Below are 127,468 nucleotides of genomic sequence, written 5' to 3' on the forward strand. Positions count from 1 at the left end.
CAGTCGCTGTAGTGTCCAACTCTTTGCGACCCCAAGAACCAAAGCATGCCAGGCCTCCCTGCCCATTACCAACTCCTGGAGTTTACCCAACTCATGTCCACTGAGTCAGTGATGCCATCCAACCATCTCATCATCAGGTGGCCAAAGTATTGGCATTTCAGCTTCAACATCAGTCCTTCCAATGAACACCCAGGACTGATCTACTTTAGGATGGACTGGTTGGATATCCTTGCAGTCCAAGGGACTCTCAAGAGTCTTCTCCAACAACACAGTACAAAAGCATCAATACTGTGGTGCTCAGCTTTCTTCGTAGTCCAACTCTCAACATCCATACATGACCACTGGAAAAACCATAGCCTTGACTAGACGGACCTTTGTTGGCAAAGTAATGTCTCTGCTTTTTAATATGCTGTCTAGGTTGGTCATAACTTTTCTTTCAAGGACTAAGCGTCTTTTAATTTCATGGCTGCAGTCACCATCTGCAGTGATTTTGGAGCCCAGAAAAATAAAGTCTGACACTGTTTCCACCGTTTCCCCATCTATTTCCCATGAAGTGATGGGACTGGATGCCATGATCTTCCTTTTCTGAATGTTGAGCTTGAAGCCAACTTTTTCACTCTCCTCTTTCACTTTTATCAAGAAGCTCTTTAGTTTTTCTTCACTTTCTCCCATAAGGGTGGTGTCATCTGCATATCTGAGGTTATTGATATTTCTCCCAGCAATTTTGATTCAAGCTTGTGCTTCATCCAGCCCAGCAATTCTCATGATGTACTCTGCATAGAAGTTAAATAAGCAGGGTGACAATATTCAGCCTTGATGTACTCCTTTTCCTATTTGGAACCAGTCTGTTGTTCCATGTCCAGTTCTAACTGTTGCTTCCTGACCTGCATACAGGTTTCTCAAGAGGCAGGTCAGGTGGTCTGGTATTCCCATCTCTTTCAGAATTTTCCACAGTTGATTGTGATCCACACAGTCAAAGGCTTTGGCATAGTCAATAAAGCAGAAATAGATGTTTTTCTGGAACTCTCTCGCTTTTTCAATGATCCAGCGGATGTTGGCAATTTGATCTCTGGTTCCTCTGCCTTTTCTAAAACGAGCTTGACCATCTGGAAGTTCACAGTTCACGTATTGCTTAAGCCTGACTCGGAGAATTTTGAGCATTCCTTTACTAGCATGTGAGATGAGTGCAATTGAATGGTAGTTTGAGCATTCTTTGGTATTGCCTTTCTTTGGGATTGGAATGAAAACTGACCTTTTCCAGTCCTGTGGGTCCTGCTGAGTTTTCCAAATTTGCTGACATATTGAGTGCAACACTTTCACAGCATCATCTTTTCGGATTTGAAATAGCTCAACTGGAATTCCATCACCTCCAATAGCTTTGTTCGTAGTGATGCTTCCTAAGACCCACTTGACTTCACATTCCAGGATGTCTGGCTCTATCTAGGTGAGTGATCACATCATCATGATTATTCAGGCCATGAAGATCATTTTTATACAGTTCTTCTGTGTATTCTTGCCACCTCTTCTTAATATCTTCTGCTTCTGTTAGGTCCATATCATTTCTGTCCTTTATTGAGCCCATCTTTGCATGAAGTGTTCCCTTGGTATCTCTAATTTTCTTGAAAAGCTCTCTAGTCTTTCCTATTCTGTTGTTTTCCTCTATTTCTTTGCATTGATCGCTGAGGAAGGCTTTCTTATCTCTCCTTGCTATCCTTTGGAACTCTGCATTCAAATGGGTATATCTTTCTTTTTCTCCTTTGCTTTTCATTTCTCTTCTTTTCACAGTTATTTGTAAGGCCTCCTCGGACAATCATTTTGCTTTTTTGCATCTCTTTTTCTTGGGGATGGTCTTGATCCCTGTCTCCTGTACAATGTCACAAACCTCCGTCCATAGTTCATCAGGCACTCAGTCTATCAAATCTAGTCCCTTAAATCTATTTCTCACTTCCACTGTATAGTCATAAGGGATTTGATTTAGGTCATACCTGAATGGTCTAGTGGATTTCCCTACTTTCTTCAATTTAAGTCTGAACTTGGCAATAAGGAGTTCATTTTCTGAGCCACAGTCAGCTCCCAGTCTTGTTTTTGTTGACTGTATACTTCTCCATCTTTGACTGCAAAGAATATAATCAATCTAATTTCAGTGTTGACCATCTGGTGATGTCCATGTGTAGAGTCTTCTCTTGTGTTGTTGGAAGAGTGTGTTTGCTATGACCAGTGCATTCTCTTGGCAAAACTCTATTAGCCTTTGCCCTGCTTCATTCTGTACTCCAAGGCCAAATTTGCCTGTTACTCCACGTATTTCTTGACTTCCTACTTTTGCATTCCAGTCCCCTATAATGAAAAGGACATATTTTGGGGATATTAGTTCTAGAAAGTCTTGTAGGTCTTCATAGAACTGTTCAACTTCAGGTTCTTCAGCATTACTGGTCAGGGATTACCGTGATATTGAATGGTTTGCCTTGGAAATGAACAGAGATCATTCTATTGTTTTGAGATTGCATCCAAGTACTGCATTTTGGACTCTTTTGTTGACCGTGATGATTACTCCATTTCTTCTAAGGGATTCTTGCCCGCAGTAGTAGATATAATGGTCATCTGAGTTAAATTCACCCATTCCATCCATTTTAGTTCACTGATTCCTAAAATGTCAATGTTCACTTTTGCCATCTCCTGTTTGACCACTTCCAATTTGCCTTGATTCATGGACCTGACATTCCAGGTTCCTATGCAATATTGTTCTTTACAGCATCAGACCCTGCTTCTATCACCAGTCACATCCAGAACTGGGTATTGTTTTTTCTTTGGCTCCATCCCTTCATTCTCTCTGGAGTTATTTCTCCACTGATCTCCAGTAGCATATTGGGCACCTACCAACCTGGGGAGTTCATCTTTCAGTGCCCTATCTTTTTGCCTTTTCATACTGTCATGGGGTTCTCAAGGCAAGAATACTGAAGTGGTTTTCCATTCCCTTCTCCAGTGGACCACATTCTGTCAGACCTCTCCACCATGACCCATCCATCTTGGATGGCCCCACATGGCATGGCTTCATTTCATTGAGTTAGACAAGGCTGTGGTCCATGTGATCAGATTGGCTATTTGTCTGTGATTGTTGTTTCAGTCTGTCTGCCCTCTGATGCCCTCTCTCAGCGCCTACCGTCTTACTTGGGTTTCTTTCACCTGGACGTGGGGTATCTCTTAACGGCTGCTCCAGCAAAGCTCAGCCACTGCTCCTTACCTTAGATGTGGGGTAGCTTCTCTTGGCTGTTCCTACAATTGGGGGTTCTGGGACACTTCCCTAAGTATGGGGAGTGAGGTGGGAGGGGGGGTCCAGGATGGGGAACACATGTACACCCGTGGCGGATTCATGTCGATGTATGGCAAAACCAATACAGTATTGTACAGTATTTAGCCTCCAATGAAAATAAATAAATTTATATTAAAAAATAAAAGAGCTTTCAAAAAAAAAAAGAATTAATGGATTCAAGAGTGGGAGGAAGAGTCATAGTTAACTAGATGGCAAAACAGGGGAGGAGCAAAACAGGAGTAAGCAAAAGTAAGCATGTGGGCAAGGTCCTCTGGCAAGCCAGAGCCAGTAAGCAGTCCCTCTTAGCCATTTCCTTGGAGAGCAAACTAACAAACTAATCCTGACTCAATGGTGAATGCTGCTGCTGCTGCTAAGTCACTTCAGTCATGTCCGACTCTGTGCGACCCCATGGACTGGAGCATACCAGGCTCCTCCATCCATGGGATTCTCCAGGCAAGAGTACTGGAGTGGGGTGCCATTGCCTTCTCCAGAGAATAAATGCTATGTATCCAGGATTAGCTGCATATTCATCATTGGAGATGGAAATTCTTGGCTTAAAGGAAAAAAAAATCATTATTTAAATAATGTTAAAGATTCATGTACCAGGACAGACTGATAAGGAAGATATTCTGGGGTAAGCAGGGGTTCCAAGTGTGTCCTAACTCTTGCTGCCTAGAAAAATGACCATCCATGCTTCCACAGGAAAAGGGAAAGTGGAGACAGCAGGAAGAAATAAGAAGGAATCTAAAAATGGACAGAGGGAAAACTACATGAAGAAACAGGGAAAGACAATCATATACATGCCAAGGAGAGAGGCCTGCGAAGGAAACATTTCTGACACCTTGCTTGGACTTCTAGTCTTCAGAACTTTGAGTAAATAGATTTCTATGATTTAAGTTGTCTACTCTGTGGTACTTTATTATGGCAGCCCAAGCAAACTTATATAGAAGTTCATGGCTGCCTTAGAAGGCATTGGTGTTTCATGCAACAAAGCATATTCATATAAAAAAGACATGAAAGAAAAAAAAGAAGGAAGGGATAAAAAAATAATAGAACTAAGTTAATGCATAGTTTAAGGGGGAAAAAAAGGGGGTCAAGTTTGCTATTAATGTTTTGCCATAGCTTGTTTCAGCCGTCCATTGCTGTATAACAACCACCCCAACCAACAATCTGTTATTTCACAGAAATCTGTTTGTTAGGCATGCCTGCAAGGTCCGTCTCTCAAGCTGCCCCTCATGACTCAGCCCAGCTTCTTTTTAACATGGCAACAGGCTCCCAAGTAGGAACTTTCCAAAAGATGAAGCCCTAGTGCACAGGTATTTATCAAGAGTCTGCATGTTACTTGTTAATGCCCACTGCCCAAAGTGGAGTCAAAGAGCCAAAGAAGGATTGATCCCCACATGCAAAAATGAGTGCACTTTGAATTTCTGAAAGTGGAGTCAGTCTTTCTCTGGATATGAGCATATACTATCACCAAAGCATCACTAAAAATACCTTTCTTCAAATGTTCAAACATCATCCCCACACATCTGCACTCTGACACAAAGAAGATAGATGTTACAAGTGTTTTAAATCTCCCTTGGTGGTGTATCATGTCCTCTAGAAAAAGGAATCATTTATTAGAAGAATCATTGAATCTATTGCTCAATCTGTTTGTAAAACGTGGTGAAATGTGTCATCTAATTTTAATGTTAGGAGAAATGGTTGCAGTCATTAAATGAGATGTTTTGATCATCATACCTTCAATGATTTATGTAAAGAACATATTGTGAAAAATCTCAGGAATATTATTTCTATTTTATTTTTGCTTGACAGCAGCATAAGGAAAGGGAGACAAGTCCGTATCAAAATTGACAAATAACTACTGAAAAGGAGTTAAAAAAAAAAATAGTGACTGTTTCAAATCATGACCTGAAGTCTCTTCCTCACAGTAACCTGGAAGATAGCAGTCCTCTAGTACAAGCTTTATATAAAACATTGATAGCTATTAATTAAAAAGCTATATTGTGTTCCACATTTGAAGAGAATTACTTCCTTTGAGTTTTCTTGATCCAGTTAATTTTCATATGCTTTCTCCTCCATTTTAAATACCTGCTTCTTCCTGTGTGCCTGCTACTGCTGCTGCTAAGTCACTTTAGTCGTGTCCAACTCTGTGCAACCCCATAGACGGCAGCCCACCAGGCTCCCCCATCCCTGGGATTCTCCAGGCAAGAACACTGGAGTGGGTTGCCATTTCCTTCTCCAATGCATGAAAGCGAAAAGTGAAAGTGAAGTCGCTCAGTCGTGTCCGACCCTCAGCGATCCTATGGACTGCAGCCTTCTAGGCTCTTCCGTCCATGGGATTTTCCAGGCAAGAGTACTGGAGTGGGGTGTCATTGCCATCTCTCTGTCCTTTGTGCCTAGTCATCTCTGATTTATCTTCCAGAACACTTCTCTGCAAATGTTCCCCAGAATTTCCCACTCTTCCTCATGCAACAATAGTCATTCTCTTCTCTAAGCTCCATCCACGACTTGCAAATCCTTTCAATTTTACATTTACACCAAACTATGCTCCTCTATGGAGAAGGAAATGGCAACCCACTCCAGTGTTCTTGCCTGGAGAATCCCAGGGACGGGGGAGCCTGGTGGGCTGCCGTCTATGGGGTCACACAGAGTCGGACACGACTGAAGTGACTTAGCAGCAGCAGCAGCATGCTCCTCTATGCATCTCATACTTCACTGCAAGGGACCATGTCATGTGTATCTGTTACCTGGCACAGCACAACGTGCACAATAAATAATAAATGGTTAGGCTTTTCACTGCCACATAATTACCTATTTTACAGACAAAAGAGACCAAACTAAGTCAGTGGTAGAGGAAACAGAATTCAGGACATTTCAAATATAAGCAATTTCTCACATCATCTTATAATCTAGAAAATGTCATTACTCCTATCACTAGCCCGTTTTATGATTTCATTTACTTTGAATTGCAACTTCTTACTCCACCATCCCTTCCAAAAACCTCATGCCAGTGAGCTCTCTGATTCTTCTCTCCTTCGACATCCCCTGCCTCCATATTTAGAATCAACAAGAAGCACTGTGAGTTGATTTTCTCTCATCTCATGAGATGCTCCTTGGGTCTCTCTCTTTGCAGGGGGGTTTCCTCCCCCTATGGTGCGAGTGAGTGGTCTTCTATGCTCAGCAGTGGCCACTGCACTCGTCTTAGCCTCTGTTCCACTTTGGCAAGCTCCTCTCATCCCAGGTACTTCAGGAACATCTTTTATGCTAAGCACTTCACTATTGCCCCAGGTTCTATCTTGTAGTCTATTGCAAGTGGTAGCATGAAAATACTAAATCAAGGCAGTTTTAAATAGCCAAGATTTTAATATCTTATGATTTAATGTCTTGTTTTGCTCAATTTCCTACAATTCCATGGGGGGGGTGGGGAATATTATTCCAGACGACCAAAAAGCTTATGCATAAAATAGGAACCATGGAATTTATTCAAACAACCAGGCACTCATGATTTAAGAAAAAACACAGCTAAATGGCAGAAGATAAGGTTCTTGCTGTTCCATCTGCCACAGGGTAATTATGGGAAGATTGTGACGCCCTATTCTCCAATTTCTCCAGCTGAAGATTACAATTAACAACATACACAGAAATTACTATTAAAAAAATATTTCATTGGTACAAAAAACATTAGTTGGGCTAGAAATACTAATTTGTGTCCTTAAAAAAGATAATAATTATCAAAGGAGGTGTGATTTGACCTTGCTTTGTTTCAGAGGTGCTCCAACTATGAATGAATCTATTAAACTTTTGATTATAGATTTAACACCAAAGCACTGTTAATAAACTAACAGAAATTAGAGATAGTCCAATTCAGGTATTCACAGAAGAATTAAATGACTCCTTAAAACTCTTGCTGGAAGCATTTGGATCAATTCCATTTCAAATTATTTAAACAATAGGGCACCTACTACATTCTTTGTAGGAATAACACTAATATTCCATTTTCACACAAAGGCAAAAAAAGTTTATCCCCAAATATAAATTGTATTTTGTTTTCAGAGCCTCACCCCAAATATAAATTGTAGGAATAGGAGAAATTTGCCAAGATATATTGAGATTATCTTATCTTTGACTTGTGCATTTCTTCCTCCCCATTCCATATTGCTTTAAATGATCTTGTGTAACTTCTTTTATTTCATTTAGTAGATGATGTCAATCGGCAAAGATGTTAGAAACCAGGACTAGGTGGAACAATGTGTATTTCAGAGCATTCCAGACTGGACAGATGAAGACCAAGGATCTGACTCATCCCTCTCAAACTCTGAGGTTATGTAATTCACCTTGCCTCCAACCCACCTTGCCTCAGAAGGAAGGAGTGCCCCCAGGGGTAGGAGAGGGAAATGCCCTGAATTAAAGGTTAAGTTTCCAATTCCAGCAAAAATCAGAGGTCTGAGGAATTCAGTTCATTCATGGAAAAAATAGTCATATTTTGGCACATCTCGAGTTTTTGACCTAGGAGACAAAAATTCACAGCAAAAAGCTTTGGCCTGACTGGTTGTCGGGTGGAAAGGTGTCAGAGGCCAAAGCAGGCAAGGACTTTCAGCAGGTGTGATCCTGGAAAGCAAAGCCCAGAAAACTAAAGCACCTGCTCCAAAAGTTCCTTTATCCTGCTCCTGAGTAGGAAGCATCCTCAGGACTTAGGTGCTTGTGTAGAGGCAAAAAGAGAGAATGAGCGGAAGGACAAACCCTGACTGGATAACCAGCAACTTTTGTAATGCCATATAAAGACAGCAGGCAGTTGTTACACATTTCTGCCTGTAAGAAGTTGGCTTCTTCTGGCTGAGATTTGAACTGTATTTTTAATAATTAAATAGTGTATAATATAAACTGCCCTCCTTCTGTCCCGCCCAGTAAAATATTTATATAAATGGCTTTGTGCTTAATTTACTGAAAAGCGATACACTCCAAAAATGAAGCATGACCAAAAGTGATTCATTATGTAGAAAACAGTAACATCTTTTATAGTGACCACTAAAAACTGTTTAACCGGGTTCATCGTTAAAATCCACCTTTGGTGCTACTTACACAAATAGTATTTGGGGTGAGATGCACTCTTTGTGTTTGTGTGCATGAGTGCGTGTGTGCATGTGCTTGGTCGTGCCCACCTCTTTGAGACCCCATGGACTATAGCACTCCAGGTTCCTATGTCAATAGAATTTTCCAGGCGAGAATACTGGAGGGGGTTGCCATTTCCAGCTCCAGGGAATCTTCCCAACCCAGGGATCGAACCCATGTCTTTTGCATCTCCTGCAGTGGCAGGAGGTTTCTTTACCACTAGCACAACCTGGGAAGCCCAAGAGGCACGACAGCAAAGACCAGAGCCAGTATAGGTACTCAAATTCTTATGCATACAGTAAGCTCGTAAGATTTTTTGCTATGGTCTCATTTACAATAATGATTCCAATCTTTATGAGACCATGTCTCCAAGTTACTAGAATTACACCCAACTCTAATGAAGCAGTTACCCCCAGTCAGACACAAGGGTGTGGACCTGAAGTATGCCTAAGTCGTCATGCCCATATATATCCCAGTGGGACAAAACCACACAGCTAACTATAATCTTCAAGAATAAAATTTTCCATGAATCAGTAAAGCCCTGAAAGTTTTAAAAGGCCTTCTAGAAGGCGTGACTTCTGAAGCATAATGTTCCAGTAAACTTGGGAGAGTGGTGACAAAACATTCTAAAGTCATGACACTATCTCATCCCTCTGGGGAAAAAAACCATCTCCCCTGCAGACATAATACAAAGGAGTTATTTATTTAGTCACACTTTCTCGCATTTCTCTGGAGAGATTCAGATGTAATCTTTCAGTTCTAACCGTGTGTGTGTGGCGAGGACTGGAATCGCATGGTCTGAATAGAATTAACCAGCACAAGACCCTGGTTTAGCCACTGTATTGTACTTCTTAGGAAAGTGCACTCCCTAACTCGGGGAAATAAGGAAGAAAAAAACCAAGGCTGACTGATAGCAACCCACGGGCATTTGGAAAATCAGTTCCAGGAAAGGACTGGTTTAAATCAAAATCCACAGGCTAAATCTAGTCCTACACCTTGTTGTGGAAGTTTCCCAGTGCTGCTTTTTCTATTGTAAACCAAAGTAGTAGGGTGGGGAAAATTGGCCTTATTTCAATTCAGAAATGATTCATTCCATGGGTTTTTACTATCCCCTACATCAGATCACATGGCTGCTGTTTTTCATTTTCCCAAATGCCACAGGAAGGAGAATGAGAAAAAGTTATAAGATCCTCCTATTCCATCTTTACAACAGAGGAAATAGGAGCAATCTTGATCCCTTTGTCCACACCAAAATCAGATTGATTATATTCTTTTCAGCTAAAAATGAAGAAGCTCTATACAGTCAGCAAAAACAAGACCAGGAGCTGACTGTGGCTCATCAGATCATGAACTCCTTATTGCCAAGTTCAGACTTAAATTGAGGAAAAGTAGGGAAAACCACTAGACCATTCAGGTATGACCTAAATCAAATTCCTTATGATTATACAGTGGAAGTGAGAAATAGATTTAAGGGACTAGATTTGATAGACAGAGTGCCTGATGAACTATGGACAGAGATTCATGACCTTGTATAGGAGACAGGGATCAAGACCATCCCCAAGAAAAAGAAATGCAAAAAAGCAAAATGGCTGTCTGGGGAGGCCTTACAAATAGCTGTGAAAAGAAGAGAAGCAAAAGGCAAATGAGAAAGGAAAGATAAACCCACTTGAATGCAGAGTTCCAAAGAACAGCAAGGAGAGATAAGAAAGCCTTCCTCAGTGATCACTGCAAAGAAATAAGAGGAAAACAATAAAATGGTAAAGACTAGAGAGCTCTTCAAGAAAATTAGAGATACCAAGGGAACATTTCATGCAAAGATGGGCTCAATAAAGGACAGAAATGGTATGGACCTATCAGAAGCAGAAGACATTAATAAGAGGTGGCAAGAATACACAGAAGAAATGTACAAAAAAGATCTTCATGACCCAGATAATCATGATGGTGTGATCACTCACCTAGAGCCAGACATCCTGGAATGCGAAATCAAGTGGGCCTTAGGAAGCATCACTATAAACGAAGCTATTGGAGGTGATGGAATTCCAGTTGAGCTACTTCAAATCCTAAAAGATGATGCTGTGAAAGTGCTGCACTCAATATGCCAGCAAATTTGGAAAACTCAGCAGTGGCCACAGGACTGGAAAAGGTCAGTTTTCATTCCAATCCCAAAGAAAGGCAATACCAAAGAATGCTCAAACTACCGCACAATTGCACTCATCTCACATGCTAGTAAAGGAATGCTCAAAATTCTCCAAGTCAGGCTTAAGCAATACATGAACCGTGAACTTCCAGATGTTCAAGCTGGTTTTAGAAAAGGCAGAGGAACCAGAGATCAAATTGCCAACATCCTCTGGATCATCAAAAAAGTGAGAGAGTTCCAGAAAAATATCTATTTCTGCTTTATTGACTATGCCAAAGCCTTTGACTGTGTGGATCACAATCAACTGTGGAAAATTCTGAAAGAGATGGGAATACCAGACCACCTGACCTGCCTCTTGAGAAACCTGTATGAAGGTCTAACTGTAAAACAGTTAGAACTGGACATGGAACAACAAACTGGTTCCAAATAGGAAAAGGAGTATGTCATATTGTCACCCTGCTTATTTAACTTCTATGCAGAGTACATCATGAGAATTGCTGGGCTGGATGAAGCACAAGCTTGAATCAAAACTGCCGGGAGAAATATCAATAACCTTAGATATGCAGATGATACCACCCTTATGGCAGAAAGTGAAGAAAAACTAAAGAGCCTCTTGATGAAAGTGAAAGAAGAGAGTGAAAAGTTGGCTTAAAACTCAACATTCAGATGCCATGGATTATGGCATCTGGCCCCATCACTTCATGCAAATAGATGAGGAAACAGTGGAAATAGTGGAGGACTTTATTTCTTGGGGCTCCAAAATCACTGCAGATGGTGACTGCAGCCATGAAATTAAAAGACTCTTACTCCTTGGAAGGAAAGTTATGACAAGCCTAGACAGCATATTAAAAAGCAGAGACATTACTTTGCCAACAAAGGTCCGTCTAGTCAAGGCTACGGTTTTTCAAATGGTCATGTATGCATGTGAGAGTTGGACTATAAAGAAAGCTGAGCACCGAAGAATCGATGCTTTTGAACTGCGGTGTTGGAGAAGATTCTTGAGAGTCCCTTAGACTGCAAGGAGATCAAACCAGTCCATCCTAAAGGAGGTCAGTCCTGAATATTCATTGGAAGGACTGATGTTGAAGCTGAAACTCCAATACTTTGGCCACCTGATGCAAAGAATTGACTCATTTGAGAAGACCCTGGTGCTGGGAAAGATTGAAGGCAGGAGGAGAAGGGGATGACAGAGGATGAGATGGTTGGATGGCATCACCAACTCGATAGATATGAGTTTGAGTAAACTCCAGGAGTTGGTGATGGACAGGGAGGCCTGGCGTGCTGCAGTCCATGGGGTCACAGAGTCAGACTGGCGTGCTGCAGTCTGTGGGGTCGCAAAGAGTCGAACATGACTGAGCAACTGAACTGAACCAAACTTGATCCTTTGGCTGAGTTCTCACTTCCCTTTTCCCTTCTCTCCATTGTGGTGGGAAGGAACTATTCATCATCAGTCCAGGTGTTACCTGCATAGCCCAAATGCACATCCCCTTCTCAATCCTTCTCAAAATCCATGACAACCACTTCTAGTCCCTGCTATTCCCTTGCTGCCACATGGACTCTCCCACACACATCACCCCATCTCACGGGCACCCTCTCCATTACAGCATCTTCATGATTTTGTTACTCACAATAACCCAGACAATGCAGCCCAAGCACCCAGTTCTCAGAAGATCTGGTTTGGTCTTTGAAATTTGAAATATCAAGGGGCAAACTGGACTCCATATCCTTTAAGCAATCTTCCCATTGGTATTAATTTTCACAAATAGGCTTTTGGAAAGAACTGAAAAGCAAAGTTCAAGGTTATAATCTTTGGCAAAAATATGAAGTACAAATAATTCATATTGAATAAGGCAGTCTTATGCTTTGACCATCAACATGACTGAGATGTAATACACCTCACTTTTAAAGTTCTCTGTAAACTGACCTTTCTCTATCTATCCAATATGGTTTTCCACTTTTTCCCCAAATGAATTATCTACTATGATCTAACTGTTTTTTTCTACCACTGTCTTAATCATTATATGTAACAGCTCCAAATATTGGTCATTCTAATTACTGTATCATCTATATCACTATTTTACCAGCATCCAAAAGACTTCCATCCACAATTACAGTATATACCATGTTAAATATCTGTAATTACTTAAGTATTATAGTAAGAAAATAGTTCGTCAGCCCACTACATAAAATGTCTAAGAGATAAGAGTTTAAGAACAGCAATCTTGAGTGTTTTGAAATTCAAATGTTACTATTTCTGCTGCCTTAGTAAATCAACACTTTAAAAGTTTCACTTAGAAAAGTTTTTTTTTTTCTTTTTTTCTGTTAATTAACCTAATTCTTCTTTCCCTTGAGAAGCTAAAGAGCAATCGGGTTATGCAAGTTACTGCCACTGGAGTGAAGTTTGGAGTTTAGGTTCTTTTCTTTTTAACCATTCTGCCCCAGTACTATTTGTTGGCAAAGACTTTCAAAAACTGGCAAGAGCTATAAATTAGCTATCTGAACTATTCTCCCCTATCTACACAAAAGAGCTGTCCAACTTTCCAGTGCTAAAACACTTTAATTCACAAGACTTATGCCTTTGGGGACTAGAAAATTTGCCTCTAAGTCATATAAACATATGGGTTATAAGTTTTTATACAAAGTAAGGCTTTGGGACCAGATAAATTGAACTAAACCCTAAAGCTGACTGATACATAATAACATAATATATCCCATATTTGTGTTGGATAAGAAAAGAGTAAAATCTAAAAATCAGGGTCATGACTTAAATGGACTCCGAAAGACCAAGGCCCACCTTCCAGATCCATTACCAAATACTTAACTGATATCCACTGGCTCAGAAAAACTGAAAGTCTACTGAAGAGATCAGTCCCCTCTCTTAATCTCTCTATTCCAACCATAGAAAGAAGAGTATATAAAATGATAAAAAGACTTATGTACTAGAAAACTGTTCAAAGTTAGATAAATAGATATACAGATAGAATATATAAAAAGGTATACATTTACTTATATAATATGTTTTAGCTAGATTAGTAACTTAAACACAAACTCCCAAATTGAGACAAACGTAAGAAAATTAAAGGATGGTTAATAAGACTAAAAACATAAGTCAACATTACCACTTCACTGCTTCTTTTTTTTTTCGGTAACAGATTGTAGGATATAATGGATTTTTTTTGATTATTTCTAGTTGAATATCAAAAAGACATACTGAACAATAGATCAATACAGAAAGAAATAAGTCATATTTACCAGTTGTATGACTTATCAGAAAGGGAGGAATAGTAAAAGAGGAATGAAAATTATTTTGTTGATCTTAGACCTCACTGTAATAATGATCCAAGATCAATAATCTTTCAGAGTATTACTTTAAGGAATTATATATATATATATATATATATATATGTATATATTCAAAAATCCCTTAAATAAAGTAAAATAAAATCAACCAGAATATGAATTTTCAATTAACACAAGTGAATGATTAGTAAGTATCAAAGAAATGAGATCATCATAAATCTTAACAATATAGAAAAATATTTGCTATAAATGATGGAAATAATAAATCCAAGTATAATTATTTTAGTTTAAACAGAATGAAGGAATTATCTCCCCCCACCAAAAAAACCCAGATATACCTACAACTACTTTGAGAAAAGGAAAGGGAATGAATCAAGATACTGTTTACTTTCTTCAAATAGAACTTTCTTTGTATAAATCACTCATGAAGTTACAAATGATCTGAGATCCATTAACAAATTGCATTTACCACTTAAAAAGGAGTCTTTCCTGATTTAAACACATGCACACACATGCAGATCTTAATCTCAGGCACAGCAAAATAGAAACTGATGATCAAACCAATACTGAGTTATAAATTCAATAAACATGAGCATTATAGTAAAAAAATTTCACACCAGTTATTTCTTTTTATGATTTACAGATAGTGTTTACATGTTAATAACTGTCTCAAGAAACAATGCTCGGACTTCCCTAGTGGCTCAGTGGTAAAAATGCAGAAGACACGAGTTTGACCCCTGGTTCGGGACGATCCCACATGCTGTGGAGTAACTAAGCCCATGTGGTACAACTGTTGAGCCTGGGCTCTAGAGCCCAGGAGCCGCAACTACCGAGCCCACACGACATAGAAGCCTGCTGAAGCCTGGGTGTCCTACAGCCCATGGTCAACGCAGCAAGAGAAGCCACCACAGTGGGAAGGCCGCACACGGCAACTAGAGAGCAGTCACCACCCTCCACAATGAGAGGAAAGCCCATGCAGCAACGAAGACCCAGCACAGCCAAAAAGAAGGGAAAAGAAAGAAACTCAATGCCAAATTAACTATATAGAGAAACAGGCATTCCGAATATTCACCACACATTCAACCTATATAGAACTTTTGGCACACTAGCAAAGACACAAAGAAAATTACACTTTTACTGCAAAAGGACAATCTTTACTGGTGCTAAAAAGGCAGAATCTGTACTGCTGCTTAAACAAAGAGGTAGCTAGAAAAATGCCACCATTTCTCTCAAACGTTATCATTTACATAACACCTTAAAATACACAATGATTTAGGGAAAAAGTCATTCTTCCAAACAGGTAAGACAATTTAATCTCATCTATTTCATGATAGCAATTCCTTCCTCAGCTGTTAACAGGCAGAATTATTTGATTTTAGCCTTTTGTCACCAGAGACAACTGCTACATCATTATGCAAACATGATGAACTCATTTTATTAGGCAAATAGTAGAATTTCATTCAAGTGCACTTAATACAGTACTACACATATAAACTGAAATTAAAAGAGATCTCCAATTGGAAATGGGGTTTAAAAAATACAGCTAATACTGATTTCAAGTTACATGTTTCATTGGTGTTCTAATGAAACATACAAAGCAAATGATTTGCTTCCAGCATCTCTGAAAGATTATCTAGTCCTTTAATGTATTGAAATAGAAGTGAGAAAATATACCCTTGAAATACAGACTTTAAAGTACAGTTTGAAAAACTGAAACCAATTTGATACGCTTATTTCAGATTATGGTTAAATGGTTAAGAAGACAGCTCAAGAGTTGATAAAAGTTTCAAATTAGTCACATTTGGTGAAAAAAACATAAATTCAGGTGGCTGTAATGTTTACACTGTGTCAGATTTTTTCAAATCCATGTATAATGTAAGTCCCCAAAATCATAGACTTAATTTCTTAAAACATTGCTGACTATTGAGGAAAATCCAAATGGAATATACCTAAAATGAGACTGTTTTTTCTCCTTTTGTAAAATACTTTTAGAATTCATAACAAAAAAATATGCACAGAAAGACATTTAGAATTATCAATCCTTTTTTAAAATCGATGGATCGCAGCTCTTGAAAATTTTCCCTTTATTGGCTTTGTTTCTTCAGAGTCTTCCTTTTCTTCCAAGAGTTTTGCTACAGATGTGTATCAGCTGTATACGTTAATAATTTATTTGCCTGTTCCCGCAAGTGAAGAAGTGGTTTGATCTTCATATTTTACTTCTGGTAGGATTCTCTAACTTTCGCCTGCAGAGCATCACACGTCTTCTTGGCATCGCCTAGAAGCATGGCTGTGTTCGGTTTGTAGAAGATTGGATTGTCCACTGCAGCATAGCCAACACCTAGGGACCTCTTCATAACAATGACCTAAGAACCAAAGATTAGGCGAGAGAGTACATTTAACAGACCTGGCCAGGACATGTCAGACACAAACTGTGTCCTGCCCTAACCTTGAACAAAGCATGTACCACTACTGATTCTTTACTACAAAGACTTTTAAAATACACAAGGAGTAGTTTTAAATGCATGTTTACTTTGTATTAACTTGAATTCTTCAAATATGCCCATACCCTTACATCCACTAGAGAAAAGGTCCTGTTAAAAACAGTGTATCTCTTGAGTGATAAGTGATTCCCCCCACCAAGTGTTTTTGTCTATAAAGACAATGTATAACATTTTACAATAAAAATAATAATAATAATAATAACCATCTTTCTCTGGGCTAAAGACAACAAATTTAGTGCATAAATTTCTACTACCAATCCTAAGATAAAAGTAGTTGAGTGGGAAAATGGTATGATTCTTAGCCCACTGATTTAAAGTAAAGAATACTGGACAAGAAAGATGTAAGACAAGAGCCCAAAGAGTAATCCAGTGTGCCCCAGAACAGAGCTAATGACTAATAGAATGCTTCCACAAATAAAAATGAAGAGGTAAGTCTTTCTCTAACACTGATGTGTTCTAGACATTTACAATTACACAGATTGTAGATGTCGCTATCCTGTTGAATATCAAGTTAATTCTTCAAGAAATAAAAAGCCTTTCTACGTTCTTCTAGGACACAGAGTCTATTCAAAAATGGAAGCAGAGCAAATGTATTCATGTCCCCTATACCATTAATACAGTAAGGTACTGTGCAAACTCTCAAATACTGATGATTGATGCAGTAACTGTTTAAATATATATGAACAAGTGCATGTCCCATCTACTCACCCACCACAGACACTATGTTTAAAACTCCACATTTTTACAATAAAGAGAGACAAATTAAAGGGAAATATATATGTTATAATGATTCTTAAAATCCAGATATGAGTTGAGAGTGGTGAAAAGAGTTGCCCACAGTTGGGACAGAGCAAAATCATAAGGGCTAGATCTCCCTACAATCTAGCAGTTAGCCTTTTCAGAAGTAATGTGCTGTGAGCAGGGCTTGCTTCTGTATGCCATGTTACTGTTTGGATTTCTAAATCACCTTTCTTCTGGACACTCCATAACGTACAAGTGAAGTGAAAGTCACTCAGTCGTGTCCGACTCTTTGTAACCCCATGGACTATACAGCCCATGGAATTCTCCAGGCCAGAATTCTGGAGTGGGTAGCCTTTCCCTTCTCCTGGGGATATTTCCAACCCAGGGATCAAACCCAGGTCTCTCACATTACAGGCAGATTCTTTACCAGCTGACTGACAAGGGAAGCCCAACCCTTTCAAAAAAATTAAATGAAAAAATGTGCTCATCTTCATATGTGAAGGTGATGATATTAACTCACTGTCCCAGAGGGAAGCCATCTGCTTCACTGGACTCGGCCTGGAATTCAGCCAGCCTCATCCCCAAAGCTCACAGGTCCTTTTTCAGTTGTGGTTACAGATTGCATTAATCCACCCAGATAATCTCCTCTAGTTCTAATTGCGGAGAAGGCAATGGTACCCCACTCCAGTACTCTTGCCTGGAAAATCCCATGGATGGAGGAGCCTGGTGGGCTGCCGTCTATGGGGTCACACAGAGTCAGACACAGCTGAGTGACTTCACTTTTACTTTTTGCTTTCATGCATTGGAGAAGGCAATGGCAACCCACTTCAGTGGGTTGGGGTCGCACAGAGTCGGACATGACTGAAGCAACTTAGCAGCAGCAGCAGCAGCAGCAGTTCTAAATGAGGATGCCTTAAGGGCATTCACTCCGTTTCTCTGGTGACCACAGAAAAGACAGAAGCTGTATCTAGAGAGCTGGACCCTAAATCTCCTCTTAACTCCTGAGCCTCCTAAAAGGCATCATCATTTCTCATCAAGTGACCAACGAAAAGTTCTGTGTACATATCTTAAGAGACTTTTAATTCTTAGAATGAAATGCAAGTCTGAAACTTTACCTGCTTTGATTTCCAGACTTCAAGGACTGGCATGCCTGCAATGATGGAGTTGGGGTCTTCTTGAGCTGCTGAATTAACAGTGTCATTAGCTCCAATTACAAGGACCAAATCAGTGTCTACAAAAGAAAATAAAAATATCACATTGGTCACTTCAGGCAAATGATGTGATCTTACTTTTTAAAAACAATATAATAGTTGTTATAATAAGCTAATAGTTAGAGGACGAACACTTGTGCCAGGCACTGTACAAAGAGCTTTATCAGAGAGGTTCAGTAACTTAGCCAGCGTCACACAGCTTAAAAGCAATAGGTCCTGAATCTGAACCTGAGCACCCTGACTGCAGCTTGTATTATTATGCTTTCCCTCCCCTCCATGGATCTACCCAATCTGACTTTTGCTGTTGCTTTTGTTCAGTTGCTAAGTTGTGCCTGACTCTGCGACCCCACAGACTGTAGCCCGCCAGACTCCTCTGTCCATGGGTTTTCCAGGCAAGAATACTGGAGCGAGATGCCACTTCCTTCTCCAGGGCATCTTCCTAACACAGGAATCGAACCTGCATCTCCTGCATTGCAGTTGTACTCTTTACCACTGAGCCACCAGGAAAGTCCAATCTGACTTTACAGCTATTATCTCAAAATGATCTTGCCAGTAACATTAAAGATATGCATTCCATTTTCAACTTTCAAAATGACCACTTAATATGCAATCTGACATCTAAAAGAACATGGTCTGAGAGTCTGTACTATATTAAAGCTGTGTCCATAATTCCTGGAACTGCCAAGTTTCACACATAATTTAGCAACAGTGAAATCTAAAACGGGGACATAAAATTAAAATGGCCTAAATTCCCTCTTTAAGGACCGCAATTTAAATTACCTTAGAACTTTGCCAAAAATGCCACGTGAATCTAGACATACACACAATTTCATTATTTTTCTGTAATAAACAGTATTTTTTTAAGTTTACAGTGGATACTTGCCAGAGGGAACTGGTTTAATTTTAACAAACATGATTTGGGGTCAAATGTCATTAGCATTCAACATCTAGCCAGTGAAAGCCACCAAGTCCAGCCCCTTATTTGTGAAGTCCCAGTACTTCAAAGAAAATAGGAAAAGTACTGACTGACCATGAATCGGTGCAACAGAAAACCAGTAAAATCTCAAGACATTGGCAAGAATCAGATACTAAGCCATCAATGGAAATGATTTTATAAATGAGAAGCCTGAAGTTGAGCACCAAGTTCAAGGGCACGAGCAAACCAGAGTCAGGACCTGGATTCCAAAACCAGCTCTGTTCCTAAAGCCTCTGCAAGGCACTCCACTCCACCGCACTGTCCCCCAAGACTTCCACCCTCCTTCAGATCTCCTCGCAACAAAATGACTACTCACGGTGCTCCCAGATCCTGTCTCGCTATTTTTCAGTATCATCTTTCGTTGATTTAATTTCAACTGCTTACTTACTAGGAGCAGGTTACTCTTCCTCTGGGAGCAGGTCTGTAGTAATCCCTCAATTTATGTCCTCAGACTGGCATTGCTCTATTCATATTAAGAACACTTGAATTTCACCAGTACCCCATCACTTACCTGGGAAATCATGATTGATCTCGTCCATTTCCAACACAATATCATATGGCACCCCAGCCTCAGCCAGCAGCACATTAAGCTGACCAGGCATCCGGCCTGCAACTGGGTGAATTCCAAACCTAGACAGGAAACAAATGAACAGCTGGCCTTACTTAATGGGCCAAAGTACAGGGACCCCAGGATCACCTCCAGACCTGCACACTCTGTTCTTGGCACCTCTGCTTCTCCTGGTACTATCTGATCTCTGCAAGAAGGAATAGAATCAGTCCAGATATACCATTAATCTACAAATAATAAGGTTGGAGATTCAAGATCTCAGTATATACAAACTATAACTGCTCTCAAGAAAGTAAGTGTGGCTTTAGAACCTGACTCATCCACATATGTTTTAAGTCCAATGAACTCCCAACAATATTAATAAATAATACCACCTTACATTTAATAAGTATTATGCTCTCTCATGATACTTTCTGATATTTTTTTAATCTTTCTGAAGTCAGCCTGGAATTAAACATTTGCCATGAAAAACACTGTCATGCACGTAAGTTAAAGGCCTACTTTCAAAGAGAAAATTATCCAACTATGTTATCCAAATTTTCTATGAGAATGAACAGCTTTACAGTGGAAAAAAATTAACTTCATTTAAGAGAAATTAACATTCATGTTTTTATATTGTGATACAATTTATAAATTTCTTATATATTATTTCATTCTATCCCTAGATCGTCTTTAATAATCTCCATCAAAAATTAGAATTCAGAGCACCTGATTCAAATTTAGGACTTAGTTAAATAAACTGAGCTATAGAGCTACAACCCTATATCTAAAAAAAGAGCGAAAGAGCAAGAATGTAAATAACAGGGGTTGCTTGCATATATTTTGGCATAACGGCTAATGCCGACTCTTCAAGATGTGCCATGCAACCTGACAACTTTTTTAGTAAACGGGTAACTGGAGATTCAAACTCAGGTCTCCTTCAAAAGTCTGTACTTTTCATTACTATACAACACAGTCAGTATGGTCAGGCAATTTAAGAGTTATTTTTGTTATCAGCTCAAGATAACCAGCTATATGATGTTTAGTAAGTTACTAATCAGCTCTCTCAAATTTCTAACCAGCTGTTATAAGCCCACCTCATGCCTAAGGTTATATAAAACCCTGAAGAATACCTATTTATCTCTGCTTAAATGGGTGAAATAAGGAATTCTAAGAATCCAAATTACAGTAGTATTCTCTGAGAAAAATTGAGAACACAGGAAGTTTCAAATAATAATTTTTTTTTAATTTTTTAAATGTTTGCATGGACACAGGAAGCAAAAAAAATGTTTCTGTACAGAAAGTACCTACAATAGTGCAAAACATTTACCAGCACCTCTACATGCTGGGAAGTAGGTCCTGAAAACCTACTAGGGGTGGGAGGTAGAATGAACTGTATAGAATGGACTATTAATAATCTAAGACTCGAGAAAGAAGGTCAGCAGCCAGTAACTTCAGGAATGACCAAGCTGTGTTGAGGCCGTTTTGGGACTTTGGAACTTTGTATGGTGGCATGCACAACTCTTCAGCTATAATTGTTTTTGTCACAGGAATGAAAAGACTGGAAATTCTCTCCACTCCACTCCGGGCTTACTCCCTTGGGGGAACTGAGCCACTCTGGGTTCCCTGAGTGCCAGCTCTGCATCTGCTCTCAATCTACATGGTAGCCTCTCTCTGGGAGTAGAAGTGGAATCTTCGAGCTATACTTTGACCTTCTGTTTGTGGGACAATGTTTTATTATTTGTATGTATGTGTGATGGTACTTACTTTGACTGGCTGAACTATATTTAATTGACTTAAAGATACGTGCTTATGAATTAAATCTAAATATATAGAAAAAATAATCCAAGACTTGTGTTTTTTTTAATGTTTACTAGAGTATAGTTGATTTACAATCTGTGTTAGCAAAGTGAATCAGTTATACATATATTCATCTTTTTCAGATTCTTTTCCCATATTGACCATCACAGAGTATTCAGTAGAATTCCCTATAGTATAAAGTAAGTCCTTATTAGTTATCTATTTCATATGATAATATTTTATATACAGTAGTGTGCATATAGAAGACTCTGTTAAAAGGCATTTATCGTCTCTTTCCTCAGTGAGTTGTTTACATTTTAGTGAGAATAAAATGAAGGCAGTCAGTTTACTCCAGACTGTGGTCACCCAACCTCACCATCTCATAAAGCTTAAATTCTTTAACCACAAATTCTATCATTTTTGGAAATGTAAATGTTCAATACTTGAGTAAAATTTTTAAATGTTCTCTAAAAACAAGATTGTTAAGACTGTTCTTATTTTATGGCTAGACACTGCTATCCTAGTATCACCGTCTGTTTCAAATGAGAGTTTTTAATCACCCCGAAAACAAAAGAAATGAGGCAAAATACTGACAGTTCATGTTCACATTCTTCATGTAGTAATACAAATTACATTCGGCACTTCCAAAATATCACACAGACTCTGGGATTGAGATGTCTACTCTAAAATTTTAACATTTTCACAATGGCAGTACGACAAGACATTTGAAAAGAATTTCTCCAGGCACCATAGTATATGTTCATTAAATGGGAGTTATATTACAAACCCTCAAATCTGAAGATAAATGTCGCTTTACTCTAACAATAATATTCTAAGCATTAATATAAAAAATGGGAGAAAATGTAGCATATTGAAATAACCAAAATATACTCCTAAGCCTTCTAATTACATGAATGTAGGAAAAGAAAAGACATATGAATGAAGTTTCAGAGGTGACTGATTTTGTAAACAAGCATCACAGTCTTCAATTCAGGACTTCTAAACCTTTCTTCAATGATGGGAAGGGATGCATAATCCCTTAGGTTCACAAGTAATAACAGAAGCAGAAAGAAAAAAAGATAATAACAGACTCAGAAAAGGTAAAGCTCACTTATATGGAATAAAGAATTTAAATTTCATAAAAGAGGAAAGATTCAATTTGTTTAATCCTCACAAAAACTGAGAAAGAAGGCAGAACACAAAGCAAAATAAACACACATACGAGAGGGACACAGATGTGTCACGCATGACATTAAGGTGCATAAAAATAAGAAGTAATTTGAACATCAAAATAAATAAGGTTAGTAATGGACTATAACCCTCTGGGGGAAAAGGCAATTCAGGAGTCAAGACTGATAACAGGGATCTCCCTGGTGGTCCAGTGGTCAAGACTCTGCACTTCCACTGCAGAGGGCACGGGTTCAATCGCTGGTTGGGAACCAAGATCCCACATGCCTCTCGGCATGGCTAAAAATTAATAAAATAAAGCTATTAGAAACTTATTTTTTAAAAAAGACTGATAACAGATTAGGTCAATAATGAAAGAAAGAAATGGAAGGAGGGAATACTCTCCCCTATAATGGCTTAAAGCTCAACATTCAGAAAACTAAGATCATGGCATCTGGTCCCATTACTTCGTGGCAAACAGATGGGGAAACAGTGGCAGACTTTATTTTTGGGGGCTCCAAAATCACTGCAGATGGTGATTGCAGCCATGAAATTAAAAGACGCTTACTCCTTGGAAGGAACGTTATGACCAACCTAGACAGCATATTCAAAAGCAGAGACATTACATTGCCAACAAAGGTCCGTCTAGTCAAGGCTATGGTTTTTCCAGTGGTCATGTATGGATGTGAGAGTTGGACTGTGAAGAAAGCTGAGCGCCGAATAATTGATGCTTTTGAACTGTAGTGGTAGAGAAGACTCTTGAGAGTCCCTTGGACTGCAAGGAGATCCAACCAGTCCATTCTGAAGGAGATCAGTCCTGGGTGTTCATTGGAAGGACTGATGTTGAAGCTGAAACTCCAATACTTTGGCCACCTCCTGCGAAGAGTTGACTCATTGGAAAAGACCCTGATGCTGGGAGGGATTGGGGGCAGGAGGAGAAGGGGACGACAGAGGATGAGATGGCTGGATGGCATCACCGACTCGATGGACATGAGTTTGAGTGAACTCCGGGAGTTGGTGATGGACAGGGAGGCCTGGTGTGCTGTGATTCATGGAGACGCAAAGAGTTGGACATGACTGAGCGACTGAACTGAACTGATAATGGTAGAATACCAACTGATAAATATAGTGGGTTATAAAACCACCATTTTGCATCAAGACTGGTTCAGATAAAAAATCATCAGCACACACTCAATCTAAGGAGTAAAGCTTGAATGAGAAACAGGATTTTGCTAGGTCTTAAAGAGAGCTCAACAGAAAAAAAAAATCAATAAAGACTTTCAGCATGTTCTCTGAGAGCTACTTCATTGAAATTGATCAGTAATAGCTGGTTCTTAGACACAGAACACCTGGATACTCTGCTGAATGGGCATCTGGTTAAGTGTGCACAGTCCATATTTCTTTTTCTCCCCAGCTAACAGTTCCTTATAATAGCTAAAAAATATATATATTACCAAGATTATAAAACCAAATCTCAGCCAAGAAGAACTTAAATTGAAATTATAGCTTATTATGATTTTAATGCAGTTTGATATGCACAGATACTTACAGAATATTGCAACTTGATGTTCTTTTAAATATCATATAAAAGTGAAAGTCGCTCAGTCGTGTCCGACTCTTTATGACCCCACAGACTATATAATCCATGGAATTCTCCAGGCTGGAATACTGGAGTGGGTAGCCATTTCCATCTCCAGGAAATCTTCCCAACCCAGGGATCGAACCCAGGTCTCCTGCATAGCAGATGGATTCTTTACCAACTGAGCCACCAGGGAAGCCCAAGAATACTAGAGTGGGTAGCCTATCCCTTCCCTAGGGGATCTTCCTGACCCAGGAATTGAACAGGGGTCTCCTGCATTGCAGGCGGATTCTTTACCAGCTGAGCTACCAGGGAAGCCCAAACAGCATGTGGAAGAACTAAAAGCACAAAGAATGTGCCCACCAAAGCAGATATTCTGTAATTAAATTTGGGGACCCTAACATGTCATTATTTTTGAATAATGATAGAACAAAATAATTTCCAAAAGAACACATCCTAAACTCAAAAATTTTAGTTTGGAAAGGTCATTTCACTTCATAGAGTTTCTTAGTAATACAGCTGATATATCAAATTATATTGTTAATCAGCTGACTTTTATTCAAAGGCAATGCCAATTTGTATTTCAACTGTGGTGATTTCAAGTCAACATTCAAAATTAATGCAGGATTGTTTTCAAATATCAGTAGAAGGTACTCTATCTTCCACCACTGACTAGATCCCATAATATAACTAAATAACTAGATTTAGTTAGGGAGCTGCAGCTTAAAAGGATCACAGGGCACTTGGATAAGGTTCAAGAGAAACATAAAATACCTAACAACTTAGAAAATAACCCACACTAAGTGAAAAAAAGATCAACTGGCTAGAAAGAAAAGCAAAACTGATTTTCAAACAGACCAAATAAAACAGAAGTTGGCCAAATATTCCCCATTTTCATTTAACAGAAAGAAAGAAAGTGGTCTTCAAATGCAAAAGAAAGAACTGGAATTAAATTTTTAAAAAAATACTTTCTGTCAAAAACTTAGGAAGTGAAAGTCGCTCAGTTGTATCTGACTCTTTGTGACTCCATGGACTGTCCATGGAATTCTCTAGGCCAGAATACTGAAGTGGGTAGCCTTTCCCTTCTCCAAGGGATCTTCCCAACCCAGGGATCAAACCCAGGTCTCCCGCATTGCAGGTGGATTCTTTACCAGCTAAGCCACAAGAGAACAAACTCCCTAGTTAGGAGAAGTTTCAGGCCTCTTTTCTGTGGATCAGAAGAGACAGTTTCATTCATCTGAGCTGATGTTCAAACCACCAATTTAGTACAAAATGGATTCAAAAGGATTTCACAAATAAATGCTAAGGATGGTTGGCCCACAGTGGACACAGTCAAGGCAGTTACGGCAGCTGAGACAGCTCTTTATTTAATGGTGGGGGTTTGGTGGGGGAGCGGGGGGCGGTGTCAAAACCACTAGGAAGAGAGAACAGCAGCTTTGGTAAAACTTAGGATTCCCAGAACAACTGCAAGACACTGCTCTACCTACATCCTATGCCACTGCTAAGTCACTTCAGTCGTGTCCGACTCTGTGCAACCCCATAGACGGCAGCCCACAAGGCTCCCCCGTTCCTGGGATTCTCCAGGCAAGAACACTGGAGTGGGTTGCCATTTCCTTCTCCAATGCATGAAAGTGAAAAGTGAAAGTGAAGTTGCTCAGTCATGTCCTACCCTCAGCAACCCCATGGACTGCAGCCTTCCAGGCTCCTCCATCCATGGGATTTTCTAGGCAAGAGTACTGGAGTGGGGTGCCATTGCCTTCTCCGTCCTATGCCACTAACTGTAATGAATTTGTGCTCTTTTGAGATCCTCATGGCAAATTTTGGACACCAAAAATTTCTCCTAATCTCACAATCCTTCTGAGCATCAACAAGTGCTTCCTGTTGCACCCCAGTCTGTTCCTCTCCCCAAAACCTGATTGGTGAGGCTTGTACTTAGTCATGTCCAACTCTTTGTGACCCCATGGACTGCAGCTCGCCAGGCTCCTCTGTCCATGGAGATTCTCCAGGTAAGAATACTGGAGTGGGTAGCCGTGCCCTCCTCCAGGGAATCTTCCCAACTCAGGTCTCCTGCATTGCAGGTGGATTCTTTACCATCTGAGCCACCAGGGAAGCCCAAGAATACTGGAGTGGGTAGCCTATTCCTTCTCCAGGGGAACTTCCCAACTCAGGAATCAAACTGAGGTCTCCTGCATTGCAGGCAGATTCTTTACCAGCTGAGCTAGCAGGGAAGCCCAGGTGAGGCTCAAGAAAGACTCAGTCACTGTGCTATAGGACATATAAGGTCTGTATTAGTGTCCTATTAGTGATATAACAAATTACCACAAATTTAGTAGCTTAAAACAATATGCATCGATTACAGAGGCCTGACATCCAAAATCAGCACCCATGTGCTAAAACCAAGGTGTCAGCAAGACTGTATTTCTCTTAGAACCTTGAGGAGAAAATCCACCCATCCCTTGCCTTTTTCCCGGCTTCTGGAGGCTGCCCCCTTTCCCTGGCTTGAGGCTGCATCGCTGTCTTCTACTTCCACTGTCACATCCCCTCTTCTGACACTGACCCTCTTCCTCTCTTTCGTAAGGACCCTAGTGATTACATGGACACAAACAAATAATTCAGAATCATCTCTCCATCTCAAAATCATCACTGAATCTACAAAGCTCCTTTTGCCATATAAGGTAATATATTCACAAGTGTGGGGTATTCAGAGGTGGGTTTCTTTGGGGGTCATTAATCAGCTTACCCAAACTCCCTTTCCAGTCCTAAAATTCCATGAACCAGGGATTCCATTCTAGCTGAATAAGTCAGTATACACTTTGTGATTTACTTTTGTATTTTGTGATTTGCTTCTGCATCCCTCCCTGATTCCAGTGATTTTGTAAAATTTTACTGCCTTTGCTTATCTTTAATCCATCTGGCTATCATCTTCATGTTTTAACTGAGGTGTCCTGGACCAAATTAGAAGTTAAAGACCTCCAAATGTATTTGTTATTATTGTAGTATTTGATTATCTGCAGACTGCATAAAGACAACGTTTCTGCTGAGCTAGTTGTGAGGGGTAAATAGCTAACCAGCATGTTATGCTGAATATCCCAAAGGACAGCTCACTTTATATCTGTTTGTATAACAATTTATTATGCTAAATTTTAAGACTCTAAAGTTGGAGAGCAACACCCGAAGGCTATTACCAGAGAATGCCAATGTTTTGAGAGAAATGACAGAACACACTAAATTTGTAGGAATATATATGAGCACGTTGATGAGTCAATGTGAATTTATAATAATTCTGGCCTATGCAACTGGCTAATCTTCAAAGTATGGATTAAAGCTAATTATATCAGACATTGGTTGCCCATGACCAGCAATTTCCAGGAACTGATGGCTAAAGTTCATCAATGTTCCATCATCACATGAAGAATATCCAGAATTCAGAAATGCAAAGCCTACCAGCCTTTTGGTTCTCCCCTTTAAACCGCAAAAATTATCTTGATTGTACACTTACTTATTAACAAAACATGATCAGCTGTCCCTGTCCACAACCTAACTTTACAGAACAGGAATAACTACTAAAATGAGATCACAGGAAAATCGTCCAGGCCCCCAGAACTCACTCTTCACGCTCCTTCTCCTTACAAAGCACTGCATTATAGGAACTGGCTGATGACTGTGCTTTCCAAACCGGCAGCAACTTGAGAACAGGGACTGTGTCCTATTTACCAGTTCCCAAAGTACCTGGCACTCTAGTAGAGCAACTCAAATAAAGAGAGGGAAGTAAGGACAGGAGGGACGTAGGGAGAGGAGGAAAGGGTTTTAAGGAACATAGCGTGCCCAATAAAGTGCACTGATTCAATAAAGTGCAAACTTGTTATATCTCTTTTGAAAAAAAGATTTCAGAGAAGTAGTAAAGAGTAGCAGCTAAAAGCTCTAGGGTGCCACTGCCTGGGTTCAAAACATTCAGACAATTTGCCTCTGTGTGCGTCCCTTTCCTCCTGTGTACTATAGGAGTGATAATAAAGCCTTTTCAGAGGATTACTGTGACATTTAAGGGAGATAATTCATGTAAAGAGCATTTTATACAAAGTACTTTAGACCAATGCCTGGCACACCTAAGTCCTTAATGAATGTAACCTGCAATTATAATACCCCACTGAGACATATTTTTGTGATATAAATGCTCATCTGTATTGTTCAAATAAATGCACATTTTTAATGATCATTTATATAAAAAGAAAGGGATATTTTCACATTAAAACAAATGTTGATTTGTCAGCATCTTCTAAACTGGTTTTCTAATTTTTACCTTGAAATCCCAATAAATATCAATATGGTACAATAAAAGCCAGAAATTCTTTGTACTTGCAATTACATGCAAAAGCTAGAGAAATTATATCATCAATATAGACTGAGGTCAATAATTGTGACCACTGGACTCATTGATCACTTGGTCGTGGCTATTATTCAAATTATTATAATAGTGTCAAATTTCAAAAGGCCACATTTAACTCTTCTATACATACTATTAAGGCAAAAAAGTACTGTTTCCTTAACTGGAAGATACAACAAATGTCACTGACAAGTCAAGGTAATCTTCTCAATTATCTTGAAGATAATTTAAGAAAAAGTTAAACACTTTTTGCTATTTTCCTCTCTCAAGCATAAAAACAATAAAGTCTTTTGTGTAACTTTATATAATAAAAACTAAGGCCTCCATCACTAGTTAAAAACAGACCCAGGCACAGTTCCAAAAAGGTGGAACAATACACTTAAATGAAACAACTGATCTTCAGAGCCTTTTAATCAACCAAGAAAGAATAAAAACAAATAAAAGTGCACATAGAAGCTATTCATAAATTCCATGTAAAATAGTTAAATTTAGTAAAAGAGCAATTTTTAAAAACTATGAATTTTAAGCCTCTTTTACAATTGTTGCTATTGTTCAGTCACCAGGCTTTCCTGTCCTTCACTATTTCCCAGAGTTTGCTCAAATTCTTGTCCATTGAGTCGGTGATGCTATCTAACCACTTCATCCTTTGCAGGCCCCTTCTCCTTTCACCTTCAATCTTTCCCAGCATCAGAGTCTTTTCCAAAGAGTGAGCTCTCTGCATCAGGTGGCCAAAGTAATACACGATGATATAAGTCCCATTCTTAGAGTTTTTCTGCAACTTCAAATTAGATGTCAGACATCACATGTGCTAAAGGGAACAACATGAGTTCCCATGATCAAGGGCCATGGGGACAATAGTCCTGATCACAGAGTATCACAACAGTTATTGACTTTTACAGAGTGTAAACCATTCACTACATGGATCCTACCACAACGTTTAAATAAACTACATTTCCCTGCTTGCATTACGGAAACATCCGGATTTAGTTTAGCAATAAAACATGATGAAGAGCCAAGTATCCCAACTCAGTACCAAGACAAAGAAACTACAGAGACAACTGGGCCCCGTTCTGAAGTATTTAGTGTGTTTTCTCCACTTTGCAGCCTCTTATTGCAAATACTGAAAAGGATCTCCAGATTTTAAAAAATCTTTTTACAACCTTCAACTATTTGGTTATATGTTTTGTGAGACACTATGAAATTAAAAGATGCTTACTCCTTGGAAGGAAAGTTATGACCAACCTAGATAGCATATTGAAAAGCAGAGATATTACATTGCCAACAAAGGTCTGTCTAGTCCAGGCTATGGTTTTTCCAGTGGTCATGTACGGATATTAGAATTGGACTGTGAAGAAAGCTGAGCACCGAAGATTGATGCTTTTGAACTGTGGTGGTGGAGAAGACTCTTGAGAGTCCCTTGGACTGCAAGGAGATCCAACCAGTCCATTCTGAAGGAGATCAGTCCTGGGTGTTCATTGGAAGGACTGATGTTGAAGCTGAAACTCCAATACTTTGGCCACCTCCTGCGAAGAGCTGACTCATTGGAAAAGATCCTGATGCTGGGAGAGATTGGGGGCAGGAAGAGAAGGGGACGACAGAGGATGAGATGGCTGGATGGCATCACCGACTCGATGGACATGAGTTTGCGTAAACTCCCGGAGCTGGTGATGGACAGGGAGGCCTGGCGTGCTGTGAATCACAGGGTCGCAAAGAGTCGGACACGACTAAGCGACTGAACTGAACTGACTGATGCAAAATTTATTCTCATACCCAAGATGTTCAAAGGGTTAATATCCTTTCTTTTACTGTTTCATATTTTAAAATTGAACTTTACACAGAACAATGTATGCTGATAGCATTTTGAAATTCTGCCTTCCCAATAACATCATTGCACAATTTTCCTAAATGTATCATTCTCAGCTCCTAGGTGGCTGACAAATTAACTCAGGAAAAGATATATAACAAAGGGAAAATAAAAAGCCTACTTATTCTTCCTGTTTTTAACCATAAATATCTATAAATCAATAAAAGTTTAAGAGTTAAAATTGACTTTCAAGTCTCTCTAATACAATGCTTCCTAAGGCAGGACGCTTTTAGAGTAACAACAATTACATGTACACTGTGTTCTGTCACAAAACAGACTGGGAATTTCACTACAGATGTAACAGAATCCCTGCTAGGAGGTACGCCCAAAGAACCTTTGTATTTTATGTTTGCATGTAGCAATGCTCCATTCTGAGGAAGGTTCATGGAGGTAATAAAAAGATTTGCTATTATTTTCAATATTTTTAATTAAATGTTTGTTTATTTTATTTAATTAAATATTTTAATTAATTTTAACCTTTGAAAAATATGACAGGATCTGGAAAGACAGGGTTCTTTGGTTTATCACATTCTGACCAGAACTTCTGATTGACAGCTACAGGTCACCTATTAAAAGCACAAGGAAAACTTATTTTTTTAAAAGAAATAATTTTAGTAAATGCATTTTGAAGTAAAATCTTATAAAATACGAAGCAGACTAAATGTCACACACAGTATCCTTCCTGGTGAAAAGGCTGGGACCAGCTGTGCGGGGTTAGTACATCCATCAAAAGAGAAGCATGGAAACAAAGTGGAAAAAAAAATCTGCCCAGCAATGCAGCTGTCATCCACAAAAACTGATTAATGAGAAAGGTTGTGGAGTCGATGTTTAGGCAAGTCTTCTTAGCAAAAGGATAGAAACCCAACTTTTTGAAACTGTGAGTCCTTTTCAGAAGTAATGGTTCAGATAAACCCACTCACAATTCTCAATGAAAAAGAAAATTCTAATTTCCTTGAACTTTCCAACTGCCAGAATTGGAGAACACTAAGTACTTTTCTCTTTTTTTTTTGAATGTGAATAAAGGCTGAACTCTGATCTGAATCTGGTATTCATCCACGGCCTCCCCTTCTTCAGGAAAAAATAATGAATGTTAAAGGGCTTACAAGAGTGTCCCAGGGGCAGTTTTCCTATTACAGAACAACAGAACCTGTTCTACAAGTATGAGTGAAGAAACGTTTGACAGGACGCTATGGCCACACGTACCATGTGTTTAGGTGGCCCGTGACACCAGGGCCATCCCAAAAATAACAAGAAGCCATCTAAACAGGACCAGGTCAGATGACTGGTGTGAATGTCAGTGCAGAAACTGTCCCAACACTTCCTTTTCCACTCCAATGAGATTATTATAAATTGTGCCCAAATCTGCCTTTTCCTTCACTGAACCAAATCCAGTACAGTCAAGAACAGCAGCTGTATGACTACTGACATGGTTTCTATTTCAAAATAACTACTAAGACTATGAAGAATGATATTGGGGGGAAAACTGAAATTCTATTTGTAGATAAAGTTCTAGAATATATATGCTTGCACACTGGAGAGAAATAGTGAAAATTATACATAATTTCTTATTTCTGACTGAATAATTTTAATGATGCTGAGTGACTCTTGAAATGCAATGGCTAGTAAACAGCATGAAATGGAAAATATTAACAAGATACTGAAGAATTTGAACATGAAATGACAAGAGGGTTTCTATTTACTTCTCCTCTGCCATGTTTACATGAACCTCATTGACAAAAATCAGCTCAAATCTCTATAATAATTAATAATAGACCTAGAAGCCAAACATCACTCTGATGGTCAGAGGCACTGGTTTCCATCAATAGCGAGAGTTTCTCCCCTTGACCACTGGAATGCCTGTGATCATCATTTCCAAGGAATGAGTCCTAGAACAGCATGGCTGGCAGGGGCTTTATAAACACCTACATCACAGCCTTTAACAGAGTCTTCTGTTCTTTCCACTATATCAATACGCTGTGGACAGCACGCAGTCAGAGGCAATCTAATCAACAGTCAAGAGTCTGGAAGGATGATGGCCCTTTTCTAGGACACCTTTGATCTGAGAGATTCCTAGAAATTTTATACAACAGGTTGACCAGAGATATAAGAGAATGCACACACACTGGTTTTCCTCTCTTCTACCAAAAGTTTCACTCATTTGACTAATTACACAAATAATTCCCATCACCCATCCTCCTGTCACCATGTTTTATAAGAAGGCAGGCTCAGTGCACAAAAACACAGCATATTCTTTCAGAACACCAGAAGCACTGGCTAATTCATCACCAAAGAGCGCCAGTGGAAACTGTGAAATAATGATCAAGGCTCCTGCTGTTCTTCATCATTTCAACCAGTGGCTGAACTGAAAACATAATACGGTTATAAGTGTCAATTCAGAATATCTCAACACCTTTTAACTAAGTTCTCCTTAAATGTCAGCTCCACATGGGTCAAGAATTTTGATCTTTGTATCCGCTGGTGTATTCTCAGAACCTACAACAGTGCCTGGCACCAAGTACTGTGTAATTATTCACACAGTGAAATGGTCACTGACATGAATAGTCACGGCTAATAAGAAAGTAATGCAAAGCTGGCAAGAAACTCATAAAAAATATCTATTTCCTTCCTCAACTGCTACACTGGATCTTTTTATCTGGCCTAACCTCTGTTCTCTTCAGAAGCACATATCTTTATTACTTAACAAATCTGCATGTCTTAGATTTTCCTGCGCCCCAAAATATAACAAATCCAAGATAGCTGAACTCTGTTTATTTAGACTGCATTTAATCCATGAAAAACGGGAAAATCCAGTTAGATCAACAAAATATTTCATCTTCAAGTATCTTCAGAGAATAGATTTCCTAGCAAAAATAACATACATTTAAACTTACAGTCATGTCACACAAGACTGTAAAACACTATTAAACTGTAAATACCATTGGCAGCTAGATATGTTTAGACAGAAGATGAAAAAAACAATTAAATATTTATTTTTTAAAACCTGCAAAAAAGTTTCATGTTATGAGTAGAACAAAAGGTTTAAAATATTCCCTTGACAGCTATCTGCTCTTGTCCTTTGCCTTCCTGCCCTCCTCCTGCTCCACTCTTCTTAGCATACTGGTACATTAAATGGAATTCATTCACTCGTTCATTTGCTGATCAATTTGTTCTCTATCTATAAACTTTTGAGAGTGGGAAATGAGCTTCTGCATTCTTGTATTCTCAGCACCTAGAAGTAAATTTCTATCAGCAAATTATTTATAGAAAGACAGAGTTGAACATTAATAGGAAAGCCATATATAACATCAGTTAGCCAATCAAAGTTGACAAATTTTAAAGCAATAATGTTTTACACAAAGAAAATCAAGCAGTGATTAATTAATTGCAAAAAGAAAAAAAAATATGTCTTTCTAAGGATTATTTGTTGGAAACACTACCTCAACTTTATAATGAAAAGCTTGTATTGACCCAAAGACTGGAAAACGAAGAGAAAAAAATGTCTGTGCTCTTGTATCATAAGATTTTTATAATAAAATGCTTTCAGAGATCAAGCATAAATTAGGTATCTGGGTGCCCAGGAAGCAACAATATCCTGGCCAGTAAAGATGGCTACGTCAGTGAACTTCCAGGACATTCTGAAACGAGCTCTTTTCATGAAATGTCATGTGCTTCATTATATAACCTCAGGTCTCTGTGAGCATGTTATGACTATGGCCAAAGTAAAGGAAAACAGGAATGTCTCTAAATCAATCATGGGCCATGAAGCCAGACAGACTGTATGACAGATGCAATTTTTCTTGGCACCACTTGGGCATAACTAATTGATGACAATCGTATGTCCACACTGGCACATTTCCATGGGGAATGTGTGAAAATATGTCACCACATCTGGATGTGAGGCATGCCGGGGTCCTGAGGCACAAAGATCTACTAACAGCAGAGGCCCAGCAGCTGTACTCAATGAACACCGTGGGAGCTCCAGAGTGATGAAAGGACCAAATTACCGCCAACTGTAAATACAGATTTATTTCATTAAAATACGAGGTAACCGCTGCAGCCATCTCTTGTTCAAACAGACATGTGCCTCTTAAGAAAAAGCCAACACCTAACTTCGTAAAGAAAATCTGCATTTCTGCTACAGAAAGATGATGATGCACATAAAGCACAATCAACAAAGTTGCTATGATTCCCTTTAAAATTAAAAAAAAATAAAAAAACTCCCGTGGAAGCCATAAAGGAAAAATATGATAATCTACTGTCATGTTAGCAAGAATAGCTCTCTTTCATTTAATACAAATATGAGACTTACATAACTTACTACAAAGCCCATGTTGAAAATTCATTATAGTAAAAAAAAGAAAAAATTTGAACATATTAATATATAATTCCATCTTTAATATGAAACAGAGTAATCAATATAAGTGGCTAACTCTTCCTAACTCACAAGTAGAAATTAGGCTGACAAATAATATCATTCACATACTAAATTATTAGCATTTACTATTAACAAATTATTATAAAAATTGATGATTATACACAACGATTAAAAACGCTCATGAAAAGCCTGATGTCCTGGTCACAAAACTACTTCTTCTTGGGGGGCGCTGTGCCATGGGAGGCTGTGCCATGTGGCTTGCAGGATTAGCTCCCCAACCAAGGATCAAATTCGGGTCCCCTGCAGTAGAAGTATAGATTCCTAACCACTGGACTGCCAGGCAAGTCCCAAAATTATTTCAATTAAAAAAAAAATTATGACTGAGAAACTATTCATACATGTTTAACTAAATACCTGCCAGAAATCTTAAGTCAAATAGTTACTTTTTCAATGCAGTGTGACAGAAATCCTCCTAAAATAGCACTTTATATTATGTCTTCATGGATAAAATTCAAATTTTAAATGAGGTCAGAAGCTAAAATTTCCTTTGTCTTATCCCTTTTCTTTATCCCTGATTTTTTTTCCCATCTCTCTTAATTCCTTCCCTTTCACATCCTGCCTTCTGTCAAGCTTCCCATCCTTGCACCCACAACCTGGGCTGACCAGTGGGTAACAAGAGAGGTTATGTCAAATTAATCATTCCTTTCCCTAAGAATAACTAAGACATTAAAGCCATCTTTCTGTTTTATTATGATTGCCACTCATCTCCTAAACATGTGGTGACAGAAGGCATCGCTAATACATTTTACATTTTTACATGTGGATCAAATAAAGAGAAAAAATTTCTTTTTAGGAAAATCATAAAAGATTCTGTAACACATCCTTTCCACTTGTAGGTCTGCAAATGCTTTAAGTGGCAAAGACTACTAAAAGGGAAGCCCCATTTAATACACTCTATGAAAAGACGAATAAGCTACCAAAATGAGACCTCTCATGTGAAAATTAAAAAACAAAGACGATGCCTTTTCTCATCTTCTATCGATCCATCTTAGACTTTACTAAACATGGAAGCCATCTACATGACAGAAATGCTGGACCTATCGTAAAATAGTATTTTAATTCTGTGTATTCAAAAAGCACAGGCTCACTATAGATCCCAGGAAGGTGGAGAGTGAGAAAAAGATTGAGAGAAGGAAAAAAGGGTGGGAAGAAAGAAAGAAAATGCAGCTGACGTTAAAACTTTTTAGATAACCCTTTGATTTAATCACCTAAGACTGTTCTACTGCTGTTCATAGAGGCAACATTCGAGCTAAAGATTCGGACTCTGCATCGAGTCTGCACAGATAGTCTGATTAATTCTAGGCCCTCTGTTTGGCTCACTTTCTTATCATCTTCCTCCAGGCAAAAGTGTAAGATTGATATCTCAAAGGAATTTTATTAACAGACATAAATAATTTTGTCAATATGCAATGACATCTTGGTAAATGAACCAATCTTATTTAACAATGGAGTTATCCTGTTGCTCTGACTTCCTTGTCAGTGAAACTGCTAGTGAACCAGTCTCCCCACACAACACGCAGCAGCTATGCTCCCAGGGACAACTCCAGCCGGCCCCTTCACTGCCTCCAGACAGCAGAGTTCCAGAAGGCAGACCCAAAGGTACAGAGGACAGACATGAAGCACTGCAAGGGCTCGCCACCCTGACCCCATTTTCACATACCACAAACCCTTTATCCAAGGTCGGGGGAATAATCTAGAAATGCAGAGTCCTTGACTTCACATTCTGCTTAATAACCATCCACCCAAGAGCAGAATCCAGGGCCCAAGTAGCACATAGCAATAACAGGAGCTGTTCTAATTCACAGTCCAAAAAGTGTATGGCTTTATTATCTATCTTATACACAGAAAAAGAAAGTTTTCTGCAGTCTTTTCTAGCCTGAGTGTGAGAGCTAAATCCATCAGCCAGTCACAGGTTCACCATTCGGGCTCACACCCTTCAGAGACCCCCTGTTTGAGATGTTCTCCTTCTGTGTGAACAACAGAAACCCAAAAGACACAGCTTGATGGGACTCAGATGCCTTGATGACCTCCTTCCCCAAGTCAAACCACAGAGAAACCAGGATCCATTTTTCCCTATTGATAAGTATCCTGGAATGCAGTACCATAAGAATTTCTGTTTCTAAAATGAGACTATATTGAAGTTGGATGCTATTAGAGACAGTGAAAACTAGGAAGTAAGACTAAGGCTAGAACAGGGTCTTTCACAACTTCTCTACCTAGTACCACAGGTAAAACCCCACTTGAAGAAACAGGCACCTGAAAGAAGCCATCGCTCTTCCTTTCCTTTCACACATGCACGGCAAGCACTTACCTGACTTTTTTGCCTTGTTCAGAGAGCATCTTCACCAAATCAGCAATGGGGTACTGAGCTTTGGCTGCACAGAGCCCGTAGCCTACAGGAGCATTGAGAATACAGAAGAATGTGGTTTTATTTCAAATTGTATGAACTACAACTTCTCTCTTGATTGAAACATATTTTTATGCCAAAAAGGGCAATCAGGTAACAGGACTAGAAGTGAAAACAAAAAACTGACAAATATGGACTTTAAAAAATACTGGCCTAAATTTCAAATTCAAAATCTCATGGTCCCTCCTCAGTCCCCTACGGTGTCTAACAGTGCTGGGCACTCCCTCCCACATCACACACACATGCACAGTAGATACACTCTCGCCCGCTCTCACGTAAATGTTTTCAAACTGTCACCCTACTGGGCTTTGAGATCACTGCCGTCCCTACTTTCTTCCTCGATTTCCTTGAACAGATCTTTTCCTTCTGTACTCCCGCTCTTAAATCCTGAGTCTCCCCAGGGCTTTAACTTTGCGCCTCACTCTCTCCTTGGAAAACCTCAGCCCATCCCACAGCTTCAATAATCTCCTGAAAGTTACAAAGTAGTCAGTCAGTCACGTCCAACTGTTTGCAACTCCATGGACTGTAGCCCGCCAGGTTCCCCTGACCATGGAATTCTCCAGCCAAGAATACTGGAGCAGGTAGCCATGCCGTTTAGGGGATCTTCTCGACCCAGGGATCGAACCCAGGTCTCCTGCATTGCAGGCAGATTCTTTACTGTCTGAGATACCAGGGAAGCCCGAACAACTGCCTGACAGCTCCCAATCTGCCTCCACGCTCCAGCCAACACTGAGCTCCAGTTCAGCCTGTCTACTGTCCCAGCTACACTGCAAACTTAATGTTTCCAAATAAGAACTTAAGATTTTTCCCCCTCTTCCAAAAAAAAAAAAAGTGCTCCATAGTTCTGATGTTCTTTCAAGTATGACCAAAAACATCAATCATTTCCCTTTTCCTTCAACCCCTGTGTTCTGTCCCTCCACCCTTTCCAGTGAATCTCATTATCTATCCCCACTTTCCTACCCTCATTTTTTCAAAGACCGATCTCTGCTCGAGGTATTCCCCCTACCTCCCCCACCCCAATACCATCCACCCTCTGGAGTCCAACACAAATCCTGACTTCCCAACAATCCTTAGGTTCCCCATGATAGAAACGTGCCTACACTGTCCAGTGCAGCTCTTATCATAACCCATCTTGCATTACTTACTGATCTGACTTCTCCACTAGATGGAAAATGCCTAAAATGAAGAGAGTATGTCCTTTACTCTCCACTTGCACACCCCAGGACAATGCTTCTCAACAGGTAACACCAATGCACTCTGGCTGGGACAACCCATGCTGCAGGAAGGTCCGAGGCTTATAGCATATTTGGTTTACCTGCTCGCACACACGCTAGCTGACAGTAGCAGCTCCATCTTTGAGAAGCCAAATCCCCAAATCCATGTGTTTCAAATACTGAGAGAAAAATAATGCTGCCCCCACTTGAGAAGACTGTCACCTGAAGTTTCAATTCTGCTAATGTTTGTTGTTTACAGCATCTGCCTCCAGTGCCGGAGACCCGGGTTCGATCCCTGGGGTCAGGAAGATATCCTTCCTGGAGAAGGAAATGGTAACCCACTCCAGTATTCTTGCCTGGAGAATCCCACAGATGGAGAAGCCTGGTAGGCTACAGTCCACGGGATCGCAAAGAGTAGGACACGACTGAGCGACTTCACTTTCTTTCACTTTCACATAGTCAACCAAAAAACTACCCACATGACAAAATCAATTGATTTCTTTATAGAAAACTTCTATGATAGCATGATAGAGTTAAAATTCTAATCTGAAATCAATGTATTTATTGCCTGTAATAAATGCAATGGCATTCTTTGATAAGTAAAGAAGTACTGGGCTAAGCCTCAGGAAATTGAAGCTTGGGGAGACGAACTGACTTGGGCCACATGTCAATTATTAGAGGCAAAATGAAAAACAGAAGTAAGGTGTTTTGACTTCTAGACCAAGTCCTTTATACTGGACTTGTTACCTCATCTTGTTGGAAATCACATGATTTTCAATGATTTTTTTAAATATTTACTTTTAGAAAGAAAGATATTAACATTTACCAACCTTTACTGAGTGAGTTGAACACTTTCATATACTATCTAATCCTGACATAGGCCCAAAATTTATCAATGAGAAAAAAAATAACCAAGACTCAACGATGACTTAAACATTTTATACTGAATCACAGAAAAACACAGGTAGAATCTACTACCTCAATTTATAAAATCTCTATATGATTCCCAAACTATTAACCTAAGCCAAGAATTCCAGAACTATTCACTTAGTAATCACAGGGTTGCTTCTAAATTTCCATTATATTTTCAAAAATGAGTAAGTTCCAATTTGATTTTTCCTATTACAAGAAATTACTTTAAGTGATTACAGGTTGTTTGCTTTCAGGTTTTGGTTTTTTACCTGGAGTAATAATAATGCTATTAGCTTCTCGAATCATGTCAATTGCATTGTCAAGGTTGATTTCTGTATGCGTGCCAGAAATTTCCATGGGTTTTCCACCAGCTGTTGAAGTGGTACCATAGCCTCCAAGAATCACATTAGCCAGGGAGCGATTCATTGCCTGGAGAGCAAAATTATCAGCTGTGAAAATTTAATCCACATAAATTTTCTGTGAATACGATAGTCAGAGTCAATTAAAGACGTTTACTTGATCACCTAAAACATTTTAACCAAATAAATTTGATCGAGTGTCTGAAAATTATTTCAAAAACTTAAATGATAAAAAGACATCTGGGAAATCACATCATTGTTTTCTACAAAATCAACTTCACACTGATATATTTTCCACAAAAATAAATTTTAGAAAGGCATTTAATGGAAAATTACCAGTGACTTTAACATATATATTTAAAAAGTGCTAGTTGCTCAGTCATGTCCAACTCTTAGCAACGACATGAACTGTAGCCCATCAGGCTCCAGGCAAGAATACTGGAGTGGGTAGCCATTCCCTTCTCCATGGCATCTTCCTGACCCAGGTATCAAACCTGGGTCTCCGTCATTGTAGGCAGATTCTTTACCATCTGAGCCACCAGAGAAGGCCTAAAAACTCTGATCTAGTCATTCTTATCTGTCTACTGACTAAGCAAGTTCTATCTCCATATTGGCATGTATTTCACCTGAGTAAAAGAGAATGAAGGCTATAGAAATTTTACAAGGTGACTCTACCTACCAATATCTCACGTGAACTCTGCTACAAGTTCAAGCTGTCAAGAGGCAACAGGGAAGAATCAAAGGATAGAGACCCCTATCATTTAGAAGTCTGCTGCCCTCTGCCGTCAAGAAAAAAAGTGAAGGAGTTGACACTTTTCAAAGCACCTACAGCTCCAAGAAGCAAGAACAGAAGTGACTGGATTCATCATTAGCCTTTTTAAACAGTTCACTTCCAAAAGGTAAATGAGTAAGTTTATACCCTGCTTCACTAAAATTTATACCCACCTTTTAACTAGTAAAACCATCTAAGGAAAAAGTAAGCAGGAGGCATTTATTGGATGCTCATTTACAATCATCCAACCTGGAGTGCTGCGGTTCATGGTATTGCAAAGAGTCGGACACAACTGAGCGACTGAACTGAACAACGTACCATACAAACACACCTGGACCATGTGACAATAACGGATTTGAAAACTGTCTGCAGATCTCGAGAGGTGTGGTGGTAAAAAAAATGACAGAAATAAAAGACCAGAAGCTGGATGTTTTTAGTAATCAAAAGCATTTTCAGAACACTATACATGATCAAAGTAGTCATCCTAAATGATCAAAACTGATATCATTTCATAAAAAAATTACAAACAATTAAACCTTATTTTAAGGGTTTGAATAAACATATCATTGATCCATCATTTATACTATTTTAAAGCTATACAAGTGTCAAACTATACTTTTTAAAAAAAGACAATCCTTTATTATTAAAGAGCAAAAAGCACCTGGAGACTTTCAGTGATAAGTAATACGTCAGAGGGGAAAAAAAAAAAAAACTCATCTAAAGATAGGCCAGCCTGCTACCACCTTAGGAGAGAGATTTACATAAACTGCTGAAGTGGGACAGAGTGAAGGCAGGAAAAGAGAAGAGGAGAGGAGAGGCTCACTTATGTTTCAAAGATGTGGATCAAAAAGTCAGAATTTTTAAGTTGTTCCTTTGACCTAACCTCATTTATCAGACATTCACATTTACAGAGCCCAGAGTCTGGTAAATTTGTCTAAGACTATTACATATAAAATAAAGCTTAGAATATGCTTATGCATATTACTAACAGATAAGAGGATCAGAGAAAAATTAAAGTGATGCTTTTAAGTTCTTCATCCTAATCCAACATGAAGTTTCAAATTCTTAACACAACCTCCTCTACTTAAATCCAAGGTTGAATGAAAATCCAAACAGCCATATCTGAAACTTCCCAAACATTCAACATCTGCTGATTCTTACAAATCCTTTCCAGTTTTGAATCACAGGATTTTGAAACTAAATTACTAGAAATGTGTTCTATCAATTTTTGCCCTTAAAAATGGTTTCAAAGAACAATTTCAAACACTAAAATATCTCTGCTATAATTTTCTTTTAGTGAAATGTACAAAAAGGCTCTATCACCTCCATCACATAGCCCTATAAACAGACAGATGACAGAGGAATAGGATGTAGAAGAATATGACCAATTTACTCTCACTTGGCTTAAAAGGAGCCCTTCTTTTCTTCCTATAAAGCTGAATAGAGGAGAAGGAAAGAATTTCTGAGAATATTTAATTAGTGTGTACCCACTTCCGATGGTATCTTACAAGAAAAAATAGGGAACCACACAGTAATTTAACAATCAAAGTCAACTTGTTAAACACATATCCTCAATTATATCACCATTACACTAATTCCACATGGTCTCTTAAAAACTAAATCAAACTTCATCTCTGAATTTACCATTGCAACATCATATTTCCAATAAACGTTTAGGGTTTAGGGCTTTGTTTTGTTTCCTTTTTTAATTTTTTTTTTTTTTTTTTTGCTTGCTTAAGACTGATGAGACTACCCTGTGACCACTGATCCACAGCCTGAAGAGTTCCCAAGTTCCAAGACAAAGCATTTGCAACACTGTCCAGGACTGCCCCTTTTAAGTTATTAAGCCCCGTAATGAACATTGTATGCTACATTAAAGAGATGCTTAATTCACATAATTCTAAGCAAACTAAGAAATAAATATGAAAACAAAGGAAGATCATAAAATAAACAAAACCAAAGCAAAAATAACATGTATACCATTGACTAGCATCCCCTCATTTCAATGCTTTGTAGGTGCTAATTAGTTGATCACAAGGCAAAAAAAAAATTATTTTTGGTTTGGCTTTCATTTACTTCATTCTGCTTTATTTTCATTTGGAAACAAGCAGCAAAGTACACAAACCAGAGAATTTAGTCTGAGAATGCTGTTGCATTTTTGTAAGCCCTCTATATCCCAAACCCTAATTTAGACACTATCTCAAGTAAATGAACTATAAAATCATAAAGAGGTTAATGTCTCTATGACCTTTGGATATAAAGCAAATCATTTATTTGAACTGGCTATTTGGACACTTTTGACATTTTCTAGTTTTTATAATATTGGGTGTCATGTAACCAAGAATTACACTCAGAGGATACCCAAAAAACTTCTTTGTCAGAACAAATATTCAATTTTCAGGATGATGGTTACACTTAGGGTCCATTCCATCCCCTCTCCCATAATAAAACCACTCCACCACTCCACTCTGGTTTGGATTTTTCCTTCAATAAATGATAAAATTATGAAGGTAAACATACTAGTAATATTAACAGATATTGATAAAAGGTAGTATTTCTGCTACCATAACTTCTCGAAGAGGATTTCTAACTGGGAAATAAGCTAATAAAACATTCATTTTAAAACTGCTATATTCACTTGAATGTGCCAGGTGCGAGGGCAGGCTCCACAAACACAAAGGCAAATCATAAACGGTGTCTTAAAATAGCTTCCCTGTAAAATGAGAATATTTCCTACCTCCAGAACTAGTTTGAGAATTAGGAGTCAATATTCGTAAAGCACCCAGCATAGTATACTACATCCAATTACAAGCAGCTATTTCACTTTTATTATTATTATGAACCACTCTAAGCTGCTAAGCACAAGCCATGGAGAAACCATTTCTTATAAAAAACTAATTGCTTATTATAAGAAATAAGCAATTTCTTATAATAAAGCTAAGAATCAATGAAAATTAATACGAAAAGTCAGAGAGTAGGAAAATTGAGAAGGAAAGGAAATTTGTACTTTTGAAATACAAAACGTGGCAGGCGTGTTTTTGTTATCTTGTTTGTTTTGCAAGAAGTCATAGGAATGGACAGTGAGCAGTAAAACAAGCACCCCACACATCACTGGTGGGAGCTTTGACTGGAATGTCCTTTGAAGATCAACTTATCAATATCTACAGCAAACAAAAAAATCTTACTCCCTTTGGTCAAGTAATTGTACTCACAGAAATTTGAGCTAAGAAAATAATCCATGATGCCTAAGGAGGAACACTGCAGCAAAAAAAAAAAAAGTTAAAAACAACTACTCTCACGGACTTGGATAAATAAATTATGATATATCTTTGTGATATAATAATACGTCGACACTAAAATGTATTGGTAAGAAAACTAAATGTTAACATAGAAGGTATTTAAACATGTACATATGAAAAAAGGTAAGAATTAAGACTAATGTTAACAGTTAAGTGGTAATGGGATTGTAGATTATTTTATATATTTATTTATCCTTTTCTATTTTCTTTTTTTTTTAATGAAAGATGTTTCATTAAATATCCTTTATTTTTGTAATCAAATAATATTTTTAAAAAATTAAAGCTTCAACTGTTCTTGATTCCAAATTACTATAATTTGCTATTATAGAGTAGCAATCTAACCCAGTGTGATTTCTACGGTCACAGACAGCTATGAGACCTTGTTAGCCTTATATATAATACAAGTATTAAAAAATATCTGAGGTATGCTGACAGTAAATGCCATGCCTGAGGCAGTGAAAATAGAAAAGAACAGCAGAAACGGGTCAATAAATATGAAAGAACAGATAAAAATTTAGAGAAAGATGACATAATTGCAGAAGTACATTGGAAGGACTGACGCTCAATCTGAAGCTCCAATACTTTGGCCACCTGACGTGACTGAAAAACAACAAAGAGACAGATATAACTGCGGAAACACATGTAGAAAAGAGTACTTTCAACAAGTGCCTTTTGTACCTTATTCTAGTTAAAGCTATAGAAATGCTATTTCAAAAGTTATTATAGTTACTATAACAACAGAAGAAACTAAGTGTACAGGGAAAAAGAGAGGAAATAAAAGACACAGAAATTTGGGGAATACTGCTGATAAATTTAAGAACCCAACTGTGGTGCTGGAGAAGATTCCTGAAAGTCCCTTGGACAGCAAGGAGATTAAACCAGTCAATCTTAAGGGAAATTAACCCTGAATAGTCATTGGAAGGACTGACGCTGAAGCCCCAGTATTCTGGTCATCTGATGCGAACAGCCGACTCATTGGAAAAGTCCCTGATGCTAGGAAAGATTGAGGATATAAGGAGAAAGGGGCGTCAAAGGATGAGATGGCTGGATGGCATCACCAATGCAATGAACATGAACTTGGGCAAACTTCAAGACATGGTGAGGGAAAGAGAGGCCTGGTGTGCTGCTGTCCATGGAGTCACAAAGAGTTGGACACGACTGGGTGAGTGAACAACAAGGAAAACCATTTAAGAGAAAAAGAATAAAGATTAGAAGGTACCCATGCTGACTTTTCAAGAACTATATACAAGTCCCCCTTCCTCTCCCCACTGGCCTTGTAAAAATTCAAATCCTCCCACTTAATTTTAAAATTAGTATTTGACATCAACCATAAGTTTAAGTGGGACTTCCCAGGTGGTGCTAGGGGTAAAGAATCTGCCTGCCAATGCAGGAGACGCAAGAAATGCAGGTTCAATCCCTGAGTCAGGAAGATCCCCTGTAGTAAGAAGTGGCAACCACTTCAGTATTCTTGCCTGGAAAAGTCCATAGACAGAGAAGCCTGGCATGCCAGAGTCTGTGGGGCCGCAAAGAGGACTCAACTGAGCACACACACAGTAAGTTTTAAGTATTAGTGACAATCTGCTGCCCCCTGCTGGTCATTCAGATTTACCAAATGAAGCAAGAAAACTATTTCTAATACAACTGAATAAATTGTGCTGCTTTATAAACATTTGCTTTAAAAGAAATACTCCAAAGCCTGACACTCTTCCAATAAGAAATACCTTTCCAAACTCCTTGAACAACTTGAAGGATTATATTTTGAAACCTCTCAGCTGGTTTTGAACTGAGGCTTTCAAATTTTTGTACTCAAAGTATGTCCAAAGAAACCCAATTTTTTTATTATGAAAAGATAATTTTAGCATTCAATTTTAAATTAAAACATAAGAGAAATTCTGAGTTGTAAAATAAGGGCTTTTAAACTTCTAATAAAAGAATGAAGGTGGAGCCATTTTTCTGCCTGAAGGATCAATCGGTATAAAGGCAATCCTGACTTTACCCAGTTTCATGCTCGTCCTTTCACAGCCATTCAAAACCATTATTTAGAGAATGATAGCTATCATTTGAAAAAGTGCTTTAGTCAAAACTTCATATTTGCAGGTTATCTTCTCGCCATTAAGAAGAGAATTCGAAACAAAAAAGAAGCTAGGAAGTATCTGTCTTATTAATTTTTTTTTTTCAAACCATGCTGACCACAAAACTTCAAGATAAGAGTGTAAATTGCAGTAAGCTTTCTGGAAACCACATGACAAAAAGAAGACAAAGCCCAAAAAATGAGCACACCCTTTCACTTCTAGGAATCATCCTAAGACAAAAATCAGAAATGCCAAAAATGTACTTATGTACAAGAAAGAAATATCAAACAACACTAAAGGTAAAGCATGGGGGGAAAATTAAATCTTGAATATCCATACGATAGATTAGTACGAAACCCTAAAAACAGTATTTAAACAGCATTTTTAATATAAGCAGCAAGACTATCACTTGGAAGATTAAAAAAATTAAATATAAATCCTATGGACAGAGGAGCCTGGGGGGCTACAGCCCACGGGGTCGCAAAGAGTCAGACACAACTGAGCAACTAACACACAATATACAATATGATCAGACAAGTAAATACAGAGATCTGTAATACACAAAGAAAAAATTAAAAAATTAAATCTTAAGTGTTTTAATCACCAGATGAAGTTAGAAGATTTTTGTCTTGATATTTAATTTTATAAATTATCTACACTCAGGTACTTTACAAGCAGTCTGGAAAATTCATTGAAACGAAACCCTCCAATATTTCTGCTAGAGAGAAAAAGAACTGACACGGTCATTTCTACTGCAAATAAAAGAAATAACAGACAGGTCCTGATTTTCAGAACAGTATTTCCTTCTCCTTCACTGGCTGCTTCCTTACCACACACATGATGTAGGACAGGATTGCGCCCGAGGAGCCAATAAGCGCACCCACAATGGTCAGCAGATTGTTGTTGAGCAGGAAACCCTCTGCACACAGGGCCCAGCCTGAGTAGCTGTTCAGCACAGTGATGACCACCGGCATGTCGGCACCCCCAATGGCAGCCGTCAGAGTCACACCCTAGGACAAAAACCAGAGTGGAATTCAAAATTCACGCATTGCAAAGGAACCTCTGACACTGAGCACTGTGGTTCATAATCATTCCAGTTTTCCAATTAATATATTTACATGTAAATTCCATGCCTGGGAATGACCCCTATCAGACCAACTCTCCTACAGATATAAAAGTGAAAACACTGAACCATGTTTTCCACCTGCAAAAAAAGATCCCCAAATCCTAAGAGGCACTAACCATGAGCAGGCAGAAATTGGAGAGGGGTCTACACTTGGAAAAAAGTAATAGCACTGAGTTGATGTTACATTTTTTATGACTTTAGCTGATGAGCAGGGAGGGTCCTATTGGTGCCAAGAGAAGCAGCTAAAACTCAAATACAAGCCCAGTCTTATTTGGTTTGAAAATCTGAGGGTACAGTTTTGGGTGACTAAGCAATTACTCACTCCTGTCCCAACTGTCACGTGACACGTTTATTGCTCTGGGGTCTTCTCACTGGATCAATGTTTCGGTCAATAGGAATTTAAAGAGACAAGGGTTTCAGTTCTGTTCACCGGTGCCTGCTGTGTGACAAGCCCTCTAAAATAAAACAAGTGTCAAAGAGACCTTGCCCATTAGTTGCTCTCACACTTGATGGAAGCTCTGCTATCAAGCTAAACAATCATATAAAATGAAGGGACGACAGAAGATGAGATGGTTGGATGGCATCACCAACTTGATGGACATGAGTTTGAGCAAGCTCTGGGAGTTGGTGATGGACAGGGAAGCCTGGCGTGCTGCAGTCCATGGGGTCGCAAAGAGTCGGACACGACTGAGCGACTGAACTAAACTGAAGCCATTACTATATGTCTAACTTTGGGCTAAGCACCATAGATGACTTTTTAAATTTTTAACATAAACTTCGTCATTGAAGAATACACTAAGAGTATACTAGACAAACATGAAGTAATCCATGAACGACACAGAGCTAATACAGCAGCGCCATACACTGCTATAACAGAATGCTAAATTGTGACATACAGACTCACAGAATACTCTATGTACCCACATACTAAATGCAATAATCAGAGAGGAAGAAGAAGACCAACCTACCCTAGGAGGTTTCTCTGAACTCCCCTACTGAACACACAGGGTTTGATAAATGCATTTCACTTTATATGACTATTTGGCTTAATATCAGAGCTTCCAGCAAATGTGAGAGCAACCAATGGGCAGGGTCTCTCTGACACTTGTTTGAGGGCTTGCCACACAGCAGGCACCTGACGAACAGAACTGAAACCCTTGGCTCTTTAAACTCCTATTGACCAACACACTGATCGAGTAAAAAGACCCCAGAGCGATAAAGGTGTCACATGTGACAGTCTGGACAGGAGTGAATAAGTGAAGAGAAGGGGGATTTTATTCTTACACTTTTCTATATTGTTCAAACTCTACGAAGATGAACACATAACAGCATATTAAAACATTTTTATTCCATCAGGGGTCTTGAAGAGACAGAAATAAGGTTAGACTGTAACCTAATAAAATACTTAGTTCCTCATTAAGAACGTGCTTTCCGTCTCTGACCTCTTACCATGACAGCAGAGAGGGCTGACACAGAGCCCAGACAGGTGATGCCAGTGGTGAAGCTGGGGTCCATCATGAAGGGGATGATCCCACCCACGCTACCAGCCAGCAGGCCTGCATTGAGGAGGTGCCTCCCAGGGAGCAGGAGAGGGGCGGACTTCAGGATTCCTAGGGCAGAAGATGGGGCCATCAGAACCTAAGACGTGTCCCAAGAAATCCCCTCAAACAGTCTTAAGTCGTTTAATCATAAGCTACAAGATGTAATATTAGGATAAAAACATACTACTTAAAACAGCACTTCGTATCACCAGCTACTAAAACATGAAAACATATATTAGAGTTCTTACACATACACATTAATGGAGGTGGGAAAAGTACGGCTCAGCTTAACTCTCCTTTGATCACACAAGTTCATTACTCTTTGTCATGGAATCATGAAAAGTGATTTTTCTTCCCCATATGACCAAGACAGAAGTTAAGTGTGGTCTTATTTATTTGAAACTTCAAAACTGAGTCTTAGACCATTCGTTTTTCTGATTCTATCAACTGAGCCCAAGGGAGAAGGGTCCTTGTTTGCTGCTTTTAAAGACAGAACATATCATAGGCATTAAGCCTGTGATTTTTAAGTTTCACGGTGTTCCCCATTTAATTCTAATGACTTGATTACTGAGAGGCAAGACCAGGTTTTTAAACCACAAACCTGTTTTTCCAGAGACTCGTGTTTTCATGAAAACACTGAAAGCAGCTATCAGAGTTTTGTTTTTTTTTTCCTTCCACTTCTATTTTCATGATTGGCTTTAATGGTTGCCAAAGCTGCCACACTAAACCTCTAAAATGTGTATTTGTTTTCAAAGTAAGTACTGTATACTAATCATACAAATTTATTCAATAAGCCTCTCTCTATTCTGGGAAATCTACAAAGTTCATTTCTGTGAATGCTATACAGGCATGTCTAACCAAAAATTATGAAGATGGCATTCTGTTCATATGTATCATCAAATATCAACTAGTCCCTGTAGGCAAATTTCTGTGCACTAGTTTCCTCCATGAGCTGTCTCCAGAAGCCTTGGCTTCAAAGCTTTGTGAGATCTGTAAAGACCAATAAAGAGAAGCATCTTTCTTGAGAAAAAAACCTTCATAGTGTTTCCCAGAGTCATACAAATACTCTTCGCCTAGTAGGTTCTACTACTAAGCCATTTTCTGAAATTGAAATGGACCCCTGAACACCCTAAACAACAGATATTCACCTCCATGTTACACTCGATCACTTACCCTGCAATTTTCCATAGGCAACCAGAGACCCACTGAAGGTCACCCCACCAATGTAAGTACCGAGGTAGGCCACGATCTTGGTAAGGTTGGCTGCTGCATCCGTAGCGAAATGTGGATATTCTATGATGTACTCAGCTATGCACGTAAGCACAGCTGCCAATCCCACTAAACTGTGGAAAGCAGCAACTAACTGAGGTAAATCCGAAATCTGGATGCGTTTCGCAATTGTCAATCCTGTCAGGAAATAAAAGTCAAAGAAAAATTAAAGCATGACAGACCTTTGAGAAATAATCCAATAAAGCCCACAATTAAATATTACTTGGCTACACGAAAGAAGGAAATCTTGTCACTGGAACAACATGAATGGACCTTTAGGGCATTATGCTAAGTGAAATAAGCCAGACAGAGACAGACAAATACCATATGATCTCACTTATATGTGGAATCTAAACAAACAAAGAAGCTCATAGATACAGAGAACAAATTGGTGACTGCCAGAGGCAGGAGGTAAGGGGTGGGAAGAATGGGTGAATGGCATCAAAAGGTACAAACTTCCCAGTATAAAATGAGTAAGTCCTGGGGATGGAATGCACAGCATGCTGACTACAGTTAATAACAAAGCTATATTGCAGATTTGAAAGGTGCCAAGAGAGTAGATCTTAAAAGTCCTCATAAAAGAAAAACAAAATTTATGTATGGTGACAAATGTTATACAGACTTTTTGCAGCGATCATTTTGCAATATATATATGTATATATCAAATCATTATGTTGTATATCTGAAACTAGTATAATATTATATGTCAATTATTCCTCAATTTAAAAAAAGGCAACACTAAGGTTATCTATCACTTTCATTAATAAGTATCTACTTCCTAGGAAAATACTCTCTTACAGGACTATCCAGGCAAGAACATTGGCTTAAATAGCCTTTCATATAGCCGGTTCTTTCAACCACCTCATCAATGCCAACTCCAAAGAACCCAAACACATAACATCAACTTCTCCTTACAAAGTCTGAACACTCCCCTGGACTAATGCTTCTTCAGATTACTTAAAGTTCCAACTAAACCCCTTAAATTCTCCCCACTGCATGAACAGCCTAGGCTCCCTTCCCTATTAGGCATCACTTGCCCCTTAGCACACAAGAAACCCCTAGAATGCAGGCAGCCTAGGTTTTCAGGTGGGCAGAAGGAAGCCAAGTCCAAAGGTAATGAAATGCAAATATCTGAATAGAAAACAACCAAACCAGGAGACTGAAGGAGTTACCTGGCTACAGGTAGATGATACAGAGGACTTGGGCTCATAATATTTGCAAAGACCACATCTAAAGGTTTTCCTGCCATGAACCTACAGCACAAGCATTTTCCTTCAAGTGCCTTTCCAGGGACTGTAAGAAAGTATGCACCGCTTTCCCAGAGAAATAAAACAGGAGACGTAAAGCTAAAGCTGTGCTGCTAAGTCTTCAACCACCAGCCTCCCAGGATAAAAACAGGTGTGTGTGCCTGGATGGGAGGCGAGTTGGGGGGAAAATGGAAACGTGTATGTATGGCCGAGTCCCTTCACTGTTCACCTAACACTACCACAACATTGTTAATTAACTATACACAATACAAAATAAGTTAAAAAATTAATAGATTAGAGAATGCTCCTTTTTCCTATTCTCAAAAAAGATTCATGTAAAAATGGTGTTTCATTTTTCCCTTAACTATTTAGGAAAATTCACTAGTAAAACTATGAACTTTTCTGAAAGAATGCTTTTTTGTTTCAATTTCAATAGATGTAAATCTTTACTATAAATTTTAAAATCTCAGCCTATATCATTCTTGGGAATATATAGTTATAAAATTATGCATAACACTATTTTATTACCTTTAATATAGTTTATCTTTTTATTACCTTTTTAATAGCTGTAGGTCTAAGTCATTACTTTCTTATCCACTGAAATGATATATACAATTATATATGTATAATTATACATATATTTGTATTACTCTTCCCAATCTTAGAATATTGTCGATTTTATACTTAAATAAACCAACTTTAGGTTTTTTAAAAAAAGTGTGTGTGTGTAAATACAGGAGTTTTTACTTATAAATAGGTACGTGGTACACAAGTTTCAAAAAATAAAAATATATACAATATTCTTTATTGTAAGCTTCATCTAGCCAATTGACTTTCACCAAATGCTTTTGTTGATTTTTGCCAAACTCTGGTACCTGCAGCCAACCTAGTGTTTACAACTGATGAATGAGTATAGTTCCCACATGAATGCTGGTTGAGATTTTTGTTTAACAAATAAAATGACAGTGAAACAACGAGGTGCATATAAGAGCTTCACTCACTGTCAACCATGTGAGTGGGAATTCCGCTGAATCTGAAAATAGTTTCCAAATACTAGAAAAATATTCAATTTTTTTGTGCAATTCACAATATAATGGCTACAGACAAAACACACATTTAAGTTTAAACTGCATTAACATTTTCTCCATCACTTTCTTAGGTCTGGACAATCAACAAAACAGTAAATGAATCCCAGATTTGTAGCATTTGTTGACCTATATGGTGTAAATACAAGTGCCATGGCTGATCTGAAGCTACAATGTGAAGGCATTAAATATGGATTCAGGAAAAGATGCACAGAAGCCCATAATTACATAGTATTTCTACCACACAGACATAAGACACATGGATAATCTCAAAAGTGGAGATAATACTGCTACTGCTGCTAAGTCACTTCAGTCGTGTCCGACTCTGTGCGACCCCAGAGACAGCAGCCCACCAGGCTCCCCCGTCCCTGGGATTCTCCAGGCAAGAACACTGGAGTGGGTTGCCATTTCTTTCTCCAATGCATGAAAGTGAAAAGTGAAAGTGAAGTCGCTCAGTCGTGTCCGCCTCTTTGCAACCCCATGGACTGCAGCCTACCAGGCTCCTCCATCCATGGGATTTTCCAGGCAAAAGTACTGGAGTGGGGTGCCATCGCCTTCTCCGGGAGATAATAAAAGCTAGTTAATTCATTAGAAAGTCATGAGTATTCAGGATTATTACCTTTGTTTCTAATTCATTTAGTTTTAAGTTTATATAATTTAATTTTTTATAATGGCTGTGCTAACAACCAGTTCAAAAGATTCCTGAAAATTTAACAATCAACCACAACACACCACTGAATAAAATTAAAACAGTGGTTTTTCTGCTGGCACATGTTTTCCGTGTTTTTAACACGTCTGAAGGCGGATCGTCTGCTGTTATTTAAACCCAGCAGAATAAAACATGAGCCTACAGACAGTACACACATACAAGTATTCTAATCTCCTGTTGTATTATCAGCTAAAGGAACAGTCAGTAAAGGAAAACAAGAACTGAGTAAAGGCACTTCTTAGCCCACTTTTGTGACACAGTTCATATTACTCGATGTTTTAAAATGTTTATTTCTGAATGACAATTATAATACCAACTGTGATGACTTTTGCCAAAATATTTACTGAAGCAACTTCCATAATAGGCAACTTAATTCCTTTATCAATATAGGCTTCAAACAGATACATATATATTCAGAAACTGAAGTGCAAGTAAAAGTTCTTACTCCTAACAACATATTCCTAAATCTCTGAGCCTAACTGCCTTCAGGTATTCAAAGGGCATGCGTTTATATAAAGGCAGAACCCACAAGTGCTTACCAATGGTACCGCCCAAAGCCATTGCTCCAGACATCTGAGCTAACAATTCTGGACATGGTTTTAGGCCTCCGAGGGTGGCTGCCAAGCCTCCAGCCACCCCAATCATGCCCAGGGCATTGCCAAGACGTGCAGTCCCCTGGGTGGAAAGCCCGGCCAGGGCACCAACACAGCAAAGACCGGAGCCCAGGTACATAATCTTTTCAAAGGAAAAGGAGGAAACAGAGAGAGAAGTTATCAAAAACTTTCAGTCCATCAGCTTAAAAACAACTTCAAGGAAACATGATTCTCTAAAGACATTTCTAAGGACAATTTTAAAGTCAGACAATTTTAAAGTTAAAAGAGCCAATATGATCTATTCTTTTAATATTTCAATATATATTCCTATCCATTGGGGATATTAACATACTAAATACTTTAAATTGTACTTGCAATTAAACCATTTACGTACACTGATTTCTTCTGGACTTGATAGCATACAAATGCATATAAAAGTATGCATTTAAATTTAAATGGAGTTATTATGGGATCTAGACGTGACCCACTGTTATAAGGGAGCCAACCCCGTGAGGCTGTAAGTGCCAGAGACCATGCTATATACGCTGCATAAGTTATAACCCAGTCTCATGAGAGTCACAGGAGGAGAGAATCATCATCCTCATTTTATAAAAGAAAATCAATGCATAAAGAGGCTACATAATTTTTCTAAGGGCAAATGATCATTAAATAGCAAATCTGGGATGCTGACATAAATCTCCCTGACTCACTGCTCTAACTCTTCTCAAAGACTGTGTTCATTCAACAAATACGTGTTACAAACAGCAGAAACTAAGGGAGACATGATTTTTCAGCTGTCAGAGAGGCTGCACTCTAAAATAGTCATTGAAAAGAAAGGTATGACTGAGTTCAGAACAAAGCTGAATCTCTATTATAAATTATATTTAGATACGGAACTTTCCAAAGTTCAACTTGATTATTTCTGTTTTCCTACTCAGCATTCATTTAAAAATTTTCTTTTTTAAATGCGCTGGCATAACATCTGCCAGATCCATAGAGGAAATAAATAAATAGGAAAAGGACTGACAGTATTTTAACAAAAAATTTTCAAGTTCTTAACTGATTATTTCACTGTATCCCCACAACAATCCAGCTAGGTACATAAAAAGGACACTTATAACCTTCTTGACTCTTTTTACATGTGGAAAAATGTAGGGACAAACAGATAAAGCCATATTTGCAGAGTTAGCGGGCAAAACTGCCTCTAGAATCCAGGGTCCTGATTCTTAAGAGGATGAGAATGTTCTATTTGATCAAGATGCTTCAAGAGTTACTGTCGTATTTGATTAGTGGAATTAGAAGTTTGGTAATGGTAATCTCACCAGGACGAAGACATAGTACCAAAAAAAAGCTTTCAAAAGAGATTCTCACCTGTTCAATGTTATAACCACTGTAGAGGGAGGCTAAATATCCCCCAACAAAGGTACCAGCAGGAAGCAGATACAGGTAATTATACTCCGGAGGGTCAGTGGGACGCTTGAACATGTCCAGCATTCTCTGAGTCACCAGAAAGCCACCTTATCAAAGTAAACATAAAACAAAAAGAGGTATCTTAAGCAACATAATTTTTAAAGCGCTACAATTTTTCTATGTTAAGCATACCTTTATCATCTAGGAATAACTACCATTTTAAGTTAATATTTTAAAACCTCAAAATTAGAAGTTATTCTATCATTCCAGCCAGTTACATTGAAGGGGGAACCCTAGAGACATTCAGGAAGAAAATCTGCTATCAGAGCACAGAACCAACTATTTCCACATGACTAGAAATAAACAAGGTATTCAAATAGCTCAGGAAAGTAAAAGATCAAAAGGCCAGTATTTTTTTTCTTATAGGTTATTCTATTTGTTAAACCCTAGAATAAGTGGTTTTAAAAAATACCATGTCAGCAAGTACTAGGTCTGCTGGACACATTAAAGAATTTTTAGCTACAAAACAGCATCAAATGGGTTTCATACACAAGTCATGTGCTAGGCTTTCAGTTTTCAGGAACATGGGACAGGATAAGGCAAAAGGCTAAAGTTTTATCTAAAATTATACTTATTTAAAGATGCTATGGTGATAGATCTGCTGCTGCTACTGCTGCTAAGTCACTTCAGTCATGGCCGACTATGGTGATAGATCTAACTCAGCTTAATTCAAAACTATGCATGCAATAACCTTCCAGTTAACCTGAAGCAAGACATCATTTTATTTGTTTTGGAGCACTCAGGGGTAGGGGTGGCTCTTTTATCAAATAGTTTCTAAAAATTAGCAATGGGCAAAAATAACCAATTCCCCTTCACATAGAGCATTTATAATCTGAGTGAAACATTTTTTAAAAGGCATGATTAAATTCTTAAAATCAGAATGTTTATTTTATATATTTAATATATATATTGTAACAAATATATATCATTTTATATTTGTTTCTCGTATCTCCACCAAAAACAGCACTCTGGGTTCTTTCCCCGTCCTCGTACCTGCAATGTTGACTGAGGATATGAACGTGGCAAGAGCAGCAAGGCCCTGAGAAGTTGTGGAAGGATACAAGTGTCCTCCCATCAGCACCAACCCACCGACTGCAGTCAACCCTGGGAAGAAAGCACGCACGTGGTAAACAGAAACAATCACGCTGCCAAAGCAAATGTCATCGGGGACAAACCTCACAAGCACACGCACCATGAAGGAGAAAGCTCCCACACACATTCTCACTGAAGTACTTTCGTGGGCAAAAAGTTGACACAACATTCTCTCTTTTTGCATAAGAATTTTAACCTTAAACTTTCTAGCTCTGTTCCCCTGATAAAGATATAAAGCAATGATGTTATTAGATGACATTACTTGTGGTGAAAAGGGACCTCTGCTGGATACGAAGCATCCGAACTGGAAAATGCTATACATGAACTAAATATGACGGTGAGAGCCACAGCTTTGGGCTTTCCTGAGTAGAGTACTTCTTGGAATTGGATTTGTTCCCGGTGGAGATTTCCTGGTGGCTCAGACGGTAAAGAATCCGCCTGCAGTGTGGGAGACCTGGGTTCGATTCCTAGGTTGGGAAGATCCCCTGGAGAAGGGAATGACAACCCACTCCAGTATTCTTGCCTGGAGAATTCCATGGACAGAGGATCCTGGCGGGCTACAGTCCATGGGGTTGCAAAGAGTTGGACACGACTGAGTGACTTTCACCTCACTGGTGGAGATCCTGAAAGCTACGTACGCTTGTGGCAAGAGATGCTCACCAGGGCCATGAGGTTTCCTAGCCAGCAGCTCCCATATCTGTCCAATGTGGGTCTCATTCCTCAGATCTGAGCCATCGCTAGGGACCACAGAGAACAGTCTTGGGAAGAGCCGTGTGCACTACTGCATGAACCATCATGCTCCTGTGAAACACTGCTTCTCTTTAAAGGAAATCATAAATGAAAGAAGAAACAGTGGCTCTGCCCTGCTTGAAATGGGGGCAGCCCAAAGGCTTGACACACTTCCCTGGCTTCTTACTTCCAAACCCCACCCCTCCACCTCTGGGAGCCCAAGTCACCACAACCACCACCACGATGCCAAGCCCTACAATTTGGAAACACAGACTTTATCAACCTCATGGAAAGCACTGTGTGAGTTGAACAAGCCCTTGAAAACCTAAGATGAGGGAAAACAAGAGGGGAACAAACCTGAGATTGCATTAGTCACAGACATTAGCGGTGAGTGGAGAGCAGGAGTCACTCCCCAGACAGTATGGTAGCCCACAATGCCAGCCAAGCCGAAGGTGGTCACCATCTGGGAAAAGGCTAAATTGGGAGCCGCGATGCCCAAACCTAGTATCCCAGTGAGACCTGGAGAAACAGAAAAGAGTGTGAGCTCACATCCAGTTCTCTCAGGAGGATTAAAAGCACACGCACACCCACACACAAACATGTGGCATAGTCAAGGCTTTAAAATTCCACACCCTTGCAAATGAGTTTTTTTTTTAAAGACATTTCCTTATTGGGAAGGGAGGTAAAAGTGAGTTAAAGGTATTGTGAGCAAAACTCAACTTCCTGACCACCACCACCATCCCCTAAAATAAATTGTAAACATCTAGTAAAATTTATGAGTCACCTTAATAATAATTTGCACATTTTCCTCTGCATAACTTGTCCTCTTCTCTGCTTTAACTTTCATTGACGATGCCACATGTGTTTATACAAGTGTTTTTATTCCAGAATTATAGGCCTATAAAGGATCTACCAAAGCATTTGCTACTTGGGCAAGACACAACCTTTATAAGACAGACTTTGGGGAGGCCCACTTCATGTCACTCTCAGATTTGGCTGGGAAGAGGGATTTTAAAAGATTAGGAAGGGTTTCATTCACTCCAGCACCTCCCCAAAACATATGGCTTCCACCCACCCGGGACAGAAGTTTTGCAATAGCTCCTGAATCTGGACTGGACTGCTGGCCAGGGCAGTCAGCTCCAGCCTCAATACCAAGTCAGCAAACAGGATTTTACAAAGAAAAAGGGAAAAAAATACAAATTAAATTAAGAATGTGCAGAATACAAACACTCAGCTCTCAACATACATCTTTAATTATCACCTTTCCTAACAGCAAACATGTGGATGGCTGTTCTGCAACAGAAGAAAGGGTTACCTAGCGGTCAGTGAAAACCAAATCATAATGGATGACCAGGATGCTGGAATTTAACTTCCTTGAATAAGGTACGTTTTCCCCTTGATATGGACTATTTCTTTACAAGTGGCAAAGCTGAAACATTAGCAACTGACAAGTTACTTTAAATTATTCAGTAAGACTGTAGTTTTAAATTTTTTTTGTTTATTGGACACCCCACATGACATAGTTCCCCATGATCTTAGCTCCCCAAGCAGGGACTGAACCAGTGTTCCCTTCAGTATAAGTGTGGAGTCTTAACCATTGGACCCCTAGGGAAGTTTATGCAGTTTTATTTCCCTACCCACATATAAGACTTCCAGGGCTCCCATGAATGGCCTGTTAACCATCTGGAGGGAGAGTAAGATAGAATATTGTTTTGAGCTTCAGTTAAACATCAGAGAATCTGTGCAGGGTTATATTTAAGGATATGTTTTCTTAAGCCAGGCTGCCTGGTTCAAATTCTGGCTCTACTGCTTGCTAGCTGTGTGATCTTAGGTAACTTATTTAACCTCTCTGTGCTCCAGTATTCTCTGTAACATTATTAATCCTTTCTGTCTTCATCTAGAAAAAGAAAATAATAATATCCCGAATTCACTGAGTTCTTATAAGGAATAAATGAGCTAAGGCATGTGAAGTGTTTAGCATGATGCCCTAGCACTCACTAAATGCCCACATTAGTTATGAAGCAGTAAGTTCTCATCACCTGCAATCAACTGTGTTGGCCATCTAAGATAGAAACTCCTCAGCTGAAGGTTTCTTATTAACTATTTAATAAACTAAAGTCTTTTCATTTGACATTCATTAATGTCAAATATACTACATTCAGTCTCTATGATAAAGGAAAAAGAAAAACAGAAAAAAAAAAGGAAAAAAAGCAAATCACATTTTTTGAAGAAAGCTAGTAAAATAGATTCTAACATATGGTAGAAGTGTTCAAGAAAAACACTTGGCTTTATTATAAAGGAGGAACTTTTAGGGTACAAAAAAATAAATAGAAGGCCATCCCTTTATTCACTAGGATATGCCACTGTCACATCTATTAAAACGCAATAAACTTTGACTCAATAAACATAAGAGAAACCTAGAAAAATAAATCATTGTTATATCTCACTACATTTCCTTATGAATCCCAAAGAGAAATGGAAATTTACAACCTACTGACCATACTCTCCTTGTACAACACAATTATATGGTTCCTTCTTTTTAATAAGTAAGTGCAAGTAGGGACACTGCTCCATCTATTCATAATATTCACAACTAAAGGCTTTCTCAGTCATTTTGCTGAAACTTGCTCTTTATTCAAGGAAAGTTACATATTTAGCTTAAAACATCTGGCCTCACATGGGAATTTGGAGAATGCTGAGGCTACAAGAATTCTGTGTGCTTGGTACCAGTCTTTAATTCTTTATAGTTTGCTTTTGTTTGTATTTTGGCTCTCACAGATCTAAACATTTTTAACTCATTCTATGAGACAGAAACCAACTTAAAATCAACTTTCCATATTTCAAGTTCTAACAATTCATAGCCAGAATGAATATTTATCACTATTTTATGACAATTCTTTAGTGTCTTCATGAAGATTAACTGGAAAATGAAGAATCTATGTTAAACTATAAAGAAAGAGATAAAAACTGAATTTTTTTTACTAGATGAATAACTTACTGTTTATTCTTAAAAGCAAATATTTGGTCCCCCCATCTTACCCAGAGATGCAGATAATCACAAGTGATGTTTTATAAACCACAAAAAATAAATCAATAACCACATTTAGATGAACTTTATAACAACACAATCTGACATACATCATTACTCTTTATATTTGGTATATATATATAAAAACATTAAAAATTATATTTTAAATGTTTTTTATAAAAGAAAAGTATTAACCACCTATGTATTATTTCTCACTTGTTCATTCCAGCATTTACCCCCGTGCCTGCTCTCTGAGAGTGGACAATGCAGTCTCCAAGTCCACAGAGGTGGGACTGGTGACATGTCACATGTGAAAACTGCTTCTAACAAGGTCAAGTCCTGAGAATCCAATGAATGACAACTGCATTTCATTTACTAACTTTGACAGTGAATACATTACTCACATAATACAGTCATAATTCAAAGAAGTCTAAATCTTCATAAAAGGAACCCTTACCTGCTGTATAGACAGAAGCCGATGTCATCGTCTTCCTGAAGGGCGTGATAGTAGCTGCTTTTTCAGCCTCCAGCTCTGCCACTGTCTTCTGTTTTACTGGGGCACCTTGAGGAATATTTTTCGGTGTGGGAGCAGGGAAAATCACTTGGCCATCCTAACAGAAATTAGAAGAACAGTACTTTTTAAACCATCCAGCATTCAGTCAATTCAGTGTTGCAGAAAAACTCTTTGAAAAACAATTTTAAATAAATATAGAAGTTCATATAATTTATAACATCACTTTATATAAATATATAACATGTGCATGCATGTTAAGTCACTTCCATCAGTCATGTCCGACTCTCTGTGACCCTACGGACTACAGCCCACCAGGCTCCGCTGTCCATGGGATTCTCCAGGCAAAGTGGGTTGCCATGCCCTCCTCCAGAGGATCTTCCTGACCCAGGGATTGAACCCACTTCTCTTATGTCTCCTGTATCGGCAGGTAGGTTCTTTACCATTAGCACTACATACATGTACGTAAATATATAATGGCTGTGTACGAAAACACACATAGATGTACAAGAACATATAAGGAAGAAAACAGAACTTAAAAGAAGATAGGTGGGGGAATGTTTCATTTTTACTTTATTCAGTTTTGGGGGTTTTGTTTGTTTTCTGTTTTTCAAAAGCAATACATATTTTAGGTGCTGCTGCTGCTAAGTCGCTTCAGTCATGTCCGACTCTGTGAGACCCTATAGATGGCAGCCCACCAGGCTCCCCTGTTCCTGGGATTCTCCAGGCAATAACACTGGAGTGGGTTGCCATTTCCTTCTCCAATGCATGAAAGTGAAAAGTGAAAGCAAAGTCGTTCAGTCGTGTCCGACTCTTAGCGACCCCATGGACTGCAGCCCACCAGGCTCCTCCGCCCATGGGATTTTCCAAGCAAGAGTACTGGAGTGGGGTGCCATTGCCTTCTCCTATTTTTTTAGGTGAGTCACATGTATATCTGCAATATTTTTCTTTAAGTTGTTCTGGATTTTTAAATAATTTTTATTGGCATAAACCCAACACATTGCTATAGGATTCTTCCATAAACAAAAATCCTAGAACAAATGCAAAATGAAAACACAGGAAGGAATAGATCTCTTTACTCACCTTCATCACTACGGTTCCTCTAATGACGTGACCCATTGTACCAAAGTCAAAGTCATCTTTCACTTCAAAGTAAAAATTATCTTTGTCTGGGCTGATGGCCTTCAGAAGCTTGGTGATGTTGTTGGAATACAGGGTGCTGGCCTGAGTGGCCATTCGGCTGGGAAGGTCTGTGTAGCCTATGTGAGTAATTCCCTAAATGAATAAAAATACAGTCAGAAAGGTCTATTACTAAACGCTCACATTCTTTCCAGGACAATTCTCAGCCAAGGCTAAGTTTTGAAATTATACATCTTTATATACACATGAACACATATTTCAAAAAGAGCTTTAAATGTGACTACTTTTAATTTTAGAAAATTTCCAGCCTCAGTTTCTCTCAATATTTAAAGCAACAAACACCCTCTCACAAATCACTAAAAGATGAAGGATCAGGATCATAGCAAGAGGAAGCTCTGAGCTATACCTTATGAACATAAAGTTCTCCTGGCTTGGTAGTTTCAAAATTTCCGCCAGCCTCAGCAGCTAAATCCACAACAACTGAACCTTCCTTCATGGACTCAATCATTTCTTTATTAAACAAAATGGGAGCTTTTTTACCTAGTAAAACCAAAGAAAACAGAAAACAGTATAAAGCATATGATGAGTTTTTAAAACTCTATATTCTAATTATTATGGTAGTCTCTGAATACTCACAAATTGAACCCTTTCAAGAAACCCCTTAAAGCTCATAACAAAGGTAAGGCTGGTCACCTAAGGAAGAAATGGGATGAGCATGAGCCGCAAAGCCAGTGGGCAGGAAGGACCCACTGAACTAGCAAACAATACTTGCCATCTGCTAACCACAGAAACCTCAACTAGCACTGCTCTTTCCAGCTGGTTTACACCCAGCTCCACTTGTGAGAAAAAAAAAAATCAACATTTTGCCTATTTTTTGTAAATGCATAATAAACAAGCTAGTAAGGAAACTGTGTGCATGCAAATTGGACAGTTCATAAACATCACAAATGTCAAGGGAATATTCAGTAGTAATCTATGAATTCCAACATAGTATTTCCAGTCATCTGAACCGATGTCACCAGATTTTCCCACATACTATATTGTGCTGTGCGTGCCAAGTCGCCTCAGTCATGTCCAACTCTTTGTGACGCCATGGACTGTAGCCCGCCAGGCTCCTCTGTCCAAGGGGTTTCTCCAGGCAAGTATATTGGAGTGGGTTGCCCTCCTCCAGGTGATCTTCCCAACCCAAGGATCGAACCCCACATCTCTTATGTCTCCTGCGTTGGCAGACAGGTTCTTTACTACTAGCACCACTTGGGAACCTTAATTTAATACAGGATAACTTCGAGAAGAGACAGAGGAGTACCATGATATGGAAATAACAGAATACCAGAACTCCAAAAAATCTTAGAAATCACCCATACATTTTTATTCCCACTCAATGAAAGTATTTATTCTGTACCTCTGTTGAGTCGAGTTCCATGACTGGTGCTGGGAATTTACTGGTAGATAAACAGAAAAGATCCGTGTTCTCACGGAGCATACTCTTCACGAGGTATTTCACACTTTAAATTATATACTAATTCTTACATAGAGGATAAAGCACCGAACACAAGGATTTTTCAAGCTAACATACATCCATCAGTATGTTCAACAGGGGCTCCCATGGTGGGTATAATATCTTGTTCAAGTTTCACAAAACAATGTAAATATCTAAGCCAAAAGAAAAAGGGCATGAACTTGTGAGACTGACTATCGGAAAGCAGAGAGCTAATAGGCTAATTATTTCTTCTTCTGAAAGTTTTCAACTCTGAGTGAATTTTAGTAAAAACACTGTCAATTTTATAAATGGAAATCAACTAAAAGTAAAATTTTCATTATAATAATCTGTTTTTCAGACTATTTGACTGGAATACATGTGATTTGAAAAAGAAAAATAACCTTTCTTTGTAGCACATGTGAAAAAAACAGCTATAAAGATACAAGTGGTTGTACCTCCTTTCTCAATGCAAACTTAACACTTCCAAGATCAAGCCCAACTCCTAAGTCTCCTGTGACTGAAGGCCTTTCTCCCCCAGCTGAAGCACTCTGCCTAGCATTCCTTCTCATTACTGCTCCAGTGGTCTGTCTGCTCCAACCATACTGGTTTGTTAGGGAAGATCTGGGGCTCTCTTCTGAGTCCCCGTGGAAAGGAGCAAGAATGCGGAGGTCTTTGCTTCCCTGATAGCTCAGTTGGTAAAGAATCCGCCTGCAATGCAGGACACCTCCTGTTCGGTTCCTGGGTTGGGATGATCCCCTAGAGAAGGGATAGGCTACCCACTCCAGTATTCTTGGGCTTCCCTGGTGGCTCAGATGGTAAAGAATCTGCCTGCAATGCAGGAGACCTGGGTTCAACCCCTGGGTTGGGAAGATCCCCTGGAGAAGAGAAAGGCTACCCATTCCAGTATTCTGGCCTGGAGAAGTCCATGGGGGTCGCAAAGAGTCAGGCACGACGGAACGAATTTCACTTCACTTTCCCAAAGGCAACTCCCAGAAGTCCTGGTGGCTTCACTACTTCTTAAAATTCTCTGGAATTTTGAATTCCTTTCCTCTAGGCTCCCACGCTACAGTCCAATGGGAATCTGGGGATACAAACCACACACATCTGAGGACTCTCCAAAATAAAGGTCATGCTGCTCAGTTCTGCAGTTATTTAAAGCTATGGGTGACAGAGTTGCTTCCACATAAGGGAGCAGATTTAAAGGGGTAAATTTGACTGTCGTCACTACTCACTTCTAGTGCCTCATCTCTACTAAGCCCCATCTAACAGAGCCTCATCTCTATTAACCAGACTCATGTTTGTCACAGTTTTTCCTCCCACCTGTCTTGTGCCCTCTGGTCTTAGGCTGACATGCCTTAAACTACTCTTTTGGCTATAACCAATTTAGATACAGGTCTACCCCCTTTGACTTCTAACTGCACCGACTTTACAACCATTGACCTCACAAATTTGATTTGGCATCTAACTAACATCTCCTGCCCCCAAAATTCTGAATTCCTTCTTCCTTCTGAGATAACTATAGCTACAGCTCAGACCCTGGATCTGTAATGCTGCCCACTTTATAAGATGTCAAGTGGCCAAAACCATTTAGGCTCCCTAGAAAACATCTAATGTACCACCTATTTCTCTTCTTTGATTTTACTTATTCAACCTACACAAAGCCATTCTACAGTGGCTCACACACACACACATATTTTTGCTGCAACAGAGATAACAGGTGGTCTGACCGTATTATCACTCTGAAATTCAATCTCTTTGAAAGAATAGCATTTTCTTTCACATAAAATATTTTATTTAGTATATAGCCAAATAATGGGAATGTAAGTCAAAAAAATATATTTAAAGTCACAGAGGAATGTTTAAAAAAAACATGGAATTATTACAAGTAAAAAGTACACAACAAAACAGTATGTATAGGATGCTCCCATTTAGTAAAAAATAGAATTATACACATATATATGAATGTTTCAAGCATACACACACACACACACACACACACACACACACACACACACACACACACAAAATACTACAAATACTATATAGTTCCTGGGCTTCCCTGGTAATTCAGCTGGTAAAGAATTCACCTGCAATGCAGGAGACCCCAGTTTGATTCCTGGGTCAGGAAGATCCCCTGGAGGAGGACATGGCAACCCACTCTAGTATTGCCTGGAGAATTCCATGGACAGGATAGCCTGGCAGGCTGTAGTCCATGGGGTCACAAACAGTCAGACGCGACTGAGTGACTAAGTACACATGTATATAGTTCCTAGCAAATTTATAGAGTATGTTTAACAACATCAGGATATCTTTGAGGGGTAAGACTAATTTATTTTCTTCTTTATGCTTTTTCTTATCTCCCAAGTTTTCTAGAAGAGCTTGCTTTAATGTTATTGCTTTAAAAATTCAATAAGGGCTACAGGGAATACAATGATGAATGTAACAGTGCAGCTGTCTTTAAGAACTCACATGTGGACTAATTTACTGAAAATTCTGAAAAGTGCAGAAATGCAAATTAAAAACAGAAGAGAAAAAACAGAGCCAAAAGAGGAGCAGAATAGTACATAAAAATTCCAAATGAGCAAATCCTCAAAAGATTAGGTCAAGAGAGGGAAAGACTGAGAAGGATATTTCAAAATACTATCTTACCCTGATGGCCTACTGTGACAAAAATGTAATAAATGCTAAGTGTGGCATTACAAAATGGAAAGAACAAAAATTAATAAGATGATTAGCTAGCTTTTCAGGAGGAAATCCACCCAAACCTAACATTTATTTCAAATTAAACTCTGAACTCTATAGGTTAGAATTAATTATAAAAGAATCACCCCACAAAGAGAAGAAGAAAAGATATCCTTGGTAAATCTCTCTCTTGTCTTTAGACTGAAAAGTACTTCTTGAATTTCAGCAATGGGAAAAATTACAAAGGAAAATGTCAAGAAATTTAAATATGAAAAGGTATATATTACTATCCTCAGAAGAACATAAACATGACAAAAATTAATACAATAAAAAGTTCATGGAAATTCAAATAGAAACAAAACACTACACTAAGATCCTAATAGATAAATGAGCAGCAAATGCAAATGGATAATTCAATAGAAAGGTAACAACCCAATGAAAACAGTTCACCCTCAGTAAGAACCAAAGAAATGTGAGAACACACACATATATATACTACCATGCGTAAAACAGATAGCTGGTTGGAAGCTCCTATACAGCACAGAGAGCTCAGCTGGGTGTTCTGTGATGACCTAAAGGGGTAAGATGGGGGGTGGGGCGGAAGGGAGGCTCAAGAGGGAAGGCACAAATGCACACATATAACTGATTTATGTTGTTGCATAGCAGAAACTAACACAACATTGTAAAGCAATTATAATCCAATCTAAAACAATAATATATTAAAAAAAGAAAGAAAAAGAAATGCAAGTACAAAGAATGGGATATATTTTTGCCCTCAAAGTGAAAGAGTCAACAAAATCTTGAATACTGCTGAAATGGACGATCTACTGATGAGATTAGGAACTACATAATCTTCCAGGAAAGCATAGTTTATCAAGTGTTTACCAAATTGCCAAAAATACTAATATTCATCTACTAATTCTACTTCCCAGATTTGATTAATCCTGGGGAAATAACTGAAAATACAGATATAGGAATAAAGCAGAAAAAAATGGTAGTATATCATTTTTAATTGACAAAAACTGGAAATACATAAAAAGCTTAACTTTGGGAGAACAGTTAAATAAAATACAGTACATTCAAACAAGAAAATTCTAACAAAACCATTAAAATATTTATAGAGAGTTCTTAATGACTTATTATATTAAGGGGGAAACTTAAAAGAGTATTTAGTGGGGTAAGTAAGAAAGCTATTTTATCTTCATCTAATGTGATAAAAATGCATGGGAAAAAGGCTGAAAGGAAATGGTAAAATGTTAATAGTATTTTTCACTGAGTAGAAGGATCACAAATGATCTTTATTTTCTACTTTGTACTCTACTGTATTTCCAACAAAAGTCACACACTATTTTTATAAAAATAAACAAACAAAGCATAATCACAACCAGTTTCCCCTTTAAGTAGAGGACAGAGATTAAAGAGTTAGTTGTACTAGAAGAATTAAAATAATTAAGAAATAACAATTAAAATGATTAAGAAATAACCCTTACCCAGTCTGTTTACTTACCAACAGAAAACACTTCACTCAAAATCCTCTGCCCTCCCTGCTACAGCAAAGGAAGCTATACAGTTAGGAAAGCCTTTCAAAGACTGAACCCAAATACTTACACAGGGAGACAGAATCATAACTAAGGATGGATAGCAAACAGGAAGATGCACACAGAGTTTTTTTTATATAACATATAACACAGAAAAGAATAAATCCAACGTTTAGAGATGTCCCATAATACCCCAGTGACAGCCCAGTACAGGTCCTAGACATATGGATAAAAGATCAAATAAGCATATCAGGTGTTTCAGGACAGGACTGTATAAGGAGGCAGAAAGATTAATAAACGGAGGCAGATACAAGGGTTTTTCTAGAGGCATGCTTGGGCTTTCCCCTTTTGACTGCTCATTTCTGTTGATTTTATCATTTATTTGCAGAAGATGAGAAACACAAAAAGACCAAAACTTACATCTCTTCAAACCACCCTCCTCAAAAAAAGGAGATTGAAAAAACTCAACAAGGAGAAAAAAATATTAATATATTTCCTGACACAGAACAAACTGTGGGTTAAAGGTGTGGGAAGATGTCCAACTTCATGAACTATTTCTTGGTTTCTTTTGGTTCATGAACATTAAGTTCCTGGTAAGATTACTCAGTTCCCTCCCAGTTGGGAGTTTACTTCCGTACTTTTGCCAAGACAATCTAGAACATCATGCACTCATAGTCATCATTCAAGTATTCATCTATGCACTGACTCAAGTGATACCCATTCAGTGCCTACCATGTGCAGGCTAAATGGGGAAGGAAAGCTGTACTTATAGCTCTGAGGTCTAACAGTTTAGAACTGAAGGAGATTGCATTCGAAGATTAGGGAGCACTTTTATTAGGAGAATAACTGAGATATTTTATAACACTAATTACAGAGTTTCCCAACTGGATGACCATTATTTGGGGTAAGTAGAGGTGCCATGGGCTTCCCTGGTAGCTCACTGGTAAAGAACCTGCCTGCCAATGCAGGAGACAGGGGTTCAGGAAGATCCCCTGGAGAAGGAAATGACAACCCACTCCAGTATTCTTGCCTGGGAAATTCCATGGACAGAGAAGCCTGGTGGGCTACAGTCCATGGGGTCACAAAAGAGTCAGAACGACTTAGTGACTAAACAGTAACAGCAGACAAGAGGTGCCACAGATTAATATAAGGTATTCTTGAATCTCTGTGTACACGCAGAACTGATTGCAGGCTGAAAAAGTGCCTCACACATGGGCACTGTTTCTTGATGTGTGCCTATATGGCAGTGCGTCACACATATTTATTCTGAAATGTGACTGAATTAATAGTAGCTTTCATACTCTTGTGTTTTCTTATTAAATGAATACTAAGATGTAGTTAAAAGAAGCTTACTCCTTGGAAGGAAAGTTATGTCCAACCTACACAGCATATTCAAAAGCAGAGACATTACTTTGCCAACAAAGGTTCATCTAGTCAAGGCTATGGTTTTTCCAGTAGTCATGTATGGATGTGAGAGTTGAACTATAAAGAAAGCTAAGTGCCGAAGAATTGATGCTTTTGAACTGTGGTGTTGGAGAAGACTTTTGAGAGTCCCTTGGACTGCAAGGAGATCCAACCAGTCCATTCTGAAGGAGATCAACCCTGGGATTTCTTGGAAGGAATGATGCTAAAGCTGAAACTCCAGTACTTTGGCCACCTCATGCGAAGAGTTGACTCATTGGAAAAGGCTCTGACGCTGGGAGGGACTGGGGGCAGAAGGAGAAGGGGACAACAGAGGATGAGATGGCTGGATGGCATCACTGACTCGATGGACCTGAGTCTGGGTGAACTCCGGGAGTTGGTGATGGACGGGGAGGCCTGGCGTGCTGCAATTCATGGGGTCGCAAAGAGTCGGACACGACTGAGCAACTGAACTGAACTGAAGATGTAGTTGTTAAAGTGGCAAATTCAAAAACTTCTAGAAAAGACTGCATGCTAAGTCGCATGTGTCCGACTCTTTGCAACCTTATGGGCTGTAGCCCTCCAGGCTCCTCTGTCCATAGATTCTCCAGACAAGAATATTGGAGTGGGTAGCTGTGCCCTCCTCTAGGGAATCTTCCTAACCCAGGGATCAAACCCATGTCTCTTAAGTGTCCTGCACTGGCAGCACCTGGGTTTCTAAAAATAGCTTTAACAACTTCCTGCTATGTGGCAAAAGAATATACCATTGGCCTCTACAACACTAAATTCAAATAGAAAGACTTAGCTTAAACTAAACACCAACAGCTAAACCTTTACTGGAAAGTTCTACAAAATGTTATTTACACCTCTCTGAGTAAATCAGGTCTAACATGGTCATCTGAAATAATGAATTTTCAGATTCTGCCTTAGCAGAAAAAGAATCAAGCCCTCACAGACAACTTTAATGACACCAAAAAAAAAAAAAAAGAGGAAAATTCAGAGGAAACCACTAAAAATATTAAGAACAACAAGACACCAAGATGAAAAAGGTTTACCACAAAGTTTTATAATAATTCCAAAGAACATTTAGCATTACTTACTGGAATTATTCAATGGCATTTAATCAGATGGGGAAATTCCTAACTTCCTGGCCTCTAAGGCATCAAATTAAGCAGGCTCAAGAAAAACTTTCTGCTTTAACAAGAACATAGTATATTTAACATAGTAACAAAGAAATTAATAATATAACTTATTAAATATATTTATCCAAACCAAAATAGATTTCTTGTGAACAAGTACTATAAACACAAGGATAATTTTAATATAATACACTCCTATATTTACTACATGCAAAACAGAGCATGTAAAGATGCTCTGAACTGTAGTATTTATGCATTAAGGAATATTATTCAAGAACACAATTTTACATTGAGCACTGGTGTTTATACAGCATCCTCTTGTCACTACTCTGACTTTCATTTTCTCGACATAGTCCATGAGCTTTAAGGAGAAATGACCTGAAACTACTCCAAAGGCAGGCCTGGCTGGCCCAAGGATAACTTATTGATGACCTGTTCAGAAATCCAGGCGTAAGTTGAGGGGCCCAGCCTACACTGATTGGTTCAAAAGTAGTGATGTTGGGACTTCTTTGGTGGCTAAGACTCTGAGCTACCAATGCAGGGGGCACAGGTTCAATCCCTGGTCAGGAAACTAGATCCAACATGCTCCAACTAAGACCCAGATAAATAAGTAAAAATAAATTTTTTTAAAAGTGAAGACATTACCCAATCAAAGTAAGTAAGAATGAGGGAAAGTGTGCTAAGGGCTTCTGAAAAAGAAGTTTCCTTGCTCTTCAAGAGGGAGTCATCAGACTCGGCTTGCCTTGTCCTCTGGTGGTGTAATGTGCTGTGCACACTGAGGCCTGAAGCTACTTCTGCCTCTACCCCTCTACCCCTGCCTTTCATCCCTGAGGATGAAACCAACCAGAGAGGGCCGAGCTGAGAGGACAAAGGAGCCCAGCAGGGTTTCCCAGAGCATACCTCTCCAGTTGTAACTGGACTTTTTTCCATTACAAGTGACAAGTGAAAGTCAGTCATGTCTGACTCCTTGTGACCCCGTGGGCTATCGTCAGTGGAATTCTCCAGGCCAGAATACTGGAGTGTGTAGCCTTTCCCTTCTCCAGGGGATCTTCCCAACCCAGGAATCGAACTGAGATCTCCCACATTGCAAGCAGATTCTTTACCAGCTGAGCCACAAAGGAAGCCCAGTTTTTTCAGTTACAAGATCCAACAAATCTCCTTTCTGGTTTAAGGCAGATTGTGCTGGAATGTCTGCTTCTGGCAGCCAAAGGCATTCTAACTTATATACACCAAAGGCTCTTTTGGAATTTCAAAATCACAGATGGGGTTCAAATATTGAGTCTTAAAATGTAAAAATGTTACAGATCAGGACAAAAGGCTTTTTATACAAATATATGTATACATAAGGAAAAAAGAGATCATTGGTTACGTAACAGATCGGATGTGGCAAAAAACTGCTGAACATTTTGATCCACTGATCTAATGAGTCTCTGATTCTGCCAAGTGTGGTAGACAGAGCAACACGCAGATCCAACCCCCTCCAGCTCTGTTATCCCTGGAGAGGCTACAGATAGCTGTGTTTGTGAACAGAAAGAGATTCTGAGAGTGAAAGTGCTGGTCGCTCAGTCATGTCCAACTCTTTGCAACCCCATGGACTGTAGCCCTCTAGGCTCCTCTACCATGGGATTCTCCAGGCAAGAACACCGGAGTGGGTTGCCATGCCCTCCTCCAGGGGATCTTCCTGACCCATCAGGGTCTCCCACATTGCAGGCAGAGTCTTTACCATCTGAGCCACCGGGGAGTACGGAATGATCCTGACCTAAGCTTAAATAGTCAAGTAGAGTACGTTACATGTGAATGCTATTCTTGGAACTAGACAAAAATTTTCTCTGCCTAATTAATTATTTGTATAAGGAACCAGAAAGAAAGTCAGGCTGGCAAAATTTTGACTTTTACAAATTGGATGCCTCAAGATATTTGTAAATGTAATACTTAGCAAAAAGGGTAACAGCATGTTTTAGCAGATTAGAGAAATCCCTAAAGATTTAAAGAAGAAACCTAAAAACAAGCCTTTACCCAATAACTAGAGAATACATTTATAAAAATTTTTCCAGGATTACCTTAATAATTTACCTGTTATAGCTATAAAATTCTGTATAGATAAAAATTAGTCAAGGCTTTACCATGCAATCACAATCTATGGGAATTCTAAAAAAAAGGAAAACAACCTACCACACTTAAATGGTAACATAAAAAGGAAACGTATATTATATAATACATATGTAAATATGCATTACATTAAGCAATAGTCAGTCACACAGTTGTGTCTAACTTTACAATCCCATGAACTGTAGCCTGCCCGGCTCCTCTGTCCATGGAATTCTCCAGGCAAGAGTACTGGAGTGGGTTGCCATTCCCTTCTCCAGGGGATCCTGCCCACCGAGGGATGGGTGTCTTCTGCACTGGCAGGCAGATTCTTTACCACCAGCACCACCTGGGAAGCCCATCTAGGTGTACCTCAGCTACCAAAACCCCTAAAAAGATTAATGAATATTTATTATACACTAATTTATAAAACAATTAGGAAGTTATTTTTTAATAGAAATAATACTGTTTATTTTCTTTTCCATGTCAGAAAACTTAGAATGAGATTGACAAAAAAGCCTTAATGAAACAGATATCTTCAGAAAAGTCAGACGAAAAGCAAGTCACGGTTTTCCACAGTGAAATCCATGCTAGATTGCCATCTAATGGCAATGGTTTTGTAACTTCATGAGTTATGTCCATAAGCTTGAAGATTTCAGAGACTATTTCTGACATACCACGAAATGCTCAAGAATGTCCAGACTTTCTACTGCAAAATTTAACGAGCTGTTCAGTCTGGGTACCATCTGCAAGACAGGCATCACCAACGGAAGAAAGGAGATTATGCTAATACTCTACGTGCCAGGCCCTACGCTGGGCTTTTTCCCTTAACAAATCCTCAAAACAGCTCTGTAAGATGAAAATGTTTACCTCCTTTTCAGAGATGAGGAATCTGAAGTTAAGAGAGACACATCAGCTGTTAAGTAGTGGAACTAGAATTTGAATCTACTCTGTCTGGTTCTAAATCCATGATCTGATCGCCAATGAATGGATTAAACATAAGCAGTTATAAGTGATGTCCCCAGTGGCTCAGTGGTAAAGAATTCGCCTGCAATGCAAGAGACTCAGGTTCAATCCCTGGGTCAGGAAGATCCCCTGGAGAAGGAAATGCCACCCCACTTCAGTACTCTTGCCTAGAAAATTCCATGGGCAGAGGAGTCTGGTGGGCTATGGTCCATAGGGTCGCAAAGAGTCAGACACAACTGAAGTGACTGAGCACACACACAGTATAGGGGAAGAGGAAAGCAGCTTTTAGCTCCTCACCAAAATCCACATTTGCTATGGGCTGAATTGTGTCCCCAGAAAAATTCATATGTTGAAGCCCTAACCCACAGTAACTCGGAATACGACTATATTTGGAGGTAGAACCTCTAAATAGATGATTACATTAAATGAGGCCATCAGGGTGGGCTCCAGTCCAGTATGACTGGTATCCTTAAAACAAGAGACTATGAGGACACACACACGAAAAAAAAGACACCAAGACACAGCAGAAGAGGCTCTCTGCAAGCCCAGGAAAGAAGCCTCAGAAGAAACCAAACCTGCCGACACCTTGATCTTGGACTTCTAGGCTCCAGACAGTAAGAAAATAAATTTCTATCATTTAAGCAACACCACCACCACCCCCCACCCCCCAAGTCTGTGAGATTTTGTTATGGCAGCCTTAGCAAACTACCACAATGTTCTCTTATTCCTGTGGGCACTGTTAGACTACAATTTCCAGCTTCCATCACAGTTAGGTCTGACCACGTGACTAGGTCTTTAGCAAGAGAAATGTAAGCAGAGGTGGTATGTGCCACTTCCTGGCATCCCATGCACACTCCTCCATGGCCTTTTGCTACTGGTCAGTGGAACAGAGACAGTATCCTGAGTGACTTTCAGAGCCTCATCACCATTATGGTGATACTGTCATACTTGAATCCCAGAAGACTGCAAGGAGAGCTGCCCTCCAATGTGTCAACCACCTTATTCCTGTTAACTGAGCAGGAAATAAATGTCTATAATGTCTGAGCTCTGGGGTGAATTTGTTAGGCAGCTAGACCACCCTAACTCTTACTGAGACACAGGAAAGAAGGGAGAACAGAAACGTACATGGTGGAAGGTGCTGGTTGTAGCTGTAACTCTATTGGGTCGTCCTCACCAGAGCAGCATCAGTCTCCCAATTCTTTTCATCTCAAGGACTGCCAGGGAGGGGAACACAATGCTCCCCAATCTTGCAACACACTTTGGGAGAAACAACAGACCAAACCAGAAGATTCCATGCCATAAATCTTCCTAACGGATATCTGTTAATTTGGCCCAGTCTCTCACTAAATGCACTCAAACATACTCTAAACAGTCAAGACTGAGACATGATGCAAAACCTCACAACTTTGGCATCTTCTTCTTGATGACAAGTTGTCCTGCTCTGCTGAAAGTTACAAAGAGATGTGTAGACAGCCTGTGGTAACCAACCCCTTGATGTTGCAACATTTAAATATTTCTCTCTGTCCTTCAAAATTCTCAAAACAAATGAAACTTCATACAAGTAATATTACAAAATTCCATACAATAACACAATGCATTTATTGGAGGGGAGGCTGGTATATGAGTCAGATTAGTCAATAAAAGAAAGTTAAACCATTCTTCAAAAAAAGTTGGAAATCACTGATCTGTACAGTTCTGTCATATTGGACCACAATGCTTACAGAATGAAAAGAATAAATCTGAAAAATAAAGCTTTACTTTAGAGAATAACCTTGAGTAGTTATCAAAACAATAATATCTTTGTGGAATTTCATAAATGAAGATACGTATATTGCTGAATCAATTATTCTCCTGCCTAAAAGAACAGATTTGAAAATTACTGTGGAAAGTTACTCTTTTGTACTATATTTCTACTCAATATGAAAGATGGAATCCAAGAGACAGATGGAGATCTGATGGAGAACCAGTGTTGATTTTTCAGGAGACTGTGAGAGCCCTCAGGTTTGGTCTTGTATGTGCAAGGCCCTTGCATATCAAGGGAGAACATCCCCTCCCAATTCCCCAGAGTCATGCAAAACTACCACAAAGCTCCTTTGCAGGCGGATTCTTTACCACTGAACCCCTGGGGAAGCCCAAAAATAAAAAGTACTGTTACCCTAATCTTCATTGTGCCTTAAAAAGGTCCAAGCATATATGGCTTAACCCATTATAATTTATGATCAACCAATGAATAGCCTCCCTGCTGGCTGACAGGATACTTCTAACTCCTGAACAGACCATCCAACTACTTCGTAAGTCTTTCTTCTGAGAGGCCTAGCTAATCGCCTCAAATTGCAAATATGGCAAGAGTCCTAGTTTCGAAAATTTAAGAAAACTAGCTTCCTTTCTTAGTTTAAGACTAGCCTCTGCAGTATTCCTACCCAAGAGTATTCTATCTTTCCTTGGATAGCATTGGTAAAATGAAAGGGTTTGTACCAACTGAGAAAAAAGAAGGAACCCACATTAGCTCAGGAACATCTGCTGAGCTACTGTTGCATACAAGGCTCCGTGGTAAGCACCATCCATGGCAGAGATAAGCCAGGCACTCTGGAGGCACAGGGAGATGGGACAATGACAGGGCAGTGAGCTCAGCACTGCTGGCATTCGAGCCACAGGCAAATGCTACAAATGCAGGGGGAAAAAAAGAGTGTTTACTCCAAAGTAGGGGACAGCAGAAACTACAGAGTAACTGCTGCTGCTGCTGCTGCTAAGTCGCATCAGTCGTGTCCGACTCTGTGCAACCCCATAGACGGCAGCCCACCAGGCTCCTCCGTCCCTGGGAGGAGCTCAGTAGGACTTCAAAAGGCAGAGAAGGGCAGGGACAGCATTCTCAAGAGAAGGAACAATATGTTTAAAGCCTGAACATCCTCAGCCTTGGTACAGATCACAGCAGCCAGCAGGACTGAAATCAGGCCCAGGGAGCGTGAAATTAGTTTAACATGAGGCCCCAAAGCTAAACCGGGACTAGAAACGGAAAGGCAACAAACACTTTACCAAGGGGTACAAAATTCAGAGCACAGGTAAGGATGGGGGTGGGGAGGGAGGGGATGCGCTCCAATCCTGATGACTTTAGATGCCTTTATCTAACAATGCTGGGAACACGAGCAGTCCAAGTTACTGTCCGTATTAAACAAAATTCCAGGCTTTCCAGTGCCATTACAACATGAGGGCAGGACCTGAGGTGGGGAAGGGGAGACCAGGAATGTCAAGTGACCCCACAACGCTCATGCTTTGTAAGCAGGTGGCCATCAGGAAAGGTCCTAAATGGAGAAGGCTATTTCCATCAGGGTGGATTTACTGTGTGCCCCATGGCACTCCTAAGTGTCTCAGGAATTTAGGCAAAATCTGCTTAAACAGTCAGTGCTAAACCACTGCAATTCCTCCTCACCTGGCCCCTGTAAGTCCTAACTTACCAATCAGATTTTCAATCTGATTCAGTCTCTTCCTGATTAAATATTTCAAGTCTATGAAGAGTCTCTCTAGGTACTTTTTAATGATGACCCTAAAGGTCACAAGAAGGTTGGGAGTGCTCCCTGGTGGGTACAGAACCACAAACTGACACTCTCCACTAGGCCCTCTCTTGAAGTTACCTGCCATTAAGTTAAATGCTAGCCCTCATCCATCGCACAACTCAACTGAGAGGATCTAGAGGATCCAGACAGCATAAACCAGATGCCCATTGACAGATGAATAGATAAAGCAGCTGTGGTACATAAATACAATGGAATACTACTTAGCCATAAAAAGGAATGCATTTGAGTCAGTTCTAATGAGGTGGATGAACTTCAAAGTGAAGTCAGAAACAGAAAAATAAATATCGTATATTAACACATATGTATGGAACCTAGGGGCTTCCCTGGAAGCTCAGCTGGTAAAGAATCTGCCTGTAATGCAGGAGACGGAGGTTGATTCCTGAGTCAGGAAGTTCTCCTAGAGAAGAGATAGGCTACCCACTCCAGTGTTCTTGGGCTTCCCTGGTGGCTCAGATGGCAAAGAATCCACCTGCAATGCAGGAGACCTGGGTTCCATCCCTGGGTTTCGAAGATCCCCTAGAGGAGGGCATCACAACCCACTCCAGTATTCTTGCCTGGAGAATCCTCATGGACAGAGGAGCCTGGCAGGATAGAGTCAGTCTATGGGCTCACAAAGAGTTGGACATGACTGTGCAACTAAGCACAACACAGCATGGAATCTAGGAAGATGGTACTGATAATCTATTCATAGGGCAGTAGTGGAGATGAAGACACAGAGAACAGACTATGGACATGGTTGGAGGGGAGGAAGGAGAGGGTGAGACGAATGGAGAAAGTAGCGTGGAAGCACATACACTACCGTATGTAAAACAGATAGCCAATGAAAATTGGCAGTGTGAATCAGGGAACTCAAACCAAGGCTCTCTAACAACCTAGAGGGGTGGGAAAGAGTTGGGGGTGGGAGGGAGATTCAAGAGGGAGGGGACGTATGTGTACCTGTGGCTAATTCATGTTGATGTGTGCCAGAAATGAAACCTATATTGTAAAGCAATTATCCTTCAATTAAAAATAAACTAAAAAAATAAAAGATAGCAGGCAGCATAATAAGCAGCTAGCTATAGAAACATCTCATTCTACCTACGATCCTCCTAAGTACAATGCAATTGTGTGTCCAAGCCCACTGACTAATGTGTGCCTAGGAGGAATGAAAATTTACCCACTCGGCATGATTGCTGCCTGAAGCAAGCTAACTGCCCATGCTCCTCTCTTAATGTTCTTATCCTGGCCAGGTCTTCAGCACAGCCGTGAGGATCTCTGTCTAAGGAATTGCTACTTGGGGAACTTCTGACATTTGACTTAATCCCCTTTGGATCCACTCAAGGAAAACTTTAGAACAACTTATGCTCCAGCAGTCTTTCAGGAGCAAGACACACACATGCAAAGGCTTGGGACAAACGTCAATAAGGGTATAATGCCAAGGGCACTATTTTTCAAAGAGCACGTGGACCTTTATATAATTCAATCTTTTTTTTTTTTTTTAATGCTCATACTTTCAAGTTTCAGTCCCCTAGGGATGTGAAAGATCTTTAAAAGACCATCTTCCTTATAATATTTGAATTAGCTTTTCTCTTTTGGAGGGTTTACTAAAAAAAGTAACAGAAAAGTCCTTTAAGATCAGCCTTATGAGTGCAAGCTCATGTCAATGGCACTGGTCAAGGACATTGTACAGGTTTAAAGTGCTCTGAGCCGGTTGCTTCAGAAAAGACTGAAAACAGGAAAGGCTCAGCAAAACAGATTCATAAAACTTCCTCAACAACTTCTTTTTGCATAGTATAGTATATATTATATTCCACTATCATATAATTTGACCTGTTGCTAAAGTATACTTACTATTAACTTGATTTTTTTTTTTTTTTAAATGAGAGGTTAAAGTCAAGTCAACTCATCATATGCCCCTTTTTTAGGTTAAAAAAAAAACCCTTTGTGGGGTAGGCCCAGAAAGTCCAAATGTTTTTTATACAAGAAGTCTTGAGTTCTATTACTTAAAGCTTTACAATCAATAATAATTCTATGCTGTGCAGTAGAAACTAACATAACATTGTAAAGCAACCATACTCCAACAAAAATTTTTAAAAATAATAATGATAATTCTATACACTATGCCCAAATTATCCTCAGTTCTTTATAAAGAATATGGCTTCACTGAAACTACCAGCTTCAAAGCCTCCCCATTTTACTGCATGAGTAAATGCTTTAGCACCCTCTACTGGCCACTTGTTATATCTACTCAGGTCCTAACTCCTCTGGCCAGTAGCCTGCTAACCTTTCAACGGTCACATGGTGGCTACAGCAACCTCACCTCCTTCAAAACCAACTGTGTAAGAGGTGAGCCAGCAGCCACCGCCACAACAGGAATGGATGACCCTGAAGTGCTCTCCTGCCGTGGCTTGTCCATGAGTCCTCTGCTGCCAGCAGATTTCACAAATAGCAGCTCCTGTCCTGTCTGGTCTGCACCTGTCTCCAGTAACCAACCCCAGTCTCATTTCCACACACAGATTCCTCTAGGGGCTGAGCCCAGATCACCTTCCCGCTATCTGCTTCATCTGGCCAGCTCCAGGGGGATGGAAGTACCTGGAGAGAGCAGCTCACCTGTCAGGTACCATGTGGGCAAAGAGGACACAACGGAGAGCCTGGGAGGCACAATTTCCCCCACAAGCTCATAGATATGATGCCAATCAATCTCCTGCTGTTAGGTGTATATTAGCCAGATTTGGCAGGGGCAGGGGGAGGAGTGCCAGAAGAGAACTTCCCACTTCCCATAACCTCATGACAAAGCAGCTTCCCCTGATCCTCCACAGTCCCCTAGAGAAAGCGAAGCTCCTTTATAGGTTCAAACGCAAGTAATCTGAACCTGTAAGCTCTCATTATCTGGCCCACTTTCTTTTGGAAAGGGAAAAAAATAAGAGTCAACTTGGTATTCATTATTCAATAACAGAAGGAAAGGACAGGAGAGGAAGTAGCAATAAAAAAGAGGGAGCCTCTTCACGCCCAAATCTTGCTAGATCAAGCTACTGTGTACTATTTACTATTGATAAATGCTGGCTGCTTGGATATCCATCATCTATTGACTGAAAAATATTCTTTAGAAGAAGATACTGTAAAGGACTTAAGTGATTCCTTCTATCAAGGAGCTCATGATTTGGGTGCAAAGACCAAACACTTCAAAGGAAGTAACTAGAACATGACAAAGTATCATATCCTTTAGTAAAAAAATATATACTGGAAATTCCATAAATACATACACACAAAGCCCCCTCTCTTTATCTCTCATGTATAGAAAAACAATCATCAAGATATTAATAATGGTCATCTCTAGTGGAACTTTCAATGTATGCTTTTTTCCTTCACATTTTTTAGTACTGTTTGGATTTCCTATAATAAGAATGTAGTATCTTAACAAAGAGAACAGAAGTAAATTAAAAACCAATTTTTCAAGGGTATAAACAGAGGAAACTACTTATAAATCTAATATTGTACATAATCTGTAAACACAGATAAAAATATACAGGAAAAGAAACTGAAGAAAATATATCACATCATGAATGACCATTTTTCTCCAGAGGCCACAGTGATTTTGTCTTTTCTGCCTTTCATGTGCTTTCTTATTTTCTAGAAGTAAATCTATCTTTACTTGAATCCTGACGTTAAACTCACTCTCATTTTAAAATACCGTTCATAAAGGCGCTTTAGCAATAACCCCTGATGTAATGACACACCTGGAATAAGAGCTGTGCTGATAAGGATGTCCACCTCCTTACACTGTTGAGCAAAGAGCTTCATTTCGGCCTCAATGAACTCTTTGGACATCTCCTTTGCGTATCCTCCTTGTCCCTCACCAGATTCCTTCAAATCCACCTCCAAGGGCTCAGCACCCAAAGACTTAAACTGCTCCAAAGCTGCGGCCCTGGTGATTATTGAAGGGGAAGCAGCAGTTATTTCAGGTCCTTAATACAGAAATTAAGATCATCATTTACAGAACTTATTTACAAAACAGAAAGAGACTCACAGACTCAGGAGAACAAATTTATGGTTGCCAGGGGGGAAGGACGGGGGGAAGGGGTAGTTGGGGAGTTTGGGATGGACATGTACACACTGCTATATTTACGATGGATAACCAACAAGGTCCTACTGTATAACACAGGGAACTCTGCTCAATGTTACGTGGCAGCCTGGATGGGAGGGGAGTTTCAGGAGAATGGATACATGTATACCTATGGCTGAGTCCCTTTGCTGTCCACCTGATACTAACACATTGTTAACAGACTATACTCCAATACAAAATAAAATGTTAAGAAAAAAAGATCATTTGTATACACATTGTTAAGAAAACTATAAATTCAAAAGTGGACACTCCTTTTTTTGAGATCTCTGACCAGACTGTTTCCATTTTTTTCTAAAGACGGGTAACACTTTTATGATATTTTCTCCTGGAAAAAAAAAAAACTATAGGAAATTCTACTAACTTAATTAACTAAATCACTTAGCTAAGTCACAAAAGAAATTTCACTACTGCCAACTCCAGTCATCAGTTTTGTTTCCTGACAGAGGTCCCATTGTCAATGATGAAGTGAGATCTGACCAACATTCAGATTTGACATCAGTCAAATCCTTTGTAAACATTCCAACTATGGGGACTTAACCACATAAAAGACTCTTACTTAGAAATATTGTTACAAAGCGATTTTTGCCCCTAGTCCGCACTAAATTGTGTTTGAGAAAAGCAATCTATAAATGGCATAAATAGTAAGAAGAACCAACACAATTAACTTATGTAAAAATGGCATAAATGTGAAGAACCAACACAATTAACTTATGTAAAAATGCATTCAGGTTAAAAATAAATAAACACTAGCCAAGTTCTATGTACTAGCTGGAAAACCAAAGCCAATAAAGCTCTCAGCTCTAGTGTGTTTAACTCACCACATCCAGTCCACTACAGTGAATCCCAATCTCCCTAATGACAACAATCACTCCAAGTACTTGTTAAAAATTCAGGGGAGGGAGGAGGGAGGAGGGTTCAGGATGGGGAACATATGTATACCTATGGCGGATTCATTTTGATATATGGCAAAACCAATACAATATTGTAAAGTTAAAAAATTAAAGTAAAAAAAAAATTCAAATTGCCAAGCTCCTCTCCAGAACCACTGAAATTACAATCTCCAGCAGAGGGACCAGAATCTCTATTTTTAGCAAGAGCTGCAGGTCATTCTTATCATCAGGGAAATTTGGGAAACAGTAGTTAGTGGTCTAAGCCCTTCAGCCCCATGATAACCGCCACGGTCAGGTAGGATGTAGAAGGCAGGGCAGGAAAAGTAAGGCATGGATGAACATGAGCTTCTCTCCATTTCTGCCAGCTTGAACAAGGACGTTCATACCTCAGCCAGAACTGAGGACAGCAGAGAGAGACAGAAAGATCCTGGTCCTGGATAGCCCTGATGAGTGATGAGCTGCTGCCTCTAGTGTGAAAAGGGAGTCCTTCCCCCGGATTTTCACTTCAGATATAATACATTATCTTTTGAATTATTTTTGGCCGAGCAGCACGCAGGATCTTAATTCCACAATATGGATCAAACCCAAGCCTCCTGCAGTGGAAGTGTGGAGTCTTAACCACTGGACCACAGAGAAGTCCCAATAATCCACTGTCTTACACTTTAAGAAAGTGACAGGGCTTCCCAGGTGGCTCAGTGGTAAAGAATCCACCTGCCAAGCAGGAAACGAGGGTTCAATCCCTGGTTCAAGAAGATCCCCTGGAGGAGGCAAGGGCAAGCCACTCCAGTATTCTTACCTGGAAAATTCCATGGACAGAAGGAGCCTGGCAGGCTACAGTCCACAGGACTGCAATAGAGTCTAACATGACTTAGTGATTAAACAACAACAAAAAAGTGTGTTCTGAAATGAACATTTTTTTTCATGTATTTTTTTTATTGGAGTATAATTGCTTTACAACGTGTGTGTCAGTTTCTGCTGTACAGTGAAGTGATCAGCTATGTGTATACATGTACTCCCTCCCTGTTGGACCTCCCTCCCCACTCCCCCCACGCCCCACCCCTCTAGGTCATCACAGAGCTCCAAACCAAGCTCCCTGTGCTATACAGCAGCCTGAAATGAAGAACAATTCTAATCAAACTTCTCTTTTAAAGAAATCCTAGGAAAATGATGATGTGTCTGCTTTAAACAAATATGCAATGGACATAATCAAGTACTTTCATCTGGAGGCTCTACTGCTGCCCAATATACTTCACCTGCTTCCATCCTTCAACGCAGAGCATGCCTCTCAACCCCCTACCCTTCACCCCCGCTATTGCTCTGCAAGATGTTGCTCATACTACTCCCCTTCTTCAAACTCACAACACCTTTTTTCAAGCCCTGCTGCTGCTGCTGCTAAGTCGCATCAGTCGTGTCCAACTCTGTGCGACCCCATAGACAGCAGTCCAACAGACTCCTCTGTCCCTGGGATTCTCCAGGCAAGAATACTGCAGTGGGTTGCCATTTCCTTCTCCAGTGCATGAAAGTGAAAAGTTAAAGTGAAGTCGCTCAGTCGTGTCCGACTCCTAGCGACCCTATGGACTGTAGCCTACCAGGCTCCTCCGTCCATGGGATTCTCCAGGCAAGAGTACTGGAGTGGGGTGCCATTGCCTTCTCCGTTTCAAGCCCTACCTAGTGCCTAAACACATTTCAAGCAGAAATAAAACACAGTAGAGAAACAGAAGAAAGTCAGGAGAGAGATTAGCAAACCCTGCCATCTGGTCCCATTGCTAATCTACGTGAAAATACAAGTCTGAGTGTGAGTTGTTTTCTTTTTCTTTTTTTAAATAGTCTCTGATGTACTGTGTCTGGGTCCTTAAAATTTTTTCCCCACTAAGTAATACATTTTCACTTTGAGTAAACTGTGAAAAAGTGGAAATATTTTTAAATGGAAAGAAGTCATACAACAGTTTCAATGCACTACTTCAGTTTATAAATTCTAAGGAAAACATAATATTCACCTGAAGCAAAATGTTTTTACCTTAAAGCAATCACGAGTATAGCACTCACCTTGTATCAAATCCCCTAACAATGGCACCCATGGACTTGGCTGCACCTGCAGAAGCCAGCCCAGCAACGCCACCACCAACTATCAGAATCTAGGAGAGAAAACAGAACCCGCGTGTTTAAAATACAGTTCATGATCAAGTGATTATGTAAAATCATCAGCCAGTACCTCTCAGGGCCAGGTATCACACTTAGCATCCACCATTACACCCAGTGGTGCTGGTGATGATATTCAGTCCTCAGAAAATGTACTGAGTGGATAGACTACCCTTTAACTGGACCACCACTGTTTTTCAAAAGTTTAAAATAGGGCTTCCCTGGTGGTCTAGTGGTTAAGAATCCACCTGCCAATGCAGGAGACACGGGTTTGATCCCTAGTCCAGGGAGATTCCACGTGCCAAGGAACAACCAAACCCTTGAGCCACAACTACTGAAGCCCAGGAGCCCCAGAGCCCGCGCTCCGCAACAAGAGAAGCCACCGCAATGAGAAGCCCGCACACCGCAAAGAGAAACAGCTCCAGCTCACAACTAAAGAAAGCCCATGCAGAGTAACAAAGACTCAAAACAGTCACAATTAAGTAAATCTTAAAAAAAAGTAAAGTTTAGAACAACTTCACAAAACAGTGTGATACCCAGCATCTCACTGTAAAAGCTATATACAGCATCAGCAGTGTTGGGAATATTAAAGACTGACGGTTCTTCCCCACCATATCAAAGCTACTTCTAATAGAATCCCCAGGGTAATATTTCTTTATGCTCATAAAACATCAAAATAAGTTTCAGAGATGGGTACAACTTTGTGAAGCATCTAATCCTATTTTGAGCTCAAATGCTTCTACAAGAAAGAGAGGGAACCAAGTGCCTAACTTTGATCCATTGTGAATGAACTGTACCTGAAATCCAAACCAATGTAACTAATCCCTCTAACCAAGGCAGGACTGGAGCCAAGGAAATCAAAGAATTCCTCAGAAACAAGAGTCTCCTCATTCTAAACAAGCTAAGAACAATGTTGTCTCTAGCCTAGAATGTGCCTTCCAGAGAAAAGTCCCTATTATACTTCGCAGTCAATTGAAGGCAACTCCTTGTTCCTGCTAAAAAAAAGAGAGAGAGAGACACCCACAGATACAGTGAAGTTTATAAATTCCCACCCACCCATCATGCCCACTTCTTGCACCTCTTCAAGAAGACTAGGCTAGTGGAACTGTGCTCCAGTGACCTCTGGGCAGTGTTTTAGAGATCTCATTTATCAATCTTAATGGGAATGCTTTGTTTAAGGAGCAGAGGGGATTTACAGGAAGGGAGACAAAGAGGGACCAGAGGGAATAAGATGCTACTGGGCCCCAAGGCACCATCCCACTCCACATACCAAAGCCCAATCCCTGGAAAGGAAGGAAAAGAGAAACAAAGAAGGAAGAAGGAAGGGAGAGAGAGAGAGAGAAAGAAAGCAAAGCAGACTGGGCCAAGTTATCCTGAATCAAGAAATAACAAAAGATCCCATAATTTAAAAGACAGAATCCGTTCTCCAGAGAGGGAACAGAGGCTGGAAGTGGAGTAAATACCTACTTATGAAGCCTCCATAAAAATCCCCAAAATACAGGGTTCTGGGAGCTTCCAGGAGTAGGGCCCAAAGAGGGCACTGAAGCCCCACACCCTTTCCCACCTGCCCTGCTCACCTCTCCCAACAGGACTTTCATCTTATCCTTTATCATATCCTTTCATAATAAACTGATCAACAGGAAGTAAACTGTTTTCCTGAGTTCTGTGAGCAGCTCTAGCAAATTAATCAAACCGAAGGAGGGGGGTTGGGAACCTCTGGTTTACAGCCCACCTGTCAGAAGCATAGGTAGCAATCTAGACTTGTGACTGGCATCTGAGAGGTGAGGGCAGTCCTATGGGCCTGAGCCCTTAACCTGTGAGATGTGACGCTACCTCCAAGTAGACAGTGGGAGAATTCAGTGAAACCGTAGGGTGCCCAGTTGGTGCCGGAGGAGTGCCTGGGGTGGGGAAAATCCCCACAAATTTGGTAACAGGAAGTATCAGAAACACAAGCAAGAGTGGATTTTTTCCAAAACAGTCCTAAATCAGACTTTCCCGCATCTGCAAGACAATCTGAATTCTGAGACAAGACCAAGAAGACAGGACCCACGTCATCCAGCCTTGACCTCCCTTTCCAACATCATCTCAGATCACACTTCACCTCACTCACCACACCCCAAGACCAGAGGCCTCCTTCATTTCTCCTCGAGCACAATGAATTCCATCCCATCACAGTGTCTTTAAAGGTGCTTCTCCCCTGGCCCAGAATCCCGAACCCCCCTTTCTTTCTTCCCATCCTTGAGGTCCCAACTTAAATGCTACAGGCACTTTCCCCATCACCCTAACTACAGTAGCCTGCTCCCATTACCCACCCACCATACCATCCTGTTCATTTCCTCCATATATTAAAAAATCTCCTATATTTGTTTGATGGTTTATTTCCTCTCTGTGGGCCCTACTAGAATGTAAGTTACATATGGGAGGGATTTTGTTTGTCTTGTTCATGCCATATTGCCAGCTCCTACAACAGTGCCTGGCATATCACAGCCATCAACAAATTGATTTTAGCTCATTCTGGACAAGTAAGAACACTCCATGTTTAAAGGAAACTCAAAATATTCATTCTACCCTGAAAAGGCCATCTATTATCTAATTCTTTGATATCAGGAAAGTGTTTGTGACATGTAACTAAAATCTCTTATGCTGCAGTTTAAATTCTCAGTAAAGACAGTCACTTTTCCACCTTTTAAAAGCTGACTGATTCTCTTTCCTTTACTCCTTGTCTTCTGTTTCACTTTTTAATCTTTTATAATCACAGCTTTCCTCTCAACTTTCATATAATTCCAGAAAGGTTCTAACCAAAACTGAGTAGTGGATTGTGCATCAAAGCATTCAGCCAGTTTAAGAACAGCAGCCAACTTCTGACCACCATGAGGGCTAGACCTTTACTTATGATCCTAAGAAAGAAGTCCGGATGTAATCACCTTACGTATCAGACCTCTGCGTTGTCTCTTTGTATGTTCTTGTTAAGTGTTCTGGCTCCACTTGGACCACTTGCCATCATCTTCACCTGCTTCACCTGGACTCTTTTGGGGGAGTTTTTGGTGAGGGGGGTTGATTTTTTTGGCCGCACCACAAGGCATGAGGGATCTTAGTTCCCTGACCAATGATCAAACTCTGCAGTAGAAGCGTGACACTTTAACCACTGGACCGCCAGGGAAGTCCCACCTGCTCTGTTTTTAAAGTAAAATACTATATACTGGGTTATATACTATATAATACATATACTATATAGTTACATACTAGATTTCTAGTATATATCCTAGTAGATATATACATATATCTACTAGATATATATACTATATACTAAACATATGTGTGTGCTAAGTCACTTCAGTCAGGTCTGACTCTGTGTGACCCCATAGACTGCAGCCTGCCAGGCTCCTCTGTCCATGGGATTCTTCAGGCAAGAATACTAGAGTGGGTTGCCATGTCCTCCTCCAGAGGATCTTCCCAGCCCAGGGACTGAACTGGCATCTCTTAAGTCCACCTATATTGGCAGGTGGGTTCTTTACCACTTGCGCCATCTGGGAAGCTATATACTAGGTATACTATGCTATATACTAGATATATATCTACTAGTATATATACTAGAAATCTAGCATATAACTATTCAGTGTATATATATATATATTATATAGTATATAATCCAGCATATAATTTATATAATATACTAGATAGATATACAGAGACACTATTTACACACTAGCATATATACTAGAGTTCTCAAAGCTGCTATTGTTTTTTTTTTTTCATTTTTTCCGGATTTCTTTTGTGTGAGAGCTCTGGATTGATATTACAAAGAACGTAAAAGCAGGAAGCACCAAGTACACCTATACCCCCCAAAGTGTACTCTGCAGATAGATGACAATATTTAAGGTCCTGTTTCCTATACTTTACCAAAGTGCTTATACTGCCATTTACGACATGTGGCCTTGAAGGTCACAGCATAATCTATTCTTTCACTTAGCCACCCTGACCTATCTCCTGCTCCTCTCTGCTCTAAATATAGATTAAAGAAACTGCAGCCTTTCCCCCTGCCAAATACTCTGACTACACCACCTACTATTTACTGTCCTCTTGACCCAAAATTTGGCAAAAAGTGAGAAAACCAAGTCCTTCCCAAGCCAAAATGTCACAATCACTGGGAAGTTGAGAGCTTGCTAAATGGTGTCACGAAGTTTTAAAAAAACTAGTAATAAGTCACCCAAATCCCTTTAAGAATTCAAGTTAGAAAGTAAAAAACAGAAAGGGAAAAAAAAAACCTTAGAACTTCCAGAAATGTCAAAAATTCTTTTTTTCCCAAGTAATCTTAAGCAACTTTGAGGCGCCACCATATATTACACGTGACACAAAAGTTATCACTGTGACATTAACAGAGAACCAAAATTTTTAAATAACTGTATATATCCTTGCCTTTAATTAATTCACACTATAAAGAAACATTAAAAGTTTAACCTACCTTAGCTGGAGGAACTTTTCCAGCAGCTGTGATCTGACCAGTAAAAAACCGTCCAAAATGATTTGCTGCTAGTACAACAGCCTTGTAACTTAGGAAAATAGACAAATAAGTGGATAAATAAGTCTATAAAATTAAAGAACTTAAGCTTATATTATCAAAATTATTAGAGAACAACTAAAATTTATACAGTAAGTACTATCTGTCAAAAACAGCTCTAGGTACTGCATATATACTTACTCCTTTGATCTTCACAACAACCCTGTGGATAAATATAACTATAATCTTCATTTTATAGGTGAGGAAATTGAGGCATGGAGAGACAAAGAGACTTGACCGAGGTCCCTCAGCTATTAAATGGCAGAGCCAGACATCTGACCCTAGCATCCTGCCTGCAGACACACTCTTACCCATGATGCTCTCTGACTTCATGATGACCACTACAGAAAATTAGCTCGGATAAAATAAGAGAAGCGAAGGGAAGACAAGAAAATGCTAACAACAGTTTGCTTTGGCAGCTAGGACTACAGGTACTTTAAACTTTACTTTATCATCCAAATTTTCTTTGATGACTGTGTAGCATTTATATAATATGGGGAAAAAATCTTTAAAATTAAAAAATGAGGTTGGCTATCTGTTCATACATAACAAAATTCCAACCTCATAACCAAAAACACTTCCCCTGATCTCTAATGGTTGGAACTGTCATATTTTGAGACAGCACGATCTAATTCGAATCTGAGTTCTGTCACTAACTAGTTTTGTGACCTTGGGCAAATTTCTTTAATTCTCTAATTCTTGGTTTCCTCATCTCTAAACTGGGGACAATAAGGGTCTCTTAGAGTTGTTTTAAGGACTGAATAAGATAATTCAGTAAAGCCCTTACCATAAAGAATCACAATAAGTGCCTGGCAAGTATGTTTTTAGCTAAAGAAACACTCTATACATCAAAAACTAGCAATTTATACCAAGTTTTCTTTACTGGGTATTTTTACTACATTAAATTACCTATTACATTAATTTCATTTTCATATTATTTTATACTTAAAAGGTACTTTTGCACACTCAGTAACAAACACTCTACCTTATCATTATAATGCAAAGATTATAATCATAATGCAAGCATTATGATGATAAGATCCACCTACTAGCTGACAAAAAAACCTTTACCTGGTCATATTTTTGTAAAACAAATTTATAATAATCAATGCAAAAGCATGTAATAGTTACTACTATTACTTATAGCAAGAAAAAATATTTTAATGATTATATTACTTGTTAGTTCTGAATCCAAGTGATAAAAAGTTTCAGAGAGCAAAGATGATAAAGACTCAAAGGCCACGGGAAGAAATTAATTTTGATTAAAAGATTTAGTTGCTGTATTGGGGGGAAAAAAAAAAACCAGACAGATTACACAGGAAATGTACAAGAAAACGTTGGTAGTGGGGAAAAGTGATAAAAGTGGGCCTGTTTTGGAGGAGAGCAAAAAGGCTCACATGAACACAGTGAACTAGGAGGAGCATGTCATCACAGTAACACGCCTATGTGTGTGAGTTAGATAATGATTTATCACATATTGTATGGGTAAGTCGGAGAAGGCAATGGCACCCCACTCCAGTACTCTTGCCTGGAAAATCCCATGGACGGAGGAGCTTGGTAGGCTGCAGTCCATGGGGTCGAGAAGAGTCAGACACAACTGAGCGACTTCACTTTCACTTTTCACTTTCATGCATTGGAGAAGGAATTGGCAACCCACTCCAGTGTTCTTGCCTGAAGAATCCCAGGGACGGAGGAGCCTGGTGGGCTGCTGTCTCTGGGGTCGCACAGAGTCGGACACGACTGAAACGACTTAGCAGCAGCAGCAGCAGCAATACGGGTAAGTATACTAGACGATTCATCTCTAACTACGCCTTTTGCATATATCAGCTCAGGACCTAAGACAGTGATTCTTTAAAACTGTGTCCCTGGATCTCCAAAAGCTCACACTTCAACCAACTATTAGAGCATCATGGATGGGAAGGAAAACAGAGACACAGTGTTTCTGGATACCCTTCTGTCCCTTAATTCAACTGAAGTGAAGTGTTAGTCGCTCAGTCGTGTCCAACTCTTTGCGACCCCATAGACTATAGCCCTCCAGGCTCCTCTGTCCATGGGATTCACCAGTCAAGAATACTGCAGTGGGTTGCCATTTCCCTCTCCAGGGGAATCTTCCTGAACCAGGGATCAACCCCAGGTCTCCTGCATTGCAGGCAGATTCTTTTACTGTCTGAACCACCAAGAAAGCATTAATTCAACTAAGGCCACTTGAATTATTGGATTTGTCTATATTCCCTCATGTTTCATTTGCTCAAAAGATTCTGCAGCTGAAAACCACCGATCTAGAGCTACTGACTGGGATAACCTTTCGCACATGTGCAAAGCAACACCATCCTTAAAACTTCACATTGTTCATTTCCTACATAAAGGTTTCCCTGATGGCTCAGATGGTAAAGAATCTGACTGCAATGCAGGAAACTGGGGTTCAATCCCTGGGTCAGGAAGATCTGCTAGAGAAAGGAATATCTACTCACTCCATTATTCTTGCCCGGAAAATTCCACGGACAGAGGAACCTGGCAGACTATAGGCCATTCAGACACAACTGAATGGACAGAGGAACCTGGCAGACTATAGGCCATTCAGACACAACTGAATGACACTTTCTTTCCTATATAAAATTTTAAGTCCCACACTGCATAAGCTCTTTCAGAAACTAAATAAATGTGACAAAAGTTTACATTGTCCCTCTGCATTAATTCACATCACAAAAAAATCTTCAAACCAATCATTTGTCATATTACATAAGGAAACAAAATGTATTCTATTTGTCATTTTTGTTTACTGCATCTCTTTCACATCAAAAATGAACAGCTGGAATCCAGAGAAGAATCTGTAGCACATTTGATATGCTACATCTAAGATATGAAACCTAAGAAAACTTTTGGCTCCTAGGTCAGCTGTAAAAGTCTTTATTCAGGTTATCTTTCTTCCTATATCGTTTTATTTTTAAATTTTTTTCATTTGTTGGTGCCTCACTCATATTAGCAAGTTGCCACTATTAATCGTTTTCTGCCTAAAATCTAATTCGTTTCTTAGATAAGCTGATTTCATAAACATCATCTGATTTCCAGATTTTCCCCACTCTCCAGGCAGAGTCAGCAATATACTGCACTTACATAGTTATGCCTGTCCCTGCTCTGTGGCAGGCATAGGCACACATGACTGTTACTCAGTCAGAGACACATTCCTCTGAGCTGAATGGGTCCTAGAATTCTCAACACAGAGTCCTGGCAATAGACGGGGAATGCATTCAGGCCGGCAGGCAAATGAAGTTTATTGCCATCTTGGCCACGGTTAGCCTTTAGTTATCATGGGTTTTGACCTAAGATGAAATTTCCTCGAGTGCAGACATTTTCCCTATTTATTAAATAATTTATAAATTTCCCTAGGCAAAATGTAATTAAAGTGCTAAATCTATCAATATGTATATATTAGATGGGACCATATGAAACTGCTAATGTTCTACCATTTTTGACCCTATGACAACAGTAATTTATGTCAACTAAACTTAGTCTGGTAATAATTTCACAATATATACATATATCAAATCATTGTATAAATTTTAAGGTGGAAACAATGTTCTATGACAATTATACCACAATAAAACTGTAATTTCAACTAATATATACATAGACACACACACACACACACACATGAAATACAGTATATCACCATTAAAGTACAAATAAGTTCCAAAGAAAAAAAATTGGAACATTATGTATTCAGAAATCAGAAGTACTTTTTAAGCATAGATTCAGAAGCCTCATAATTAGTAAACTAAAATAAGACTTTCTACATTGCACCCTTTCTCATTCTATATAAATAACAGTCTTAAAAACAGTACTAGACTTATGTGAATTTTAAACCATTTGTCCTAAATTGTTATCACTACCCTTGCTATTGACTTTAGTAAAATATGAGTTTACTACATTAAAGCTTTTGGATAATTATAAATTGCTAAGACTATGGTTTACTTACCATGCAGTTTTTCATGAAAACAGATATTAAGAAAAATAAGCACACATTTGAAAAAAAAGTCATTTCCTTTGGTAGAAAGAAATACTACTTCCCTTCTGCCCATGAAGATTAAAAAGTAATGTACAATAGCAGGCAAAGTGAATAGCCATTTCCTACTGATGACCGTGGAACAACACGAATCTTAAAAGTAACTGAAGCACACTCTTGGAAGGCTGCAATCTCCTAGCCACTACAAGTAAAATCATTGTAAGAGAGAAGAGCTGTAGTGAGCACGTTTCTGTAGCACCACTGTGCTCTTGTTCAACTGGAAAACAATCAACCTACCCGGCAATGTTGGCCATGGAGCTTAGCGCATCATATCCCTGAGCAATTGTGACTCTTGGAACCTGGTCCATTGCCAGAACTGTCGTCTTCCTTTTGGACAGTTTATTTAGCAAGTCTGGATTTTGGGCTGGGTAAATAAAACTGATCAGTGTACCCGATGTCTTTAAAAGATCAGCTTCATGAACACCTAATGTTGGGTTAAGCATAGGGGCTCGCACCTGGGGGGAAAAATGTCACTGATTAAAAACGTAAATACCTTTATCTTATTTTTAAGTAAACAAGACAACTAAAATAATATACCATTATTGAAATAACACTCCAGAAATAATCTCTCATGAAAAAATTTCTTCCTCAATTCCTAAATAAAATAAAGCACATAGAAATTTATGCCACTGATTATCTGACTGAACTTATGACCTAGTCTTGAGTAACAAGCACACATACCTGGAAATAGTGTCAGGACAGGTTTGACAATGACAGGTAGAGGAATTAAAAAAAACAACAATCTGTTTTTTTGGGGGAAACAGGTTCTACAACAAATCTGTTGTCCCAAAATCCACTACTCTGGTAAAATTAAGAAACATTAGAATAAACAGACAGTAAGCTTTTGTTGAATGTTCAAAGATTCAATTCTTGTTAATTTGCAAGCATAAACATTTGGAGTGGTTAGAAGTTAAGAACATCATAAACTAAAATCTCCATGTCATGTGTATAGATTTATGCCACCTTAAAGTTTCAGAAAAATCTACAGATGGACACAACTCAAACCAGTAGCCTTGCTGAGTTGGGTTTAAGCAAAAAGCTGCAACGTACTCTGTTACGTTGAATCAAGTCAATGACACACACTATACATGCCTGAAAGTTTCAACTGTCTACTTTTTCAAGCCAAATTTTTAAAACTTCCAATTAAAAAGGTGTTTTAAAATGTGTTTTACATCCCTGTTCAAAGTCAACCTTCAATTAAAGTGTATCATTTCATTAGCTCCCAATCTGCAACAGCAGTGCTCTTAGGCTAGAAAGCACAGAACAAATACAGCTCTAGGACTTCTGTTTTAAAAGGAAATGAAACACAAACACTAGGTCAATACTTTCATTTAACAGCATTTCATCTCAATTTACCTATGAAACACCTTTATCTGTCATTCCCATTTCAGTTGTTGCTGTGGTGATGCGTGTGATTTTAGGCTCTGGACTTTAATTAAGACTCTCTGACAAGGTCTATTTTTTTCCTCAGTGAGAATCTATAATATAGATTTAATAAACATTAGAGGACAACTTTGAATTCTCCTGGCCCCTATCAAATGCTTAGCTGAAACTGCTGACATCTGAGTGAGTGAAGCCAACACAATGTCTCCCTGAAGATGCTTTTTGGGGTAACAAATTCCTCAGAATATTAACAGGCTTGAAGAGAGGTCTCAGAAGAGAGACCCTAGGTCAAGTAGTTTATTACTACAAATATAAAATTATTTAAGTTTTCGTATTACAGGATTCCTCAGTGTCTTTAACATGGCTCATACACATTGTGAATCTACAGGAAACACATAGCATTTCTAAAGCTTACGTGCACCTAGTAACCTCTTTTTGTGGGGTACCTCAAAAGGTTTTTGATCCCTAAAACATACATTAGAATGGATTACACTTATTTTTCGATTTTCCCCTAAGCTTTTATTATACTGTTATCTCAAGTATCAGTATACCTAAATGCTTAAACACTTAAATTACTATTTATTTCCATATCATAAATTTGTTATTAATTTTCTATAGAAAAGTTTTGTGTCTCCTGCAAAAAACACTATGTAAGATCCTATCAAGTTATTCAGTTGACTATATGTAAAAAAGCCTAGGTATTGATTCCCCTTTAGAAATTAATGTAGGAAAAAAGCTGGTCTATCCTAGAAAAGTGAGACTATTTTAACCTGATAAACATGCTTATTTAATCCATACCTCACTACTTGCCTTGGTTGCGTGTTAAGACATTTCAGTCATGTTTGACTCTTTGCGACCATATGGACTATAGCCCAGCGGGCTCCTCTGTCCACAGGGATTCTCCAGGCAAGAATACTGGAATGGGTTGCCAGGCCCTCCTCCAGGGGATCCTCCTGATGTAGGGACTGAACCTGCACCTTCTGCGACTCCTGCGTTGCACTCGGATTCTTTACCCCTGAGCCACCCTGCCCCACGTGGCTTGGTTACCGAAGACTTAAGATTTAAGTTACTGTTCAGCTCATCTATGTTATACTCTTGATACAGTTTCCCTTTCTCTACATGATTTTTTACTTCAGATTTTATTTGTAAAGTTCTTTAGCATATAGCTCTCTATTACACATTACCTTAAGACCTTTTATTAAAGTAGGTAAGTCTATTCTAAGCCCAACGTTACTTTTTCCAGAATAGTCCTGCCCTCTGGAAATAATACTTACATCAGTTAAATCACTGACCTATGATCCTTCAAGATATCAGAATACCACTGTGCATTCAGTCCAAGGAGTTCTTTGCCTCTTACTATTCTAGTAGGAGTTAAATACTCACCCCAGAGAAGGCAATGGCACCCCACTCCAGTACTCTTGCCTGGAATATCCCCGGACAGAGGAGCCTGGTGGGCTGCAGTCCATGGGGTCGCTAGAGTCGGACACGACTGAGCGACTTCACTTTCACTTTTCACTTTCATGCACTGGAGAAGGAAATGGCAACTCACTCCAGTGTTCTTGCCTGGAGAATCCCAGGGATGGGGAAGCCTAGTGGGCTGCCATCTATGGGGTCGCACAGAGTCGGACACAACTGACACGACTTAGCAGCAGCAGCAGCAGCAAATACTCACCCAGGGGTAATGTGGACATATAGGAACCATATGGTACGAATGTTACCTAGCCAATAAGGAAATTCCACAGAGCAAATGTAAGAAAGAAGATCATTTCTTCTTTTCTCGTGCTTAAATATAGTAATATAGTTCACATTGCCTCATAAAAGTTCTGAGTTCTGGTGGCTCAGACAGTAAAGAATCTGCCTGCAATGTGGGAGACCCAGGTTTGATCCCTGGGTTGGGAAGATCCCCTGGAGGAGGGCATGACAACCTACTCCAGTATTCTTGCCTAGAGAATTCCAGGGACAGAGGAGCCTAGTAGGCTACAGCCCAGGGGGTCACAAAGAGTCGGGCATGACTGAGTGACCAACACTTTCACTTTCATAAAAGTTCTACTGAAACGTGAAGAATAGTCACAACATGCAATCATTTCTTTGAGGAAAAAAGCATCATTTGAAAGTATGAAAACTGTAACAAAAGAGAAAGTACTTTAATCTTGGTACAAGAAGTAATCTTTCTACAAGAAGATTTAGAAAAGTCAGCAAGCCATAAATGGAAGGGGGAAAGGAATAATTACTTTGACCACCAAATCAGAAGCCAGCACTTCCTTCGCCCCTTGGATCTGGGCACCTGCTGCTCTGTAGTGATCATCTGAGAACTTGGAAGCTTCACCTGCGCCAGATTCCACAACAACATTAAACCCCTGCTTGACCAAGGCCTGAACGCCAGCAGGAGACAATGCCACTCGCTTCTCATTTTGGAAAATCTCTTTGGGGACCCCAACAGTTAGTTGCTTGTATGGAATTCCTACAACAAAGACAAAAAAAAAAATTTGGTAAGAAACAACACCAAAATTCAAAGTTTTAATAATGCAGTTCAGAAAATGGAAATGGGAAATTTGTTCAAAATACACTACATGTACAGGCTGCTGTTCAAAGTGATGTTCCTGATTCATAATCATAATTTTTTAACTTTTTTTGATAGATGATAGGAAATTCTTACACCTACTCTCCTGAAAATCCTAAATATTTAACCAAATGGCTTTCTTCGAGGCATATAACTAGCTAGCTTAGCTTATTCGTAGGGAAAAAAATGGGTTGAAAGGCCACTCAACAAACTAACTCCACTCATTAAACTAAACCTCTGTGGTTTATGGTCCCCTGGTCCTTATCTTTAAGGAAGACGGAAGTAACTGTTGCTCAGTCACTCAGTCGTGTCTTGACTCTGCGACACCATGGACTGCAGCACACCATACATCCCTATCCTTCAACATCTCCCAGAGCTTGCTCAAACTCATATCTATTGAGTCAGTGATGCCATCCAACCATCTCATCCTCTGTCATCCCCTTCTCCTCCTGCCTTCAATCTTTCTCAGAATCAGGGTCTTTTCCAATGAGTCGGCTCTTTGCATCAAGTGGCCAAAGTACTGGAGTTTCAGCTTCAGCATCAGTCCTTCCAATGGGTATTCAGGGTTGATTTCATCCGAGATTGACTGGTTTGATCTCCTTGTTATCCAAGAGACTCTCAAGAGTCTTCTCCAGCACCACAGTGCGAAGGCAACAATTCTTCAGCGCTCAGCCTTTTTTATTGCCCAGCTCTCACATCCATATATGACTACTGGAAAAACCATAGCTTTGACTACATGGATCTTTGTAAGCAAAGTAATGCCTTTGCTTTTTAATACACTATCTAGGTTTGTCATTGCTTTTCTCCCAAGGAGCAAGTGTCATTTAATTTCATGGTTGCAGTCACCATCCACAATGATTTTAGAGCCCAAGAAAATAAAGTCTGTCACTGTTTCCATTGTTTCCCCATCTATTTGCCATGAAGTGATGGGACCAGATGCCATGATCTTCATTTTCTGAATGTTGAGTTTTAAGCCAGCTTTTCACTTTCCTCTCTCACTTTCATTAAGAAGCTCTTTAATTCCTCTTCACTTTCTGCCATAAGGGTGGTGTCATCTGCCCATCTGAGGTTATCAATATTTCTCCCCACAATCCTGATTCCAGTTTGTGCATCATCTATTCTTGGTCATACCTGATTAGACCAGGGGGTCAGCAGATGGGTTAAAGATAACAGTCTACAGGCCAGACAGAAGGGAAACCAGTAGCGCATGAGACAACTTATAGAGGAACTCTGCCCTGTGGATACTCCATGTCGGCCAATGACTATTCAACCCAATCAGGATCTCTCAGAGAGAAACGGGACATGAGACCCACCAAAAGGACCAGGAGAGTAGAATGACGCAGCAACTATTTGTAAACAGAGCCACAAGGTAATCAAAGGGAGAGGGTCAGCAGCCACAACAGCAGAAACGTTGGTTGTGGGCATGCAGATGGAAAAGAGTGACAGCAATGAAATCCAGAATAACACCCCTCTTCTCCAAGAAGGAGAAGAACGGTTCCCTGTGCTCCATACTTCCCAAAAGTCCATACAACAAAAATAAAACCTCATCACAAAACATAACCTGCTGTGATTCTGTTCCCTGCAACACAGAAGAACCCGTATAACACAGTTAAATTATTTATCCCTGAAGAAGGAAATGGCAACTCACTCCAGTATTCTTGCCTGGAAAACCTCACCTTCAGAGAAAACTGGCATGCTGCAGTCCATGTAGTTGCAAAGAGTCGGACACAACTTAGCAACTGAACAGCAACAAATTATTTATATACAGTTCAGACCAGCCTTAGCTAAAATACACTAGTTTTTTTTTTTCTGTTGTTTTACTCAATATATGGGCATAAACAGTATTTTTAATGAAGAGCATCTGCTTCTGTATGTCTTATTAAAGTCTAGAAAACTTACTCTAGCAATCTAAACTTTAAATATATATAATAAAAAGGTAAATCAAAATATCTCCTCAGAGTAACTTATTAAGTGAAACTTTATAGAGACTAAATCAACCTAAAAATAGCTGCATTTGGACATACAGTCTTAGATCTCATACTATTTAAGCAGTAATAATTGATAGTAAGCCAAAGGCAAACACATGCTGAATCTTCCTCTCCACTTAAGAGAGAGGAAAATAACTGAAAGATAGCAAATTTTTGGATTAAGGTGAAAAATTAATTATATAAACTTATCTAGAGTTCACTCATTGGACAACCTCAAATTCTCTAGGTCCTACATATCATATGCCAAGGAAGTTACCGAAGACAGACAAAGTCACATCAAAAGGATTTAGGAACCAACCTGGAAGGGCTTCCACTGGCCAGATATGAGACAATTTGAGCATCAAAAAGGAAAATAATTTATTTCAAATGTCATAAAATACATATAAAGATGCTAAAATCCATGCATTCATTATAATAAATATTTCAAAATTCAAAAATATTCAAAAAATAAATATTTGCTAAAAGCTTCTCAACTTTGGAGAAAGTAATATGTGGTAAGATGAATAATAGTCTCCCAAATATATCCATGTCTTAATCCTCAGAATCAGTGAATACGTTCCAGTACATGGCAAAGGAGAATTATGGTAACAGATGGAATTAAGGTTGTTAATCAACTGACCTTGAAACGGGGAGAATATTCTAAATTATGTGGGTGGGCTCAATATATCACATGGATCCTTAAATGTGAAAGAAGGGAGCAAAAGAGTCAGAGTCAAAGAAAAATTTGGAGATGCTATCCTGCTGGCTTTGAAGACAGAGAAACAGGCCATGAGCCAAGAAACGTAGACAGTCTCCAGAAACTGGAAAAGGCAAGGAGACAGATTCTCCCCTAGAGCCTCTGGAAGGAATGCATCCTGCTGACAACCAGTGAGAACCATCTCAGGCTTTGGCCTCCAGAAGTATAAGATAATAAAATAAATGTGTCATATGAAGCTGGTTTGTAATCACCTAATACAGCAGAAGTAGAAAATGAATACATAAGAGAACCAACTGATGAGCAAAACTAGTAAATACTGAACACTGATCAAACATCTACCCACCTTTTCCATACAACCTCAGAGTAACTAAATTCAGTTGGCCCTCCTTATCCACGGACTTCCCAGGTGGTACTAGTGGTAAAGAACCCACCTACCAATGCAGGAGGGTCAGACACAACTGAAGTGACTTAGCATGCATGCACTCTGTATCCACAGATTCAACCAAATGCAGATCAAAAGTATTAAAAATAAATTCCGTAAGTTCTGAAAAGCAAACTTAGATTTTTTACATTGTATCGTGGCACTAGTGGTAAAGAACCCGCCTGCCAATGCAAGAGACATAAGAGCTGCGGGTTCGATCCCTGGGTCAGGAAGATCACCTGAAGGAAGGCATGGCAACCCACTCCAGTATTCTTGCCTGGAGAATCCCATGAACAGAGGAGCCTGGTGGGCTACGGTCCATAGGGTCACACAGAGTCAGACACGACTGAAGTGACTTAACACACAGGCATCATGAGTAACCTAAGGAAGAAAGTGAAGTCACTCAATCGTGTCCAACTCTTTGCGATCCCATGGACTGTAGCCTACCACGATCCTCCATCCATGGGATTTTCCAGGCAAGAGTACTGGAGTGGGTTGCCATTTCTTTCTCCAGATGATCTTCCCAACCCAGGGATGGAACCTGGGTCTCCCGCATTGTAGACAGACACTTTACCATATGAGCCACCAGGGAACTCAACCTAAAGATGATTTAACCTCAAGATAAGAAACGTAAAGATGATTTAAAGTATACAGGAGGATCTATGTAGATTATATGCAAATACTACACCATTGTATATGAGGAACTTGAGCATCCAAAGATTCTGGTATTCACGGGAGGTCTGGAACCAATCCCCCATGGATACCAAGGGATGACTGTAACAGAAGGAAAGTTTTTTTAATAGAAAAATTCTAGCTAATAAATGAAGATAAAATGATAGGATATTAAAGCTACTGATAAAATCACATATTTAGTTAACAATCAATTAAACCGCTGCTAGTGCCTCTGAGTGAAAAATCAATGGGAACTTCACAAAAGATAGATCACACTGACAACATCTAAACTCACTGATCAATCCTCCTGATGTAATACAACAGATAGTACATAACATCACCTATGAAGTACACTAGCTGAAAAAGGCAAACCTGAGTCAGATCAAGCCTTGAGATCTAGCTAAATATTACAGAAAATACAAGAAACCTAGTTAAATAATACTAAGGGAATAATGTGGGAAATTCTACAGGACAACTAAATTCTTCAACAAATAAAAAGAAAAGAGAGAAGAGGCACATACAGACTGAAAGAGACCTAAGAGACAAGCAAGTAAATACAGCACATGGACTCTGGATCATAATTTGAACTAGGCATCTGTTTAAAAAAAAAATTTGAGAAAATATTAAAACTGACTGAAATTACTTTTCAAGCTTTTCAATGTGTTAATGAAATTGTGGCTATATTAAGGAATAAACAGAATCCTCATCTTTTAGAGATTAAAAAAATAACTATCTAGGAAATAGTCAAGAACAGAAATTAAGCAAACAAAAAAAGCCTTACTCATAATTGATAATAGAGATCTTGAAGTACATACTTTCACTTACAAGGGCAATTCCCGTGTACTCAGTGTAGTTACTGACTTTTGCTTTATACACTTTCTTATCACACTGGATAATCTGGCCTTCCAGAACACTTAATCTGAAGATAAGGCTGAGAGCTCTTAAGGGCAGGTACCCTGCCAATAATGACTTGTCACGTGAGAATAAGAAAAGAGGCTATGAAATCTACCAAAGGCAGACATAAGAACTGAAAACACTTGGCAATTTAGGCATGCTTAATGCACAAACAGTCCTACAAACAAAAAGAGAATCATTCTATATGGCAAAGACTTCTGATACCTCCCAAATATCCATGCTGTTCCTCCCCTAAAAATAACAGAATGTTATTTTTATTTAAGTATGTTGCCATCTAGAATAAAAGGCTAAATGTCCAAGTCTCCCTTAAAGCAACATATTGCCACCTGAGTTCTGGCCAATGAGGTATATAGACAGAGTGCTAGAAAGGTCTTTGGGCAAGATACTTAAAGGGATCTGACACAGCTTAAAAGGTTCCCCTTTTAGCCTCTCCTCCTTTTGGCTTGTACCACAAAACAGAAGCATGTGGGAGTCCTAGCAGAGAAAGCCTGTAGGCCACTGGAAGACTTCAGCTATTACTCTGTGTGAGCTAGGAAGCTGGTGGCAAATTCTGAAGAAAAGAGTAACATGATCTTTCATTTTTAAAAGATAATCCTCATTGTCTTGTACAGAACAGACTGTTGGCAGGGACAGAGGTAAAGAGCACAGAGACCACTTAGAAGACTAATGCAATAGTCCAGGTAACAGGTGATGGAGGCTTGGACCAGGATTGTAAAAGTGGTGATGGTGAGAAAATAACAGATTCAAGATACAATGTAGAGCTGATCTATACCGATCATAAGCACTGGGAATGACTCTAAGGTTTCTGCCCTGAGCAACTGAGATGAAGCTGCCACTTACTAAATCCAGAAACATTAATGCAGATCAATCAATCTGTTTAGTTCCTAATTCTTAAGCATCATTAAGCCATGTATGGTATGACTCCCCAATACCAACTAGGAAAGAGGAAGAGCTACTAGGAGAAATGGTTACTATGACCAATGGTTTCCTGGGTATAAACTCAATTTATTTAACATTTTTCTTTTTCTATTGTATATTCTTCTCTGTTAGCACTGACAGCCAAGAACTTCCGTACATGGAAAATATAAGAAAGCACTCATTCGGTTTTTTACTCAAAATGACCACTCACAAGCACTGGGCTATAAAACTGCGTGATTTATCCATCATCAGATCTATTGTTTCTATGACTCAAAGTGAGACTTTACCTGGTTTTACAGGGGCACTACACCACAGTATCCGATGAGTATGAAATGTTCGTAAAAAATTCTTCTTCCCTGGTAGAACCTTACAGGACCCCAAATTGCTGAGGAAAGGGCATGAACAACCAGTCACCACTGTTTTCAGTAGGTTCGCCATGTTCACAGAAGTTCCCGATTTTCTGGATCCCCAATGTCCTTAAAGGTAAATCACTAAAGGAAAGAAAGCAAAAATGTATGTGCTGAGAACAATATACTTTGCCTTTTGGACATCAAAAACCTTTTTTTAAAAAAAGCAAATTGAGAGAGGTTGGAAAATAACAGTTAAACGTGGGCATCTACAAAGAATTTACTTGCCAAGTCCTTTACTTAAAGAAGATGCTTCAAAAGGTTGTTTCCAATTTAGGTATTTAAAACTTGGAATCTGTTTTCCCACTTAAAATTGTAGTTATAAACTCATTATTCAATTCCAAGCTAGGTCACATAAGTCTAAGTGATCTTTAATGTAGCTGGAAAGTTAAGAAAAGTTGGTATAAAGTCCAGTCACATCATACATGAAAGTTATCATCTCAGTTTGTCCAGCAAAAACTGCACAAAATCAAAATTCCCCTTAGCTTTCCTTAGACTGTCTAAATAGTACAGCAGTACTTGTTTGGCCACTATACAATACAGAAAACCCCACCATCCTTTTCAGCGCAGCAGGCTATACATCCTGAGAGACATACACACCCCCACCCCAAACCCAGCGTGACTGAGTGAGATTCATGTTTGCCAGGCATACATCTCAAGAAAATTTAACATGCACAAAATACAACTCCAATTTTTAAAAAAAGAAAAAAAAGTTCCATAGTTAACTTTATCACATAGGTTTGTGCTTGCATATGTGGGCGTAACTAGGAATTCTGTGAGTGGTTCTTACCACTTGAGGCCCATTTTTGTCAGCTCTAAATGAGCTAGGTGAAATGGCATTGACCTTTGCTGTTTTGGAGATTTCAGTGGCTATTTTCTCCAACCTCCCTGGCAGATCCTGGGGAGTACACAGAAGGTTCTCCCACCATCCCCCTGACTCCCAATGCTCTTTCCTTCAAAAATGTGAAGGAACTCTTCTCAGTCAACCACAGCTAACTCCACTTACTATGCCTTTAGGCTCTGCCCCATGATGCGGGCCCTTCTGGGACCCAGCACCCAAACCCAGCAGCCTCCAAAAACATACTTCCGGCCTCTAGAGGAAGAAGGGTCTAACTCATTTTTCATGTCATAACTACTGCCACAAGTCCTTGAAGCCACTTCCTGCAAATACCATAAAGCAACACTGGGAATAGAAATGCTCAATCCAGGTAGTGCTTATTCTTGATGCTCTTTAATTCAGTAAACACACGGAGGGCTGAGTCTCAGAGGCATAGCCATTAGGAGCATCTGTAGAATTAAACTGGAATCGGTTACAGACCTGGAGATAAGAAAAGTCAACAAGCAATAACAGAGAAAGCAGAGTAACACAAGTCCAAAGTTCTTTGAGGCATCAAAGAAGATCATATCCTCCTACAGGGCTAAGAAAAGGAAGGAAAAGGCACTTGAGAAAGAGAGAATACTATGAACAAAGCTAAGGAAAAGGGAGCATATAAGATGTGTCCAGGCATGCAACCAAAAATGTGAATAATTCTTTACATGCTGATAGAAGATTTTCTATTTTCAGAGTATTTCCATATATGTCATTTCATCTCAGTCTTTCTAAAGCATCCCTGAATCAATAAATACCCTCCTCGTTCATTCAGAGGTCACTTCTAGAGTTATTCATGGCTGAGAATGGAGAACAAACAAGTTCAAAATTCAGCCACCCACTGAAAACATTCACCGAATCTATGCCAAGAACTGAGGGAGATCCAAACATATACAAAAGATAATTCCTGTCGAAAGAGAAATTTTTTCCTACCACTACCAAGGACCTAGTCCTAGCCCAATCTCCTCATTTACCCTAGTTTCTCTTCCTGGATCATCCCAGCTCCCCAATAACCACCATTCTCACTGGTCAGGCTTACCCAGACCTCATCAGCAAAATAACAAAGCTAGTTATAATGCAGCCCGGGTATTGTCTAAACCTGCTACTCACTGGCTGTTTGGCTTGAATTTCTAAGCACCTCAGTCTGCTCTTCTATAAAAGGAGTGCAGGAAAGCTCCCTTGAAGGGCACAATCAGGCTCTAGAAGTTTTATCATTAGATGGAGATTTTGCAATGCTCTAAAGCTGAAGTCCTGTTTCATGGCCTGGAGTCTGCAAAATTTGCCCTGTCTACTTAAAAAATTGTAATTTGATGTTGAACAGAGCCCTGACATCAGGCATCAACATAGCCAAGGCCTTCAGAGACCATGTGCTCCCCCAAATTCTACTTGATTCAAGTTATGAGCATATAAGACAGTTCATAAGGAAGTAGTTTAGTGTCAAGAAAATGTCACTAAGCCTAACTCAAATAAAAATGACCCTGAAAGATATTCAGAGAATATCTGGACCATGTTATCACAGCCAAGTACTTGTTTACAGCAAAGACAGTAGAGGTGACCCTTGAACAACAGGGTTTGAACTTCATGGGTCTGCTCCTAGGTGGCTATTTTTCAATAGTAAATATCAATAGTACAATATACACAGTGTGCAGTTAGCTAAATCCTCAGATGGGGAGGAACTGCAGACACAGAGAGCTGTTATTCAAGAGCCATTCTCTTAATTGTTACATCTTCCCCTAACTTCACTTGAAAGCTCTCTGCTGTTTTATTATCCATGTGCTTCTATGGCTATTAAGAAATGGACAGCAACTTTACAACTGAAAATTGGGGCATTCACACCACCAGTTAATGTAAGTCATTTTGGTATCTCCCCTAATAGATTAAAAAATCTTTGGAGGCAAGAAGCTGAGATAGGATAACATAGAGGCTAAGAGTGTGAACTCTTAGTTGGAAACCCCACCTGCAACGCATTAGCTATGTCACCTTGGCAAGTCACTGAACTTCTCTGTATCTGATTTCATCACCTTTAAAATGGGGAAAATAATAACAGTACCTTGTAGGGTCACTGTGAGGATTAAAAGGACACAGTATCTTTACTGCTATCAGTATTCACTTTAGTATTACCTCTGGCCCAGGGCCTTGCACAAAATAGAGGAAATCAACAAGTATTGTTTGATTCAGTGAATGTGTAACTAGAGTTAGATAACCTGAAGCCTGGGGTTCTATGAATATATTTCCCAAGGAGTTTCAGGAAATTTCCTTTAAAAATTAAAGGCTATGTAGCTTTGCGGAAAAGTGATTCCATCAGCAGAGGTAAGCAGCCTGAGCACACTTGCTGATAAGAAAGCAATCCTAAACTGCCAATTCAATTTTTTTTTTTTAATTTTTAAACAGCCACAGTTTGCAGAAGAAGAGGGAAACATTTTAAATAAAAGCACACAACCCTCACTGTTCCGAATACATCCTGTCCTACAAGACTCCTTACAGATTCCTTAAAGGACTTCTCTGCACCAGAGGGCGAATAAAGGGCACCTGCAACTGTAATAAACAAGTCACGCTTTTAAAAGCGAGACATGCCAACCAAGGACACAATACCCTACCAAAGCTTAGACTAGCAGGCAGTGTGACCTCGCTCAAACCCACAGGTTCAAGCTCCTCCCTCGGGAACTAAACTGCCACCCGGCCAATATCTGCCAGGGACCGCTATTTATAACCTTCCTCTGAAGCCGATTGGTGGAGATCGGCGGCATAATAGTCTTTCCGCCTCCGGAGTTCGAATCAGCTCAGCCCCACTACACAATCTTTCCCCCATCGCCAGCCCAGACCCCACTCTAAGCCCAGTACAGGCTCGCCCAGACCAACACCAGCCTGCCCCACCCCCCCATACACTTAAAACTTTCAACACCACCACCTGTGTCTCCAGCCGGTCACCCACCCCAAATTCTCTCCGGGTTCAAGAACAGTTTCGGGGTGTCCAGGTGCCACCTCTCTGGATGCACCACTTACCGAAAGTCCTCTATGACCTTCCACCCTCCTCCCATCCTTTAAGCAGAAAGGACCTCGTAGAACTCCAGCCCCATCCCCCCAAAGCTCCAAAATCTGCATCTGAACAGCTGACACCTCGTTCCCTGCCCTCTGCGGCGAAAACCCAGTTCTCGAATCCACCACCCCCGACTCGCTTCCCAGTCACCCCAGCTTGAGACCAGAAAGAGGGCCCTCGAGGCCCGGCCCCAGGCTCCCGAGTACACCCGGCGCCCCGGTCACTGCCGACCCCGCCCCCAGCGGCTCCTTGACAGGTCTCCTTCCCACCTCGGGGACCTCGACCTTCCGTACCAGCCCCACGCCCCTTCCCCAGCTGCGCCCCAGGAGCGTGCCCGGGCTGCCCGCGCATTGACGTTCACCTTGGCGGGGAGGCCAGGAGTCCGCGGGCCGCGAGGGGACGCCGCGCTGGCAGACCCGGGCTGCAGCCCCGCGGCGCCAGCAACCCGGAAGAACAGCCCCAACCCCGTTGCTGCGGAGACCACGTGACCGCGGCGCAGCCCCCACCCCGGTTCCCCGTCCGCCCCGACCCGGGTGCCCCGACCCGGGTTCCCCGTCCGCCCCCACCTTCCCCTCCTCGCCAGGCCCTTCTTCCCGACCGGCCCCCTCCACCAGCCCGCCCGTCCGCCCGCCCACCCTCTCTTCACATGAGAAAGCGACTGCACGAAATGCCCCTTAAAGCGCAAAGACCAGTTACCCCAAGGAACCCTTGCTTCTTCTCCCGGGGCTGCCAAAACCCTCTTTGTCTCGGGCTCGACCTGCTGCTCCTCGGCCCCGCCTCCGTGCGATCCCTCCGCCCGTCCTTGTCAATCAAACCTGGAGCCCAGCGCGGGCGCTGAATTTGCCAACGGCCACATTTGTCTTCTGGAGAGCCAGGAACAAAGTGGGACTACCTGTAGTGTCCCACCAGAGCAAATAAAGTAATAAAACTCCACTTTTGTTACCTGGCTTTCCTCTAGCTCTCTAGGAAAAATCAGAACTTCTGAAACAGAAGACCAAAAAGAAAGTGAGAGGCGGCCAGGAGGTGGTGACGGGCGGGAATGGGAGCGTTGTTTTTAATTCCGGATGGAGAGGTGGAGTTAAATGCTTCCGAAACGATGTCAAGGCCCGAAAATTAACACACATATGCGGACGGGTCTTCCAATGGCGCGCCCACGGAAAGCCGTGTACTTCTTTGAGTATTAATAGCCAGGGGCTGGAGAGCGCCCTTGGTGGACGTTGTGTCCTGACCAGGCCTAGGCTGGTTTCGGCAGAACTGCTAAACGGCTTTGCAAAGCGATGACTCCCGTTACTTAGTCTGCAGGTGTCTTCTGACTGAAAGTGGGAGGAATAAGATACACATTGGTTCACTTATCCAAAGCTGAATCATCATGAAGTGTCAAGATGGTCACTGCTTTTATTACTTTAATTGAAATATTTAAAATGAGTTTAAAAATTATGAAACTCAAAGGCATGAGGCAAAACAGATATTCCATATCCTTAAAAAGAAAGAAACTACAGGGAAGCCCTTAACTTTGCGAACATTTCTTGTGTTTAAGCAATACAGAAGGTCATTCAACTTGAGGACTTCTGCATCCAGACAAAGTAAAAACACTGTTCTTGTCCTGGAGGAGTTCACAGACAGGAAAGGACACAGCCCCATGCTTTAAAATAATAATGAACCATGATAAGTGCAACCTAGAAACAGGTTCAAGATACTGCAAGTACAGTGAGGTAGGAGTATTTGATAAGGATTAAAAACTAAGCTCCTTTCCCAATAAATGTAAGTTACATTATTTTGCTATACTCCTTAAACATGCTGCTGCTGCTGCTAAGTCACTTCAGTCGTGTCCGACTCTGTGCGACCCCATAGACCGCAGCCTACCAGGCTCCTCCGTCCATGGGATTTTCCAGGCAAAAGTACTGGAGTGGGGTGCCATTGCCTTCTCCACTCCTTAAACATATGCAGTACTATATATCAATATGACACAACTGAGCACACATATGTCAATCATATCAATAAAACGGGGGAAAAACCTAAGGTTGGCTTAAAACACATGTGTAGGTGGGGGAGTGGAGCAGAGGTTTGCTTCTTTCTCTCTCAAGACTTAGAACAATGGTTGGTTCCCAGCTGGGGAAAATTTTTCCCATAGTGTCTGGAGATCTTTGGTCATCACAACTGGAAAAGGGAGGCATCTAATGGATAGAGACCAGGGATGCTACTAAACATCCTGTATTACACTAGGTAGCCCCTTACAGCAAAGAATTGCCTGGCCCCAAAGGTCAATCATCCTAAGACAGAAAGTGAAAAGTGTTAGTTGCTCAGTTCTATCTCTTTGCGACCCCATGGGCTGCAGCCCATGAGACTTCTCTGTCCATGGGATTTCCCAGGCAAGAATACTGGAGTTGGTTGCCATTTCCTACTCCAGGGGATCTTCCTGACCCAGGGATGGAACCCACATCTCCTGCATCTACCTGAATTGGCAGGCAGATTCTTTACCCCTGAGCTAACTGGGAAGCCACCAAAACACTGCCTCTAGTTAAAACTTGGACAGAGAACAGGTCAAGTTAATGTTTTTGTTGTGGTTATTATCTCAAATAGTTATCAGTAGTTTGTTGTTTCAAACTTCCTTATTGTAAATAATTATTAGCAAAGTAAATAAGTAAATGAGCTAATATACTTCATTTATGGGGATTTTTAATAATGCAGACACCAGATTTCAAAGTGACCATCACTAACCTCAGTCTCAGCCCTCTTCTCTCGGGTAGACCAAGCAAGAGTGTGTTTGCAGACTTTCCTGGCAGTCCAGTGGTTAAGACTCTGTGCTTCCAATGCAGGGAGCAGGTTTATCCCTGTTCTGGAAACTAACATCCATCACTAACTAACATATCACTAACATCGGTAGCCCCCCAAAAAAAAAAGAGTGTGTTTGATTGTAGGAAGCAAATAATAACCAACTAAATGAATTTATTCTAATCAACATTAATTGGAAGAGGATACAGGCAAACTGACTTTAAACAGAGAGCTCAAAGTTAAAAAATTGGCCATTAGTTTTATAAGCATTGAAAACACCAACTAGGACTTCCATTGTATCACTGGGTTTGATCCCTGGGTTGGGAAGATCCCCTGGAGAAGGGAAAGGCTAACCACTCCAGTATTTTGGCCTGGAGAATTCCATGGACTCTGCAGTCCATGGAGTCTCAAAGAGTCGGACACAACTGAGCAGCTTTCACTTCACTTCGCAGTGGATAAAAATCTGTCTGCCAACACAGGGGACATGTGTTCTATCACTGGTCCAGGAGGATCCCACGTGCCCCAGAGCAACTAAACCCACGAGCCACTATTACCAAGTCCATGCTCTAGACCCCAGGGGTTGCAACTACCAAGCACATGTGCCACAACTACTGAGCCCGCGTGCTGCAACTACTGAAGCCCATGTGCCCAGAACCTGTGCACCGCCAGAGAAGCCACCAAAATAAGAAGCCCACGCACCACAACAAAGAGTAGCTCATGCTCACCGCAGCTAGAGAGAGCCCGTGCGTATCAACAAAGACCCAGCAGTCAAAAATAAATAAAATAAAACACCAGCTCTGAGCATTCTTTTGTTGTCTCCATGCAGTAAGTGCCAATGATAAAAATCTGTGCTTTTTTAATGAATAACAAAAAATCGGTAGTGGTATCTTTGGGGGCCTGGGAAAATGGTGAGGGATAGGAGCTGATAAGAGTGAAAGAGGAGAGTGAAAAAGCTGGCTTAAAACTCAACATTCGCAAAATGAAAATCATGGCATCTGGTCCCATTACTTCATGGCAGATAGACGGGGAAACAATAGAAACAGTGATAGACTTTATTTTCCTGGGCTCCAAAATCACTGCAGATGGTGACTGCAGCCAGGAAATTAAAAGACGCTTGCTCCTTGGAAGAAAAGCTATGACCAACCCAGATAGTATACTAAAAAGCAGAGACATTACTTTACCAACAAAGGTCTGTCTAGTCAAAGCTATGGTTTTTCCAGCAGCCATGTATGGATGTGAGAGCTGGACCATAAAAAGTTGAGCGCCAAAGAATTGTTGCTTTTGAACTGTGGTGTTGGAGAAGACTTGAGAGTCCCTTGTACTACAAGGAGATCAAACCAGTCAACCCTAAAGGAAATCAGTCCTGAATATCCATTGGAAGGACTGATGCTGAAGCTGAAACTCCAATACTGTGGCCATCTGATGCAAAGAACTGACTCATTGGAAAACTTACTCATTGATGCTGGGAAAAATTGAAGGCAGGAAGAGAAGGGGATGACAGAGGGTGAGATGGTTGGATGCCATCACTGACTCGATGGACATGAGTTTTAGCAAGCTCCAGGAGTTGGTGATGGACAGGGAAGCCTGGCATGCTGCAGTCCATGGGGTCGCAGAGTCGGACACGACTGAGCAACTAAACTGAACTGAGGAGCTGCATTAGTATCCTAAGGCTGCTGTAACAAATTACTGCAACCTGGGTAGCTTAAAATGACAGAAATGTACTCGCACACAGTTCTGGAGGCCAAAAGTCTGAAATCAGAGTGTCAGCAGGGTTGATTCCTCTGGGAGCTCTGAGGGAGAAAAAGTCCCATACCTCTCTCTTAGCATGTAGAGAAAGCTTCTCGTTATCGGCAGTCACTTCTGGTTGTCAGCAGTCGCTGGTGTTCTTTGGCTTGCAGAGACACTCCAATCTCTGCTTCCTCTTCACATTTCTACCCTTTCTGTGTGTCTCTCTGTGCCCAAATCTCCCTCTCCTTTCCCTTATGAAGACATCAGCCAGTGGATTTAAGGTCCTCCCTAAATCCAGGATGAATTCATCTCAAGATCCTTAACTAAAATTAAATCTGCAAAGACGGTATTTTCAAATAAGCATGATCACAAATTTTGGGGAGACACTGTTCAACCCACTACAGGAGCAGTCTGTATGTTTAAGGCTACTACAAAGTAAAGTCTTATTGTTTTTAACATGGGTAGATTCACCATTTCTTGAGTTTAAGGTGAAAGTTCAAACTGTTTGGGGGAAATCCAGGTAAAAGTTGTTTTGTATTAATAATTAGAAGGATTTTCCTATAAACTTGTTTACTTTTATAATATTCAACCTAATTGAGTTTTTCCTTCACTTTATTAAAAAAATATATAACTATATATTACATAGCTACTATTATCCAACTACCTGATTGCAAAACTCCATAATAGCAGTTAACATCTTTCTACTTAACTTTTAAATATTGCATTTGATGAAAACTCTAGTTAACTTGCTTTTAAGCAGTTTTGTGAGCATCATCTCTTTGTAGATTTTTTTTTTTTAATTCTAGATGATACCCATTACAGTAAAGCAAAAACCAGGTTCTGGTTTTCATCTCACCACTCTCCTATCTTCTCCTATTTCTTTAACCATTTGTTCTCAGTTCTTACATCATTTAAATGTACAAATGTTCACTTGACCTTCTTTCCCTTCAACTCTAATATTGTCTTCCCTCTAGTGTAATGTCAATTGTGCTATCACAACTCTCAAAGCTTAATGTTCTGCTCAAATCTCTCTCCTAACCTCCAGACACATGCAGCCAACCGCAAGCTGGCCATTTCCACTGGGATATCCACAGATGTTTTAAACTTGACCTGAGAAAATTCCCTCCTGCTCTACAAAGGACTTGTGTCTAGATAATATAAGAACTTCCAAAACTCAACAATTACAAAAATCCAAATAGAAAATGAGCAAAACGCATAAAAAGATATTTCACCAAAGAACAATATAAGCATATGAAAATATATTCAATGTCAATAGCCATTAAAGAAATGAAAATTAAAACCACAATGAGACATCACTACACATCTCTATGAATGTCTAATATAAAAAAATAGTGACAATACCCAATGCTGGCAATGAAGGGGAGAGGCTAGATCACTCAGATATTACTAATGCTGATGTAAAATGGTACCCATCACTGGAAAAAGTTTGGTGATTTCTCTAAAAACAAAACTTGTGAACAAAAGAAGATGGCAGAGGAGTAAGACGAGGAGATCACCTGCCTCCCTACAAATACATCAAAAACTCATTAGAATATGGAGCAGCTCCTACAGAGCAACTTCTAAACGACGACAGAAACCTCCAGAAAGAAACCAAAGCAATACTATAAAGCAATTATCCTTCAATTAAAAATAAATAAATTTTTTAAAAAAACTAAATTTGTAACTACCGTGTTTACACACCTGGACATCTATCCCAGAGAAACGAAAATTTATGTTTCTGCAAAAACCTGTACACTGGTAATCTCCTGGCAGTCCAGTGGTTCAAACTTGATGCTCTCACTGCCGAGGGCCCAGGTTCAATCTCTGATTGAGGACCTAAGATCCCATAAGCCACACAGTGTAGCAAAAATAAAAAATAAAAACCTGTACACCAATGTTTATAGTAGCCTTATTCATAATAATCCAAAACTGGAAACAACCCAGGTGTTCTTCAACAGGTGAACGGTTGAGCAGACTGTTGTACCTTCCTACAGTGGAATGCTTTTCAGCAATGAAAAAGAATAAAGTATTGATACACACAGCAGCTTGGTTGAATCAACAGAGAATTATGCTGAGAGAAAAAGGCCAGTCCCAAAAGATTATATTCTGAATGATGCCACACATTCTTGAAATAATAAAATTATGGAAATAGAGAACAGATTAGTAATTTGTAGAGTTAGGGAAGAGGTGAGAGTGGATGTGACTATACAAGGGCAACAGGAGGGAATCCTTAAGATGATGAAAATGTTCTGTATCTTGACTGTATCAATGTCAGTATCCTGGTTGTGCCATTGGACTATAGTTTTGCAAGATGTTACCACTGAGGAAAACTGGGTACAGAATAAATATTCTCTTTGTGTTATTCTTCACAATTGCATGTGCATCAACAGTTATCTCAAAATAAACTATTTAACCTAAAGAATTATCCTGGCAGGTGTAGTAAAATGTTAATGATAGAATCTATTAATGGGTGGTAGGTACTCAGGTGGGGGCTTCCCAGGTGGTGAAATGATAAAGAATCTGCCTGCCAGTGCAGGAGACACAAGAGACCTGGGTTTGATCCCTGGGTTGGGAAGATCCCCTGGTGTAAGAAATGGCAACCCACTCCAGTATTCTTGCCTGGAAAATCCCATGAACAGAGGAATCTGGTGGGCTACATACAGTCCATGAGGTTGCAAAGAGTCAGACACAACTGAGTGACTAAGCACACAGCACATGCAGGTGAGTATGTAAAATTTTCTCAAATTAGCTGTATGTATTTTTAAAATTTTTCTTAGTAAAATTAGGGAAAAAATTAATATAAAAGTTGTAGAGATTCACTTGTTAAAAGTATTCCTAAGTGCCTCCACCCCTGTGGCATGAATTTGTCAAATGAATTTGCCCACCAAACAAGAAACCAGTTCTATGAAATGATTTTTCATTAGAGGGGCATTTCTGAAGTAGAGTGAAGCAGATGTTGATGGTTCAAGAGGCCATCCTAAATTTGGAAATAAAGATCTTTTTCATCCTCCCACCACACAATCTCACCTGTATTCTGCACTATTTATTAGGCCTGTTAATTTTCAGATTTTCCTCTCTACTGATCTTTTTTACCATAGAATGGCCCATGTACTCTAAGGATGGCATTGCTCACTCTACTGCTAGATGATACTTTAGCTGCCATATCTACTCTGCGGTGGCTTTTGAGTAGAGGACCAATGACAATAATTTATGGCATTAATTCAAACATTTCAAGTAGCTTCAGAGAACAATTTATTTCACAGCTTAAACTTGGCAGACCTGAAAAGTATCAGTAAATCTGTAGCAATGATTCAGGACTTTTGGTTTCTTAATCCCCATAATGAATATAAAAGCATAGGACATGACATCTTAGGACACTAAGAACAGTTAAGATCTATGTAACATTTAACAGTTTATATAGTGCTTTCACATGTATCATTTAATTTGATCATCTTAATAACTAAAGTGAAGTGAAGTGAAGTGGCTCAGTCATGTCCGACTCTTTGCGACCCCATGGACTGTAGCCTACCAGGCTCCTCTGTCCATGGGATTTTCCAGGCAATAGTACTGGAGTGGGTTGCCATTTCCTTCTCCAGGGGATCTTCCCAACCCAGGGATCGAACCCAGGTCTCCCGCATTGTAGACAGACACTTTACCATCTGAGCCACCAGGGAAGTCCTTAACTGAAGTCAATAACTGAAGTAGGTATTGTTATTCCTGTTTTAAGATGAAGAAACTGACTTGGGATTAGCTGACATATCTAAAGACACATAAATAAGAAACATTACTGACAGTTAAATATAAATCTTCTGGTTCAATGATTCCTGGTAGAAATATCCCCTAGTATGGGGATGTTAAGATAATTGTCCTATAAGAATGAAGATACCAAGAGATGCAAGGAACCCATAGGCTCCTTCAGAGATAGAGATGTCTCTGTGAACATTGAGTCCCTCTTATTTCCCCCTCCCCATTCATCTGCCTAGATTATACCTGCTGCTGCTGCTAAGTCACTTCAGTCGTGTCTGACTCTGTGCTACCCCATAGATGGCAGCCCACCAGACTCCTCTGTCCCTGGGATTCTCCAGGCAAGAACACTGGAGTGGGTTGCCATTTCCTTCTCCAGTGCATGAAAGTGAAAAGTGAAAGTGAAGTCGCTCAGTCGTGCCCAACTTTTCATAACCCCATGGACTGCAGCCCACTAGGCTCCTCCATCCATGGGATTTTCCAGGCAAGAGTACTGGAGTGGAGTGCCATCACCTTCTCTGGGATTATATGGACTATTCCTTTATTTCATTTTAGATGACACTTTCTCACAGAAGCCTCTTTTGACTACTCAAGGTTGAGTTAGGTCGTCTCTCACTGACACCCAAGTTTTAACATAATCATAGTATTTATCATTCTGCGTTATTTTTTACCTATTGATTGCTGCATTTAAACTTCTTGAGGATAGATATTTCATCTTATTTGTTGATGAGTCATCAACACCTAACAGACTGTCTGGCTTTATTAGGCAGGCAACAAATATTGGTCAAAAGAAAGAAATCCTTGGGACTTTCCTGTTGGCCCAGTGGTTAAGAATCCCCCTCCCAATGCAAGGGTTGTGGGTTTGATCCCTGGTTGGGGAACTAAGATCCCACATGCCATGGGGCAACTAAGTTTGCACACCACAACTACTGAGTCCACATGTTCCAACTACAGAGCCCACACACTCTGGAGCCCAACTGCCCACAACAGAGATCCCACCTGCTACAACTAAGACTTGACGCAGCCATACGTAAAAAGAAAACCAAGTTAGCATCCTCTAGGAGTTGAAACAGAAAGAACACACTGGCTTTTGAACTCATGCCAACAGAGAGGGCAGTGAATACCAGGGAAGCAGAACATACCTTTTACGTGACATTTATAAACATTGGTGTTCCTTAAAATGGAGAAGGCAATGGCACCACACTCCAGTACTCTTGCCTGGAAAATCCCATGGATGGAGGAGCCTGGTAGGCTGCAATCCATGGGGTCACTAAGAGTCAGACACGACTGAGCGACTTCACTTTTACTTTTCACTTTCATGCATTGGAGAAGGAAATGGCAACCCACTCCAGTGTTCTTGCCTGGAGAATCCCAGGGACGGGGGAGCCTGGTAGGCTGCCGTCTATGGGGTGGCACAGAGTTGGACACAACTGAAGCGACTTAGCAGTAGCAGCAGCAGCAGCAGCAGTTCCTTAAAAAAAAAAAAAAAATCGATGTTCCTAATGGTATTTCGAATGCCAAATTTCAATTCTGAAAATAGCACCTCCAGTTATTATATTACCTTGCTGCTGGCCAGCAAGCACTTCAGTTCAATTAGTTGAATCATGCAGTTAGTACAATATTGTATGTTACAACTGTCTGCCAGAACTTCCTCTAAAATTTTTAACTCTCACATCTCATGTTTGGACAACCACTTTCTTTCTTTCCAACTCTGCTTATGTCTTTCTTTTGATCCCCCTTTCCCTTTCCATCTGGCACTTGTCTTTTATCTTCAATCCTTCCACTAGCTAGCTTAAACCATGAACAGCCCCTTCTGTCTTTACTCTTCTGCCTTAACTGCATCATGAAATTAGACTCCCACTAACAGGTTTCTCAGATTTCAGACCAGGTTGGGAAGAGTTGCTCGAGAAAAATCACAAAATTTTTCAGTATTGTCCTTACAAGTCCCTGGTCTTCAACCTCAGCTGGATTTTCTGAACCACCCGGCACTCCTCCTGTGAACATGACCGCTTCCTCATCAGCTTCTTCTCCCGCAGCAGCTTTTGCAACGGTCGCCACCCTCCTTAAGCCCTTCTTTTAAGTCTCCCATTCTCACAGAAAAGGCATTTCCTCCTCTTTTACTGAGAACATAGAGATCATTTGAAGTTTCCAGCACCTCCCTTTTTCTGTAATTCATCTGCACCTGGTTCCATTTCTTAGTGACATAGCTTTTCTCTCATCAGAAGTTATTAATATTCCCGTTGTCTGTACTTTGGTCATAACATTCCTTCCAAGGAGTGTCTTTTAATTTCACGGCTGCAATCACCATCTGCAGTGATTTTGGAGCCCCCAAAAAATAAAGTCTGACACTGTTTCCACATCTATTTCCCATGAAATGATGGGACCAGATGCCATGATCTTCATTTTCTGAATGTTGAGCTTTAAGCCAACTTTTTCACTCTCTTCTTTCTCTTTCATCAAGAGGCTTTTTAGTTCCTCTTCACTTTCTGCCATAAAGGTGGTGTCATCTGCATATCTGAGGTTATTGATATTTCTCCCAGCAGTCTTGATTCCAGCTTGTGCTTCTTCCAGCTCAATGTTTCTCATGATGTACTCTGCATAGAAGTTAAATAAGCAGGGTAACAATATACAGCCTTGACATACTCCTTTTCCTATTTGGAACCAGTCTGTTGTTCCATGTCCAGTTCTAACTGTTGCTTCCTAACCTACATAGAGGTTTCTCAAGAGGCAGGTCAGGTGGTCTGGTATTCCCATCTCTTTCAGAATTTTCCACAGTTTTTTGTGATCCACACAGTCAAAGGCTTTGGCATAGTCAATAAAACAGAAATAGATGTTTTTCGGGAACTCTCTTGCTTTTTTGACGATCCATTAGATGTTGGCAAGTTAATCTCTGGTTCCTCTGCCTTTTCTAAAACCAACTTGAACATCTGGAAGTTCACGGTTCACATATTGCTGAAGCCTGGCTTGGAGAATTTTGAGCATCACTTTACTAGCATGTGAGATGAGTGCAATTGCGTGGTAGTTTGAGCATTCTTTGGCATTACCTTTCTTTGGGATTGGAATGAAAACTGACCTTTTCCAGTCCTGTGGCCACTGCTGAGTTTTCCAAATTTGCTGGCATATTGAGTGTAGCACTTTCACAGCATCATCTTTCAGGATTTGAAATAGCTCAACTGGAATTCCATCACCTCCACTAGCTTTGTTCGTAGTGATGCTTTCTAAGGCCTACTTGACTTCACATTCCAGGATGTCTGGCTCTAGGTGAGTGATCAAACCATCATGATTATCTGGGTCATGAAGCTCTTTTTTGTACAGTTCTGTGTATTCTTGCCACCTCTTCTTAATATCTTCTGCTTCTGTTAGGTCCATACCATTTCTGTCCCTTATTGAGCCTATCTTGCATGAAATGTTCCCTTGGTATCCTTAATTTTCCTGAAGAGATCTCTAGTCTTTCCCATTCTGTTGTTTTCCTCTATTTGTTTGCATTGATCTCTGAAGAAAGCTTTCTTATCTCTCTTGCTTTTCCAGTGGTCATGTATGGATGTGAGAGTTGGACTATAAAGAAAGCTGAGTGCCGAAGAATTGATGCTTTTGAACTGTGGTGTTGGAGAAGACTCTTGAGAGTCCCTTGGACTACAAGGAGGTCCAGCCAGTCCATCCTAAAGGAGATCAGTCCTGGGTGTTCATATGCTGAAGCTGAAACTCCAATACTTTGGCCAGCTCATGTGAAGAGTTGATTCATTGGAAAAGACCCTGATGCTGGGAGGGATTGGGGGCAGGAGGAGAAGGGGACGACAGAGGATAAAATGGCTGGATGGCATCACCGACTCGATGGACATGAGTTTGAGCAAGCTCCGGGAGTTGGTGATGGACAGGGAGCCCTGGCGTGCTGTGATTCATGGGGTTGCAAAGAGTCGGACACAACTGAGCTACTGAACTGAACTGTACTTTGAGTTTGTGACCTGGTATATCTTCTGGTCCTTTAATCTCTCAATTTTCCCCCTTTCCCTAATGTGTTCCCTTACCTCATTATTTTTACCTAACAAGCTAATCTCTCTCCCATCTTTAAAAGAAAAATAAAAGCAACAAAAATGTCTTTAATACACTTGCCTTGAACACTTCCCAGCTCTCTCTCGTTTATTGCACAGTCAGGTTTAGATCTGTCTATACTTCCTAATCTTGACAACTTCTTGCACCCAAATAACTCACAAATCTTTATTATTCCCATTGCTAATATCATTGGAGTGTCTATTTGTTCATTTACAGTGAGAAATATAACCCAAGCAAAACAGAATGTTTGCATCAGTGTCATCCACTTATTCTGGGGATAAAGTATAGCCTACTGGCTCAGTATGTGGACTCTGGACTTAATAAAACTGAGTTACTCATTAACTATGTGATCTTAGGCAAATTAACATCTCTGAATCTCAGTGTTTTTATCTATAAAGTGGGGTAAGTATCAATAATAGTACCTACCTCATAGGGTTTAGAAGATGAATAATTTAAATGAATAATACATGTAAAGTGTTTACCTGGAACAGAGCAGTTGCTAAATATTAGTTATTATTGTTGCTATTGTTCTTCTCAAAATGCAAATCTAGCTAGAAAGTCAAATTATAATCAGAAGATCTCTTGGGGAAGAAGGGCATGGTTCCCCGAGGCAGTTGTTCATTCAGTTGTATAAATGACCTCAGATAAGCACACAGCCACCTGTGAAGAGGTGTGCAAGTTCAGGGAACGAGTATGCTTTCCTAGATTCTTAGGAATCCTACTTTTACTTGACATTCTGGCACAATTTGACATTCTCAGTTTTAGTTCTATGTAAGCAAAGTAAACAGGCTTCTTTTGTGGCTCCACAGTAAAGAATTTGCCTACATTGCAGGAGACTTAAGAGAGGCAGGTTCGATCCCTGGGTCCAGATGATCCCCTGAAGGAGGGCATGGAAACCCACTCCAGTACCCTTGCCAGGAAATTCCCATGGTCGGAGGAAGCTGTCAGGCTACAATCCATGGGGTCACAGAGTCAAGCACGACTGAAGTGACTTGAGAATGCATGCAAATAGAGTAAAGAGATTCCTCTTCTTCAACCTCGCCATTCAACTTAGTGCTTCTCTTTCCTGCCTCTATGTATCCAATGCTTTCCTTAAGTGACGCTACCTACCCATCACTAGGTGGCATCACTGACTCAAAGGACATGAATTTAAGCAAACTCTGGGAGTGGAGGACAGAGGAGCCTGGCGTGTTACAGTCCACGAAGTCACAACAAGTCAGACACAACTTAGCGACTGAACCACAACAGTACTTTGCTTAGGTAACCTCATTTCTTCCTATGACTTCAGCTATCAGATATATAACTCTAGGCAACATTCCTTTGAACTCCAAGTCCATGACTTAACTGTTGAATTAACAATTCTACTTCGACACTCCAGGTGCCAAATGAAATTTCTGAAATGGAATTAGTGAGAGGCCACTGTTCAGTGAAAGTCTGCTTCCTGCTGGTATTCTCACTCTTAGGGACTGAGGCACCAAAGTTGGAGTCATTTTTGTCTCTCGTTTTTCCTTAATGCCTTACATGCATCTGTCAGCTTCTTCCTAGCATCTCTTGCATTTGGCTCCCCTCTTCAACCCCACAACCACTATCTTAGTGGCCACTATCATTTCTCACCAGGGTTTCTGCCGCTGCCACCCAACTGGTCTTCCTGATACTAGTTTCATACACATTATACCTACTAATCTCACACCTCTGAGTACCCTCAGCACCTAGAACAGCCTGGCACTTAGTAGACATGCAATATTTACTGAATGAATGAACAAATAAAATGAGTGGATTCCTATCCTCACGGAATTTACAGTCCAGCTAATAGATCATCATTAAACAAGTGACTACACTAAATGTTGGGGGAGATTCCAGACAGCATTCTGACTCTTGAAGAGGGATTGGAGCCCTGATCCAGATTGGAGTCAAGTGCTGCCTGGCTGGAACTACATCTCATAGATGGCCCAAGAGACTAGGAGAGGAAGAAAATTTACAGAAATGAGACCCAAGAGAACCAACACATCAGCTAACTCTTCTCTCTGTTAATGAGACCCCCAATAATTTATAATGTTGCCATGATATATAACTTGTCATGATGATTTGAGCAGGAAAGAGTGAACAGAATTAGATAGGAAAGAGTTGGGAGTGATGGAACAAAATGAAACAAGATTTACTTATGTGTCTTCAGTTTTTTAAACTTTTTACTTAGACATAATTATAGATCTACATACAGTTGTAAGAAATAAGAGATTTTATTTCTCCTTTATTCAATTTGCCCTGATAATGATATCATGCATAAATATGCAGAACTTTAATACTAAAGGGCTTCCCAGGTGGCTCATTGGTAAAGAATCCACCTGTCAATGCAGGAGACGTAGGTTCCATCCCTGGGTCAGAAATGGCAACCCACTCCAGTATTATTGCCTGGAGAATCCCATGGACAGAGGAACCTCGTGGGCTACAGTCCTTGAGGCTGCAAAGGACTGCAGGAGGAGTCGGACTCAATGTGGTGACTAAAACAACAACAAATAATACAGTATCACAAATAATCCAGGAAACTGGTAATAATCCGCTTACCTTAGTTTTACATGCATTCATTCGTGTGTGTGCGCGCACATGTATTTAGTTCTATGCAATTTAATCAAGTGTCACCTTTTTAAAAGCCACACTTAAGCGGGCTTCCTTGATGGCTCAGACGATAAAGAACCTGCCTACAATGCCAGAGACCTGGATCTGATCCCTGGTTTAGGAAGATTCCCTGGAGAAGGGAATGGCTAACCACTTCAGTACTCTTGCCTGGAGAATCCCATGAACAGAGGAAGCTGGTGGGCTACAGTTCATGTTTTATGCAATTTAATTACATGTGTTACCTTTTTAATAACCACACCTCCTTCTCTCCAAACTCCATCCCCTGCTTAACCCCTGGCAATCACTAAGCCATCCTCCATCTTTATTATTATTATTGTTCAGTCACTAAACTTCTAATTTGGTCATCCTCTGAACATAGTTGTTGTTGCTGTTCAGTCACTCGGTCCTGTCTGACTCTTTGCGACCCCATGGACTGCAGCACACCAGGCTTCCCTGTCCATCACCAACTCCTGGAGCTTGCTCAGACCCATGTCCATTGAGTCGGTGATGCCATCCAACCATCTCGTCCTCTGTTGTCCCCTTCTCCTCCTGCCTTCAATCTTTCCCAGAATCAGGGTCTTTTCCAATGAGTCTCTTCTTGGCATCAGGTGGCCAAACGATTGGAGCTTCAGCATCAGCATCAGTCCTTCCAATGGATATTCAGGGTTGATTTCCTTTAGGATTGACTGTTTTGATCTCCTTGCAGTCCAAGGGACTCTCAAGAGTCTTCTCCAACACCTCAATTCAAAAGCATCAGTTCTTCAGTGCTCATCTTTCTTTGTGGTCCAGCTCTCACATCCATACTCGACTACTGGAAAAACCATAGCTTTGACTATATGGCAAAGCTTTAACTTTGTCAGCAAAGTGATGTCTCTGCTTTTTAATATGCTGCCTAGGTTGGTCATAGCATTTTTTCCAAGGAGCAAGCGTTTTTTAATTTCATGGGGCACAATCTGCAGTGATTTTGGAGTCCAAGAAAATAAAGTCTGTCACTGTTTTCATTTTTTCCCCATCTATCTGCCATGAAGTAATGGGACCGGATGCCATGCTCTTAGTTTTTTGAATGTTGAGTTTTAAGCCAGATTTTTCACTCTCCTCTTTCACCCGCATCAAGAGGCTTTATCTTCATGTTCTGCCCTTAGAGTGGTATCAACTGCATATCTGAGGTTGTTGATATTTCTCCCGGCAATCTCAATTCCAGCTTGTGCTTCATCCAGCCTGGCATTAGCATGATGTACTTTGTATATAAGTTAAATAAGAAGGGTGACAGTATACAGCCTTGACGTACTCCTTTCCCAATTTGGAGCCAGTCTGTTGTTCCATGTCCGGTTCTAACTGTTACTTCTTGACCTGCATACAGATTTCTCAGGAGGCAGGTAAGGTAGCCTGTTATTTCCATCTCTTTAAGAATTTTCCAGTTTGTTGTGCTCCACACAGTCAAAGGTTTTAACGTAGTCAGTGAAGCAGACGTTTTTCTGGAATTCTCTTGCTTTTTCTATGATCTAGTGGATTTTGGCAATTTGATCTCTGATTCCTCTGCCTTTTCCAAATGCAGCTTATACGTCTGGAAGATCTTGGTTCACTTACTGTTGAAGCCTCACTTGGAGAATTTTGAGCATTACCTTGCTAGCGTGTGAGATGAGTGCAATTGTGCGATAGTTTGAACAATTTTTGGCACTACCCTCCTTTATTGGAATGAAAACTGATCCTTTCCAGTCCTGTAGCCATTGCTGAATTTTCCAAATTTCTGGCATATTTAGTGCAGCCTTTTAACAGCATCATCTTTTAGGATTTGAAATAGTTCAGCTGGAAGTCCATCACCTCCACTAGCTTTGTTCATAGTGATGCTTCCTCAGGCCCACTTGACTTCACACTCCAGGATGTCCAACTCTAGGTGAGTGACCACACCATCATGGTTATCTGGGTCATTAATATCTTTTTTGTACCGTTCTTCTGTGTTTTCTTGCCACCTCTTAATCTCTTTTGCTTCTATTAAGTCCTTGCTGTTTCTCTCCTTTAATGTGCCCACCTTTGCATGAAAAGTTCCCTAGGTATCTCCGGTTTTCTTGAAGAGATCTCTAGTCTTTCCCATTCTATTGTTTTCCTCTATTTCTTTGCACTATATACTTAAGAAGGCTTTCTTATCTCTCTTGGCTGTTCTTTGTAAATCTGCATTCAGATAGGCATATCTTTCCTTTTGTCTTTTGCCTTTTGCTTCTCTTCTTTTCTCAGCTATTTGTAAGGCCTCCTCAGACAACCAGTTTGCCTTCTTGCATTTCTTTTTCTTTGGGATGGTTTTGGTCACTGTCTCCTGTACAATGTTATGAACCTCCTTCCATAGTTCTTCAGGCACTCTATCAGATCTAATCCCTTGAATCTATTTGTTACTTCTACTATATAATAATAAGAGATTTGATAATATTGTCATTTCAAGGTTGTGATGTAAGAAATAGATGGCCTGCAGGTTAGACATTTACAACTGGCCTCCTGTTTTTATTTCATGGGTCATGAAGAAGTGGGCTTCAGGTTGGGTACTTAATAACTGTTAGCATTTCTTGAGACAAGAGACAGGTGACCTCCAGTGAAGGCATTTACAGTCACCCTCCTGTTTGCCCTCCAAAATGGAAGTAACAACAGAAAGAGGGTAAATAGTCAGTATTTGTCCTTATAAACACCTTAGGGTAATAGTCATGGCAATAGTCAAGGTAATAGTCATGGTAAGGACAAAGAGGGGCAAAACTCTTTCTGAGTAAAGGATTAAGGGATCTCAGCTCCCCCTTCTTTTGGGAAGAGGGAGATACTACACATGGGCAGAAAGTCTCCTTGTGGGTCAAAAGTCAAGGAATAATGCCAGGCCATAATAAGTCTTGCTCCTTCTAGAAGCCTTCATTTGAAGATCCACCTTGGCTGAGGGGTGCATGGGCACTCAGGTGCATGTCCTAGGATAGGTCAGCTATGAAAAAAGAGACCAGATAATTGGCCTGAAGCAAGACAAAGACCCAGAAGAATGCCCTATATAAGTGACTTAACTGTCTTCTTACTGTGCCCCACCTTACGAGGGGGGACACCCACAGCCATTCTCTCTGGGTGTGTATCTCTCCTTGCTCCTGTCTTAACTAAACAAACCATTTCTCTCTGTGTTCTCCCATTTGTTGCTGTGCTTTGTCTCTAATAATAAGCTTCGTACCTGCATTTACATTTTCTGCCTGCGTGATAAATGCATTTTTCACTGGGGCGCAAAGATCCCAGGAAAATTAGCTTCTAGCCTTTTAGCCCTTGCTGATCTGGTGGCTAGAATTCCTGGCTTTCACACAGGTTGCCCACGTTCAGCTCCTGGGCAGAGAATTAAGGTCTCATTTCTAGTCACCATTCACTGCCACCTCACTGAGAGAAGTTGTACAAATGGAATCATACAATAACCTTTTGAGATTACGTTCTTTTTTAAACTCAACATAATCCCTCAAGAGCCATCAAAGTTCTATTTATCAGGGGTTTTTCCTTTTTCTTGTTGAGTGGTATTTTATGGTATGAATACCACAGTTCAGCAATTCATCCATTAAAGAATTTATATTGTTCCCAGTGTGGGACTATTATGAACTACTATAAAAGCTTGGGTACCAGTTTTTGTGTGGACATAAATTTTCATTTCTCTGGGTAAAGGCTTACTTTGGGCTGCTTTAACAAAATACCATAGACTGGGTAAAAACATCACTGAACTGGTTTCACAGGTTCACAGCTGGAGAGGATCTTTGCCACTTTGTAATACGGAATGCCTTTTTGCCATTGTCTGATGACATCTTTATTTCTCTCTGAGACATCATTGGAATCATCTTTAGTATCCATATTTCTACCAACACTCTGTATGTGATTATTTGTATTCGCTAAGAAGATGGAAGCTTTCTCTACAGCGCTCCTCTTTCCTTTCTGAGCTGTCACCAGAGAATTACCTTTAACAGTCCCTTCATGGCAATATCGACTTTTTCTAGCTTATATAAAATCACTACCAGGGACTTCCCTGGCAGTCCAGTGATTCAGACTCCATGCTACCACTGCAGGGAGCAAGTTCCTTGTCCTGGGAACTAAGATCCCACACATTTCACGCAGCAAAAAAAAGAAAAAGAATAAGAAATCACAAGCAGCCTCTACCCATTAACCAGTTCACAAGCCACTACCACAATTTTTTGGTATTTGTTACAGCCGCACCCCACTTCTCAGCATCAATTTCTGTCTCAGGGCTTTTCAGAGAAATACAACTAACAGAAGATAGATATAGAGATGGCTACAATTTATAATGTGGAATTGGCTTATGTGATTATGGAGGCTGAGGAGTCTCATGATTTACTATCCGCAAGCTGGAAACCAAGGAAAGTTAGCAGTGTAATTCCAGCCCAAGTCTGAAGGACTAAGAATCAGAGCAACAGCTATGTAACAAATTCATTCATGTTTGTCCCCAGGTCCACTTTTCCTATACCATAAGGGTAAATAGGCAGAAGGCAAAGGACAACGCCAAAGCCTTTGACTGTGTGGATCACAACAAACTGTGGAAAATTCTTAAAGAGATGGGAATACCAGACCACCTGACCTGTCTCCTGAGAAATCTGTATGCAGGTCAAGAAGCAACAGTTAGAACTGGACATGGAACAACAGACTGGGTCCAAATAGGAAAAGGAGTACGTCAAGGCTGTATATTGTCACCCTACTTATTTAACTTATATGCACAGTCCATCATGCTCCATGTGCTCCAGGCTGGATGGAGCACAAGCTGGAATCAAGATTGCCTGGAAAAATATCAATAATCTCAGATATGCAGATAACACCACTCTTATGGCAGAGAGCAAGAAAGAACCAAAGAGCCTCTTGATGAAAGTGAAAGAGGAGAGTGAAAAAGTTGGGTTAAAACTCAGCATTCAGAAAATGAAGATCAAGACATCCAGTCCCATCACTTCATGGCAAATAGATGGGGAAACAATGGAAACAGTAACAGACTTTATTTTTTTAGACTCCAAAATCACTGCAGATGGTGACTGCAGCCAGGAAATTAAAAGACACTTGCTGCTTGGAAGAAGAGCTATGACACACCTAGACAGCATATTAAAAAGCAGAGACATTACTTTGCCAACAAAGGTCCGTCTAGCCAAAGCTATGGTTTTTCCAGTAGTCATGCATAGATGTGAGAGTTGGACTACAAAGAAAGCTGAGCACTGAAGAATTGATGCTTTTGAGCTGTGGTGTTGGAGAAGTTTCTTGAGAGTCCCCTGGACTGCAAGGAGATCAAACCAGTCAATCTTAAAAGAAATCAGTCCTGAATATTCATTGGAAGGACTCATCCTGAAGCTGAAACTCCAATACTTTGGCCACCTGATGCCAAGAAGAGACTCATTGGAAAAGACCCTGATGCTGGGAAAGATTGAAGGCAGGAGGAGAAGGGGACAACAGAGGACAAGATGGTTGGATGGCATCACCAACTCAAGGGACATGAGTCTGAGCAAGCTCCAGGAGTTGATGATGGACAGGGAGGCGTGGTGTGCTGCAGTCCATGGAGTCGCAGAGTTGGGAAGAGCAACATCTAAATTATCTAACTTATCTAACAAAAGGGGCTATAAAGATAACCTGATTTCACCATGGATGCAGAATAGCCTCATTCTCAGATAAGAAAGACTTAGATATGGAAAAGGAACTAGCCATCAAGTTCTAAGGGGAGAAAAGAGGGGTGAATGCAAACAAAAGTCTGGGACAGGATTGGATCAGCTACCTTGGTGGAACATAAAGGATAATTCTGTTGTTGAGCATACAGTTTGTGGGGCTTTCCTACACAATAGAAAAGTCCAGGCAAGAAGTGACGACCACCTAAAAGAATGAATTTTTATGTTATCGGCATTATCTCATCTAATTTTGAAGTTGTAATCTTGTCTTTGTGATATATACTTAGTGCTACAGGATACTTTTTATTTCATAGCTGAGGAAACTGAGGCTCAGAGAAGCTAAATCCTTTACTTACCCAAGACCACCCAGGCATTAAGGGTCTAAACCAGGATCCAAACCAAACTTCTGGCCTACTTTGAACCCTACATTCTTTCTCAGCACCGAGGAACCACACTTTTTGCTGGCTTCCATCCCTGACTTATTTTTGCCAACAATCAACAGTGTTAAACATTTATTCATGATTGCCTTCATTAGGGCTTTACAGGTGGCTCAATGATAAAGAATCTGCCTGCCAATGCAGGAGATGAAGAAGATGTGGGTTTCATCCCTGGGTTGGGAAAATCTCCTGGCAGAGGAAATGGCAACCCACTCCAACGTTCTCCCCTGAAGAATCCCATGGACAGAGGAGCCTGGCGGGCTATATAGTCCATGGGGTTGCACAGAGTGGACAGGACTGAGAATGCACGCCTTCATCAGAGCTATTTTCCTCCTTCATTTAGGTGAAGATGTCAGTGTTTTCTTTAT

The 127,468-nt window shown here is 39.9% G+C and overlaps 1 protein-coding gene across 3 annotated transcripts; it reads right to left on the minus strand.

Annotated features, from left to right (window-relative positions):
* Nucleotides 1-14,982: 14,982 nt before the first annotated feature.
* Nucleotides 14,983-107,162, minus strand: NNT (nicotinamide nucleotide transhydrogenase). Of its 3 annotated transcripts, none has more exons than XM_027520555.1 (22): nucleotides 106,811-107,133; nucleotides 102,090-102,293; nucleotides 95,863-96,092; nucleotides 92,486-92,703; nucleotides 88,090-88,177; nucleotides 83,535-83,623; nucleotides 80,213-80,400; nucleotides 62,040-62,173; nucleotides 61,577-61,768; nucleotides 60,440-60,593; nucleotides 57,312-57,473; nucleotides 56,127-56,237; nucleotides 55,035-55,180; nucleotides 53,610-53,805; nucleotides 49,934-50,167; nucleotides 48,669-48,829; nucleotides 46,924-47,103; nucleotides 39,861-40,020; nucleotides 37,370-37,451; nucleotides 19,797-19,915; nucleotides 18,214-18,329; nucleotides 14,983-16,219 (listed from the first exon to the last, which is right to left on the minus strand). In XM_027520555.1, the coding sequence occupies exons 2-22, from the start codon at nucleotides 102,238-102,240 to the stop codon at nucleotides 16,070-16,072; spliced, it is 3,261 nt and encodes a 1,086-aa protein (XP_027376356.1). In that variant the 5' UTR covers nucleotides 102,241-102,293; nucleotides 106,811-107,133; the 3' UTR covers nucleotides 14,983-16,069. The 3 variants fall into 3 exon arrangements, with proteins under 3 accessions (XP_027376356.1, XP_027376358.1, XP_027376359.1); XM_027520557.1 differs by lacking the exon at nucleotides 106,811-107,133 and adding an exon at nucleotides 106,476-106,695; XM_027520558.1 differs by having other exon boundaries at nucleotides 15,144-16,219; nucleotides 107,058-107,162.
* Nucleotides 107,163-127,468: the final 20,306 nt, after the last annotated feature.

This window comes from Bos indicus x Bos taurus, chromosome 20, assembly GCF_003369695.1.
Source record: "Bos indicus x Bos taurus breed Angus x Brahman F1 hybrid chromosome 20, Bos_hybrid_MaternalHap_v2.0, whole genome shotgun sequence".
Taxonomy (NCBI): Eukaryota; Metazoa; Chordata; class Mammalia; order Artiodactyla; family Bovidae; genus Bos; species Bos indicus x Bos taurus.

Coding starts and splice junctions, on each gene's coding strand:
- NNT (XM_027520555.1), bottom strand. CDS start 102,240: ATGGCGAACCTACTGAAAACAGTGGTGACTGGTTGTTCATGCCCTTTC. Junction 37,452..39,860: donor TAGCATTATTATTACTCCAG/GTAAAAAACCAA, acceptor ATGCTCCTGTAG/GCTACGGGCTCTGTGCAGCC. Junction 16,220..18,213: donor AAGTCTGGAAATCAAAGCAG/GTAAAGTTTCAG, acceptor TTTGGTTCTTAG/GTCATTGTTATGAAGAGGTC.